General features: G+C 37.3%; 1 protein-coding gene and 1 pseudogene across 18 annotated transcripts; one reads left to right on the plus strand and one right to left on the minus strand.

Moving 5' to 3' along the window:
• Positions 1-7,555: 7,555 nt before the first annotated feature.
• PIAS2 (protein inhibitor of activated STAT 2) lies at positions 7,556-106,026 on the plus strand. 17 transcript variants are annotated; one of them, XM_079942518.1, is made up of 15 exons: positions 7,556-7,788; positions 31,826-32,300; positions 38,757-38,841; positions 48,519-48,569; positions 48,700-48,790; positions 56,685-56,819; positions 59,040-59,145; positions 60,560-60,633; positions 66,847-67,007; positions 78,440-78,573; positions 81,065-81,236; positions 89,374-89,513; positions 94,335-94,372; positions 99,232-99,278; positions 101,733-103,814. In XM_079942518.1, exons 1-15 carry the CDS (start codon positions 7,765-7,767, stop codon positions 102,013-102,015), a joined length of 2,016 nt encoding a protein of 671 aa, XP_079798644.1. In that variant the 5' UTR covers positions 7,556-7,764; the 3' UTR covers positions 102,016-103,814. The 17 variants fall into 17 exon arrangements, 15 of the variants coding, with proteins under 15 accessions (XP_079798644.1, XP_079798653.1, XP_079798656.1 ...); XM_079942527.1 differs by adding an exon at positions 89,768-89,817 and having other exon boundaries at positions 7,557-7,788; positions 97,028-101,865; XM_079942519.1 differs by adding an exon at positions 89,768-89,817 and having other exon boundaries at positions 7,559-7,788; positions 97,354-101,865.
• On the minus strand, positions 86,594-89,379 carry LOC307197017 (small ribosomal subunit protein eS25-like; annotated as a pseudogene). Its single transcript has one exon. The product of its transcript is annotated as a small ribosomal subunit protein eS25-like (transcript).
• Positions 106,027-144,179: the final 38,153 nt, after the last annotated feature.

A 144,179-nucleotide genomic window follows, 5' to 3' on the forward strand; every position in this document is an offset into this window, starting at 1 on the left:
AATGATTGTAGTGGTACAAGATAGAAAGCAAGATAGAAAGACAGGAGGCTACTGTGGTCATCCAGGACAATGGTGGCAGTAGCAGTGAAGTGAAGAATGATCAGATTTAGGATGCATTTTGGGTTTTGTTTCACTATGAAATATTTCAAGCATACAAATATAGAGGATAATAGGTTGGTATACCTACCTTTCAATTCTATCATATCTTAACATTGTGCCCTATTTGCTTCAGATCTTTTTTTTTAAGAAGGAAGACTTTACAAACATAGTAGAATCCCCCAGAATAGCCTACAGATCCTATTCCCTTCCTCTCAGAGGTACCCACTGTCCTGGTTTTGATACTCATCATTCACATGTATGTTTTCTATCACATATGTACCTATCCATAAATATACAGCATTGTTTTCCCTTTTTGCAAAATTTACATGAAAGGTATATAACTTTTTCCAACTTGATTGTTTCATTTGGCATTGTTTTGGGGATTTGTCCATATTCTTTTTTTTTTTTTTTTTTAATTTTATTATTTATTTATTTATTTATTTTTGGCTGGGTTGGGTCTTCGTTGCTGTGCGTGTGCTTTTTTTCTAGTTGTGGCGAGCGGGGGCTACTCTTCATTGCGGTGCATGGGCTTCTCATTGCGGTGGCTTTTCCTGTTGCAGAGCACGGGCTCCAGGCGTGCGGGCTTCAGTAGTTGTGGCACGTGGCTCAGTAGTTGTGGCTCGCGGGCTCAGGAGTTGTGACTTGTGGGCTCTAGAGCACAGGTTCAGTAGTTGTGGCGCACGGGCGTAGTTGCTCCCTGGCATGTGGGATCTTCCTGGACCAGGGCTCGAACCCGTGTTCCCTGCATTGGCAGGCGGATTCTTAACCACTACACCACCAGGGAAGCCCTGTCCATATTCTTATATGAAGCTCTGGCTCTATTCATTTTTTTCTTACTGTATACATAGCATTCTTTTGCAGGAACATACCACAATGCATTTATCTACCCTATCCTTGATGGACAAGTTGTTTTTAACTTTTCTCTGTTACAAACAGTGATGGAATAAATATTCTTGTACATATCTCCTGGTGCACATGTGCCTGTATAAGAGTTTCTCTAGGTTAGTACTTCCTAACTTCAGGTCATGCACACAAAGAAAACAATAAAATTTCTAGGGCTTCCCTGGTGGCGCAGTGGTTGAGAGTCCGCCTGCCGATGCAGGAGACACGGGTTCGTGCCCCGGTCCAGGAAGATCCCACATGGCGCGGAGCGGCTGGACCATGAGCCATGGACGCTGAGCCTGCGTGTACGGAGCCTGTGCTCCGCAGTGGGAGAGGCCACAACAGTGAGAGGCCCGTGTACCACAAAAAAAAAAAAAAAAAATTTCTGTGTTATGTTAATAAACTGGAGAGGATTTAGGAATATCTATATGGAGCTTGATGAAAAAGCTCATTATTTTTTTCATATAATTATAAGAAAGAGTGGAATACTAAAGTATTAAGGAAAATATAAAATATTAAATTTGCATAAAACTTCCAAATAAAAAATTTCAGAAGTTTTAGTGAAGAGCTTAAGAGCACTTCTATGGGCAGGTTTAATGTTTGAATTGTCTGTACTTTTTTTTTTTTTGCGGTACGCGGGTCTCTCACTGCTGTGGCCTCTCCCGTTGCGGAGCACAGGCTCCGGACACGCAGGCTCAGCGGCCATGGCTCACGGGCCCAGCCTCTCCACGACATGTGGGATCTTCCCGGACCGGGGCACAAACCCGTGTCCCCTGTGTGGGCAGGCGGACTCTCAACCACTGCGCTACCAGGGAAGCCCTGTCTGTACTTCTTGATCAAGACATTTTAATGACAATGTCTTCAAGTTCTTATTGACAAGATATTTTGCATTTTTGCAATCATTCAAAAGTTGAAATTATATTTTAAAAATCAAGTAACCAGTCCTTTTCTATCATTGACAAATATAATTTTGAAATTTTTTGATAAATAAAATAGGTTTTAGATTCTAGCTGTGCAGATAGCACAGAGTTCCTTTCTATATACCCCAGTTTCCTTGATTATTAACATCTTTTTTTAAATTTAATTTTTATTTTACATTGGAGTATAGCTGATTTACAATGTTGTGTTAGTTTCAGATATACTGCAAAGTGAGTCAGTTATACATATACATATATCCATTCTTTTTCAGATTCTTTTCCCATATAGGTTGTTACAGAATATTGAGTAGAGTTTCCTGTGCTATGCAGTAGTTAACATCTTGTATTAATATGGTATATATGTCACAACTAGTGAACGAATATTGAGACATTATTACTAACTAAAATTCATATTTTATTCAGATTTCCTTAGTTTTTGCCTCGTGTCCTTTTTTATACCAGAATCTAGCCAGGATACCATATCATATTTAGTTGTTGTGTCTCCTCAGGTTCTCTTTGCTGTGATGATTTCTCTGACTTTCTTTGTTTTTAATGACCTTGACACTTTTAAGGAATAGTGGTCAGGTGGTTTGTAGAATGCTCCTTGATTGGGATTTCTCTGATACTTTTTCCCATGATTCAACTGGGGTTGTGTGTTTTTTGAGAGAAAGATCACAGAGATAAAGTGCCATTCTCATCACATCATATCAAGGGTACATACTATCATCATGGCTTATTATATCTCATCAGAACCTGAGAGATGATAAAACACTGTTTCAAGACAATCTTTGTCATAGAGAGCAAATGAAAATAGACTTGTAGCAGCTTCCAATCCTTTAAAATTTGTTGAAATTCGAAAACAAAAAAAAACAAACGACGGGATGTAAAAATGAGTAAAGGACTGAATAGGCATTTCTCCAAAGAAGTTATTCTGAAGGCCAATAAGCACATGAAAAGATGTTCAACATCACTAACCATTAGGGAAATGCAAATCAAAACCACAAGGAGATATCATCTGCTGCCTATTATGATGGCTACTACTAAAAACCAGAAAATAACAACTGTTGATGAGGGTGTGGAGAAGCTGGAACCCTTGCACACTGCTGGTGGGAATGTAAAATGGCACAGCTGCTTTGGAAAACAGTATGGCAGTTCCTCAAAAAATAAAAATAGAATTACCATATGATCCAATAATTCCACTTCTGGGTATATACCCAAAAGAATTGAAAGCAGGATCTAGGAGAGATATTTGTTCACATTAGTCACAATAATCAAAAGGTGGAAGCAACCTGCTGTTGACCGCATGTCTGTGTCCCTCAAAAACCCATATGTTGATGCTTCAATCCCCAATGCGATGATATTTGGAGGTGGGGCCTCTGGGCAGTAATTAGATTTAGCTTAGGTCATGAGGGTGGAGGTCCTAGGATTGGCTTAATGCCCTTATAAGAAGATCAAGAAACCAGAGCTCTCTGTCCCCATAATGTAAGGATATATTAAGAAGGTGGTCATCTGTAAACCCGGAAGTGGATCCTCATCAGACACTAAAGGCTGGCACCTTGATCTTAGATTTCTGAGCCTCCAGAACTGTGAGAAATGTTAGCTATTTAAGTCACACATTCTGTGGTATTTTGTTTTAGTACCCCAGCCTGATTAAGACACAACCTAACTGTCCATGGACAGATAAATGGATAAACAAAATACGGTGTACACATACAATGGAATATTATTCAGCCTTAAAAAGGAACAAAATTTTTTGTCATATGTTACATCATGGATGAACTTTGAAGACATCATGCTAAGGGAAATAAGCCAGTCACAAAAAGACACATACTGTATAATTCCATTTATATCAGGTACCTAGAGTAAAGTCATGAAGAAAGCAGAATGGTGATTGCCAGGGTCCAGGGGGAAGAAAAGAATAGGGAGTTATTGTTTAATGAGTATGGAGTTTCAGTTTTGCAGATGAAAAGAATTCAGGAGCTGGATGGTGGTGATGGCTGTACAGTAATGTGACTATACTTAATGGCACTGTATCGTACACTTAAAAGTGGTTAAGTTGGTAAACTTTATATTGTGTATATTTTATCACAATTTTTAAAATTGTTGAGGCTTACTCTATTATGCTCAATTTTGGTAAATATTCCATATGTACTTAAAATAATGCATTTTCTGCACATTATTTGTAATCACTGGGTCAAATTTGTTAATTATGCTGTTCCAAAAATCTATATCTTTAATGATTTTCTGTTTGCTTTTTGTATCAATTACTGAGATAGGTATGGTAAAATGCTTCACTATACTTGTGGATTTTCTCACTGTAGTTCTGTAAGCTACATTAAGTGCATGTCATTAGGTGCATACAGATTTAAAATTGCTATATTTTACTGGTGAACTTAACTCACTCAGAAAAGTCCCAAGTATGGTATCCCCATCAGGTCTATAAATGTAGACCATTTATAGTTCCTCCTGGTCCAGAGGCAATTTACTGATCAGAGGTCATTTTTATCATAAACCTCTATCATGTTTCCTGGTGAACAGAGCTAGAAAATTAGCTGAAGGTTAAGTTCTTATGTAGACAGGAAAAGGTTTTGTTAACCCTTTACCTATAGTGATTTTTTTTATCAGTCTGAAAAATCTCAGACTTTATCTCATCACATATTGCTACTGCCTCATTTTGGTTTTTTGTTCTTTGAGGACTCCAGTTAAACATTTGTTAGACTTTTCTGGCATTATCTTCTGTCTCAAATCTATGTCTCTAATATTTTCTTACGCATTTTCCATCTTTTTGTTTCCCTGAGCTTCATTCAAAATAGTCTTCTAACATGTTCCTGTTATTAATTCTCTCTTAAACCATGTGTAATATACATATATACCTATAAACTTATCCATTGGGTTCTTAAACATCTCAATTCTAGAGTTTCTATTAGATTATTTTTTTAAGGTTTGTTTATTTACTTATTTGTGTAAGCTTGCTTTTATTGCAGTCTTTTTCTGATTTTTGATTATGTTTGGTCATTTAATTTGTAAAATTTTATGTAGGTTAATTTGAGGTTTGGGCTAATGATATCTTCATCTGGAGAGAATTTTTGTTTGATTCTGCCCAGTGTCTGTGGAGTACCACTCTAGGATCTGTTTATTCAGTATTCAAGGAGTGAGATTTCCTGATTGCTATAAAACCTGAACGCAATTCGTGGAAGTGCTGATTTATTTCTGGTTTATCTTTACCCTACGGGATCTTGTATTAAATATGGGGGGTGTTTATTGGACTTTGCTTCTTCTGTGGCACTAGATTTAGATTTATGTCTCTCTTGCCCAGCAATCCTGCAAAAGTCATAGCTCAGTTTATAGATTTTACTTTTGGACTGTCAAATGTCTCAGGATAAATGTTCAGTTTAACTGCCTAGAACACTGCCTTCTAAGATTTTGACTGGTTAACTCCTTACATTTGGCACTTGCTTCTGATTTTCTAAATCCAGATTTTTTGGTTGTTCTTAGTTGCTGAGTTGTATCAAATTACCAATTTCTTTAACACATATGCTAGCGTGAAACCATCCTTGCATTACTGGCATAAAATCTGCTTATAAGTTAGATAGGAAAATTAATTTTTGTTTGGTTTTGGCATTGAGGCTATAATAGCATTTTAAAATGTTTCCCTCATTTTAAAATTCTCTCTACAGTATTAGAAATCAGATCATTGGTTATTTCTGGTGGGAGGTTTGACTGGGAAGGGGCAGGAGGGAATTTTCTGGAGTGATGAAAATGTTCTGTATCTTGATAAGCATTTTTCAAAACTAATTGAAGAGTTTACTTAAGATAGGAGGATTTACCTATATGTTATTTATGCCTTAATAAAAATTGTTCAAATACTAATAACTGTTGAATCTAGTTTGAATGTATACAGATATTCATTGTTATGCTTTCAACTTTTGTTTGTGTTTAAAAATTCCAGACTAAAAAATTGGGAATATAAAAGATAAATTCATTGTTCATTTTCTTTGATACTGTATAGTTTCAGTAAAGGTTAAGGTAAAGTGTAAAGGAGCAAAGAAATGTGATTAAAATAGATGTGTTCTTGGCAAAAGAAGAAAGGTGGCTTGAAACTATCTAGGAGACTTGAACACAGATATAGGGAAAGAGGAAGAAATCAGTGGAAAGGAAAAGAGAGATGTTGAGATCAAGAGGATTGATGGGTTCAGAGACAGGCAGAGAAAGGATTAACAGGACAGGTGCTTAGAAACTGAACTCAGTATTTCATGCATGGTGCTTCTTATGGGTTGTAAGCTCCTTGGTGGAAGGGCTGTACTGTATTCTATAAATCTTTATTCCCCGGAAGATCCTGGCTCACATTGGCCTTCACTTAATGTCTGTTGAACAATGTTAAACTCTACTGAGGTGGAAATCAAGGTCTAAGGAGAATAAGCCAAGATCAAGAAAAAGCCAAGCTAAAGTTAATGGTGGAAAGCCAGAATTAGAACCTACTCTAGATACTGTTCATTCTTTTACTCATTAAACCAATGAGAGGCCCACAGTTTTCCAAGCATTTGTCAGTCATTATAGTCTAGCGGGTTTAAAAACACTTTTAAGAAAAAAAGTTAAACGATAATTATTTATATAATAATCACACAAAGACCTACGTAATTACCATGGAAAAATATCAGGAAGGAAATATTCGGATCCTATGAGCAGTCAGAGAGGGATCTGAATTAAAATGGGGGCATGTGGGTTTAGGGAAGGTCTTTCTGAGGAAGTGACACTTAAACTGAGAGCTGAAGGATGAACAGGAATTAGGCGAAGAGGTGTAGTGGTAAACTATTCTTGCCCCAGGGATCAACATTAGGTGTCTTAAATGGATTCCATCCACCTCTTCAAGGAAATTTGAACCCTGGATTTGGTCCAGCGAATTTTTTGACCAGCTTAACTCAGCATCTTCTCATCCTTTGTCAGCAAGTCAGGAGTGCCGTGAAACTTCCTTCCATCTTCTCTTCCTCTGACATTTCATTTTTCCCAGCTATCTTATTTCCCTGATCCCTCGACTTTCTATCAGGGTCCTTCTGGGCGCTCTCCTATTTCACTTCTCCAACTTCCCTCCCCCAACCCTTTCAACTCTGCAGTCCTTGACATTCAGTCGCCCTTCAAAGTCAGAAAGAACCAGCCAGGTTAGTACTGAGGATATTATCAACCCAAAAAGGTCTCACCAACCTTGCCTCATTAGATCAGAACAATAGCTTATCCAACACCCATATTTAGGTTGTTTCGCCACAACTACTCCGGGGGATGCCTTTATTTGTGGGTGCTCCCTCCGTCCACAGCCACCGTGGGGAAGGGCACTGTAAATGTTCCCGTCACGAGTCCCGGCCATTTCTTCTTCCTCTCCGTCCCTCCCACAGCCCAGGCCCTCCTCCAGTCCCGCGGGTAACGCTGCAGTCGCGAGGGCGCTTCAGGGACTGGGGCTGGGCCTCCGCGCCGGGGCGAGAAGGCACCCGCCGGCTCAGGGCTGCACGGCGACAAGGCCGAGTGCCGGAAGGCGTGCGGGAGGTGGACAGGCAGCGGGAGGGGGCGGGGACTCAGGCGAGGCCAGAGCCGCAGGCCTGGGGGGCTGGCGGAAGACGCGGGCGGAAAGCGGCTGGCTGAGAGGGCGGGGCGCCTGGAGGGCGGGGCCGCGCTCGCCGGGGGCGGAGCTCCGGCGGTGGTCACGTGACCGGCCCGGAGGCAGCGGCGGCGGCGGCGGCCGCGGAGTCTTTAGCGGCTCCCAGTGCAGGATGGTGCTGGAGGCGGCGGCGGCGGCCGTGGTGGCGGCGGTGTCGTTGGCGGCAGCGGGAGGGGGTGCTGTGGCGGCAGCGGCGGCGGCGCCCGCGGGTGGTATAAAATGGCGGATTTCGAGGAGTTGAGGGTAAGCGGGGGCGTGGGAGTGGAGAGCGGAGGCCGCGGGGGAGGGGAGGGGAGGGGAGGCGAGGCGGGGAAGCCGCAGCGTCGCCGGCCGCCACCTTCTTGTTTCGCGGGGACCGGTTGGCGGAGCTCCGAGCCCCGGCCCGCGTCCCAACGGGCGCCCGGGCGGGCGGGGGAGGGGAGCGAGGCGGCGGAGGAAGCCCGTGCCACCCGGTGGTGGCGGGCCTGGGGACCAGGTGAGCCGGTCGGTGGGTCCGCACACCTGGCGCGGGGCGCCGGGGCCGCTCTCGGGAGGGGCTCGTGGGGACCCAACTTACCCGTTTATTTTAAGAGGTGAGGTGGGAAGCAGGATTTGCTTTTCCACCTTCGCGAGGGGTGTACGTGTCTGGCGATTCCTAAGTCTACGGGCTACTCACTTGGTGGGAAGCTGTCTTCTGAAACGTGAAGTTGCTTTTAGGAATTCTCTCTCTTCTGTGGGTGATGCTACCTCTTAGTCAGATCTGTCTCGAGAAAGGCCCCTTCCCCCCACCAGTGCTTCCTCAACATCTTGGGGAGAAGCGTGGTCTTTTGGGAACCCTGCCTTCAATGATCGGCCTTAAACCTTGGTATTTTCTTAGTGCCATGGTAAGAACTCCGCAAAGTCCGTGTTGTCATGAGGTTTGTGAACTCGTTTTGCACTTGAAAATTTTTTCTCCCTAGCCTTTCGAACAAGATCACAACTTTATTTTTGTTTACCTTTGTATAGTAGAGGTTTGAAATGCGCTGTGTTGGGGTTAGACGGAAAAGATATTTTTCCCGTGGGTGATAACCTTCAAAGCCCTCAACTGAGACATAATTGTGATAAACGAGCCAGATTTTTTTATGGATCGCTGAATTACTGGCGGCATAAATGGGATACTTAAGATCGGAAACCCTGATTTTAAAAAAAAAGTCTTTCAAAAAAGGGATGAAGAGGAACTTGAAATTAAGTTAACTGCAGTCAGTTTGCACAACCATGGACGTGTTGTTAGCATTACTGTTTCCGAATAAGAAGGAAAAGAAATCTGGTAAAAGATTCAGTTTGTATGTTTATTATTGTTTTTTGGAGAGGGATGGGATGCGGGGGAAGCATGTTGTTTGGTTACCTGGCTGGTTTGGTGAACATCAGCAAAAGAACGTATTCATTGTTCTGATCTAAAGGTAAATTGCTTCAGTTCGAATAATGCCTGCCATTTTCTCTCTTGCTGTTTCAAAAATTATTTAATTCCCGGTAAAGAGAAAAGTATATTCATGCATTTTATGCCCTATGCTAGTTTACACAGAGAACCGTGATAGTAGGTAAAGGGTGTTCATATTGGTAAGTGTAAGGGTGTTAGTGTCAGAGCCTCAGCTGTAGGGGTTATAACACCTGTAGAGCTTTTGAAACAACCAGGCCTGAGCCTCACCTGTGTAAGTTCATGCATTAGGTTTAGGATGGGTTGAGAATACTGAAGTTTGTAATTATTTATATCTGCAGTATTGTCTTGGGTTTTGTGTAGTAACGGATTATATAACTTTATCTCTTCTAAGATTTTTTTTTTGTTGATGAAAAGTTTTCCAGGGCTTGTGTTAGACTTTTCTGTCGTTTGTCAAAGCTTAATAAAAAGTGAAGAATTTATTTATTGGTATAGGGCAGAAAGGGCAGTCAGTGCTTAGGTTGGAGTGGAATCAGGAACTGGAAAGTAGTTGGAAACCAAGATTTTCTCTTTGTCTCCCCTTCTTCCCCCTTCCCTCCCCACTCCCTCCATCCTCTGTCTCCATCCCATACCCCTCTCTCTTCCCTCCCATTTTGTTTTGTGGGTCAGCTTCATCATCTTTTTCTGTAAATCAGCTGTCTTTTCTTCTCCCTGCACTTGCTGGAAGATAGCTCCTCTGCCATAGTTCACGTTTGGAGACTTAACTGGGGAGAGTTTTCAGAGGAGGGAAGGGTATGGGCTGTGCAAATGCTGAAAGAGTTATCCACCCCAGTTTTTGCCTTACCTGCTCAGTAGCATCCTCTACACTTAAAGATGTGCTGTAGCTCTCCCCACTCCCCATTGCAAATCGTGACGATGATGATGATGGCAGATATCCATTATAAGAAAGTGCTTATTATATTCCCGGCCCTGGTTTAAGCACTTTACATACATACTTATTTAGTTCTCACAACAATTCTGTGAAAAATTGAGGCACAGAGAGGTTGAATAACCTAACCTAGATCACACAGCTAATACTGGAAGACCTGGGATTTTTAACCTCGGAGGTCTAGCTTTAGAGTGAATGCTCCTTAGGGTCTAAGCTCTACTGCTCTGTTCAGTTTCCTTTGGGTCCACGTGGTGCTCCTGGCTACCATCCTGCACTTTATGAACTAAACTGAATGATAAACAATACCCTGCTTATATGATATATAATATTGTAGGGAAAACTGGACAACTGAAGAAAAATCTAATTAGAAAGGAGGAAAAGGGGAAGAAACATCGAGGGTTTTCTAAATGGTCTCTGCTACAGAATATATTCTGAAGTAAATTGAAGGACCAGGAAAAATCACGGGCATTGGTTTGTTGGCTAACTTCTTGGCAGTAGAAGAAATGGCCAGCCGACCTGAATGCCAGGTTTGGCTGCTGATAATGCCGCTGAGAGGATTTCCTTTATCTTTGTCCGTTATCATTCAGGGCCACTTCCTAGGAGCCCGTATAACCAGAGCAGGTCACTGCTGGCTAGTGCCGGCGTCTCCTGTACTGGAGGTCTGGAATTTTGGGAAAGGTCATCTTCACTGTGCTTCAGTGACTCCTGTGCCTTTGCTTTGCTTGGGGGAGGGGAGTTATTTGACGAGGCAACTCCTGACAGAGGAGTTGCCTGACAATTTCAGTGTTTTGAGACTTCCCTGTGGGCCAGTACCAGAGATCTTGTCCAGTCACAGCAGAATATGGCATCCCTACCCTTTGCTGCTTTCAGTTTAAGTGACCAGTAGAATACCAGCACACCTCTCTTCATTTCTTCTGGGAGAGAGGATCGGTGAGGGTCCACTTCTGTCCTGATTATCTATAGCCAGAAGATAAGAGTCACATCATACAAACCTGACTCACAAGATCATCCTGATGGGTTGAGGGAAAGGAAGGGGTAAGTTCTCTGTGAAGGGCAATTGTGGGCTGTGTATAGTCAAAGATGAGTATAATAGTGCATCAGGTATTAGAAGCTTTCAAGGTGCTAGAGAAGAAATTATTCAGTTCAGTGGTGGCTTGTTTAAAACATTTATGTTGTTAGGAGTTTGTGAATTAACTAATTATTGAATTAACCTGGGACAAGCTCATGCAGTCTGGTGGCCTAGGCCTCTGTCACTGTTGCCCTGCTTTCTTCCTCCAAAATATTCTCCAGCAGTGCCAAGCACAGTGGTGGAAGAGAGGCAGAGTAGTTGGAGTCTGAAGTCCCTCACCTCTTCTTCAACCAGAGCAGCTTTCTACCCTTGTCTCCTCCAGTTGCATAATTTCAATACTCCTTCTGCTGCAGTCCTTAAAAAGGTCCCTGCTACAATTTAACCTGGTTAATCCACTCTTCCTTCTTCTCTCCAGTGTGGGAGTGGAGGGGGGATCTACTGTACTAACTTTTTTTTTTTAAGGCTCTCTCTCCTGTACTCCTCATCCTCTTTCTCTTGTGCATTGAGAGTTTATTATCTCTGTGCGTGTTAGAGAATGAGAGTCAATGTGTGTGCAGGAATCTAGTGGAAGAGCCAGTGATAGTAACTTTCTTAATAGATACTGGTAAGCCAGACACGGAAGATCTAATAAGAGGGTTAAATAATTCTATAACAGAAGATTTTCTGCCTAGAAGGCTTGAGGGTTTGGTTCCTTACTTGCCATCTTCGGGTGCTGTTGGGATACACAGGGAGAATGGGAAGTTAATGGGGAAGAGGAGTGTTGAGGTTAGAGGTCCTCATCCCTCCAAGCTGCCAACTATTGGGCAAAGAAATAGACTAATACATATGATAGATGTTAACAGAATTCACCATGTAATTCAAAGCTGTTATTAGTGGATACAACTAAATTTCCAGGAGGACTTCATTTGAGATCATGTCTATGAAAGCACATTCAAAACCAAATATTTAATTTAAAATGAAATAGATAATTTTTTATAGTCAGTAAACCAAGATATTCTTAGCTGTGGTAGACATTTTTGTGTTTGTTTGCTCCTTAGGTCTGCACCCTCCCTCTGGTAAACGTGAATATCTTTTCTGATAAAGGTGGCATTTTTCTAACAAATTCTCCAAATGTTTCTCTTCTCTCAGCATTTTTGCCTTTGTTTTTCTGGATTGGATCTTAGCTAGTCTATTTAAAAAAATTTTTTTTTGAGGTATAATTCTCATACCATAAAATTCAGCTTTTTAAAGTGTGCAATTCAGTGGTTTTGGTCTATTCACAAAGTTATACAACCATCACCACTATTGAATTTCAGAACATTTTCATCACCCCAAAAGAAACCCATGCTCATTAGCAGTCACTCCCTATGCCCTCTTTCCCCCAGCTCTCAGCATCTGCTACTTTGTCTCTATGGATTTGCCTATTCTGGACATTTCATAGAAATAAAATCTTACATGTGGCCTTTTGTGTCTGGTTTCTCTCATTTAACATAATCTTTTCAGATTAATTCTTGTAGATGTATCAGTACTCCATTCTTTTTTATGGCCGAATAATATTCCATTGTATGGAATATACCACATTTTGTTTATCCATTTATGAATTTATGTACATTTGGGTGATTTCCACTTTTTGACTGGTGTGAACATTTATCTACAAGTGTATAAGTATTGTGTGGACATATGTTTTCGATTGTCTTGGATATATAACTAGGAGTGGAATTGCTGGGTCATGTGGTAACTCTGTTTAAGTCTTTGAGGAACTGCCCAACTCTTTTCCAACTGCTACACCATTTTTCATTCCCACCAGTAGTGTATAAGGGTTCTGCTTTCTCCACATCCTTGTCCACGTGGGTGTGAAGTGGTATCTCACTGCGGTTTTGGTGTGCATTTTCCTGATGACTAACTATGTTGGGCATCTTTTCATATGCTTATTGGCCATTTGTATATCTTCTTTGGAGAAATATCTATTCAGACCTTTTGCCCATTTTTTTAATTGGGTTGTTTGCTTTTTTATTACTGTGTATGTTCTTTATATATTCCAGTTACAAGTTCTTAGATATATGGTTTCAAATATTTTCTTCCTTTTTATGGACTATCTTTTCACTTTTTTGATCGTGTACTTAGAAGCACAAATGTTTTTAATTCTATCTGTTTTTTCTTTTGTTGCTTATGCCTTTGATGTCAAATCTAAGAAACCATTGCCTTATCCAGTGTCAAAGATTTATTCGTGTTTTCATCTAAGAGCTTATATTTATAGTTTTAACTTTTACATTTAGATTGTTTATCCATTTTGAGGTAATTTTTGTTTATGGTGTGAAGTAGAGATACAGCTTCCTTTGCATGTGGATATCCAGTTTTCACAGAACTATTTGCTGAAAAGACAGTTCTTTCCCCATTGACTTGTCTTGACAGCTAGTCTGTTTTTATTCAGGAATCTGAATTTAAGAAATTCACAGTTGAATTGAAGTTGAAGTAAAAGTGATGTGGAATCAATTGGTATCATAGTCCAAACTATCCTCTGACTTCATTTTGAACCCACTAGTAACATGGTCATTTCCCTAGACTTTTTTGAAAAATGGTGTGAAACGAATAAGATTTTGTTTTTGTGACTTTGCAGAGAACAATATAAACTTAACAGACATTCGGAGTTCTCCATTTGGTTATTCATACAAGTCAGTAAAAAAGCAGATCTAGATTATGCCACAGAAGGTATGTTTTTTTGTTTGTTCTTTGGGGTTTTTTTTTTTTTTTTGGGTTTTTTTTTTTGATATTAGCATTGGAGATGCATGGTTTTCAACTGTATGACCTTAGACAAATTATTTGACCTTTTTCCCCCAATCTGGGAATGGCTTTAATAATATATTTAAAATTTCTTATTCTTTTCTTCATCTTTTTCTTTCTTTCATTCTTTTTTTCTTTGAAAGAAAATGCAGAAAAATCCAGAAAGAAAAGTAAAAGTTCTTTCTTAAATCTTTATATAACTGCCTTTAGTGGGGATTTTTTCCCTTAGTTTTTCTTTTTTCTTTTTTTTTTAGATTAATTCCAAAACTCAAAAATAAAGCATGTCTTTCTATATATTGATTTTTCTTTCAACTCTATAAACAGTATCTGTTGCTTGACTCCCTAGTAGATAAGAAATTTAGGTCATTTCATTTTCCACCTGCCCTAGCACTTTGATTTCTACCAGTTACATTTTTGTTCCTAATTCTGCTGTTGATTATTTTAATCTTTTTGTAACAGTTAAATTTCTCTTTCTTGACCTATCAGTTTTAGACACTATCTCTTTAGTTCCCAGTCTTAAAGAGGATTTAGCACCCATCTTTTTCCCTTTGTTTCTCCCAGCCTCCACCTTTCTTCCCCATTCTAGCCTTAATTTTCTATTGATACTACGTTGTCAAGATTTATAGCATTTATATTGTGGTTTATAACTCTTCTAAACTTCTCTGTGCTTCTACAGGAAGATTCTAGAAATTGAATACTAATAACCAGCCTTTGTAATATGTGTGCTGATATAAGTATTAGTTACTATAGAGCCAAGTAGTGTGGAGCTGTTGAGGAACTTCTGTGTTGTTAAACCTCGGCTCCTTAAAGGAGAAATATAATAAAGCCCTGCATGATTGTGGAGAGCTCATGGAAATCACTTTTAAACTTTAATATTGGGTTCACCAAAAGGTTCTTTCCTTTTTTTCCATAAGATGGCTCTGGTAGCACTTAGTTATCTTTAACTTCATTCGAAACAATTTTGTTAGCTTGTATATGACAGCTGTCATATCAGCGTGCATTTAAAAAAAGACTCATCAAAATTGGTGAATTTTTGTGTAGCCATTTTAATATTGAAGATGGAAGAAAAAAAGCAACATTTTCGCCATATTATGCTTTATTATTTCAAGAAAGGTAAAAACGCAACTGAAACAAAAAAAGATTTGTGCAGTGTACGGAGGAGGTGCTGTGACTGATCGGACATGTCAAAAGCGGTTTGCGAAGTTTCATGCTGGAGATTTCTCACTGGACAATGCTTCACGGTCGGGTAGACCAGTTGAAGTTGATAGAGATCAAATCGGGACATTAATAGAGAACAGTCAATATTATACCATGCGAGAGATAACCGACATACTTAAAATGTCCAAATCAAGCACTGAAAATCATTTGCACCAGCTTGATTATGTTAATCACTTGGATGTTTGTGTTCCACATAAGTTAAGTGACAAAAACCTTCTTGACCGTATTTCTGCATGCAGTTCTCCACTTAAACGTAATGAAAACGTTCCGTTTTTAAAACAAATTGTGACGGGCGATGAAAAGTGGATACTGTACAATAATGTGGAATGGAAGAGATTGTGGGGCAAGGGAGATGAACCACCACCAACCACACCAAAGGCCGGTCTTCATCCAGAGAAGGTGATGTGTATACGGTGAGATTGGAAGGGAGTCCTCTATTATGAGCTCCTTCTGGAAAACCAAATGATTAATTCCAACAAGTACTGCTCCCAGTTAGACCAACTGAAAGCAGCACTCCACCAAAAGCATCCAGAATCAGTCCACAGAAAACGCATAATCTTCCATCAGGATAACCCAAGACCGCGTGTTTCTTTGATGACCAGGCAAAAAAACTTAACAGCATGGCTGGGAAGTTCTGATTCATCCGCCGTATTCACCAGACATTGCACCTTCGGATTTCCATTTATTTAGGTCTTTACAAAATTCTCTTAACGGAAAAAATTTCAATTCCCTGGAAGACTGTAAAAGGCATCTGGAACAGTTCTTTGCTTAAAAAGATAAAAAGTTTTGGGAAGATGGAATTATGAAGTTGCCTGAAGAATGGCAGAAGGTGGTGGAACAAAAGGGTGAATACGTTGTTTAATAAAGTGCTTGGTGAGACTTCCCTGGTAACACAGTGGTTAAGAATCCGCCTGCCAAGGCAGGGGACATGGGTTCGAGCCCGGGTCTGGGATGATCCCACATGCCACAGAACAGCTAAGCCCCGTGCGCCACAACCGCTGAGCCTGAGCTCTAGAGCCTGTGAGCCACAACTGCTGAGCCCTGGTGCCACATCTACTGAAGCCCACGTGCCTAGAGCCCACGCACTGCAACTAAGAGTAGCCCCCCCCCCCGCCCCCGCCGCAACTGGAGGAAGCCGGCGTGTGGCAACGAAGACCCAACGCAGGCAAAAATAAATAAATAATTTATTAAAAAAAAATAAAGTGCTGGTGAAAATGAAAAATGTGTCTTTTATTTTTACTTAAAACCTGAAGGCAGTTTTTGGCAACCCAGTACAATGTGTTTTCATCTTGTAGCCATTGAACTTTTCTTGAAGATGGGCTTTCTGGAGCTCTCAACCTTTTTTTGTAATTCGGGCAGCTTGCTTTCTGGATCTTGCTATACATCTGTCATCCTGAGATTACATTGCACTCCTGGGTTAGGTGTGTTATTTGGATCTCATGTCTTTCTCTTTTTTTTTTTTTTTTTTTGGTCTTTCTCTTTTTTAGACTTCTTTTTGATTTTACTGGAATGTAATCTTGAGTAGTTTTTTTTTTAAAATTTTATTGAAGTATAGTTGATTTACAAGGTTGTGTTAACTTCTGCTATACAGCAAAGTGACTCAGTTACACGTATATATTCTTTTTCATGTTCTTTTCCATTCTGGTTTGTCACAGGATATTGAGTATAGTTCCCTGAGTTATGCAGTAGGACCTTGTTTATCCATCCTATATATATTAGTTGGTATCTGCTAATCCCAAACTCCCAGTCTTTTCCTCCCCCTACACCCCTCTTGAGTAGTTGTTTTAGAAAGGACATGCTGGTGATAGACTTTCTAATTTCTTGAATGTTTGAAAATGGCTTGCATTTGTTCCTGATTGAAAGTTTAGATACAGAATTATAAATTGGTAATACAGTTTTTCCTTTTGAATGTTGAAAGCTTTGCTTTGGGAATTTAAAATACTCAATATTGCTGATAGAGATCCATTGTAAATCTGATTGTTATCTTTTGTGGTAACCTTGTTTACAGTCTTTATGGTGATCTTATCTTTGGTGTTGTGAAATGTGTCTAGTTGTGGGCCTTTTTCATTCCTTCTGGTGGGACCTTTTCGGATGTAAGCCTCTTCAGGTCTGGGAAATTATCTTCTATTTTTTTGTTAATTTTTTTCCTATTTTCTCTGAGACTCTTGACGGGTGAATATCGGATTTCCAAGATTTACATTTTATTTGTTTACATTCTGGAATGTTTCCTTGACTTAGAACTCTTCCATAGAATTTAGTTTAGTAATTATGTTTTTGATTTATAAGAGTTTTATCCTCTTTTCTTTATTTCTTCCCTTTTTTTAAAAATAGCAACCTGTCCTTGAACTCTCTTAGGATACTAATTCCTTCAAAAAGTTCTCTTGAAAAAAAAAGTTCTCTTGAGTCATTTCTCAGAATTCGTAATGGTTAATAGTGGTTTATGTATTTGGGTATATCATGCTAATTTGAAAATTTTAAATATTTAAATTATTTAATAGGTACAAAAGGTTGTTTATAACAGGCAAGATGTAGGTAGATAAACATGCATGTGCTCACCACCCAAGTTAAGAAATAGTTCATTAGGTCAGCAGGGTGCCCTTCCCTGATCACATCCACATTACATAGATATATAAAATTATATATATATAAATCACACATTTTATATATACAAATTTTTTGTTTTTGTGTGTTTTTAAATTTTATACAAATTGAATAAAAGCTGTATGTATTTGGGGTGTTTTGGTTTATCATTGTTTTTGAGTTTCCATTGTATAAATACCAATTTATCCATTCTAATTGGAAATTTGTGTAGTTTCCTTTTTTTTCCTTATCTACACTTCTGAAATCCAAAAGGCTCTGAAATGCAAAATAAACTTTGTGAACAAACTTAATCTGCATTGATACGGTGTTATTTGTAGTCTTTATTGATCTCATTTAATGTGAATATTTAATACAGTATGTTTCACTGTAGAAACTCTAGGAGTAGCATTGCATTGCTGGGACTTAAGGATATTCGCATCTTCAACAGTACTGGATAATGCCAGATTATTTTCCAAAGAGGATTGTATCAGTATTTGCTCCCTCCAGGAATACAGAGGTTTCCTTAGCTTTCTTGCTAATACTTACTTTTATCAGGCTTTAAAAGTTTTTGCCAGTGAGTATGAAATATCACCTTTTAGTTTTCAATTTTTTCCTTTTACTAATGAGTTTGAGCATCTTTTACTGTGCTGATTAACCTGTTCTTACCCCTTCTGGGATTCTATTCATTTCTTTTGCCCATGTTTGTACTAGGTTTTTTAAAAAAAAAATTTATTTCTTACTGATTTTGTTATACAATTGGATCTATCTATACTTTCTGGACTCTAGTCTCTTAGTGTAACCCCACCATCACATTGTTTTAATTACTGTAACTTTGTACAGCTTCTGTAAAAACAAACTTCTATTGTTATAGGGCATACATATGTATAGAAAGAAAGTACACAGATCATGAGAGTACAGCTAAATGAATTTTCTCAATATAACCATATGCAGGTCAGGAAATAGAACATTACTGGCACCCTAGAGAGTTCCCTTGAGTCCTCTCCCAGTGACTAACCTCTTCCTTCTTAAAGATACCTACTGGCCAGACTTTAACATCTTAGACTAGTTTTGCCTATTTTTTGAACCTTATATAAATGGAACTATATTACGTGTATATTTTTTGTGTCTCACCTCTTCCTCTCAATTTTGTTTGCGAGATTCATCCTTATTGTTGTATGTAATTGTAGTTTTTTGTTCATTCCCTTCCAATAGCAAAATAATAGAGTTCTAGTTTTTCCTTGTCCTTTCTCGTCCACCCTTTTAATTTTAGACATTTTGGTGGATGTTTAGTGGTCTTAATTTGAATTCCCCTAATGAGAAATTATGTTAAGCCCCTTTTAATATACTTACTGGCCATTTGGATGTCTTTTGTGAGGTGGTTTGCCAAGTCTTTTGTCCATTTTTATATTTGGTCTTTTTCATACTGATTTGTAGGAGTTTATTATATATCCCAGATACCAGGACTTGCAGGTTATATTTTGCAAATATCTTCTGGTTTTCCCAGCCCTATAAGTCTATTCAAAGTTCTGCTGGATTTCTTAACTTATCAATTGCCCTTTTTCCATTGGCAGTTATCTCCAGGGGAAAAGAGGCATCAAATATTAGACTCCATTTTCTAGGCTTCCCTTCTTTCCATGGTCTTGGCCTCCCAGGTTCTTGCTGCCTTTTGTAGTGCTTCTTGTCTTCAAACAGATGTTTTTTATATTATGTTCAGTTTTTGAAGTTTTCATAGGGAGGGTTGGTGTGAAACCGTCTAGTCAGTCATTGAGGGACACAGAAGTAGGCCAGGTCCTCCTGCCTTGTACTTCTTCAAGGAATTTCTTGCTGGTTTGCTCCTCCATAAAATTTTAGTATCGTTTTTTAAAGTTATATAGATACACACATGCAACCTGTTGGGATTTTGATGGGAAATGCATTGAATTTGTAAACCAGTTTGAAGGGAACTACTAGCATTTTGTTATTAAGTTTCTTAACCATGAACATTGTAGTATCCATTTATCTAGGTCTTTTACAGTCTCTTTCAATAAAGTTTTATAATTTTCTTCAGATAAACTTTTGCAAGTATTTTGTTAGATTTATTTCTAGGTACCTTATTTTTGTATCAAATCATTAATGGTATCTTTTAAAATTATATTTTCTACCTTGCTGGTGTATAGAAGTACAATTTGACTTCGTATAACAATCTTGCTATCCTTCTAATTGTGATAAATTGTGTATAGAATTCTTTAGGATTTTCTGTGTGGACAGATCTATCTGTGAATAATGACCTCTTTGTTTCCTCCTTTCCAATTCTTATGCTTTTTTTTTCTTTCTTTTTCTTGTCTTAATGTGCTGGCTAGGATCTCCAGTACAATGTTGAATAGAAGCGGTGATGGGGGCATCCTGATCTTGTTCCTGATTTTAAAGGGAATGCTATCAGAGTTTCACAGTTAAGTATGCTGCTTGCTGTAGGTTTATTGTAGATAATCTTTTCAGGTTAAGGGTGTTCCTTTCTATTATTAACTTTTTAATTAAAAAGAAAAAGAATGGATGTTGAAGTTTATCAAAAGCTTTTTCTGCATCTTTTGAAAGGATCATATGTTTTTCTTCTGTAACCTGTTAACATGATGAAATACATTGATTGATTTTCTAATATTTAAACCAACCTTGTGTTCCAAGTATAAAGTCAGCCCTGGTCTGTCCCTTTTTTCCATTATTGGACTCAGTTTGAATATAGTTAATGTAGGATTTTTGTTTCTAATAATGAGTAATATTGACCTATAATTTAAAAGATATATATACTTTTCCTCTTTCTTCTGGAAGAGTTTATGTAAGATTAGAATAATTTGTTTCTTGAGTGTTTGGTAGAACTCACTTGTAGAATTGTTACTGTTTTCTTTGTGGGACACATCTTAATCACTGATTCAATTGCTTTGGTTATATGATTGCTCATATTTTCAATTTTCAAACTGGTTTTGGTAGGTTATACTTTTATAGAAAGTTGTCCATTTCATTCACGTTCTTGAATTTATGGCATTAAATTGTTAGTCTCTTATTTTGTAGTTACTGTCCTTATCTTTTTTTTTAAATGCTCCCCTTTTCTTGATGAGTTTTAAAAGCTAAAAGTGCCAATTTTAAAAAGCTTTTCAAAGAATCAAATTTTTGTCCTTTTTATGCTCTTTAATGTATCCTCCCCCTACTTAATTTCTGCTTTCTTTCTTTCTTTTATACTTACTTTGGGTTTATTTCTATTCCTTTTTTAATTTCTTAAGTTGGACACCTTGCTTATTAACTTTTAACACTTTGACAGGCTTAAATGATCATGAATTTCTATGTATTTGCTTTCCCTGCATCACACAAGGGATGAATTCTTTAATTTATGAGTTACTTAAAAGTTTTGTTTCCAAACATATGGGTGATCCTTTAGTTAATTTGGTTATTGATTTGTAATTGTGTTGTGGTTAGGCAGCATGATCTGTATGATACAGTCCTTTGAAATCTGTTGTGACTGTGGTCAGTTTTTTGTATTTGAAGAGAATGTGTATTTTCTATTTGTTGGTGCAAAGTTTTATATATGTCCAGTAGTTAGGCTTGTTAATTCTGCTGTTCAAATCTTATATCTTTTTTTAGAGAGCAGGTGTATGTTAGTCTTTTACTAGAATTATTTTTTCAGTTTCCTTGTAGTTTCTTTCAATTTTTAAAATACATTTTAAAATTATTAGTACATGAAAATTTATCATATATTGCTGTTGAATTGAAACTTTTACTCTGTGTAGTGACTCCTTATGTCTAGTAATGCTTTTTGTATTACATATTACTGTTTGATATTAACATACCTATTATTATTATTATTATTATTTTTGGTCAGCTAGTTTTGCCTGATTTTTAAAATTCCCCCTTCCCCTACATTTTTGTGTTCTTTTATTTTAATCTCTTGTGAATGTCATGCTATTGAATTAAAAAATTAATCTGCTGTAATAGTGTTGGTCTTTGTAATTTTAAATTAAACTTTTTATTAAAATAATTGTCAATTCACTGACAGTTTTAAGAAGTAATACAGAGACATCTGTGTACTCTTTACCCAGTTTCCCCCATTGGTGATGTCTTGCAAAACTGTAGTACAATATCACAACCAGGGTGTTGATACTGACACAATATACAGACCATTTCCATCACCACAAGGATCCCTCATATTATTATTTTTATAGCCACACCCATTTCCTTTCCATCCCCTTAATCTCTGGGACCCACTCATTTGTTCTTCATTTCTATGATTTTGTCATTTTAAGAATGTTATATAAATGGGCTCATACAGTTTGTCACCTTTTGGGTTCAGTTTTTTGCACTCAGCATAATTCTCTAGAAATTCATCCATGTTGTTAAATGTATTGGTAGGTCATCCTTTTTTACTGCGAGTAGTAGTCCATGGTATGGATTTGTTTAACCATATACCTGTTGAAAGACATCTGAGTTGTTTACAGTTTTTGGCTATTATGAATAAAAGTGCTATGAAGATTTGTGCATAGGGTTTTTTTTTTTTTTTGACATAAGTTTTCATTTCTCTGGGATAAATGCCAGGAGTGCAGTTGCTGGGTTGTATGATTATTGTGCATATAGTTTTTTAAGAACTTGCCAAACTGTTTTCCAGAGTGGCTGTACCATTTTACATCCCTACCAGCAATGTATGGAGTGATCCAGTTTTTCTGCATCCTTGCCAGCATTTGGTGTTACCACTGTTTTTGATTTTAGCCATTCTGGTATGTACCTAGTGATAACTTAGTAAGGTTTTAATTTGCACTCCCCTAATGGCTAATGATACTGAACATATTTTCCTTTGCTTATTTTTCATCTGTGTATCCCCATTGATGAAATGTCGCTTCATGTCTTTTGTCCTTTTTTCTAATTGGATTGTTTTTTTCCTGTTGAGTTTTGAGAGTTCTAAATATATTCTAGATACTAGTCCTTTGTTGGATTGTCTTTTCATCCTTTTAGCAGGGTCTTGCAAGGGCACAAGTTTTTAATTTTGGTGAAGTTCAGTATATTATTGTTATGCCTTTTGTGAATCTTGCTCTGAGTGTCAAGTATACAAATTCTATGCTTAGCCCTAGATCTTGAATATTTTCTTCTGTGTTTTTTCCCCTAAGTTTTACAGCTTTATTCTAACATTTAAGCGTGTGATCTATTTGGAGTTATTTTTTATATAAAATGTGAGACTTAGGTGGAAATTCGTTTTTTGGTCTATGGATGCGCAGTTGCTCCAGCACCATTTGTTGAAAGGCTGTCTTTCCTTCATTAAGTTACTTTTGCACCTTCACCAAAAACTATTTGGGTGTATTTGTGTAGGTCTATTTCTGGGTTCTCTGTTGTGTTCCACTGACCTTTATGTCTATCCCTCTACTAATACTACATACAGTCTTAATTACTGAGCTAAGTTGTGAAATAGGATAGACAGATTCCTCTCTCTCTATGCTTTTTCAAAATTGTTTTAACTCTTCTAGTTCCTTTACCTTTCCATGTAAATTTTAGAATAATCTCATCTATATCCATAAAAAGTCTTGGTGAGATTTGGGTAGGAATTGTGTTAAATCTGTATCAATGTAGGGAAAACTGATATTGTTACTTTGTTGAGTCTTCCAATCCACAAAGAATCCATTTATTTAGATCTTTTTAGGCTGCTTTCGTGTTTGTAGTTTTCAGCAAACAAGTCCTGTATATGTTTTGTTATATTTTTAAACATATGTATTTTCATTTTCCTAGGAGTGATTATAAATAGTATTGTGTTTTTAACTTGTTTTCACATGTTCTTTTTAGTATATAGAGATGTGATTGGTACTTGTGTGTTGGTTTTGTATCCTGCCACCTTGCTGAACTCAGTTATTCCTTCTGGTAGTTGTTTTGCAGATTCCTTGGGATCTGCAAATACAGGCGGTTTTATTTTTTTCTTTTCAACCCCTATGTCTTTTCTTTTTGTTGTCTTATTCCACTAGCTAGAACTTCCAGCACATCCTTGCCTCATTCCCAATCTTAGGGGGAAGTATTCATTCTTTCACCATTAAGTATGTTAACTCTAGATTTTTTTGTAGGTGCTTTCTGTCAAGTTCAGGAGGTTCTCCTCTATTCCTATTTTTCTGAGAATTTTTATCATGAGTGGGCATTGAATTTGTCAAATGCTTTTTTCTTCATTGCTGTATATATAAAAGATTATGTATATATAATCATGTGATTTTCTTTTTTAGTTGTTAATATAGTGTACTTCATTGATTTCAAACATTGACCCAACCTTGTATCCCTGGAATAGACGCTTCGTTTGGTCTTGGTGTTAATTCTTTTTATATATTGCTGAATTCTATTTGCTAATACTTTAAATATTTTAGCATCTGTATTCGTGAAGGATGTTGGTTTGTAGTTTTATTTTTTGAACTGTCTTTGTTTGGTTTTGGTATCAGGATAATACTAGCGTCATAAAATGAATTTGGAAGTCTTCTCTCATATTCTATTTTCCAGAAGAAATTATTTAGAATTGGTGTTAATTCTTATTTAAATGTTGGGTAGAATTCTCCAATAAAATGATCTGTGTGTGTGGTAATTTCTTTTTGTTTGGAGTTTTAAGATTAAGAATTAAATTTCCTGAATAGCTAGAGATGGGTATTCAAATTATCAGTTTCATATTGAGTAAGTTTTGGTGGTTTGTGTTTTTCAAGGAATTGATCCATTTCAACCAAGTTGCCAAATTCATGTGTGGAGAGTTGTTCTTAGTATTCCCATATTATCTTTTTGATGCTGTGGTTTCTGTAATGATATCCCCTAATCTTGCTATTTTAATTGGGAAGTTTATTTCATTTTTTTGGTTGGAATTATTGACATATTTGCATTTATTTCTACCCCTTCATTTTGAGCATCTTGCTTTTGCTGGGTTTTGTCTCCCTATCTGTTTTCTTGCTGTCTTTTGGGTTGTTCATTTTCCTTCCCTCTTTTTCATGTTTTCCCCATTTTACTAGTTGTGAAATTAGTACTTTTTTTTTGCCTTCTCACAGACTCTTGAAGTTTTCTTGAATTTTCTCTTGAAACTTTAATATATGTATGTATATCTAAAATTACTTTCTTTTCCTTCCTTGCCTGTAGAACACTTTAAACTGCTTACCACTCTTCATGCATGCCATTTTGCCCAGCACTTTTGTTCTATCTTTTCTTAGCCTCACAAATTTGATATTATAATTTTATCCAGTTAATTATCTCCCTCCCCAGGTTTGTCATTTTCTTTGCTCATCATTCTGCTATCTGAATACTCATTCCTTTAGATTACTCTGGTTCAACAGTGATGGGCTTTTACTTTCCCTTCAATGTGTTAGGTGTGCTTTCCTCTTCAGGATTTTTGCACCTGCTGTGTCCTGTGCCTTGGAATGCTTTTTCTCTGATATCCATTTGGATGCTTTATTACTTTTTCAGTTACTTACTCAGTTACCTTCTCAGGGAGCTCTACTTTCTTTAGAATTGCAAATCCTCTACGTCTTCACTTCATTTCTTTCTCCATCTTTATTTTTGTCCATTGTGTTCATCACCACATGTCATATTATGTATTTTATTTAATTCTTTGTTGTAAGTTTGATCTGTCAAAATTCACTGGAATTTTATTATATTTATAACTTAAGTTGGGGAGAATTGACATCTTTTCAGCATTTACTACTTTTGCCTAGTAACATAATATATTCCTTAATTTATTCAAGGTTTTTTAAAAAATGTACTATCAGTTTTTTTTAATGTAGGTCTTGAAAAATTTTTAAATTTATACCTTTGCATTTCATATCCTTATGTTACCTAGATTCATTTTAAAAAATACTGTTTTCCCTGATAAGTCATTTGAAAACATATTTGATGTACAGAAAATTCAAAAAGTTTTGTTGACTGATTATTATTGGGTCTGATTTTTCAGTGGATTTTCTTTTATTTCCAATATAAAAAGTTCTATCATTTGTAAATTGTTAATGTTACTTTTAAGATTTTTACTGTCTAGGTTCTTTGGAATTCTTTTAAATGACACAATATAATGTGTATTTCATAGGTCTTTATGATCCAGTGTTTCATCTTTAAGTATATTTGTTATTGATTTCTGATAGGTATCCTTTATCATATTAAGAGTTTCTTTCTGTTCCTGTTCATTGAGAGGCTTTGTCAGGAATGGATATTATCAAATGCTTTTCTAGCATTTATCCACATAATCATATGGCTTTTTTGTGAACCAGTAAATCTTTTTGTATTGTTTTCATTCTTTATCAATTTTCAGAATACTAATGAGTTGGTTTCCCAATATTTTCTAAAGGAGATCAGTGAGTTGTTTTTTTAAGTATCGTGTGCAAATGATATTTAATATATTTGATGTGTTTGACTCTGATGCAGTTATTAGTCTTTTTGCTGCTCACATTGGCTTGTCTTGGGCTACTGGGTTGTTTTCTGTGTCCTTCTGACAAGATTCCAGTAGTTTTTGATAATTTCTTTGCTTTCTGGATAGGATGTTGTAGGCTTATCTTGTGCCTTTTCTACCCCAGACTTGCCAGTTTCTCAAGGAACCTGGGTTCTTTTTGTGGGAAATGGTATTTAGACCACAATCTTTTTATCCTAGCTTTAAACAAACTGACAAATTTTGTTTAATTAAATCTAAAATACTTTCAGATTAATAGTAAAGTTGGGAAGATAGTACAGTGCCATATACCCCACAACCAGTTTCCCATTCAAGCAAACTTTTTACTATGGAAGCATTCTAACTTACAAAGGTAGAGAATTCCCCGTGTACCCAATACCCAGCAGTTATCACCTCTGGTCTTTTTTCATGTATGTCCTCACTCCCCACAAATGATTTTAGAGGAAATTCCATATATTTTATATAAGTTTTATTCATAAGTATTTCAGTATGTGAATATAAGGACCGAAATCATCTTAACCAAGTAATTTACTAAATTTATGTTAAACCATTTTTATTTTCGTAGATTAAACTTTATTTGGGTACTTTGAGAGCTTTTGTGTCTGTACTCATAGGAAACATTGATGTGTTACAAAAAGACTCATTATCATCTATCTTGGGAAATGAGAAAGAATAGGTGGTATACTAGGTGTTTTGTCAGGCTTTTGCCTAAACTTATGGTTGGATGAGTGGATTCTCCTGCTGAAGTTTGAAAAAACAATAATTTGCATATTTTAAAAACTTGTGTTTTGTGTTCAACCATTTTTTCCATGTTTGTCTTCTATCTTGTATTTGATTTTCTGACTCTTATGCTTTTGAACAGTTTAAGGAACAGAATTCCATCTTTTCCTTGAAGAGTTAGTAGAATTTATTTACTAAGCTATCTTGTCTGGACAGATACTTTTGGAAGTGGAGGGGGACAAAGATAATATACTTCTTCTTGAATCAGATTGAGTAATTTATATTTTTCTAGGAAATAACTTACGTCTATATCTTTAAGTTATTAGAATATAACAGCATGTGCTGTTCTCTTTGTTTAAAGAAATTTGCTTAGTATTTGTGGTCTTTATGTTTCTTTTCTCATTCTCAGGACCATATTCATTTTCTTTCCCTTTTTTGGCCTGACTTTACAGGCTTCTTGCATTTTGCTTTCTAAGTCATGTTTTCTTGCTTTTATCCTTTAATTCTTCACTCTTTTTGAGGGTGTGTGTTTGTTGTTACTTTTTTCATAGGCAGTTTTTTTTGTTTTGTTTTGTTTCGCGATATGTGGGCCTCTCACTGTTGTGGCCTCTCCCTTGGCGGACCACAGGCTCCGGACGCGTAGGCTCAGCGGCCATGGCTCACGGGCCCAACCGCTCCGCGGCATGTGGGATCCTCCCGGAACGGGGCACGAACCCGTGTCCCCTGCATCGGCAGGCGGACTCTCAACCACTGCGCCACCAGGGAAGCCCTGTTGTTACTTTTTTGCTTCTCGAATTGACTACTCAATTTATTTTAAATCTTGTATAAAATGGAAGCATTTAGGGAGATGATCTCCCAAGCTTTGGCTAATTTTATAGGTTTTTAAAATGTGTCTTTTTTATTGTTTCTTTTAATAGATGATTTCCAGTTTTGATTTTTTTTAGCTGAGTTGTTATTTTTATCAGTGCATTGTGAGGAAGAGATCCACATCAAGTATCTCAAGTAAAAAGGGATTTAATTATAGGGACTACATGATTTCACAGGAGTACAGAGCCAGGAACTGGGGCCTCCTGTGACTTCTGGAATTGCAGTATCTTTCTAACTGGCCACATAGTTTTTCTTATGGCATCAGCTCAAACATGCCTTTGATGTATTGATTATGTACCTGATTTTTTTTTAATCCATTCTTATTTATAAGTGAAGGTGTAGATTGTTTTAATATTATAGTTGGGATGGGCGATATTAATAATGTGATTTGTCAGTTTCCGTCAGCAGCTCCTCTCCCTTCCCCATATTATACATCATAGCAGATGGAGGATTTACAAAGCTGTATTGTTCTTTACCATGACTTTTTTTTTGATAGATCTTTATTGGAGTATAATTGCTTCACAGTATAAATACTGTGTTACTTTCTGTTGTACACCAAAGTGAATCAGCCACATGCATACATATGTCTCCATATCCCCTCCCTCTTGAGCCTCCCTCCCACCCTCCCTATCCCACCCCTCTAGGTTATCACAAAGCATCAAGCTGATCTCCCTGTGCTATGCTGCTGCTTCCCACTAGCTAATTACTTTGCATTCAGTAGTGTATATGTGTCGATGCTACTCTCACTTCGCCCCAGCTTCCCCCTCCCACCGTGTGTCTTCAAGTCCATTCTCTGTCTACATCTTTCTTCCTGCCCTGCAACTAGGTTCATCAGTACCTTTTTCTTTTTAAGATTCCATATATATGCATTAGCTGACCCACTAGAGCTTCCCCAAATTCTGTGCTATTTTTGACAATTTTATAGCACCTTCAAGTGGCCTTCACTCCTATATGTAATGTTTCAGTTATATAAAGTCCCAGCTTTAAAATTTTTTAATAATTTTGTGTTACTTAAATTTGACAAAGAAAAAGATTGATTTAAATTTCTAGTCTTAATTTATTTAGCTTTTCTTTAGAAATCAGATTGCTTATGTATCTTTTTAAAAATCAGTTATGCCAACATAGTTCTCTGTAGTTCTTGAATTTCCTTAAAGTTAGTCAGCAAACATTTATTGAGAAATTTCTCTGTATAGAGCACATAGCAATTGTAACTGAAGTATTAGAGGGCAGACTTTGGGAGGCAGTAGGATGAACTGGTAAAATCCACTTGAAAAAAATTAGACTAGAAATGTAGACATCAGAGATTGGTGGAAAGTAACAGTTGAAATCCATTCTTGGTAGTATTCATAGCAGGCTCACCTCAGCTGGTGGCTGCTGAAATTGGTTGAAGACAGAGTTAAAAAAAAAAGGCATCACTTTAAGAAGTGGGATCCAGCAAAGTTTGCCAAGAAAAACATATTCATAGAATTTGATTTAGTAATCTCCTTAGAGAATATCTTAGTAGTGAATGCTAAATAAAGGAGAGGTTTTTTGTTGTTGTTGTTTTAAAATAGAAATGGATGACCAGAAAGATAATGTGACTTGGCCAAAGTCCTAAGTCTTGATGCCAGGACTTGACCTTCAACTAGTGATTGCTGGTGTGAAGCTTTCCACAGGGTACCATTGACTCTCAACACCATCATCTTTGAGCAAGTGCCTGGCAATACTTTATTTTGGCAACATTTTGCAGTGCAAAGACTGTCCTGTCTCCTGTTGTTTCCTTTGCCCTTCCCTAAACTGGGGGATTTCTGTTTGCTTCAGAATGCTGTGATTCTGCATTCATAGTTGGAAGCCTTTCTCTTTCTTCCTTTTCATTTGTATGTTTACAATAGCTATTAGACCAATTACTTCAGCATTCTTTGCCAAATAAAGTTACCATTGGAAATAAGTATTATGCGACCTCCCAGAAATTCCTTTTTGAGAGTCAAGCTTTAGGGTGCCTTGTACTCTATTTTGTCATTTCTGTAAAACAAGTTTCCTTAAAGTGAAGAATACCTGAAAATAAGTACAAGGAGAGAAGCAGTGTATTCTGAGTTAGTTTGATTTCTTTAGAAAGAATCACAGATAACGTGATTGTCACTAGCGTTGTTAGCGTTCTCCATGATTTAATGTTATTTATGCTACCGTAATATGAGCAGATTTCAATTGAAGTATTTTTTTAGGATTGAGGACTTTGGGAAAGATGCATTGCATTTCTTGCTTGGGAGGAAACTTCCAAAAGCTATCGTAGTCCTTATTATGCATGAAACCTTGACTGTTACTGGTGTGCCATGAGATAGGCCAAAAATTTTCTTGTTTTCCATCTTTGTTGTTCATAGCATAAGGGGTAAGATAAATAAAGTCTTCCTTTTACACATGGGGGAAATGACGCGAGTTAAAGTATAACGATCATGGTATTTGTGATATATGTTGCTATTAGAGTATGATTTGAGCCGTACTGTCCAGTGTGGTAGCTACTAGCCACATGTGGCTCCCTAAGCACTTGAACTGGTGTTAGTCCGAATTGAGATGTGCTCCAAGTGTGAAATACACACTGGATATTGAAGACCTAGTATGAAAAAGATCTCATTGACACTTAAAAAATGACTTTTTTTTTTTTTTGCGGTACGCGGGCCTCTCACTGCTGTGGCCTCTCCCGTTGCGGAGCACAGGCTCCGGACGCGCAGGCTCAACGGCCATGGCTCACGGGCCTAGCCGCTCCACGGCATGTGGGATCCTCCCGACCGGGGCACGAACCTGTGTCCCCTGCATCGGCAGGCGGATTCTCAACCACTGCGCCACCAAGGGAAGCCCAAAAAATGACTATTTTTAAACCACAAAAACTGTTTTCATCTTGAAATAATACTTTTTGATGTATTGGGTTGAATAAAGCATATTATCAAAATTAATTTAAAATTTATTTTAATGTGGCTACTAGAAAATTTAGAATTATATATGTGGTTCCTATTTCTATTGGACAGCACTGATCAAGAGTATAAAATGGTTGCTAGGATTACAACTTAGTATTCTCTGACTTGTACAATATGAAATTTGGAGACAATATATGAAGTAGAATTATGATACAGCATGTACGTGCAGATTACTTTGATATATTTAAATTTGTTTGCATTTTGGAAAACTATCAAGTATTGCCAACAATTAAAACCAGAGTTATAGCAGTTGTTCCTGGGCTGTCAATGAGACTTAAAAGTGCAGAACGGAGGAATTATGAATCACTGCCAACTGTAGGTGTGGCCACTGCATACTCACCAGGTTGAGAAGAAATCCCAGGCAGCTGTAGAGTGTGCAGCACTGAGGAGGAGGGCTGGGGAAAGTTTCCTTAAGGTTGGTTTCTGAAAGGGCTTTTGCTCAGCTCCAGGTCTTACGCCTCTTTCTGGCCAGATGGTGCATGTGTGGTACAGATAAATCTGACCCAAGTGTGGTTTACCTCTGAGTTCAGAATTGGCTGAAAATGACTTAAGTAGGTGGGTTTATGAGGCAGTAAGTGCTTAGAATTTACTAGGTTTTGTTGAATTAAATAGATGGTTCCTGTGAAACAGGAACTACTTATAATCTTCATTTTACACCCAAGAACAAGTTGGTAGAGTGGCAAGGAGGGTATCTTGCCTTTTAAGATTTATGACCACTCATATCCTTACTCTTCAAAGCTATTTTTCACATTGGATACTTAGCTGAGAACTTCCATCATTTTAGAAGTTTGACTGCTAAATAAGATGTATGTGGTTTTTAGCTTTAATATTTAAAAATATTATTTTCTTATGTTGTGTGTTCCTTAATATTTGAGCTGGGGTGAAAAAATTCATTGGATTTTGTATTACAGTTCTGTCTTGATTTTGTAGATTTCTTGCTTAACCTCAGAAGTTTTACAGGTACGTTGTTGCAGAAACCTAAATTTTTTTGGTTAATTGGTGATAATACTGTAACAGACATTACATTGTGTATTGGTAGGGCTTAGTTTTGAAGAGGAACATTTTCATTGGTTTAGATTTCATAGTGGTAAAGCAAATATGGGTTTACACTTGGGCATAATCAGATAATGAAGTGGTTAGCAGAAACCAATAGACCATAGATTACCAAAATTGAGTACAGCAAAGCATAATTAACACTATAACTTGACTGTAATTGGTGGGGGAGGGGTGGTGGCTATAGAAACAATAACAATTCTAAGTGATATGTGAAAATGCTGGTTACTAGCACATGCCAGTTGATAGAATGCTAGAAAAATCAGCTTTTACAGTAGATTTTAGATAGGATTTTTATATGCTTGAGGCTGACTATTGGCTTATATCCCTTTTTTTTCTTTCCTTTTAGAATATGGTTTCTAGTTTTAGGGTTTCTGAACTACAAGTGTTACTAGGCTTTGCCGGAAGGAATAAAAGTGGACGCAAGCATGACCTCCTGATGAGGGCGTTGCATTTATTGAAGAGCGGCTGCAGCCCTGCGGTTCAGATTAAAATCAGAGAATTGTATAGACGCCGATACCCACGGACTCTTGAAGGCCTTTCTGATTTATCCACAATCAAATCATCGGTTTTCAGTTTGGATGGTAGCTCCTCACCTGTAGAACCTGACTTGGCTGTGGCTGGAATCCACTCGTTGCCTTCCACTTCAGTTACACCTCACTCGCCGTCCTCTCCTGTTGGTTCTGTGCTGCTTCAAGATACTAAACCCACGTTTGAGATGCAGCAGCCATCTCCCCCAATCCCTCCTGTTCATCCTGATGTGCAGTTAAAAAACTTACCCTTTTATGATGTCCTTGATGTTCTCATCAAGCCCACGAGTTTAGGTAAGTGTTAGAGAAATCTGTTTCTTCTGGACAAGAGAGTAAGTAAAGCCAGAGGCCTTCAACTGTTAATTAATGATTGGCTGTTAGTATTATAAAACTGAGGCATTAAAATACCAAATGTTTAAATGTACAAATAAAAAGAAATATTGGCAACCATGACAGAAATCTAATATAAAACTCTTCATTCGTCAAACTTTCTTCTTATAGCTTAGAACTCAAATTGCTTCTGTGTGTGTATGAAAAGACACAAATCTTATTTATTGCTGTGGTTCCACCTTTTGATGCTTTTACAAAGAGACTTAGTTTCTGTTTAACATAGCTTTTTAAACTGTTTTCCTAAGGAATAAATCTTTTATACTTAATTTTTTCCTAACATGGCAGAGTTTGACACACGTTTTTTAGCTTTTTGTTTAATAACCGTTGACTGCTTAGAAAATGTAGCAAATTTTATATTATAAACGTTGATACACGTGACTTTAACAAATTTATACCTAGGTTTATGACTTCTGTGCTGTAATGGCATATTTTCTTACTGGCTAATGAAATTATTTACAGAGGTATTTGAATTTATTGATAAAATAAATTGTTTGGGAAATTAGCATTTCATAGTTAGTCCGGGAGGTCATTTTCCTTTCCATCCTAGGAAGAACCCTTTTTGTCTCAAGTCATTTGAAAACTCTCTTAAATATATCAGTGTGCTTTTTTAGTTTTGTATAGGACTATACTTGTACATCTTGGTTGAACTAGAAGGAAATTTTGAGGGGCAGGGCTGGTTAATGGGGTCAGTATGGCCTGATGGTGGCAGGCCAAGGTGGCTGTGCTTTTCCCAGGCCCTTTCTCCTTGCTTTGTTTTTGTTTAACAAAACTGAGCCAGGGAGGTAGAGTAATGCATTTTATTCCTTCATTACATTCATTCTGAAATAAGGATTCTGTGTTTGTTCGCATTTGTGCAAAGTCCTTTGAGTAGAATTATTGCATCAAAGAGTAAGGACTCTTGATAACATATCACTAAATTAGTTTCCAGAATAGCTGTGCCAGTTTAAATTCCACAAAGTGCGAGAATGTCTCTCGTTGCACTTTTTACTTCCTGCCTTTATTGATCTTTGCAATTTCGGTAGATGGAAACTTGTATCTTGTTTAGATTTTTCATTTTTAAAATTAATAACAGGAACAAACATTTAAAATGTTTATTACCCAGCTGTGTTTCTTTTATGATTTTACTTTCATTTTTAACTTTTTTTTTAACCAGGTTCATTTATCTGCTTAAAATGTTTCCATAATTTATTTTTTTGTTCGTCCTTTTTTCATGGTTTTTGGTTCATACCAATGTACATACTGTGTCATGGCTCATTCACATGTTTCTTAGGAGTTATTGCAAATTTATTTCTTCGTGTTTAGAGAAAGAGTCAGACGAGTAATGTGCTTAGGTGACCCTACCTCATGGAACTCCTCAGGAACATGGCTAAGGCAGGACTGAGCATAAGAGGCCATGTGGGGTTCTGGTTACAGGGGAAGGTGTTTCAGAACCGGATTGAATGCCTGGAAGGAAGATGACTGGAGATGGAGAGAAGATGCAGCAGCATGTCTTCTCTGCTCCTAGTGTCAGCGGTGTGCCAAGCAGTGAGCTCTTAAGAGGCTTTGTGCCTTGCTTTCCATACTTTCCTTTGTTCAGAAACAGAAATAGGAATTTTCTTACTTTTCTGTATTCTTCATAGAGTTTCTCTTTCATTAACCTCAATTAAAGGAAGGTAATAGGCTTTTTATAAATTTACTAAAATAAAATTTTTGTATCTCATGTGGCTTAGATAAAATAACGCCAGAGGCATTTTTGTTGAAGAGTGGGTAAGAAGAAAACCTGCCTTTTGCTCACAGCTTACATTAGAATGTAAGAAATCCATAAAACCTCAGAGCTTATAAAATAACTTTCTGCTCCTGAGCTAAAAAATTGTTGACTCATGTATTTTTCAGGAGTTCTGCCTATCATTGCTTTTATAAACTTTATAAACAGATTTTGTTTATAACAAGGCTTAAACATTTCCTTATCCTGCCTTCCCCAAAAAGAAAAAAAAAAGAATTTTCTTAATGTATATAGTCTTATTATTTCAGATTGATAAAACAGTGATCTAAAAAAGGCTGTTTTAGACTTTGAAGTAGAAAGTTAAAAAATCGGCGTAATACCATATAGTCTGCCAAATAAAAGTGGAAAAATTTAATCATTTCCAGTAACAACCTTCATATGAAAATATTTAGTGTCATGATGTCTAAAGCAATGCAGTGACATTTAGAAATTGCCTTAAGTTTTAATGATTTGGTTATATAATGTTGAAAATACTTGTAAAAATTAAAATTTGGGGTAAATCCATTTATCTGGAACACTGTTATGGAGAAACCTATTTACATTTGGGAACTGAGAATTAAATTAGCCTCAGGAATTGAAAGAGAGAACAAATCCGTATTTCAAAGCACATATTCTTTACATCCGTGGGCCAGTCAGTGGCCCACGATTTAATATGTAGTTGATTAGATGATTTCTAATCCATCAACATACTATTGAGCAGGAATTAATTAACAACATGGGAAAGATTGAAAGAGCCCTGGTAGAAAAAAAACAAACAAAAAGTCAAAAAATGTCGTTCCAAAACCTCTTGGGAATATTGAAACCAATAGTCCTTTAGTATTGAGGGAATCGCTGTTACAGCAAGATGCATGTATTGATGCCAAATAAAACCCCCAAACAACCACGACGAGTATATTCTACTTAAGAAGATACATTATTACATAGTTTTGCAGTTTGGCTTTATTAAAATTGTTTAAATAAAATTATTTTAGCATTTAAAATGACAATCTGTGGCATCTAGAAAGCATGAGTGTACACAGTAATACTAAGTGAGGTTCTCTATAGCTGAGGTTTTACTGTAACAGATGCATAATCCCCTAATCTGAAAACAGGCTAACAAAATCTCTCTTCTCTTCCCTTAAATAGCTATTCTAATTTGCTCTCACAGGCAGTATTTTTGTCTTTTTTTTCAATTTTCTGTTTTCTTTCTTCTCTTCTTTTTTTAAGATAATTTCTTGTGGTGATGAAATCCTTTCTCTTTAAAAAGTTTGTCTGTATTCAGTCTGTACAAAAGAATACATAAAAAACATTGTTATAAAGAATATCCATGAATGAACACCTGTGAAACCACTGCACAGTTTTTAAGAAAGGAACATTGCCAGTATCTTTGAAGCCATTTCCTTGCCTTTTCCTTTTTGAGTTAAATCACTATTCTGGATTTTGTGTTTCTCTCTTTTGCTTGTTTTACCATATGTGTATAAAAAAATGTAATGTTTAATTGGATTGCTTTTGAAATTTATATGATGGTATACTGTGTATATGTTCTTCTGTGACTAGCTCTTTTTGTTCACTCTGTTTACAAACATCTACATGGCGATATGTCTAGCTGTTTGGTATTTTGTGAAATACCTTCAAAGTATTATGAGTCTTTGATTCCTTAAAATTTTTTCATTGTGCTTTTCAGATTACAAAAGTAATTTATGCTAGTAATTGAAAATTCAAACATAGAAGTATAACAAAAAGGGAAAGTCCCTCATAACCTCATTTATTACTCAGCTTGAGTCATATCAATAATTAACTGTTTCTCTGCGTATTATGTCATCTTTTTTCTCTTCCCCTTCATTAAACAACGCTCTTCTAACCACAGAACCACTGTGCCACTTTTCTGGTGGAGGTAGTAGGCATTATTCTACTTGTACCACTGTGAAAAGTGCCCTCTGGAGTTCTGCGCCTTGACAATCTTTCTTAACTGTATTTCTTAGAAATATATTGTACATCTGTAGATTATAGTAAGTCTGTTATCTTGTAGATGTACCATAACTGAACCAGTATTCTGTAGATGTACATTTTCAGTTGTTTTCAGTTTTTATTATTTATTCAGAAGTATTTTAGTGTATAACATATCTTGGGCACTATTCTTGCAGTCTTAGAAACATTGCTGCTGTGAGCATTTTTGCATATGTGTTTCTGAATACTTGCGTTGCATATTCATGAAATGTAAATGCCTAGATATGACTATTTTGGGTCAAGGAGTATGATTATTTAATATTTTGATATTCAACTTTTGTAGAGAAATTTTGGTTGCTTCAGAAGCATCATAGCAATTTATACTCCCAATAATGTATGAATGTATTATTTTCCCTACACCTCATCAGCATTGTGTTGTTGTTGGTCTTTTCATCTTTGTAATCTGATAGGTGACAAATTAATGAGCGTCAGCATCTTTTCTTATTCTTAAATTTCTGAATATTAGGAAATACTCATTAAGCCTCTGGGTGTAGTTAAACAGGTTTAAAGTGATATGCACATTAATGTAAAGCCATTAAATCACTTCACAATCTCACTTCTAAAGAATTTGGATAAATTCATTTCTGTTAACTCAGTTAACAAGTATATAATGAGGATTTAATTTGGATATGGTCATGTAGCCTAATTGTGGAGAAGTCAGAAGTATGGAGTGGGCTTTAGGAATTTTGCTGTTTAGTTGGAGAGAGAATATTAACATGAGAGAAAAGTAGCAAGCAGTTATATGCTTGTATGACGAAGCCCTATAACTTGTGAACCTAAAGCTCAAATACTGTATTGGCCTAATGAATGAAGAAGTTAATCAAGACTTTTTGGAGTAGGAGGGACACTTGAGGGAGCTTTGAAGGGTGAATGTGCCTGCTTTGAATTGATGGAGTGTGTCGGAGAGTGGGCATCAGGAAAGGTGAGAACTGTGAGTAGTCACAGGAGTAGAAATAAAAATGACACAGTTGTGAGACCTGACAGTGAATAGAGCAGGACTTGGGGAGACACTGGAAATGTAGATTTGTTAAGAAAGAGTTGAGGCCATTGTTATGGAGGTTCTCATAGATAAAGGAGTTTTAGACATGGTTCATTCACAGATAAGTTCTGCTTAGCATTTTTCAGCAGAGGAATGGTGATGAAAAAGTGGTGCTGAGGATTACCAGCTCTGCACTTGTGTTCTCATGAGGGACTGGCAGAGAGGCAGGGTTGCTCCTTCATTTGTACAAAGTAATAATAGGTTTTGAGTAGGATGGTGGTAGTGAAAATAGGGGGCAGCCAATAAGAAAATTAAAAAACAAAACAAAACAGGACTTAATGACTAACTGGATATAGGGGATGAAGACGGAGAACTGAGATAAAGGAAATGAATGATTTCTGTGATTGAACAATTGGTAACAATTCTCCTTTTTTCATAATTCTGAATTAAAGCCACTGTTTTACAAGAAGAGTGAAACCTCAGTACTCTGCCCTCCCCAAATGATCTTTGCAGCTGTTGTATAGGGAGAAAAGTATTTTAGTATTAAACATCACTGATGATTATTAATACAGTGATTGTTTCTGTATAGATAAAATTCTTCCAGGTGATTCAAGTTTTCTATATTCTGTTTAAATCTCATAAAATTAGAAAAATTTTGCTGTGTAGATGCATATTCAGTCAAGTGTTCATTGAAAGCATTCATTGTTTTAATGAGTACTAGAACATCATTGAATCTGTTAAAGTTCTTTGAGAAGAAAATACACTTCAGTTTTTAATAATACACTTCTGAAGGATGACTTCATTAGATAATCTTTTTAAACTAGCTAATCATGTGTATGCCGATAATTATTTTGTGTCTTAATAAGTCTCCCAACCTAGAAGTTTTAAAATTTAATCTTATATGAATGCTCTGTGTAATTGAATATAAAGTATTGAAAATAAAACACAACAACAAAAGAAACGAAACAAAACATACAAGAACAAAAGAGACCTGAATCTTGGATAGAATTCTCCTGGGGGGTGTTTTTGACTTCCTCAGACTTTTCATTAGATGATACCGTAGTCAAGGATGAAATATAATTTTGAAGGTTGTGTTTTTTATATTTATATATATATATGTATATATACATATATATATGTGTGTGTGTATATATATATATATATTTTTTTTTTTTTTTTTTTTTTGCGGTACGCGGGCCTCTCACTGTTGTGGCCTCTCCCATTGCGGAGCGCAGGCTCCGGACGCGCAGGCTCAGCGGCCACGGCTCACGGCCCTAGCCGCTCTGCGGCATGTGGGATCTTCCCGGACTGGGGCACGAACCCGTGTCCCCTGCATCGCAGGCAGACTCTCAACCACTGCGCCACCAGGGAAGCCCGAAGGTTGTGTTGTATTTTGATTAAAATTAGTATGTTAGAATAAAGAATGACAAATGTTTACATTGAACCTGCTTTAGAGTGACTTTACTTTCATGAGTCCAAGATGAATGTAGCTTAGTACTTTATATTGGTGTATTTTAACCATAAAAGTTTCAGAATTCGGCAGACTCTTTATCAGAAGTGCCTGGTTATTGCAGGTTCATCTGTTATTGGATTTGTTATTGGAATATTATCTTTCTTTTTTTTTCTTCCCCAGTTCAAAGCAGTATTCAACGGTTTCAAGAGAAGTTTTTTATTTTTGCTCTGACACCTCAACAAGTTAGAGAGATATGCATATCCAGGTAAGAGGAGTTTGGAATATATTCTCCAGGATGTTGGTGTATTAGTCTGCTAGGCCTGCCATAACAGAGTACCACAGACTGGGTGGCTTAAACAACAGAAATTTGTCTTCTCACATTTCAGGAGGCTTGAAGTCCAAGACTAAGGTGTTGACAGATTTGGTTTCTTCTGAGCCCTCCCTCCTTGGCTTGCAGATGGCTGCCTTCTTGCTGTGTGTACTCACATGGCCTTTCCTCTGTGTGCCTGTGTATTCCTGGTGTCTCTTCTTCTTCTTATAAGGACACCAGTCCTAGTGGATTAAGGCCCCACCCTTATGACCTCATTCAATCTTAATGACCTCTTTAAAGTCCCCAACTCCACAGACAGTCACACTGGGGGTTAGGGCTTCAGCATATGAATTTTGGGGGAACACAGTTCAGTCCATAACAGTTGGGCCATTTCTCCTTAAGTAAGCATAGTATATTTTGACTAAGGTTAGCCAAATATTTAATAAATACTCTGTTAGAAAAAAATTTTAACTTTTGAATAAAACCCCTTTGAATTACTTTTGGCAGTAACTTTTTTTTAATGAAACTTTTATTCTAAATATAGCAACATAAAGAATTTGTGGTAACAGAATAAAGATAGAGTGACCATAAACTTCATCATCCAAACATAGGCATTTTTAGAGTGAAAATGGATATTATTAATAATTTTTTCTGGGATAAGAACATAAACTGGGACCATTCTGAGCTATATGCTCACCTAGACCAAAAAATTAGCAGAAATATGAAAACAATTATGAAAAATACTCTTAGCTTTTCCATTTCAAAAAATAGGGTAAACTTAAACACATTTATAAAGAGCAAATGAACTAAGAGATAGGAGGAAAGAAAAGGAAATCTGTAGTATATACTTTCCCAGTTAAAAATATAGTCATCCTTGGTGTTAATAATATATTATTTATAAGACTTTAGAAAAATTTAGCATAAGAAAACTGAGACTCCCGGAGGTCACATGATTTTCTGGGATTGTAGAGTTAAAAGTTGGAACAAAGAGTTGAGCAAATTAGAGGTTTTTTGCATCCTTTCAGCTCTTCATTAGAACACTCACCTTCTCTGAGATGTTAATAGGAGTTTTTAAAAAGTAAAGATTCAGCAGTAAGTTTTGGAAATTCTGTATTCAACGTAGGTACATAAGTTCTTAAAGCCAGACTTTTCAGTCTTTAATATGTTAATGTGTATTGTCAATCTCCCAGGGTGGTGGATCCAAATTTATGGGCCTCTCTCTCTATTAAACATCCTGATATCTTGAAGATGCACTGTTGTTATGTGGAAGAGTATGGGACACACACAGCTTTAGATTCTTTCGTTAATCACATCACTGCTCTCAACAAAGTCTCAGAATGATTTTATAACTTGACCTGGTAAAATTTGAGCTCCCAAAAAGTAGTGCTTAGATAGTCTGGCTCTCCCACAAAAGGGAAAAAGACAAAGTGTTGAAAAATAAGATTAAAAGAAAAAAAAAGAGACAGTACTAAGGATTAGTCCAAAAGACCCAATATCCAAATAATAGAGGTTTTAGGAAAAGTAGAGAAAATTTAGAGGAGGAAATTATCAAAGAAGTAAAATGAATGTAGCTTGATGGAGTTCATGTCCACCGGGGGCAAGACATTGCAGGCAGTTTTTATAAATTGGAAGTACTTTCAATCTTGGGGATAGTAATAAACCAACTAAAAAATTAATAGGATAAATGAAAAATTATATTTTATATCCAAGCCATATCATTATTATTAAGTTTTGTTTGTTATTCATTGATGATTCCTTGCTTGAGAACATTTACTAAGTGTTTATTAGGTACAAAACACTGTATTGTATGACATGCCTCTTTTCTACAAGTTGCTTGCAGTCTCGCTAGTGAACTAGCTCATATACCTAAAATGATTGTTGGCATTGCAAGAGCCAGCATGAAAAGAGCCAATTCAGTAATGACAAATAAGAGCTGATTTATAGGAGAAGATTACTATTAACGTTGGTGGTCTGGGAAAGCTTCTTTAGGGTGTTGGGTGGGCCTTTGAAGGAAGGAGATTATTTACTCAGCATGGAATTGTGAATAATATGTACCGTTTGCCTTAAAAAGGTGTGTGTGTGTAATTTGCTTAAGTGCATAAAATATGTCTGGACAAATATGATAAGCTGCCTCTGGAGGAGGGAATCAGGTGGCCGGGGTCGGAATTGGGGGAGTCTCTTCACTTTATATCCTTTTTTGTATCTTTTTGAAGTTTGAACTATGTGAATGTATTAACTAGTCAAAAAAAATGAATGACTAAAATTTAAATAATTATTTTCAATTAAAAATTTTAATCATGTTCTGCAGATGGATGGTGGTGATGGTATACTGTGAATGTACTTAAAGCCATAGAACTATACACTTTAAGATGGTTAACATGATAAATTTTATCCTATGAATATTTAACCACAATAAAAATTAAAAAAAAATTAACCATAAAAGTAAGGCTATTTGTGATCCTACCGGCAAAGAAGACAAAACACACATACACATGTGCATGCAAACTCCAACCTTTTCAGAGTTGGGTAATCAAATAGTAAAAAATCTCCTTCCTAAGAAGCAGAAGTAACAGTTTGGTACCCATTACCTAGGTTTAATAATTATCAACATTTTGGAATCTGTATGTGACCACTCCTCAACTTTTTTCCTGAAATATTTTAAAGGAAATTGCAGACATCGTGTAGTCTCACCCAGAAATACCTCAAGATACATCTCTAATTTTTAATGTAATCACACTAAAAAATTAATAATTCTTTAATATAAAAGTGTCTACCCTATATTGAAATTTTCTCAGTTGTTCTTCAGTATTCAGACATGTATTATTTTGACTTTTATGTCTCCCAAGATTTAAAAAAAAACTTTTTACTTTGAAGTAATCTTAGGTTTATAGAAAAGATGTGAAAGTAGTAGATAATACTCTTCAGCCAGTTCCTTTAATATTACCATGTTGCATAATTATAAGTGCAGTTATCAAAACCAAGAAATTAACCTTGGTGTAATACTATTAACTAAACTACAGTCTTTATTCAGGTTTCATCAGTTTTTGTGTTTTGTTTTTTGTTTTGTGGTACGCGGGCCTCTCACTGTTGTGGCCTCTCCCGTCGCAGAGCACGGGCTCCAGACGCGCAGGCTCAGCGGCCATGGCTCACGGGCCCAGCCGCTCTGCGGCATGTGGGATCTTCCCGGACCGGGGCACGAACCCATGTGCCTTGCATCGGCAGGCGGACTCTCAGCCACTGCGCCACCAGGGAAGCCCTCATCAGTATTTCTGCTAATTAATTTCTGTTCCTGGATCCAATCCAAGATCCCAAATCACATTTAATGGTTGTGTCATTAGTCTCTTTCAGTCTGTGATGGTTTCTTAGTGTTTTCTTCTCTTTCTTAACTTTTGATATTTTTGTGGAGTACTGATCAGATATTTTGTAGAACGTTCCTCAGTTTGGGTTTGTCTGATGTTTTGTCATGATTAGATTGAGATTATGCATTTTTAGCAAGAGTACCTCAAGTTATATGCCCTTCTCAGTGTATCATAACAGTGCTCCATAATATTGATACATCTTACATTTGGTGATGTTAATTTTGATCACTTGGGTAAGGTACTGTTCACCAGACTTCTGCACTGTAAAGTTGCTGTTTTTTTCCTTTGTTATTAATAAATATCTTGGGGGAGATATTTTGAGACTAGGCACATATTCTGTTTATCTTCAGATTTTTCCCACCAATTTAGCATTCACTCATGGATCTTGCCTTCAGTACTTACTTCATCATAAACACTCTTGTGTTCCAATGATGTGATTTTTCTGTTGTTGTTATTCTTTTCCACATTGGAGTTATTCTTTTGTAAGGAAGGGCCGTCCCTTGCCCCACATTTATTTATTCAGTTACTTGCTTGTATCTGTGTGGGCCCTGGAGTACTCTGGGTTATAATCCAGTGCTATATAATTCATATTGTTGCTCAAACTGTTCTACCTTTGGCTATTGGCCATTCTTTCAGGTTGGCTCCTATGCCCTTTTGATATGTCTCCACGCATTTCTGAGGACTACTTTACTGCTCCAGGCTCATCTTTTATTTTCTCTGCCCCAGTTCTGGAAAGATAACCTCTCCAAGGAGCTCTGGTTCTGCTCTTACAGTACTTCCTACCACTTTCTTTGGAAAAAAGTGGTTCATTTGACTCTGTTAGCATATTACACATTCTGGATTTGGATAATTGTGCACCTTGTGGTATCATTTGACTTCTATCCCTATGGTTCTCAAATTTTGCTGCATATTAGAATCAACTGGGGAGCCTTTAAGACTCCAAATACCCAGATTTCATTCATACCAATTAAATTAGAATCTCTGAGGGTGGAACCCAAACAGCAGTAGTTTTTAAAACTCCCCAGGTGTTTCCAGTGTGCAAATTTGAGAACTGCTGTGCATCCAGCTCCTCCCCTTTGCCTGTAATGGTGATAAGGTGTAAACCAGAGGCGTGAATACATTCAGGTTTGGGTTGGGTTTTTTTTCTATTACATCTTATAACTATTGAATAGTGAGTTCAGCTCTGTTCTTGGCTATAGCACCACTCCTTCCATTGGGTACCATTGCCTCTGTAATCATGCTCTCTCAGTTTCTTACACTGACATCTCTTGCATGTTCCCGAAATCAGCGTGTGATTCTCTTCTCACTGCTCTGTGATAGTATCCGTGGATGTGCTTTTTTTTTTTTTTTATTAACTGGCTTCAAAGAGATTTTTGCTTAGTATATATTTCAGTTTATTGCCTATTTCATTAATGGCATGGGATCTGCCTGGACAGGCCTCTTTGTATTATCCCATACTTCATCTACCACATCCCCTCAGTTTGCTACACTCTGTTGATCCTTCTTTTATGTCTCTTTCAAGATTTAAAACTTGAATTAACTCTACCTTTGAGGGAGTTAGCATGGTCTTTAGAGTAGTATCAATTGGAATGTGAATTCTGGCTCAATCATTTAAGTCTGTCAGCCCCTAGGTAAGTTCCTAAAGCCTATTGAATCTTATTTACCCAGTGTGTAAAATTGGAAAAATAATCACCACCTCACTCAGTGGTTGGGGGTTGAATGCCATTACTGGCTCTACCTCTGCTTATCCTGGTGAGTAGCATCACCATCTATCCAGTTGCCCCATTCCGAAACCTGGGTACCATCCTAGGTCCCCTTATCCTACCTGTATCTAGTCAGTCACTGAGTCCTATCAGTTATTATCCCTAAATATCATTCAGTGATATTTATGTTTAAATAACTTTCAAGCCCTCATCTTTTGCCTATACAATTGTAATGACCTCCTAACTCTCCCAGCTGACCAAGTGATCTTTCTAAAGCCCATTCAGTTTTTTCTTTCTTGTGCTTAAAAACCTTATGAAGTCCAGACTCCATTGCTTGACAAGTCTCTTCAACATCCTACTCTACTCATCTTCTTTTTTTAAAATTTAATTTTTTAAATTGAAGTATAGTTGATTTACAGTATTGCATCAGTTTCAGGGGGAGGTGCAGCTAAGTTATTCAGATATATATGTATCTTTTTTTTTTTTTTGCGGTACGCGGGCCTCTCACTGTTGTGGCCTCTCCTGTTGCGGAGCACAGGCTCCGGACGCACAGGCTCAGCGGCCATGGCTCACGGGCCCAGCCGCTCCGCGGCACATGGGATCTTCCCAGACCGGGGCACGAACCCGTGTCCCCTGCATCGGCAGACGGACTCTCAACCACTGCGCCACCAGGGAAGCCCTATATGTATCTTTTATAGATTCTTTTCCATTATAGGTTGTTACAAGATATTGAATATAGTTCCATGTGCTGTACTGTAAATCCTTATTATCTATTTTATATATATGGTGGTATCTTTTAATCCCATACTCTTAATTTATCCCTACCCCTAGCCCTCTTTCCCTTTTGAAAACCGTAAGTCTGTTTTCTGTGTCTGTGAGTTTGTTTTCTGTTTTGTAAATAAGTTCATTTGTGTTATTTTTTTTAGATTCCACATATAAGTGGTATATAATATTTGTCTTTCTCTGTCTGACTTACTTCACTTAGTATGATAATCTCTTGGTCCACCCATGTTGCTAAAAATGACAATATTTTATTCTTTTTATGGCTAAGTAATACTCCATTGTGTTTTTGTGTGTGTGTGTGTGTGTGTGTGTGTGTGTCTGTGTGTATCTGTATCTTCTTTATCCATTCATCTGTTGATGGACACTTAGGTTGCTTCCATGTCTTGACTATTGTAGTGCTGCTGTGAACGTTGGGGTGCATGTATCTTTTTGAATTAAGAGTGTTTGTCTCCTGGATATATGCCTGGGAGTGGGATTGCTGGATCATATGGTAACTAGTTTTTAAGGGAACCTCCACACTGTACTCCATAGTGGCTGCACCAATTTGCATTCCCACCAACAGTGTAGCAGGGTTCCTTTTCCTCCACACCTTCTCCAGCATTTATTATTTGTAGACTTTTTGATGATAGCCCTTCTGACTCATGTGAGGTGATACCTCATTGTAGTTTTGACTTACATTTCTCTGATGATTAACAATGTTGTTGGCCATCTGCATTTCCTTTTTGGAAAAATGTCTGTTCGGTTCTGTTCATTTTTTAATCGGGTTTTTTTTTTTATGTTGAGTTGTATGAGCTGTTTATAAATGTTGGATATTGATTCCTTATCAGTCATATCATCTGCAAATATTTTCTGCCATTCCGTACATTGTCTTTTTGTTTTGTGGATGGTTTACTTTGCTTTGTAAAAGCTTTTATATTTGATTAGGTCCCATTTGTTTATTTTTCCTTCCTTTTCCACCTTAAGGAGGTTTTCAGCTGTTATGTCTTCAAATATGTTCTCAGGCCCTTTCTCTTTCTCTTCTCCTTTTGGGGGCCCCTATAATGTGAATTATTAGTGATTTTTGATGTCCCAGAGGTTTCTTAAACTATCCTCATTTCTTTTCATTCTTTTTTCTTTTTTCTGTTCAGTGGCAGTGATTTCTGCTACTGTCTTCCAGCCCACTGATCCATTCCTCTGTATCATTTAGTCTGTTGTTGATTCCTTCTAGTATATTTTTCATTTCAGTTATTATATTCTTCATCTCTGGTTGTTCACTATATTTTCTAACTCTGTTAAAAACTTCTAACTTCTCACCCTGTGCATCCATTCTTCTCCCAAATTCTTCGATCATCTTGCAATCATTACTCTTTCTTGGGTAGATTGCCTATCTCTGCTTCACGTAGTTTTTCTTCTGGAGTTTTATCTCGTTCCTTCATCTGGAAAATGTTCCTCTGCCATCTCATTTTGTCTAAGTTGCTCTTTGTATTTTTATGTATGTGGTAGGTTAGTTTTGTTTCTCGACTTTGGAGAAGTGGCCTCTGTAGGATCTACTAAACTTTTTTTAATCATCTCATCTCCTGTCACTCTTCTTTAGCAGCCTGTACTCTAGCTAGACTTTCATAGCTGTGCATCTTTGCATATCCTCTTCCTCCTTACTCTGTTTGGCAAACCTGAGTCATGTTTTAAGGGCCAGTTCAAGTCTTCCCTCTTCTGTGATGCCTTTTCACATTTCCCCAAATTCATCATTTGTCTCTCTCTGTACTACTCCTATGTACTTATTTTCTATTAAAGCATTTATTTGACTACTTGGTTTCACTAAGAAGTTTGTAAATTCAACATCTCTTACTCATTTTTATATTCTCAGAGCCTGTCACAGTGCCTGGCATATAGTAAATGCCTTTATAGCTGATAAATGAGTTCAACATGTGCAAGTTCCTAGAGCAGTGACTGGCAGAAAATGAATGTCAGAAGATGCTTAGTCATTACTCGTCACATTTGTGAAGATCTGTAACACATTGCATTTCCCAGTTTATGTTAATTTCCCTTACTGGAATAAAGTATAAATCCTTAGTGAACCATTCAAAACCCTTTATAACATTCTCCCATTTATCTTTCTAGGTTCATCTTTTGTCTTTTCTCTTTTTGAAAATTATGTTCCCAACCTAACAAGTTTCTGCCATGTATCTCTGGTTGATACTCACCTTTCCTTCTGTTGAGAATCACCCTACTAGTGAAGACACTGTTACTGATGGAAGTGTGTCTCTCTACGTGGAAATAGAACCACTGCTGTACAAACCCTGTTTTCTAATTTGTTTGGACTGATTGTGGTAACTGCCTTGAACTTTCAAGACAAAATTGAATTTCCCTCTTTTCTGTAACACTTATTTTTCATAATGTACTGTAACACTTACCACATATTATTTTAGTTGTATATATTTGTTACTTACTAGCATATGAGACCTTTGAGAGCAAATATTATGTCTTATTTGTCTTTGATGCTCCAGCACCCAGACTTTGCAGTGTTTCTTGATTTTAATGAGCGGAATGATATGAGTTACTCTCAAGAGGTCAGTGTTGTCTAGGATATTTTGAATAGGCATTTGAGAAATGCGGAAGCTACTACTGGCAAGAGAAACAGTTAACAATAATAGCAGCCAGCTGCTCACACTTGTTGAGCACTTCTTATATCCAGGCACTTCACATGTAGTATTAACACGTTTGTCACAACAACTTCATGAAGTAGATGTAGTAATTTTCCATCTTTAACAGATGTAACTGAGGCACAGAAAGGTTAGGTAATTTGCCCAGGGTCATACAGTTTGGGACTATGGAACTCAGGCTGATCACTACTGTGCTTTACTGCCTTCCAGTGAACATAGAGAATTGGAAGCAGTAAGAAGCAAGTTGGAACAAGATGGAGGGCTATATGTACTCTCAAGACAGGACTAATCTCTAATGATCTTCTCTCTGACGCAGTCCAGGATTTATGATAATGGCTAAGGAGAAGGTTTCTTAAACTGTAAAGTGAATACATGTCACTTTGGGAATCTTACTAAAATTCAGATTCTAATTCTGTAGTTTTGGAGTGGAGCCTGAGATTCTGCGTTTCTAACTAAGAAGCTCCCAAGCAGTTACAATGCTGCTTCATTGTGGACTCCATTTTGAGTGGCAAGTGTTTAGGAGGTTCCATCCCCAGAGATATTTCACATGGGACTCTGTTAGGTTCTCATCTAGAAATTTTAAGAGATTCTGTTTCCTTATTCGGGTACATAGTTATGAAGTTGCTGTGGTATAGAGGTTCTGAGGCTCTAGACACCAGTTCTCTAGCCTAGTTCTTTATTAGAATCACCTGAGGAGTTGTAAAAACTACTAATGCTCAGACTGTGCTTCAGAAGCAATAAGAATATCTGATGAGTGGGCCTGTGTATTCAAACAAAATTTGCAAGTGATTAGAATGCTCGGCCAAGGCTTCAGAACCACTGTAAGTAAACAATTAATTTATTAAACGCTTTTAGAACCATGCTCCTTTTCCTGTAACCAAGTCTGTTGTCTGTTGAAATAAAAATTGTATTGCGAAAGTTCCCATGAATTGAAAATACTTTAAAATTGCCATAAAGACAAGACTAAATGTTAAGCAAATGAGGGCTTTCATAACTACAGTTTTAATTAAGCCTTGTGCTATTGGTAAGGTAGTGTTCATTTTTTAAGGACTAAGAGTAAAAATACCAATAATGCTTTTTTCTGTTGAGAATGTTTCTGTGAATTCTAGTTGTGTTTTCTTAACCCAATTTTTTTCTCTTTCCAACAGGGATTTTTTGCCAGGTGGTAGGAGAGATTATACAGTCCAAGTTCAGTTGAGGTGAGTTTGAAATTTTCTTGTTACTTTAATTTTATACTTGTAACTATATGTATATAGTCCTGAATTTGTAAATACATAAGCATGTTTGAGTACACTATTTAAGAGTATTTCTTTTTTTTCTTTAATGCAGACTTTGCCTGGCAGAGACGAGTTGCCCTCAAGAAGATAACTATCCCAATAGTCTCTGTATAAAAGTAAATGGGAAGCTGTTTCCTTTGCCTGTAAGTTGCTTTTTATTCACAGGCTTTTGTATGTAAGTTTATTATAAATACTAACAAGGCCTAGAAATAGTGATCACTTAGTACCAATGAACAGTCCCAGCATTAAATACTATTTTCCACTAGAGAGATTCATGGCTCCTTGGGGAAGTGGCTGATTCCAGGTTTGGGGGAGATGGAAAAGATGAGCTTGAAGCATCTTGTGCCCGGTAGCGAGGAAGCTGTGAAAGACTCTTCAGATCATATCAAATGGCATAGTAGCAGGGCAGGACCTGCATATGTAGGGCAGCTTGTAGTGGATGTCTGAATGAGCTGGGCCTCAGCCATGGATGAGATGATGAAAGTTAGAGGCTGCTGAGAGCGACTGGACATGGAGATTAAGGATTCTGAGCTTGAGCCTTGATGGTGCACACTTGGGGGATGGATGCAGTGATATTTGATTGACAACCTATTGTTTAAGCAGTGAAGTAGTATATGGGCTTTAGCACCTGGGAGATACACACACACACTCTCTCTCTCAGTGTGTATAGCCTGCTTCTGACCTGTTAGATAGCTCCAGACTCTTCAAATCCTGTTAGTCAAATCTTAATATAACAATTAATTGTTGAACAGGACTATGTATCTGTCTCCACTGAGGTTTGGGCTAAGTTACTAATTTGGTACAGCTGTGTGGAAGTAAAGCCTTAATCACAATAGTAGTAGAGCATGGCCTGTTTTTCAAGCCCTACAGAGTGGATATGTATCTTAACTGAAGAAGTGTTGTGAGAACAGTGATTCCACCATTATGTTAAGCTGCCATTTCAGTAAAGCAGATACCATGTGACTGTTGAGATAGAGATGGGGCAGCTGTTTAGCATCCCTGCTGGGCACAAGACTTGTCTCTGGAATAAGTATATGTGCAACAGCTGTGAGCAGGCTGTACCAGGGCCAAGTGGTTGTAGTTGAAGCCCAAAGTGAAGATGGTCAATGGCCAAGGCTGACCCTGCCAGTCAAAGATGTGACTTCTTGGTTGTCACGAGTCTCATTTCTCTCATGCGTAGCCTGTGGGTTTAGAGACCTGAGAAATAACGTGTTTCATGCATTTTATAGGGCTTGAGCAATACTGCACGACTGCCTACTCTTTCTGAAAGATGTCTGTGAGGCTGAAATCATGAAAGAGAGTTTTCTGGGGATGAAAGGGGAAATTTCAGAGGCTGAGCAGTTATGGTGGGGAGGAATGCTTACATGGCCTTGTGCATGTTCAAACCCCAGTGGGACATTTTGTCTCTTGGGTTTCTGGCCATAAGCAACAACAGATCTCAGGAGCTGTCTTTTATCTGGATGGATCATATAACGATCTAAACCAAGAGAAGAAGCAGCCTTACTTGGAGCTGAAGGATGCCACTGGGTGGCCAGATGTGTAGCAAAGGGAACCTGGGGTTTTGGAATGATAGCACATTTTCCATTGCTTTTCATATCCAATTTTCTTTGTCGATGATGGGCTAAGATTTCTTTTGACCTTTGACTTTTATTGCTATTTAACTCTCTCATTCTCCTTAGAAATATCTAATTATGATGATCTTCTTGCTGTCTATAGACCCACTTTGAAGATCTATCCAGTATTATATGTGCCAGTGCTGGGGGGTCGTGTCTGAAATGTGTGAGGCTCTACCTAAACTCTGGCATTGCTTCAGAAAATATGACAGTGACAGATGTGTATACACACGTTCCACACAATCTTCCAGGTGGACCAGTATTTTTGCTATAATATTTTCATCTGTGAGATCTGCAGCACCACTATGGATAGCTCTGAATTTGTCATTCTTCCAGGACTTTTGAGAGAGAAGAAATTAGGCAGTTGAGCACTTCCTCTGGGACATTGTTACTCAGTCACTGCTGCTTTCTTACCAAAAGCACTACCTAACCGTTGAGTACTTATACTAGGCTGTTTGTGAACACATCAGCTACTATGTGAAACACCCTTTGTCTGATGAGTCTTGCACTCACCTCTGGAGCCAGAGTCCTGCAGTGGCTCCAGGAGCACTTGTGAGGGAGGTGAAGAAAGGTGAGCATTAGGACAAAGGATTTCAAAACAGATTTCACAAACAGAAGGCAATGGGGTGATGATGGGGGCAAGGGTGAGCTTGCCTGACCCTAATAGGACCATCCCAAAGACCAGATGCCAGTCTTTCCCAGGTTTTTCATCTTCAGCCCTGTGAACTCCTGTGGAACAGTTGACATAAATTTACATGCAACTGATGAAAAACTGCTGAGACCTCCCCTTGATCCACAATTGCTGTTGTTTGGGATAATGTAATATGGAGCCTTTACTAGCATGAAGCAGATTTATGAGAATCATGTGAGTGTACTGCTGCCTGAGAAGAAGAAGTGTGCTCTTCACCACCATGGAGATCTTCAGGGACTTTGTTCCAATTGTAAGAAGCATCAACAGGCCACAAAGAAATTCGACATGTGGTCCTTGCCCATGATCCTGGTTTATCATAAAACAGATCCTGGAGGAATAAGTCATGGGATTTCCCATTAGAGCTCTGAATAAATTCGAATTTGTGTCTGGGAACAAGTGTCTACGTGTATGACCTTATTGTAGTATGCAGTCATTATGGATCCATGATGAACAAAGAGTAAACTGAATGGGAAATGGTGTTACCTTGATAATAGCAATGTGTCCCTGGATTCTTAAGGGTCAAATAGTGATGAAAGCAGTTTATGTGCTGTTTTACCCACATCAAGATGCTGAGTTTTATAAGACATCTTTATCCCTTGATTTTTCCAGTCCCTTGATACAGAGATGACAGTAAGCAGTTCATAGCAGGACTTGTAGAACGATAAGTGCAGAGTGGACAGACACAAGTGAAACTGCCTCTGATAATCTTCCCCACACCTCCACCTTTTACTCAAGCACTGCAAGCATACACACTGACAGCCAAATGAGAAAATTACATGCTTTTAAGGGTAGAAGAGAGAAAAATTCTTTGCTTGGAGAGTTATTTTGAGAGGCTGAATTATTTTTCCTTTTAAACAGATTTTGAGAAATTTATGTAAACCTGTGGAGCTGTAAGATTGGGGTGTGGAGGTGGGTTGACATGGGGTAGTATTTCTTGGAAAGATTCCAAAGAGTGGAGAGACTGTGTGCTTACAGTTCAGCTGAAAAAGATCTCCTAAGTATTTCCTCTCGGTGTAGCAGGAGACTTATTAGTACTTGTGCCATTATCTCAGTGTATTCTCTGAGTTTGTGGATTTCTTTTTGCTGGTATATTATTTTTTTCCTGCATATATTAGTTACACCGACCGTCTGCCTCACAGTAAATCTGGCCTGAAGTAAAGTCAATATATTCTTCTTTTGAAACATGCACACACACCAATTTGAAGAGATTCCCTTGGCCTAAGATGGGATAATATTGGCATCTAAAAAAATAATACTTAAGTGGACTCAAAATTATCAAATATATAAATGAGTTTATAATTATGCTAAAATAAACCTTTGGAGGTTACATCAACTCACTACTCTAAAAACTGGTTAAGGGAGAGAATCATTGATTTCAGAGTAACAAATGTTTCTGTGATCAAGTTCTTTATGGAAAGATTTCAATGAATATAAGCAAAAGGAAGAATGGATTTAAAAACTTTTTTTGTAATCCGTAATCATATAATGGATCTTGGTAACCATCGTCAATGGATACTAAAACCATTAGGTCAAAGCTGGATGCGGAACTTTATAGTGGAAGGATCAGGCCTACATCAGGTGAACTGATCAACCTTTTACATCACTGAAAATGGGGCAAACAGACATTCTGTGCCTCATGATGTGGTACAATAGGAAGAACATAACATTCCTTATGTAGTTTTTGTGCCTGAAAATTTGAACCTGAGTTTGGTCAAGCCTGTACAACTAATTACCAGCTTAAAACATGGGAGTATCATACTTTCATACTGTGAGGAAGCAGTCTGTCTAATACAGAAGAAGAGGTCATTCTTCAGGTCAGAAGCCCTGGGGTCTCCAACGACAGCATTGGAAAAGGAGTAGACTTGGAGGCAGGGGGTGGGAGAGAATAAAAATTATTCTTTAATATAGAATAAAGGAGACTTCAGAAACAACTGAGCACACTGTGAGGGTCAAGTTTGGATTCCGATTCAAACTGTAAAACGACATCATATATACCAAACTATGTATGGATAAAGTAATGTGTCTGGGATACCTTATATAATAATCTGAGATGGGGGTAAAGACTGCTTATAAGTAAATTATTGAATTGGATGATAGGTATATGGGAATTTGTTATACTTTTTTCCCTATTTTTCTATAGGTTTGAAAGTTTCAGTAATAAAAAGATAAAAGACATCTCTGAGGCGGTTGAGAAATTGGAATATAAAGTAGATATTAGATAATTTTTTTAAGTTATGGTTAAATTAAGATCGTGATACTGTTTTGTGTTTTTTTAAGGTCTTTTAAAGATGCATATAACAGTATGGGTCAAATGGCATGTCTAGAACTTGCATTTAAATACTTGGGCAAAAATAAATGTGTGTATGTGTGGGGTATGTATTTTGGGAGGGGGGTATGTATTTTGGGGTGGGCTCGGGTTGGGCCAGAGGCAAATGAAACAAGTTTGGCAACATGTTGGTTATTGAAGTGGTTTGGTGGGTACTTTACTGTTCTTTCTACTCTTGTGTATGTTTGAAAATTTTTATAATACAAAGTAAAATAGTAAATATGTTGGTAGTATTAAAGTAGTAATGGTAATTAGAAAATTAGGGGGAAAATGTTAAAGGAGCAACACTGTCATCTTTTGTCAGAATTACAAGTAGATGAGATGTTGTCAGAGCATGGAACAGAAAAGGTTCTTTAGGTATATCTTTTATTGAAGTGTTAGGTTGAGACTGATGAAAAAATCTTTCAGTGGCTCTCCAGCAGCCTTTATTTAGAACGCTTTAGATTTACTCCAAAGGTCTCCTGTCAGATGAACTTAATTTTATTTTTGCTTTAGATATGGAAAATTGTTAGAAATATGTGAAGGCTCAGCTTTTACGGTTGACCCTTGAACAACATGGGTTTGAACTGCTCGGGTCCAAATATTGCGTTATTTTCAGTAGTGAGTACTAAAGTATTGTATGTGCCTCAGGTACAGAGGAACTGAATATTCGGAGGGCTGACTGTAAGTTATACTTGGATTTTCAACTGTGTGGTGGGTGAGTGCCCGAGCCCCCGAGTTGTTTAAGGGTCAACTGTATATCCTGTTCTCAATAATCAGGTAACTGATGGTTGACTGGAGGTGATACTGTTGGTCAGAGGGAGAATATAAGTACACAGATAACTCAGAATTACCAATGAAAAAAACTAGTCATGTGGGGGTAGAGAATAGATTTAAAATGTTTCGGTGAATAATACTAGTACCATATTTGGTTTTGCATTTACTAACACCTCATTCTTATATGCTCGTTTATTCTCTTCCCTTCTATTGCTCTCTTCTGTCAAATTAACTAACAACGTTGTTGCTGGGTTTCTCAAATTCCAATTTACAGAGTTTACTGTCTAACTAGTTCATGAGTTTTTATCATTTTGGCACACCCTGTGCCATTATTTTTATTTGATTAACATACTAGTGGACATACCAGAAGACAGACTAGTCTTTCAGGCCCCAAACAGGCCAAACAAAGGTTTCATTCACAATTACCCAGATATTGGTGTTGATATTTCTTGTGTGTGTTGCTCATTGAACCAATTTCCTAGTCTTTATAAGAGGACTTTCTTATGAGTTTGCTTCTTTGTTTTATTTCACTTGAACAACTTTAGATGGGCATAATCCTCCTTTACACACGCACACACACAATTTCCCTTTTCCATAGTGTAACGAAAGTTATTTACGTTCTTCTCTTTGTCTTCTATTCCTCTGCTTAGACAGTTCTCAATGATTTTCAAAGTCTTGTTGCACATTGTAGATTACACGTTATCATGGGAATTCACACTTAATAATTACTATCCGGGCTTCCCTGGTGGCGCAGTGGTTGAGAGTCCGCCTGCCGATGCATGGGACACGGATTCGTGCCCCGGTCTGGGAAGATCCCATGTGCCGCGGAGCGACTGGGCCCGTGAGCCATGGCTGCTGAGCCTGCGCGTCCAGAGCCTGTGCTCCGCAACAGGAGAGGCCACAACAGTGAGAGGCCCGCGTACCGCAAAAAAAAAAAAAAAAAAAAATTACTATCCTACCTCCTACAAGGCAGCGAAAGGTGTTCCCTAGTGTGAAAGACTGTTTTCCTGGGCTCTGCCGTGTGATGCCACCAAAACTGTATCTCATTGTTACCAAGGTGCATATTTTTGACATCTTTAAAATCTAGAGGTGTCTTAACAGTTTCTGATGATCAGGTGGCAGCTGTAATATATTGTTGTTGCCTGCACTTGTACAACCCTGATGTTATTATTCCCATGGCATGACTGGTTAACTGCCCTTTATCGGTTTTTCAGTCAACAAATGACTTGGGAACATTTTGAGGAAGGTTCGTGAATCCTGGCTGTTATTTGAAATTTTTGTTCTCTTAATATCCAGGGTGTGTCAGCATTAACACTTGTAGTTAGTCTAAGGGTGTCAGTGACTTGCAAGGAAATCTGAGAGATATTTGTGGAGTAGAATATAATTTTAAGAAGGTTTTTTTTTTTTTTTTTTTTTTGCGGTACGCGGGCCTCTCACTGCTGTGGTCTCTCCCGTTGCGGAGCACAGGCTCCGGACGCGCAGGCTCAGTGGCCATGGCTCACGGGCCCAGCCGCTCCGCGGCATGTGAGATCTTCCCGGACCAGGGCACGAACCCGTGTCCCCTGCACCGGCAGGCGGACTCTCAACCACTGCGCCACCAGGGAAGCCCTTAAGAATTATTTTTATCTTGAGCTCTTGGTGGCATATAGGAGAGTATCATGTGGAAAACATGCATTGATGACAGTGAGAAAACGATTCAAGAGATTCTTCTGTATATCCTAAAGGAATATGTTAGCCAGTTCATTTTGCTTATGTTTTCTTGATATGTATGCAGGAAAAAAAAGTACATTAGGTTGTATCATTAACTTACTGTTTTTTCCTTCTCAGTGGTACATAAATTGCATCATTGGCATCTTAGATTCAATGAAATATGGTGTGTGCTTTTCAATATGTAGATGTTTTCTCAGCTAAGAAATTTTAATTTTCTAAAAAATGTATTGGTTTTGAAAATCAGAAACTGAAAAGTCCTGTGGTAATTGAGAATTGGATGTACTGTGAAATCAAAAGTGAGACTGTTTACTATTTAAAACAAATACTTAATTACTAGAAAAAATAGAAAAATATATAAGTAGCGATTTTATTATAGCTGTCAAGCTAATTCAATGCCAATTGAAATATTGGTTATTCTTCTTTGTTAACGTGACCTGGTTTTAAAGATGGCAATCTCTGTTCTACTCGGAGAGAAGACAGTGGAGAGCTTTTTTTATCACTCAGAAGATTTTAATAATTCCTTTGAAATTCACTGATTTGCTTTTTTTTTTAATTTCCAGAGTTCGTTTTCCCTCTCTCGCCCCTAGTATTTGAATGAATTAGAGCTCCTAAGATGAATCCGTGTAAAGACGTGCAACTTTATTGTTTAAAAAAAGGAAAAAAATTCATAGTCAATATGGCAAGATCTCAGCATCTTTAATTTTAATGGAACATGGATTTTTTGTTGTATTTTTCTGGATTTGTGAAATATTTTGTAACATTTTTAAAAGGTCATTTTCCTCTTTTGGATTGGTGACTTTAGGGTGAGGACTATGTGATTTCCAGGATAAAATAAAAGTAATTAAGTGTGACTGAAATTAGGCAAGATACTGTACTCATCTTGGAGAAAATGTTTGCTCCTCTACGGAGAATTTAAAATTATTTTTCTTTCTTGGTTATAGGGCTATGCACCACCACCTAAAAATGGGATTGAGCAGAAGCGCCCTGGACGCCCTTTGAATATTACATCTTTAGTTAGATTATCCTCAGCTGTGCCAAACCAGATTTCCATTTCTTGGGCGTCAGAAATTGGAAAGGTAAAGATTCTTTTCTCTGGGTAGCATGAAAGTGTTCCCACTAGGTGTTGATTTACTTTGTTTTTTTCTTAGGCTACTAGCTCCAGCTCATTCAGTTTTCTGTTTGTAACCCCAAAAAGCAGTAATTTTCAGTTCAGGGTAGAGATGTAGAGATTTTCAAGGTTAAAACTTTAAGGTTTCCTGAGTATCATCTCTTTATTTTCTTAGAAAGGAAGTAAGTATCATTACAGTATTTCTTAAGTTAATGGTTAATCACAATTGTGTTTAAGTAGTATTTTAAGAAACTGGGAATTTGGGGTAATTTTTGAAGAGGAACAAAGAAAGCTTTCTCAGGCTTTGGAGAAGATTAACATTTGGTTAAATGTACTCATGTTGTGATTAGAAATAATCTGTTCCAGCCTTTATATGAATAGCTGATACTTCAAATAACGCGGGCATCCATATGAAAATATTTACTTAGATTTATATTATTTCCCCTGTATTTTTAGGTTGATGAACCTGGGTTTCTGCTGATGCTTAGTCTCAAAATGCATTTTGTCAATTATGAGATACTGATTAATACAACAAGGGATTTCCATTTTAGAACTGCTTGTTTATATAACTGAAATAATAGAATAGCAAGAGATTTCAGTTAACTTCTGAACATCAGCTTTAATGTTGCTGTTTCATAGAAATAAAGGATAGTATTCCTATTTGTGGATGGAGAAGTTGAGTCATGTTTGTAGCCAGAATCATTTGGTTTTACCACCAAGGTAATTGCAGAGCTGGATATAAAGAATATTTTTGTATTGACTGTACAGACATTAGGATCTCTTTAATGATTGTTCTCTTGAGCTCTCATTTCTGAATTTTTACTCTAACTTTTTTATCATAAGACACTGATCCCTAATATTCTTTATTTGTGTGAACTGAATGTACAGTGGTAAAGCACTGGATAAGGATTTGGGAAATCTTGGTTTAGTCCCAAGTTGGCAAATTGTTTGATTTTGGCCAAATTGATTAATTCCCTGAGGCCTGCTTATTATAAAGAATAAATAAAATCTCGAGAATGGGTGTTATATGCAAATATAAGGGACATTGTTAACTGAGCAAGTATTAATGATTTAAAGCTTAGTGAGAGGAATTTGAACAGAAGAGTAGTATATCTTTTTGAAATGATTATGAACTTACAGATTTTTTTGAGTAAAAGATTGCAGACATTGAAGGCCTGACAGGTGTGGGGGTTTTTTTGTCATATAATGGGAATAATATTCTTTCCTTGTAATTATAATGATTAATTGACTTAAATTTGCACACTATAGTGGGTATTCAGATATTTGCAAGGACTGTTACAGGACATTAAAAGTGATATTTAAAGTATTTGGTTTGGCAACTATTAAAAGTATTTTGTTTATTGTAGAATTGATTGAATGAATGAATGTAATGAAATGATAAAGTAGGTTTTTAGCATTTAGGTAAAATTGTATATCATCTCTTCGTAGCTTTATAAATAGCTAATGAAAGTTCCTTTGTGCCAGATCTAAGAGAATATGGGATTGGATGCTATTATTTTCTGGCCTTGTCTTTTTGATTTTTATAGTTTCTTCATGTGTCTTATATACTGTAGTAGCTTCCCCTTCCCTAGTAAAATGCCCGTTTGGGAACAGGAATTAATTGTCAAATTTTTTTCTCAAAAGAAAGCTGATTTTGGGTTCATACGAGTGATTTGCCTAAGGCCATGTAGCAAGTGTCTGCCAGAATTAGAACTGTGGAACTCTGTATGTGAAGTGTTAATTTAGACCACAGGTGTTTGAAGTTTGTTTCTGCAGTGGATCTCATTTTTCAATGAATATATTATGAGAGCCCCATTACATAAAAACAGAAAATTCTAGTTAGAAGTGGGAACGGGAGAGTGCATTTTCATTTATACCATGGTGGCCCCTAAAGCACCAGTTTTGCTAAGTTAGAAACACAGTTTGAAAACCACTGATCTGAGCCATTTTATCTTTCACATAGATGTTTTAAAGTTATAAGTGATTGAGAAATATCTCAATCACTGAGATGATGAAGTGTTCATCTTCCCTAAAGTAGCTGAGTTGATTTTGTTCCCTTCCCAGTCATTGACTGTCCTGTGGAAGTTATTTTGAATGTTATTTTTAGAAACCAGAGCTTCTTAGACAAGTGTTTTATGTAAGTAGACTATTATCTCTCATCTTTAATACAGATTATCTTTCTTTGTAGAATTACTCCATGTCTGTATATCTTGTACGACAGCTCACATCAGCCATGTTATTACAGAGATTAAAAATGAAAGGTATTAGAAACCCTGATCATTCCAGAGCACTAAGTAAGTAATGTTTGTAAGACTGAGCATATGAGATGCTTTAAATGGAAATTTAAAAAGCTTCACATATATCTCCATACAGGAACAATTTGGGAACAATTATTAGAAACCTAAAATGAATTGTGAATTAAAAATACTCTAAGAATGGAGCCCTATGAATTGAAAAGCCCTTCTCTCAGAAACCACTCCCAAGAGGATTAATTTTAAATCTCAGCTAATCTGATTTTTCACCTTTTCATAAGTTATTTAGGTAAATGTCGGTTGATGGCAGTTTTGATGCCTACGTTGACTTGAGATTAGGAATGCAAGTCTTCAAAACCTGCGGTGTGTAGTGTGATGTACATTTAAAAACTTCTAACTAAAAAAGGTCTTTTTGCAAAAGAAATGTTGATATCCATCAACAATAATATTTGCCTTCTGAGATGTTTTATTTTGTACTTTGCTTTCATACTGTATAATAATAGGTAGAGAAAAAAAAGTCTTAACCCAAACTGTAAATAATTCAGTTCAGTAATTGAAGTTAATTGAACAGGACATTTTTTGGGGGAGAAAGAGAATATTTTTCTCCCAGTTCATATCACTGAATGAACCAGAAAGGAGAAGAGGATCTATAGGTTGAAAAGGGAACCAAGTAGGGCTGTTGAAATGGTATTTTGTTTCTTATACTCAAGCCATTTCTCATTTCAGACAGTACAGTATTGATCTTCCTGCCTAGAGCTGAAAGCCATGGAAGCTCTTCCATAGTTTTTTTTTTACCCCACTCAGGTTCCACTGTCTCTACTTACAGTCCTGTTCTCGCTATTGTGGTGTTGAGAATTAGGCATCTGAAGGTGGTGTATGTCTTCATTAGCTTGTATAGATAGACAATAACTTGTATACATTACATGATGATTAAGATCACAGACATTCCCACATCCATAGTAGTTTTCAATAGTTAAAGGAAGTATAAGAATATTTTACCTTTTCTGTTTACAAATTTAACAATTGTTGGAAATTACCAGTACTCCCAAATTAAAACAGTCATGAATGTGTTTTAGAAAAGCGTTGAAGCTCAGAGGATAGCTGCCTTCCAAGTTCCTTTCCTAATTGTTGTATTGTTCTTAAGTCTTAAACAGCTTTCTGCTTTGAAACTCTTCCTCACCTGCAATTTTACTTTTAAAAAGAAAATTTAAAAATTCAATTAAACATGTCATCTAGAGTTTGTAATTCTTTAACCTAATACTGGAAGTATGGTTGTGTTTTTAGTACATTAATACTTAACATTTTGTTTGTTTTGTTTTGTTTTTGTAGTTTCTTGATCTGTTTGAAGTGTTTGGCAAACTTTATATAAGATGATATATATATTTCTATAATTCTATTCATATGTCACAATTAATTTTTTAAACTGTGTTTTTATTATTGATTTTCCCTCCTAAAGTTAAAGAAAAACTTACTGCGGATCCTGATAGTGAAATTGCTACCACTAGCCTTCGGGTGTCCTTGATGTGCCCTGTAAGTAAAGCAACAAAACATTCTGGGGCATCTTACTTTTTATAAATTACTAATTTTCCTATAAAAGTAAGTATGTGAATGAATGGTATATTATGGAATTTTGAACTTTTTTCGTTTTCCCATTCGGGGATCTTCATGGTTAAGCATTATAATTCCAAAGAATGCAAACATTCTTCAGGCAATGACTAAGCAAGAAGAGATGTAAAGGGATATTGCATCAAAAAGGAAAGAGAGTTTTAGGTTCAGAATAATCTGTCACAGTTAATTATCGATAATCCACAGCTAATACTGAACATATCTAGAGAGTTGGCTCCTTTTATCAATATAAACGGTATTGAAAAATAACAGTAAAGTTATTAGGACCTAATAAATGCTAATTGATAGGCGAGGTCAGGAATAGTGGATGAAGGCTTCTTTAAAATCACTACTCTTGGAGGGGACCCTTTGCAGATGAGAGGAACTTTATGAGAAAAGTATGGAATTAGGAATTTATAATGTAGTTGCCGGGGGGAGGCATTTGGTGACCAGCTACCATTGTGAGAAACATACAGTTTTTTAAATGGAAAGAGAATTGTGTCAGAGAAGGGAATAATTTGTTAAGTTCCTATTATGTGCTCCTTATATTGTCTAATTAGCAAGCCTGTATGGAATTGTTCCCATTTTCAGATGAGGAACCTGAGACTGAAAGGGGTTGGCTAACCCAAATCACACAGTTAGTTTGTAGTAGAACAAGGATTTAAATTTTGGTCTTCTGACATTATTCCAGTTCTCTTATAAGACAGTGTACCATATTGCCACATTGGACCAAAAATATAAATATCCTGATTATAAGTCTACCTCTCTATTTGGGAAAGCAGATATCTTTCTTTCTAAAGCTTTATTATCTATTATCATTAACTTTAACTTACTTTTATTGGAAAGGGATAGACTTAACATGAAATTGGGATAAACGTGTGTTTATGAAACACAGAGAAGGTCTGCAGGAGGACATTAATGCCCTGAGGTGGTGGCAGGGGCCCTAGAGGGGCTTGGGACCTCCTCTACTCACAAGCTGGGCATGAGTTCATTTGAGTTCATTTCTTCACAGTACCTTTTCCTCCTTCTCATGTTAAGATTGATATTAAATTGGAACACATGAAATTGCCATTTTGTTCATCAAAAACAATTTGGATATTGGAAGTTTCTTATGATTTAACTCTAGTATATTCAGCAAATGTTCATTGCCGGCTATATTCTAAGCACAACCACTATTTGGGAAGGGAACTCACGTCACCTTTTTGTTTTAGTATGTCAGACTATTCTATCAGGAAGAAAGCGCTTCTACACAATTTACCTAAGGAGTTGTACAGTTTGCACAGTTCCATTTTCTGTAAGTCTTACTGTCTTGGAACTGGTTTTTAATTTTTTTTTCCATTTTTTCCTTCAAACACTGTGCTGTTCTACATGACAACAACCAAAACAAAACAATAACCAAACTATTGGATTCTTGGACATTCAAAATAGTGAAAGTGGTATATTGGCATCGTCAGGATTTCTTCTATATAAGAATAGGGAATAGTTCCTTTCACATGTGTCAATTTTAATAAAACTGACAGTTTTAAGAAAACTAACATTTCAATGATTTGAAGAAATGAAGTAACAAAATTCTGTTTTAAGTTCATTAAATGTTTTCTTTCTCTGCTTACAAGTGAAAACAGATCTGTTTCTGAGACTATCTTTTGAGCTTTCCTCAGTATTCATCCTACCTGATTTTTTCAGAGCACTTTCTAAGAAAAGAGTGAATGGTACTCTTCAGACTATACTAGTGTTAACCTAACATTGGGTTGCTAACTATAGGATGTGATCTATGTTATCAGAAAACCAAACAGGTGTTTTGATCAAATTTAACAGAGATGACAGAAGTTAGATGATGAAAGTAGTTTTAGAGGCAGAGATAATACTAGTATCAGTTGAAGATAGCAGAATGGAGGGAGTGTATCCAGCTGACTGTGGAAATAACACAGGATCTGGGGTGGTGATGGGAAACGGTGAAGAAAAAAAGGATCATAGGCGTTTGGAAGGATACGTGGTGAACCATGGGTTAATTAGGCAAAAATGAGAGAAAATGATAGCTTAAGGTTGTGGAAGAAATCTTCTATTTCACAGTATGGTTTGTAAAGTGATTTGAAGTAGACATGAATCTGGATAGTGAGAGCACAGTTCAAAACCTCTGTCCTTAGGACCTAAGGAAGGTAATTTTACAACAGCTGTTAAAGAGGGATCTGATTGAGTGTGTATAATTAAATTTTTGAACACAGTATCTGAATTTTACATAGGAGTTCCATCTTAGTGATATTAGCTAGTGAATTTTGGACTGTCCTGCAGAGGTAGGCTAGGTGGGTGCCCCAGGATAGAAAAGAAAAACAGGTTTGATTTTATGTCTTGTTTGATTCTGACTCAAGATTTTTTAAAAAAAGGTACCGCTTCTACAAATAGTTTGGAACCACTGATTTGAGCCATTTTTGCTTATACCTACTCTTTCTTTAGACAGATACTAATTAGTCTATAATGAAGTAAAAATCAATTTGGATACTACCTGCTTAATATTTGATTAATAAAAAAGCTGCATTACGGTGTTAGATACCATTTTATTCATAAAATCAATACATTTCAAAACAGTGCCATCATCTGACTAAATAGAATTCAGCACATTCAAATCTTTTTTTATTAACATTACATAATCAGTATTAGGAAATCGGTCAGATTTTGCCAGTTAGTAATAAATGCTTTTTTAACTTGGGAAATGTTCATTAGCTCTTGTAAGACACTAGAGTAGCATTAAATTTAGGATCAGCAACTTTTGTAGTCCTGAATGTTTTTGTTTCTTTATGCTGTGGAAATTCTAAAGCAGTTACAGGAGAGATGAGAATGGCATAGAAGAGGAAGAAAAAGAAAAAAGCAGCAGATTGCAAATTGTGGCCCAAGGGTACCTGGGGATCCCTGAGACTCTTTGAAGAGGTCCAGAAAGTCAAAACTATTTATAATACTAGGACACAGTTTGTCCCTTTCTTGCTCTCATTCTGTCATGAGTAGACAGTGATATTTGATAGGGGTTACCTGACAGGGGCTGATGTCATTACTCTGATGGCTGATGGAATGTGTACTTGTGTATTCTTGTGTTTTAAAAATGTCTCTTCATTTCTAATACAATAAATATTGGTAAATACAACTTACATACATATAAGCTCTTGGAGGTTCTCAATTTTGAAGAGTGTAAAGGGATTCTAAAGCCAAAAGTTTGAGATCTGGTTGCCTAAAAAAACCGTAGTAGGTTGAGTTAGATAGAACATTATTTTAAAGAAACAAATCCAAAAAATTGACAAATAATGCCTACTTTATTATACAGTTGTTCAAATAAACAAAAGAGAAAATTTTAAATTACTAAAACCTATTCAGAAGTAACATTTTAAATAATATGATATCTTTCTTTCTAGATTTAACTGTTTATAATCATATGTTTATAATCATCTATAATCATATGTTTATAATCATCTATAATGCACTATATTATCATCTATAATCATCTATATAGCACTGTATTGTGCTATATATACTGTTCAGTGGTTTACTGTCTTTAAATTAATGGTATATCTTAAATATATTAATATGTCTAGATCTAATTTTAACCACTCTAGGTATTTTGTTGAATTGGTATGGTACAGCTTATTTTTTTCACCTGTTTTTAGTGATTATTTGGGTTGTTTACAAACATGGATTATGTAAAAAAAACAATGATGGAAAATTCCTAAATAAAACACTAGCCAGTAGAATCCAGTACTCTTTTTCAAGGATAATATGTGATAACAAAGGGATGCCTCTTAGGAATGCAAGTATAGTTTTATATCAGAAAATCTGTTGAAATTATCTATAATAATAATTGAAAAAAAAAATTCTCTGATCATCTCATTAGGTGCTAAATAGATATTTGGTCAACATCCATTCCTATAGAACAAAAACTCTTAGCAAAGTAGGAAATGGTAGATAAGTAAAACCAAAAACTACCACCATGTATAATGTAAAACTAGGAACGTCTTTATGAAATTGAAAAATATTTGGATTTGTGTTATAGCTCTAGCAACTGCATCTTAGTGATTGTATTGTTTTTAGCCTCTTGTAGCCTCAGCATCTTCATTTCAGAAGTAGATATATAGATACTAGTCCTTTTGGAGTCATGGGGTTGTTATGAGAATTGTATGAAATTTACATAAACGTCTTTAGCATGCTGTAAGGTTCTACATTACTTAAGGGATAATTTGTTATTAAAGGAAGGGAAAATATAGAGGGAAATATCATAGAAGAGAAATTGCCTCACATTCTTTTCTCACTTTTTTTCCATCTTAAATAGTTAAATTGTGCTGCATACTTGCATGAATCACTGTAACTTCCAAAATCTCTTTTAGAGTCCTAGACACTTAGAGGTAGTATGGACTCTGGAGTTAGAGCATCTGTATTCAAATATTGACTCTGCCACTTTCTAACTTTGTAATGTTAGTCAATTTAGTTAGCTTCTTTTTGCCTATTTCCTCATTATAAAATGGGGATGATAATATATATCAACTGTATAGTGTAGTTGTTAGGTTAAAATGTAAAGTGTCACGAAGATTAATGTAAAGTATTCAACATGATACCTTAACATGTAGGTACAACTATATAAGCATTAGTTACTGCTATAATGATGAGTTGGATAATTATTTTCTTTTTAAATTATAAAATAACCAAATGTTCATTTTAGCAAAAAGAAATTACAGATAAACCAAAAGAAAAAAAAAAGGAAAATTCTAAAAATCCTACCCCTCAGGCAGAGTTAACAGTGTTATAGTTTAGCTGTGACTTCTTCTAGACTTTATAGTGCAAATAAAGAAGTCTTTCCTTCTTCCTTTTCTTTCTCTTTGACCCTTACCCACTTTCTCCATTCATTCTACCATCTGGCTGACAAATACTGAGCATAGGCTGCGTGCTTGGTACTGTGTTGTGACACTTGGATTACACTGGTGAACAGTGACATAGACCTTGTGGGGCTTAGAGTGTAGTCGGAGAAACAGATTTTCTATCAGAACAAGAGAGCTGGTTATAAACTGAGATCTTTTCTATAAAGGGAGTATACAGGGAGATTCAAAAGGCTCTACAGAAAAACTTGATCTGATCTAATCTGGATGCTGTATATGTCTTGATGTTGGTATTCCTCTACCAACTGGAATAAGAATTGAACACAGTACTAGGTTATAAGAGTATATTGAAACATCAACATATGCGCTTATACAAAAGTGAAAAAAAGTATATAAAAATGTATTTGCAATTCATATCACATACATGAGGCTGATTAATATAGGTAACCAAAGATAAATAACCAAGTGGAAAATGAGAAAAGGTTGTTAATAGACAGTTCTTGGAAACACAAATGACCCTTAGAAGTAAAAAAAAAAAAAAAAGGAAAAAAAAGCAGCAGCAGCAGTTCAACTTCACTTATAATAAGAGAAGTGTATTCCAAAACTACAATGGGGTACTTTTCACCTATCAGATTGGCAGCGGTCAAAGGATTCAATAGCGCTATATTGACAAGGTCGAGGGGAACCAAGCACATTAATACATGTATATGTGTAAATCAGTAGGTAACCTCTGTGGAAGATAGTTTGTCATTGTGACAAAAATCATACACTTTTTCTTTGACTCAAAAAGTTTACTTTTAGGAATTTATCCCATAGCTATTTATTGCAGTATTATTTGTCGTGATGAGATTGGAGACAGTTTAAATGTAAGTACAGAATTGTGTGAATTGCACACCACCGTATCTGGGGATATGTTTTTTAAAATACACATTTGATTATGCATAGAACATCTGTGAAAGGACATGCAAGAGATGGATAACAGTGGTTCTCTCTAAATAGGGGAAGAGATGAGAAAGAGACATGTTTTCATTGTATATATATCTTTTCCTACCTGTGAATTTACAAGTTTTACCTACTTTCAGAAAGTGAGATGGTCTTTTAAAAATTATACGTCCTTCAGTGAATACAAATAAAATATATAGCAATCTTGATGGAAATAAATACTGGTTTTAGTTTCGTTTCTTTTTCATTTTGTTAGTCTCGTATGACTTCTTCACATTTTTATGACTTTTGAGGCTTTGTTCTCTTTTCTGAAATGATTTCCCATGTTGTCTTCCCTGTCCTATAGTTAGGAAAAATGAGGCTGACAATCCCATGCCGTGCAGTGACTTGTACACATCTACAGTGCTTTGATGCTGCCCTTTATCTGCAAATGAATGAGAAGAAGCCCACCTGGATTTGTCCTGTGTGTGACAAAAAAGCTGCCTATGAAAGTCTAATTTTAGATGGGTAAGTGTATCCCAACATAATAATTATACTTAATCTTATTTCTAAACTGTAGTTAGTGGCCCTTTTATCTTTATAATATTCTTTGTGTTGGGGACAAGAGGGTGAGTAGTTTCCTTTTATTTTTGCTTTTCATGATCATATTTCATTGTCCATAGGAAAGGGTAAAATCCACTTAGTGATGTCATTTTGCTTACCTAGAACTTCTTGAAGAGCAACCAGGTCTGTGTAAAACCGCAGAGCAAGTGGTAGGGTAGATAGAGTTGTGTTATGCAGCTGTTAAGTTTAAAACTAGAATTCACTTCCAGGTTTTTCTGACTCTGGAGCCCAAACTCTTAAGCATTATCTCTCATGTCATATTGCATATGTCAGAATTAAGGAAAATGATATAAACTAATTATTAGTAAATGAGGTACCCTTTTTTTCCTGTAACACTGTTTAAAAAAATTGCATATATCATCCATGCACCCCTATTAACATTTAGGAAATACAGTTAATGAAAAGATTAAAATAAAATCATCAACATCCCACCCTATGGTGATGATTTTGTTATTGATGCATTAAAAAGATTGAAATCACTCTTTGCATAATGATGTGTATATACATCATGATTTTCACTCTGTAGAGTGAAAAATATCCTAGATCTTTAAAGATACTTCAGCATTTTTTTCAGTTTGAAAAGAGTATTACTGTAGAGAGGAATGAGACAATGAAGAGTGATGGGACTTTTTTCTCTGTAAACTTTTACTTTTTAACTTACTTTGAAATAATTTCAAACTTAGCAAGAAGTTGCACAGTAGCACAATGTGTTAGTTGTTAACATTCTGCCATATTTGTTTTGTCACATTCCCTTTTAATGTGTAGGTATTTTTGGTGTGTGCATGTGTGTATATAGAGAGAAAGAGATTACTATTTTCAGAAACCTTTTGAACCATTTGAGAATTAAGTTGCATATGTCATGTCCCTTTGCCCATTAATATTTTAGGGTATGTTTCCTAGATACTTGATGTTCCATTGTGGGTACATTACTAATCATTTAAGCGGTTTTTTTGGTTTGTTTGCTTGTTTGTTTTCTTTCCTCTTGGGTTGGCCAAAAAGTTCCATAAGATCTTACGGAAAAACCCAAACGAACTTTTTGGCCAACCCAATATTATAGCCTACATGGTTGCCACTCTTTCTGTTTTACCTTGTGATATGAACATTTTTGAAGCTTTTGTTTGCTCGTTTAGACAGGGTTTTTTTCCTTAAGCTCTTAGAAATTGAAATGCTGAATAAAAGAGAATATATAATTTTAAGACTTTTACTATTTATTACCAAGATGCCTCCCAGGAGGAGTAAACGATTTTACGCTCCTAGTTGTCATTTCACTCTCCTGCCAGTAGTGTATCGGAAGCCCACTTCTCAGTCTTCTTACCAAGCTTATCATATTAAATCTTATTTTTAAAATGCCTTTACTAGTTTTCTAGTTGAAAAGATATCTTATTGTTTTGATTTTTATTTATTGTAAGAATTATCAGTTATCAATAATTATCAATTATTATCTTCATCCTTATATTGGTTGTTATAATACTTTTTATGAATTGTCACTTAATGTTTTTTTTCCTTTGTGGTTCATCTTTTTCTTACTGACTTATAAATGCTCATTATATACTGAGGATATTAATTTCTCTGTTTACATGTGCTAAATATATTTTCCCAGTTTGCCTTCTGATTGTATTGTGACATTTTTCTCATTCAGAAACTTTAAATTTTTATTCCATCAAGTCTGTCTCTTCATTTTGGTTTTCTGTCTTTAATGTGTTTTAGAAAGTCCCAGAGATTTTATATGAGCATTCACTTGTTTTTTTGTCAGGTACTTTTAAGATTTCATTTTTTTTTCCCCTTCCATTCATGCAGTTCTTTATTCCATCATGCATTCCTTCACAAATTCATTCAATATAATACTTATTAAATACTGGCTGTGTGTCAGATACTAGATCTAAAATGGTAAACAGAGCACTTCCAGAGTGGGAGACAGTAAAGAACTGCATATTGTGTTAAGCGCTATGAAGGTAAAGAATGGAACTATGTGAAAAAATTGGGGATAGGGGAGAAACTTTAGGGTAGCGAATAGGTGATCCCATTACTCCACCCTTCCACCTGAAGGCTGGTCAGTAATCTCACAAACACTTAATGAGTAATCTCTCCCATGGGCTTAAGACACTGCCTCCATCATTTAAAACATTTTTTGTACTCAAGTGTCATTTCTGAACTGGTATTTGTGCCATTGATCAAAGTATTGGCCAGTACAAAACTATTTTAATTATTGGATTTCTGTTATTCATTAATATCTCTTAGGCCTATGTTTCAGAATTTTCTTGACTTATTACAGTTTGCCATATTCACTTGAATAAAAGCATCCTTAAATTACACAAAGAAATCCTGTTTGGATTTTGATTGGAATTATGTTTTTCATATAATTAGGGAAAATACATATTTAAAGTATTACATATTCTAATGAAGGTAGCATTTTTCCTTATTTGTTTTTATCAGTTTTATCGAGATATAAGAACTGCCCATATTTAAAGTGTACAGTTTGGTACATTTTGACCCAGTATACACCTGTAATATCATTATAATAAGATAATGAATATATCTGTCCTACCTAAAGTTTTCTCATGTATCTTCCTAATCTCTTTCTTTCACTGTATCCTCAGTCAAACACTGGTATGCTTTCTGCTGCTACAGATTGTTTTGGATTTTCTAGAATTTTGTATGAATAGAATCATAAAGTGTCTGCTTCCTTTGTCTAGCTTATTTTTATTCAGTATGCTTGCTTTGAGATTTGTCCACGTTGCTGCATGTACCAATAGTTTTTTCATTTTTATTCCTGAATAGCATTCCATTGTACAGATATCCCACAGTTTATCAATTCACTTGTTTATGCGTTCCTTCTGGTTTGGGGTTCTTGCAAATAAAGCTGCTAAGAACATTCATGTCCAGGTCTCTGTGTGGACTGATGTTTTAATTTACCTGGGGTAAGTACTTACGAGTGGAATCCCTGGTCACATACTAGGTGTATGCTTAATTTTTTAATAAATTACCAAACTGTTTTCCAAAGTGGTTGTACTCTTTTATATTCCCACTAGCAGTATATGAGAGTTCCAGTTGCTCCACATTCTCATCAACGTTTGGTATGGTTAGTTTTTTAAATTTTAGACATTCTAGTGGTATATGGTGGTACCCCATTGTGGATTTGATTTGCATTTCCGTTATGACTGTATTGAGCATCTTCTTGTGTGTTTATTTGCCATCTGTGTGTCATCTTTGGTGAAGTGACTGCTTAAACTTTTGCCCATTTTTCAGCTGGGTTGTTTGTTTTTCATATTACTGAGTTTTGATAGTTCTTTATATATTATGGATGTAAGTCCGTTATCAGATCTGTAGTTTGCTAATGTTTTCTGCCATTTCCTCTTTTCAGTCTCTTAATAGTGTCTTTCAAAGAGAAAAAGTTCTTGGATTAAGGCCAGTTTATCAAGGCTTTCTTTTATGTACTGTGCTTTTGATATCATATTAAGACATTTTTTCCTAACCTAAGGTCAGAAAAATTTTCTCCTTGCTTGCTTTAGAAGTTCTGTAGTTTAATTTTATACTTAGATCTGTTATCTACTTCAAGTTAATTTTTGTATATGGTGTGAGATAAGAAGCAGGGTTTTAGCTTCATTTTTGTTTTTGGCAAACAGTCATGGAGTTGTTCTGCCACATTGGTGAAAAGATTGTATTTTCCTCATTGAATTGCCTTTGCACCTTCTTTTCAAAAATCAGTCGGCCATATATATGTGGATTTATCTCTGAACTTTGTTCCATTGATTTGTCTATATTTATGTCAGTACTGCACTGTCTGGAAATCAGGGTAATGTGGGACTTCTAACTTCATTCTTTTTCAAAATTATTTTGACAATTGTACATATTTTGCATTTCATTGCATATTTTAGAATCAGCTTGTCAATTAGAAAACAAATCTGGGTTTTTGATTTGTATAATGTTGAATCTATAGATAAGTTAAGGGTGAGTTCACAATATTTAGTCTTCTGATCCATGAACATGATATATATCTATTTAGTTAATTAGGTTTCAGTATGTTTGGTGGTTTTCAGTATATAGGTCTTGTATGCTTTATGTCAGATTTATCCCATTGTTTCATATTTCTCATGTGGTATTGTTTTTTATATTTTTAGTTGTATTATATAGAAATATAGTTGATTTTTGTATGTTCTATCTTGAAACCTTACTAAATGCGTCTTGTAGTTCGAATAGCATTGTTACAAAACATAGGATATTCTGTACAGGCAGTAATATTTTAGGAATAAAGACAGTCTTACTTTGTCCTTTTTAATCTGGATGCCTTTCATATCTTTGTCCTGCTGTCTTGAACTGACTAGTCTGTTGACATGATGATTTGCATTGATTGACTTTCAAATATTAAAAAACCTTTCATTCTGGAGATGGATCCCACTTGGTCATGATTTGTTATCTTTTATATTTATTGTTGGGTTTGTTTTGCTAAAGTTCATGAGAGATAGTGGTCTGTTGTTTTCTTGTTTTGTCTTTGTCTGTTTTTAGTATCAGAGTAATGCTGGCCTTATATAGGGAGCGGGAAGTAGTGGTATCATGAATCCTCAAATATTTGGTAGCATTTCCTAGTGAAGACATTTGGGCCTAGAATTTTCTTTGTGGTAAAGTTTTTACAAATGTCTTTTTTTTCCCCAAAATTTATTTATTTATTTATATTTATTTTTGGCTGGGTTGGGTCTTTGTTTCTGTGCGAGGGCTCTCTCTAGTTGTGGCAAGCCTCCTTTATCAAAGATAAGGTGTCCATATATGCGTGGGTTTATCTCTGGACTTTCTGTCCTGTTCCACTGATCTTTCTGTTTTTGTGCCAGTACCATACTGTCTTGATTACTGTAGCTTTGTAGTATAGTCTGAAGTCAGGGAGCCTGATTCCTCCAGCTCCGTTTTTCGTTCTCAAGATTGCTCTGGCTATTCAGGGTCTTTTGTGTTTCCATACAAATTGTGAAATTTTTTGTTCTAGTTCTGTGAAAAATGCCAGTGGTAATTTGATAGGGATTGCATTGAATCTGTAGATTGCTTTGGGTAGTAGAGTCATTTTCACAATGTTGATTCTTCCAATCCAAGAATATGGTATATCTCTCCATCTGTTTCATCTTTAATTTCTTTCATCAGTGTCTTATAATTTTCTGCATACAGGTCTTTTGTCTCCTTAGGTAGGTTTATTCCTAGATATTTAATTCTTTTTGTTGCAGTGGTAAATGGGAGTGTTTTCTTGATTTCACTTTCAGATTTTTCATCATTGGTATATAGGAATGCCAGAGATTTCTGTGCATTAATTTTATATCCTGCTACTTTACCAGATTCATTGATTAGCTCTAGTAGTTTTCTGGTAGCATCTTTAGGATTCTCTATGTATAGTATCATGTCATCAGCAAACAGTGACAGCTTTACTTCTTTTCCGATTTGGATTCCTTTTATTTCCTTTTCTTCTGATTGCTGTGGCTAAAACTCCAAAACTATGTTGAATAAGAGTGGTGAGGGTAGGCAACCTTGTCTTGTTCCTGATCTTAGTGGAAATGCTTTCAGTTTTTCACCATTGAGGACGATGTTGGCTGTGGGCTTGTCATGTATGGCCTTTATTATGTTGAGGAAAGTTCCCTCTATGCCTACTTTCTGCAGGGTTTTTATCATAAATGGGTGTTGAATTTTGTCAAAAGCTTTCTCTGCATCTATTGAGATGATCATATGGTTTTTCTCCTTCAATTTGTTAATATGGTTTATCACATTGATAGATTTGCGTATATTGAAGAATCCTTGCATTCCTGGGATAAACCCCACTTGATCATGGTGTATGATCCTTTTAATGTGCTGTTGGATTCTGTTTGCTACTATTTTGTTGAGGATTTTTGCATCTATGTTCATCAGTGATATTGGCCTGTAGTTTTCTTTCTTTGTGACACCCTTGTCTGGTTTTGGTATCAAGGTGATGGTGGCCTCGTAGAAGGAATTTGGGAGTGTTCCTCCCTCTGCTATATTTTGGAAGAGTTTGAGAAGGATAGGTGTTAGCTCTTCTCTAAATGTTTGATAAAATTTGCCTGTGAAGCCATCTGGTCCTGGGCTTTTGTTTGTTGGAAGATTTTTAATCACAGTTTCAATTTCAGTGCTTGTGATTGGTCTGTTCATATTTTCTATTTCTTCCTGATTCAGTCTTGGCAGGCTGTGCATTTCTAAGAATTTGTCCATTTCTTCCAGATTGTCCATTTTATTGGCATAGAGTTGCTTGTAGTAATCTCTCATGATCTTTTTTATTTCTGCAGTGTCAGTTGTTACTTCCACTTTTTCATTTCTAATTCTATTGATTTGAGTCTTCTCCCTTTTTTTCTTGATGAGTCTGGCTAGTGGTTTACCTATTTTGTTTATCTTCTCAAAGAACCAGCTTTCAGTTTTATTGATCTTTGCTATTGTTTCCTTCATTTCTTTTTCATTTATTTCTGATCTGATTTTTATGATTTCTTTCCTTCTGCTAGCTTTGGGGTTTTTATGTTCTTCTTTCTCTAATTGCTTGAGGTGCAAGGTTAGATTGTTTATTCGAGATGTTTCCTGCTTCTTAAGGTGGGCTTGTATTGCTATAAACTTCCCCCTTAGAACTGCTTTTGCTGCATCCCATAGATTTTGGGTCATTGTGTCTCCATTGTCATTTGTTTCTCGGTATTTTTTTATTTCCTCTTTGATTTCTTCAGTGATCACTTCATTATTAAGTAGTGTATTGTTTAGCCTCCATGTGTTTGTATATTTTACAGATCTTTTCCTGTAATATCTAGTCTCATGGCGTTGTGGTTGGAAAAGATACTTGATACAATTTCAGTTTTCTTAAATTTACCAAGGCTTGATTTGTGACCCAAGATATGATCTCTCCTGGAGAATGTTCCATGAGCACTTGAGAAAAATGTGTATTCTGTTGTTTTTGGATGGAGTGGCCTATAAATATCAAGTTAAGTCCATCTTGTTTAATGTGTCATTTAAAGCTTGTGTTTCCTTATTTATTTTCATTTTGGATGATCTGTCCATGGGTGAAAGTGGGGTGTTAAAGTCCCCTACTATGAATGTGTTACTGTTGATTTCTGCTTTTATGGCTGTTACTATTTGCCTTATGTATTGAGGTGCTCCTATGTTGGGTGCATAAATATTTACAATTGTTATATCTTCTTCTTGGATTGATCCCTTGATCATTATGTAGTGTCTTTCTTTGTTTCTTCTAATAGTCTTTATTTTAAAGTCTATTTTGTCTGATATGAGAATTGCTACTCCAGCTTTCTTTTGATCTCCATTTGCATGAAATATCTTTTTCCATCCCCTTACTTTCAGTCTGTATGTGTCTCTAGGTCTGAAGTGGGTCTCTTTTAGACAGCAAATATATGGGTCTTGTTTTTGTATCCATTCAGCCAATCTGTGTCTTTTGGTGGGAGCATTTAGTCCATTTACATTTAAGGTAATTATCGATATGTATGTTCCTATTCCCATTTTCTTAATTGTTTTGGGTTCATTATTGTACGTCTTTTCCTTCTCTTGTGTTTCTTGCCTAGAGAAGTTCCTTTAGCAGTTGTTGTAGAGCTGGTTTGGTGGTGCTGAACTCTCTCAGCTTTTGCTTGTCTGTAAAGGTTTTAATTTCTCCATCAAATCTGAATGAGATCCTTGCTGGGTAGAGTAATCTTGGTTGTAGGTTTTTCTCCTTCATCACTTTAAATATGTCCTGCCAGTCCCTTCTGGCTTGCAGAGTTTCTGCTACAGATCAGCTGTTAACCTTATGGGGATTCCCTTGTGTGTTATTTTTCCCTTGCTGCTTTTAATATGTTTTCTTTGTATTTAATTTTTGACAGTTTGATTAATATGTGTCTTGGCGTATTTCTCCTTGGATTTATCCTGTATGGGACTCTCTGTGCTTCCTGGACTTGATTAACTCTTTTCTTTCCCATATAAGGGAAGTTTTCAACTATAATCTCTTCAAATATTTTCTCAGCCCCTTTCTTTTTCTCTTCCTCTGGAACCCCTATAATTCGAATGTTGGTGCGTTTAATGTCCCAGAGGTCTCTGAGACTGTCCTCAGTTCCTTTGATTCTTTTTTCTTTATTCTGCTCTGCAGTAGTTATTTCCACTATTTTATCTTCCAGGTCACTTATCCGTTCTTCTGCCTCAGTTATTCTGCTATTGATCCCATCTAGAGTATTTTTCATTTCATTTATTGTGTTGGTCACTGTTGTTTGTTTCACCTTTAGTTCTTCTAGGTCCTTGTTAAATGTTTCTTGCATTTTGTCTATTCTATTTCCACGATTTTGGATCATCTTTACTATCATTATTCTGAATTCTTTTTCAGGTAGACTGCCTATTTCCTCTTCATTTGTTAGGTCTGGTGGGGTTTTTTCTTGCTCCTTCATCTGCTGTGTGTTTTTCTGTCTTCTCATTTTGCTTATCTTACTGTATTTGGGGTCTCCTTTTTGCAGGCTGCAGGTTCGTAGTTCCTGTTGTTTTTGGTGTCTGTCCCCAGTGGCTAAGGTTGGTTCAGTGGGTTGTGTAGGCTTCCTGGTGGAGGGGACTAGTGCCTGTGTTCTGGTGGATGAGGCTGGATCTTGTCTTTCTGGTGGGCAGGTCCACGTCTGGTGGTGTGTTTTGGGGTGTCTGTGGACTTATTATGATTTTAGGCAGCCCCTCTGCTAATGGATGGGGTTGTGTTCCTGTCTTGCTAGTTGTTTGGCATAGGATGACCAGCACTGTAGCTTGCTGGTCGTTGAGTGAAGCTGGGTGCTGGTGTTGAGATGGATATCTCTGGGAGGTTTTCGCTGTTTGATACTATGTGGAGCTGGGAGGTCTCTTGTGGACCAGTGTCCTGAAGTTGGCTCTCCCACCTCAGAGGCACAGCACTGACTCCTGGCTGCAGCACCAAGAGCCTTTCATCCACATGGCTCAGAATAAAAGGGAGAAAAAGTAGAAAGAAAGAAAGGAAGAGAAAGAGAGAGAGAGAGAGAGAAAGAAAGGAGGGAGGGAAGGAAGGAAGGAAAAAAAGAAAGAAGATAAAGTAAAATAAAATAAGATAAAATATAATAAAGTTATTAAAATAAAAAAATAATTATTAAGAGGAAAAAAAAGGGACGGATAGAACCCTAGGACAAATGGTGGAAGCAAAAGTATACAGACAAAATCTCATACAGAAGCATACACATACATACTCACAAAAATAGGAAAAGCGGAAAAAATCATAAATCTTGCTCTCAAAGTCCACCTCAATTTGGGATGATTCGTTGTCTAAAGGAGGGAAGGAAGGAAAGAAAGAACGAAGATAAAGTAAAATAAAATAAAGTTATTAAAATAAAAAGTAATTATTAAGAAAAAAATTAAAAACAAACGGATGGATAGAACCCTTGGACAAATGGTGGAAGCAAAGCTTTACAGACAAAATATCACACAGAAGCATACACATACACACTCACAAAAAGAGGAAAAGGGGAAAAAATCATAAATCTTGCTCTCAAAGTCCACCTCCTCAATTTGGGATGATTTGTTGTCTATTCATGTATTCCACAGATGCAGGGTACATCTAGTTGATTGTGGAGCTTTAATACGCCCTTCTGAGGCTGCTGGGAGAGATTTCCCTTTCTCTTTGTTCTCACAGCTCCCAGGGTTCAGCTTTGGATTTGGCCCCGCCTCTGCATGTAGGTCGCTGGAGGCGTCTTTTCTTCGCTCAGACAGGACTCGGTTAAAGGAGCCGATTCAGGGGCTCTGGCTCACTCAGGCCGGGGGGAGGGAGGGGCACGGAGTGTGTGGCGAGCCTGTGGCGGCAGAGGCCGGCGTGACGTTGCATCAGCCTGTGGCGCACTATGCGTCCTCCCGGGGGATTTGTCCCTAGATCACGGGACCCTGGCAGTGGCGGGCTGCACAGGCTCCCCGGAAGGGGGGCGTGGATAGTGACCTGTGCTCGCACACAGGCTTCTTGGTGGCAGCAGTAGCAGCCTTAGTGTCTCATGCCCGTTTCTGGGGTCCGCGCTGATAGCCGCGGCTCGCGCCCGTCTCTGGAGCTCCTTTAAGCAGCGCTCTTAATCCCCTCATCTGGAGCACCAGGAAACAAAGAGGGAAGAAAAAGTCTCTTGCCTCTTTGGCAGCTCCAGACTTTTCCCGGACTCCCTCCCGGCTAGCCATGGTGCACTAACCCCTTCAGGCTGTGTTCACGCCGCCAACCCCAGTCCTCTCCCAGAGCTCAGACCGAAGCCGGAGCCTCAGCCCCCAGCCCCGCCTGCCCCGGCAGGTGAGCAGACAAGCCTCTTGGGCTGGTGAGTGCCGGTTGGGCTGGTGAGTGCCCGTCGGCACCGATCATCTGTGCAGGAATCTCTCTGCTTTGCCCTCCGCACCCCTGTGGCTGCGCTCTCCTCCACGGCTCCGAAGCTTTCCTCCTCTGCCACCTGCAGTCTCCGCCCGCAAAGGGGCTTCCTAGTGTGTGGAAACCTTTCCTCCTTCACAGCTCCCTCCCACTGGTGCAGGTCCCGTCCCTATCCTTTTGTCTCTGTTTATTCTTTTTTCTTTTTCCCTACCCAGGTACGTGGTGGTGGTGGTGGGGTTTCTTGCCTTTTGGGAGGTCTGAGGTCTTCTGCCAGTGTTCAGTAGGTGTTCTGTAGGAGTTGCTCCACGTGTAGATGTATTTCTGGTGTATCTGCGGGGAGGAAGGTGATCTCTGCGTCTTACTCTTCCTCTATCTTCCCAGAAGCCGTGAACCCAATAATTTTTATGTTTAGTTTATGTGTTATGTTGAGGGTTGTGTTTTTTTTTTTTTTTTTGGCTGCATTGGGTCTTTGTTGTGGCATGTGGGATCTTTTTTTTTTTTTTTTTTTTTTTTTTGCGGTGCATGGGCTTCTCTCTAGTTGTGGAGTGCACGTTTTCTGTCTCTAGTTGTGGTGTGTGGGCTCCAGGGTACATGGACTCTGTAGTTGGTGGCACGTGGGCTCTCTTGTTGAGGTGTGCAATCTCAGTAGTTGTGGTGCACAGGCCTAGTTGCCCGCAGCATGTGGCTCTTAGCTCCCCAACCAGGGATGGAACCTGTGTCCCCTGTATCGGAAGGCGGACTTACCAGCACTGGACCACCAGGGAAGTCCCTGAGGGTGGTTTCTTTACTGCCAATCCCTGCAAGAAGGTTCCAGGTGTCTATTTCTGTTTAATCACTGATTTTTAAGATGATATTCAGTAAGTCACTTAACTCTTCTGTTGCCCGTTAAACAGCTAAAGCCTAGGGCCAAAACAAACAAAAAGCATTACTTTTGTCTCCAAGGTAAAATGTATTACTTTATTTCACCTTTGAACAGAGCCATTTGATTCCATTTCTGTACTTCTTACTTGGTTTATAGGCTTTTTATGGAAATTCTCAATGACTGTTCTGATGTGGATGAGATCAAATTCCAAGAAGATGGTTCTTGGTGCCCAATGAGACCGAAGAAAGAAGCTATGAAAGTATCCAGCCAACCATGTACAAAAATAGAAAGTATGTGCAGAATGGCAGCAGAGAGCAAAACGATGAGACTTGTGTGATGTTATCGTTAGCGTTAACTTTGGCCATTAGAGCTACCATTTGGAGCTCAGTTTGCTCACTTTATCTTTTGATCATCTATTACATATGTAATTTCTCCCAAATGATTTTTATTCTTAAGTGTGCTAAAGTTTATACCACATTATAATCAGTTTTTTCATAGTATATTTTTCATATATAAAGTAAATAAAACAATCACCTAAATCATTTTATTATTTTTTATTGAAGTATAGTTGCTCTACAATATTATGGAAGTTATAGGTGTACAGTGTAGTGACTCACAATTTTTAAAGATTATACGCCATTTATAGTTATTGTAAGATATTGGCTATATTTCCTGTGTCATACAACACATCCTGTAGCTTATCCTATAGCTAATAGTTTGTATCTCCTGCTTCGCCACCCCTGTAATAATGCCCCTCCCCTCTTCACTCTCCCCACTTGTCACCACTAGTTTGTTTTCTGTCTCTGTGAGTCTGCTTCTTTTTTGTTATATTCATTAGTTTGTTATATTTTTAAGATTCCACATATAAGTCATATCATATAGTATTTGTCTTTCTCTGTCTGACTTATTTCACTTAGCATAATGCTCTCCAAGTCCATTCATGTTCCTGCAACTGGCAAAATTTTGTTCTTTTTTATGGCTGAGTAATATTCCATTGTATATATTAATACATATATATACCACACTGTCTTTATCCATTCATCTGTTGACACTTAGGTTGCTTCCATATCTTGGCATTTGTAAATAATGCTGCTATGAACATTGGGGGTGCATGTATCTTTTCGAATTAGTGTTTTTGGTTTTCTTTGGATATATACCCAGGAGTGGAATTGCTGGATCATATATGGTAGTTATATTTTTAATGTTTTAAGAAACTGCCATATTGTTTTCCACTGTGGCTGCACCAGTTTACATTCCTACCAACAGTGCACAAGAGTTCCCTTTTTTCCACATCCTCTCCAACATTTGTTACTTGTGTTCTTTAAAATCATTTTAATATATGGTGCTTGTTACAACATGAAAAATTATAAATGACATTTCTATGGACACTTATTTGGAACTTTTCATTTTAAAAATTATAAAAAATTATTTATTTATTTTGCACACTGTGCAGCATGCGGGATCTTAGTTCCCTGACCAGGGATCGAACCCATGTCCCCTACATTGGGAGCACGGAGTCTTAACCACTGGACTGCCAAGGAGGTCCCTCAGAATTATTTTTAGAGCACCTGTTGGAGGAACCCCAGGTGGAGGTGTGGTTAGAGAGGCTGTATCATCCATTAATGGAGGGTGGGGGAAGATGGTCATAGGTTAGTTGGTAAAGAAGTGAACTAATTGTTTCCATTGCCTTGTGGGAAGAAATTTGACTCTTGCCTTGGTTACCTAGGAATTATATTCAACCTTCAACTCCCTGTGCTGTCTACCCTGAGTGGGGAAAATAAAGGCTGTTTGAGAAATTGAAACTGATAGGTGAACTTAGTTTCTTTTTATCTGGCATAGTCCAGTCACTGCATTTGAGTTTTGTGCTGACTATATTTAACATTCTAATAATGTAATGAATAATAGGCATTCAGAGTAAGAAGAGAGGAAAAAGTAAAGGATTTATGTCAATATTAATCATTCTCCTGTGATTGTTACTGAACCTATGGGTGGAATGATCAGGGTTTTCCTCATCCTTGAGAAAAGTAGTGATTTAGTTAATTAGTTGCTGCTGCTTTTCCATTATCAAGTAGCATGCATTTTCTACTAAATAGATTGTAGTAGAATGGTGAGTCAACTCACCACTCTTTGAAATGGTGAGTTAACATATCATGTGAGACTATTGTAGTGGGCAGAAAGGAGAACCTAAGTAGATAGCTGGTAAGAAAAACTTTAAATGTCTGAGTAACTTAAGTGAGATGTTTGGGGTTTTTTCCACTTATCAAGGTGAAAATTTTACCAAGTTCTTGCTTATGGTGCAGAGCTTATATATTCTTTGATGTGAGCACCACTGCTTTGCTAGATAGGAAGTATGATTCTGACTTAACCCTACCGCATGTCTGTGAGAATACACAGCCAGTAAAGCTACATACTCTTGTCCATGGCCAGAGACCAGCCCCTTAACTCCGGATGTCTGTGTATAACATGAGTCCTCACCTAGGGAGACAGCGTGAGGTGCAGGATCTGTGCAAATCTGTCGCAGTACTGGGGAGATAACGCGGAGTGTGCCATCTGAAAGAGGCTTTTGCTTCTCACAAGGCATAGTGCTCACCCTGTCTCTCTAGGTAAGCAGTCATTTTATAGACAGATGACTGGAGTTAGAGAGTTGGTCTCTGTCCGTGGGACAGAGTATGGGCTTTATTGGCTGTGTATTCTCCAGGATGTGCTACACAGTTAAAACTCTTATGGTTAGAGCTCGTGTTACACCTTTGACTTTTTTGCCCCTCTGTTCCCTACTTGCAGCTGCAGGTGTCCTCAGTAAGCCTTGTTCAGTGACTGTAGCCAATGAGGCAAGCAAGAAGAAAGTGGATGTCATTGACCTAACAATAGAAAGCTCTTCTGATGAAGAGGAAGATCCTCCTGCCAAAAGGAAATGCATCTTTATGTCAGAAACACAAAGCAGCCCAACCAAAGGGTTTGTTAATTTATAGTTCACTATTGTTTATTACACTTGGAACTAACTGTTCTTGGGATAAGTTTGTAAATGTCTCTTTGAGAGTTGCATAACCATATAGGGCTATTTTAATTTGCCTTTTGTTCAGTTGAAATATTTTCAAGTGAGCATGTTGTTTATAGGAAAGCAAATTTTGATGAAGAATATATTCCCATCTTTGGGAAGCGAGAGTTGAAATCTTCTCATGTCTAAATATTTATTTCAAATTTGATACTTTTTGTTATTTTCTTGAATCTATTTGGAAGGAGTAAATTTGGCATCACAGACCAACATGAGGAAGCCGAGTGTGTGGAATTGGGAATCTGACAAGTGTAGATTCCAATTTTGACACCATTGCTTACTCATTCTGTGATCTTGGTTGAAATATTTAACTTGTTTGAGCCTCCTTTTCCTGTTCTGTACAATGGGGTTAAATAATGCCTACCTCATAAGATTAAATTCAGGTTTCAATAAGATAATGAAAGAGCTCAGCCTCAGTGTCAACCAGATGGTCATTGTCTCTGTAAAAAATTGATTGCCTTCCCTTCTCACCCTCTCCAGGGCAAAATATGGGCTAGTAAATGCAGTCTAGCGTTTATTTATGAGTCATCTGGCAGAAGCTGTTGCTGACATATAGTGAGTGACAGGTTTGAGTATTTAGCAATAGGTGCTTCTTAGAGATTTTGGAACCTGCAGGAAAGTAGCAGCAGGTTCTCTTGACATCCATGAACATATTGTTTCAAACTTGAGTATGCCAGCCTTACCTTTTGGCTTCTCATAGCACTTCTTTTCTCTAATGGCTTTATTGGGGTATAATTTATATACCATAAAATTCTCCCATCTTAAGTATTCAATTGCACAGTTCAGTGATTTTAGTAAATTCATAGGGTTGTATAGTCATCATCACAATTCAGTTGTAGAATATTCTGAACAGCCAGTAAACATCTCTCATGTTCATTTGCACTTAATCCTGATGCACACCCCAAATCTAGGCAACCATTGATCTTCTTTTTATCTCTATAAATTTGCCTTTTCTAGACATTTTATACAAGTGGAGTTACATTCTCGGTGCACTTTTGAAACATTCTTTTTTTATAGTTACTTTTGAAACCAGGAGAATTAAACATTTTGTGCTGCCTTCTTCACTGTTAAAATGCTTATATTTCCAGATGTGATTTACGTATCACAGTAAGGGTATTTTTTGTTTGTTTGTTTGTTTTTTTAGTGGAACAGAAAATGGAATAAGTATTTCAAGTGGGATTTTTGGGGGGTATGCTCATCATTTATTGTTCCTTTCAGACAATTTGTTTGGCACTTCTAGCATTTAAATAATAAAAAATGAAAATGTAATTTTGAAATGTTTACTAAAGTGGAGAATCATGGGAATGAATACTTAGATGTGGTATTTCCAGATTTTACTCTCTAATGAAACTCTTTAGAATATGCTGGAAAAACATAGGTTGCACAGTATTATAGTTAGATGGTTTCCTGCCAGGTTGAAGGGTTGTGCGTAGTGATATGGACTCATGAGTTACTGTAATCATAGAGGGTGTCTCTGGTGGCTCGCCATAAGGGTCTACCCTCTATGTTCCTTTCACACATTTTTACCAATACTTGATGAGGACTTAGAACTGGAGGAGTGGCACGTACATTGGGTGACAATCTTGAAATGACTTCAACATGCAGAGGAATCAGGACAGTTCACACCTGCGGTCAGCTACCGTAGAGATAGATGTAAGTCTCCTCATCGAGGTTAAAAAGAAAATAAAAACTAACATTGTGAGTATAAGGTAGAAACTTTTGACTAAACCAGCAACACATGAAAATTTTGGTTTAAAATGTCTGTAAATTGCAGCTTCCCAGCTCATTCCACAAAGTTGACATAACTCTTAATACCCAAACTAGACTTACGCATTAACAGCCAAAAGAGAAGAACCATTATGAAACAGGAAGTTAGGAAGTTCAGTGAAAATTCTGAATTCAGTCTTAGTAAATTATTTAATAATACATTAAAATGACATTCATTACCACCAAGTAGGGTTTATCTAAGAATGCTTTATTGTTAGGAAATACATTGATAAAATGGATCTTGTCATAGGACAAGAAGTCAGCCCTCTATATCCATGGATTCAGGTAACCATGGATCATCATAAATACTTGGGGAAAATTTTTTTTTAAGTTCCAAAAAGCAAAATTTGCTCTTTGCTGCCAGCAACTATTTACATAGCACTTACATTGTTTTAAGTACTATAAGGTAATCTAGAGATGATTTAAAGTATATGGGGGATATGCAAGTACTACACCATTTTATATAAGGGATTTGAGCATCCATGAGTTTTGGTATCTGTGGGGGGTGGGAGAGTCCTTGGAACCAATCCCCTGTAGATACCAAGGGATGACTGTATATAGTCATTTTAATAGATGGTGACATTCCATAAATTAATGGCCATTCCTGATAGAAACTCTTTGAAGTGTCAGAATTCACTTAATGGTTTGAAGGGTTCACCACTTGAGCTGATTTGTTCTTAGACTGCATTAATAAACGAAGCAGTATCCAGGATACATGCGCATGCCAGTTTTGTTCCATTTTAGGCTAGAAAACTTTCACTTAGACGATTTTAGTCAGGGCTGTCATCAAGAAGGGTATTAATGAGAGCAGCCAGAGGAGGGAAACAGGATGGTGAATAGTGGAAACATAGCCTGACGGATGAATGAGTCTAAGGATTGAAGCTGTTAAGCCAGGAGAAAAGAATATGTTATAGTTATCTTGTAGTTCTTGAACGGGAGTCATTGATGAACTGGGTTAAGTTTATTCTTTGTTATAACATTTGGCAGATCTAAGTCCAATGGATGAAAGATACATGGAAAAACTTTCCGTTGGAGTTTTCTGAACACTAAGAAAGTTGATGTTTTGTGCTAAAATCACATTTTCTGTGTTAAGAAAGAGTGGATGCCACCTGTCCAGGTGTCACAGTGGAGACTCAGGCTATGGTTATATCATTTCTGTAATCCCTTCCAACTCTTACATTTTTATCTCCTGGTTTTTGTTCCTGGTCATTCTGTTCGTATCCTCTCTTTTGTGTCAGCATCTAGAAACTTACACCTCAGCATCTGAGGTGTAAGTTTATCATAGGACTTCTTGGTCAATGATAGTAAGCAAATGGGAAATAGAGGAAAAACAGGAAAACTTACTTTAAGTTACAGTCTAAAATTCAGGTGAGCAGTTATTTTTTAAGAGGTATTGTTTTTGAAAAAAATTATTCTTATAAACAATTTTTCAAAGCATCAAGAAATAAAAAGCATTCTGTTAACACTTTGATGGTAATTCTTCTAGCCTCTTTCCCTGCATAGCCTGTCAGAAGAAATTGGCACCTTAATCTAAGACTTTTAGGAAACCTCTGCTATTTTTCTAAATTAAAAGATAATTTTAAATATTATGTCCCTACCCCATGCCTGGGAAATTGAATGACTGCTTTGTCATTAATGAGGAGGTATTCTAAAGACAGGAAACAAAGATTAGAAATAGATTAAGAATCATTAGCAAAATTGAATCTTTTAAAATATTTTTATGATCATAAAGGGGGAGCACCCAGTGAATTTCAGGTTTATGGATAAAAATTCAAGTTACTGAATTTTCAGACATGTAAGTTGGGGCCAAGTATGATGAATTCAGTGATCTAGTACACAGTCTGGAATACTAATGTTTGCTGTCTAGCAGCATGCCAGCAGTTTACCTTTGTGCTGTGATACTATGGATACAGCTATAAAAATTTATATATGTACACATACTTATTGTACACATAAAGCCTGTGTGTGTATTTGCCAATCCTGTGAGGAGGGAGTAACAAATATTAAAAGTTTTAAAAAATGTTTTTATTATTTTATAACATCACATGCCCACAATTCCACCAGACATAGCCATTTACATTTCTCCATGGTTCCTGTTATTCCGTATCTATAAATACATCTTTTTTTGCATAGGCATCAGAATCATTTACCTTTCTGAATGTGGTCTTTGTGAAGATTCTGATTACAACAAAAATCTTTCTACCAGTAGGTAATTTGATAATCCTAACAAATGACGAATTTCACCCATTCTATATAAAGTTGAATTTGTATTAATGGTTACAAGGTTCAGGTAATAGGAATTAACCTACACTAAATAGTGTGATGTTTGCTGAGATTTTAGATACTGATTTAATAATTTGTACTGTCAGTGGATTGTGACATTTTCATGTGTTGTGACAGCATTTTGTGTTGGAGAAACAAGGAATAGTTGTTTAATCACTCAAAGTTTCATGTTATGAGAACAGAAGATATGCAGTGGTTAAGAGTTACTGTGGTTAAAAAAAGAACTAAAAAAAAAAAGAGTTACTGTGGTGACATGTCCATTGGGACATTGACCTTACTCCTCTACAGATGGAAATAAAGGGGCCAGGGTAGGAAAATGAGTTTTATTGTTGTTTTCTATAAATCTGATCCAGGTTGAAAGGTCAGTTCAGGATGAAGACAAAAGACAATCTCCAGTGTGAGACATCAAAGGACGAGAAGAGGGAGCAAGAGGAAGGCAGTCATTGTCTTTTTCTTGTAAACTTGAAATTTTTCTTTTCATTTCTTTCAATGTCAGAGAAAAAGTGATAGATTAAATGTACCTTTAAGTAGGAACTTTTTAAAATAAATGAAATCGTATGTATGTGTGTATATTGTATGTGTGTATATATATGCACACACATACATATATATGTATACACACACACACACATATAGGTCTTCTTCAAAAGCTTGCATCTTAAAAAATATATATATGATTAAGATATTAATACTGTGAAACAACCATAATAATCAGAGCCACTTTTTAAACCCCCTCCTTAGTACTAACATATACCAGTGTCTTCATTCATTCATTCATTCATTCATTCATTCATTTATGGCTGTGTTGGGTGTTGATTGCTGCACGCAGGCTTTCTCTAGTTGCGGTGAGCGGGGGCTATTCTTTGTTGTGGTGCGAGGGCTTCTCCTTGTGATGGCTTCTTTTGTTGCGGAGCATGGGCTCTAGGCACGCGGGCTTCGGTAGTTGTGGCTCACGGGCTCTAGAGCGCAGGCTCAGTAGTTGTGGTGCATTAGCTTAGTTGCTCCGCGGCATGTGGGATCTTCCCGGACCAGGGCTCGAACCCGTGTCCTCTGCATTGGCAGGCGGATTCTTAACCACTGTGCCACCAGGGAAGTCCCTGTCATTTTCCTTCTTATCCCCATCTCCCATCCCCCAATTTCTTTTTTTTTTTTTTTTTTTTTTTTTTTTGCGGTATGCGGGCCTCTCACTGTTATGGTCTCTCCCGTTTCTGAGCACAGGCTCCAGACACGCAGGCTCAGTGGCTATGGCTCACGGGCCTAGCAGCTCCGTGGCATGTGGGATCTTCCCAGACCGGGGCACGAACCCGTGTCCCCTGCATCGGCAGGCGGACTCTCAACCACTGCGCCACCAGGGAAGCCCCCCCCCCCCCAATTTCTGATACACATTCCTGTGTGGGAGGTAGGATCATTTGTAATTTGAAAACACTTTTGGTGATTTTTTGGTCTACTTTCATCCTTGTAGAGGACCAATGTCTTCAAACCTCCAGAAAAAGATGTGCTTTAATATAACATACGTACTTGAGCTCATCTCAGGTTTTCTCTTTCCCCCTCTGGAGTCTACCTTTGTGGTTTTAGGTTGACAGGTAACACTGGAGGCCAAGAAACCTTCTGATTCTAACCGAGGCAGGTTGCTCTTTTTGTCCATCTTCATCTACATCTGGAAAATGTGTTTTGAAATATGAGGCTTATGTTACCGTCTCAAGCATGTTATATTTCCTTTGCCTCCCAAATGGATCAGTTTAAGATTCCTGAACTCTGACCTATGTTATTTATTTGCTTTTCTGAGACTAGCAGTTGCCAGCACAGCCATGTGTGTCCTCTCAAGATGACTTCATTTTCCTCCTTTCCAACAACATCTGTATTTTTGACAAATAGTACAGAATAACAGCTAGACAAGAGCCTCATGTTATAATGGAAACTGGTTTTAGAGGGACTCCAGTGTTTAAATAGGTGGTGATTATTTAAGTGGTTTGAGATTTTTAATTGAGGTTATGAAATAGTTTTGTCAGTTGTTTAGAGTATGAAGAATGTCATCCAAATATGTCATCATTTCTTATTACTAGTATTTAATAATCTGAGCAATAACAGGAAGTTTCAACCAAGGGAAAGGACACCTAGAGGTCCTACTTGTCATCTCAGTCTAACTTTGATGGTTGTACTGTTTCTGTCAGTTGTGCTTCATCTTTGTAGTGGTCCCTTCCAGCTACAGAGCTCTGTGCCTCTCTTAATAAGCTCACGGTAGTTTACTGGCAGCGCTTTGGAATGCTGACCGTAATGTCCTAATGACCTAATGTCCCTGTGTCCCCGTCCCCCACCCTCCTTTTTTTTTTTTTTTTTTTTTTCAGTTTAGTAAAGTTTTACTTTTCAAAATGTACAGTGGTGGGACCTGTTTATGCATCTTTACTGGCAGCTGGGGCATCTCCACCTTTGGTGTTTCTGGTATAAATTATTTGAACTCTGTGCTTTGAAACTGGTTTAATGGGTCCTTTACTAAGCAGCTCCTGAAGGGCTGCCCTGGCCAGGGAACTGTGAATCTTCAGTCTCTCAGAGACAACAGCTGGGGTTTTAAGCTTATAGTCAGGAACTTTCTTACAGAGTTTGTCTTATGTGGCTTTGTCAAACAAGACTAGGTTATTGAGCTTGTCCCACATTTTTTGCCTTTGGTCTTTGTCTTTCTTGGCTGACTTTCCAGCATCTATCTTTTTCTTGTCATCCTTGTGTGGCATTGCAGAGCTCGGAGAGCAGGTGCTACCACTGCAGCCTCACTAAGATGCTGGACAAAAAGGTGGCCACCATCAGCCAGAGGGTCGGTAACATGGCTTAGTTTCTTGTATATGTTCAAGATGTTTTCTTGAGAACTTCTAATTGTTTACCCTGGACTAAGATAAAATGAAGGTTAAGTAGGAAGAATGCAAAATCATCTCTCTTTTTTCCTGAACTTTTTCAAAAATATGTTTAACTATACTGCTTCTTAAAATTATAAAGTTATTATTATTATATATATAGTGTGTATACGTACATGTATAAATACCAGTAATAAAGTATATCTTAAGTGTATTTAATTTGTGTTTTTCATAGCATGAACAGCGAATTTCAAAGTCGTAAGCCCTCTTAGAAGAGTAGATGGTATCATGGTAGCCAGTGTTTTTATTTCTGGATATTATGTCTGAAATCCTGAGTAGTTGTCTTATTCTAATTTCTGATTGCTGCCTGTTGTTATCAGGCTGGCTGGCTTTAGGACTGGCTATCTTTGCTTGGGTGATTCCCAGATAAGATCGCTAATAATTAATACAGTTCACATTAGAATGGAAGAAATCATGCTTAAGCTATAGTAAGTAGCTTCACTCATAAAGGTACTCTGATTTTAATCGAATCTTAGAAGTCTTCTATTTTATTTCTAAATTTCTTTATATATAAAATTACTAATATTCACATACATGTTACATATACATTAATAAAATCATTATGTAGAGTATATTCCTGTTTGTGGATCAAAGTTTTATGTATTGCTCCAGCACTGTCCATTATGTTTTAACGCCACCTTGCTCTTTTTTTTTTTTTTTTTTTTTTGCGGTATGCCTCTCACTGCTGTGGCCTCTCCCGTTGCGGAGCACAGGCTCCGGACGCGCAGGCTCAGCGACCATGGCTCACGGGCCCAGCCGCTTCGCGGCATGTGGGATCTTCCCGGACCGGGGCACGAACCCGTGTCCCCCGCATCGGCAGGCGGACTCTCAACCACTGCGCTACCAGGGAAGCCCCACCTGTGCTCTTATGTCACAGCTGCTGTTGAGAGCCAACATGTGTTCATGTTAAAGTGAAGACTGTTATGAAAGAGGAGAGTGAGTGGAGTACTGTGTAGTGAGTAGCTGCCGTATAGTTGTTTGGAAACTTAGTGAACTTAACGACTGACAATGCCCAGTGGTACAGCCCTTCTCTCCTGTGAACTAACAGCCAGATTGTTTGTAATTTCCCGTGCTATTTAAAACAGGGTTCTCATGTATCAGCCATCTTCTGTAAGGGTGCCCAGTGTGACTTCGGTTGATCCTGCTGCTATTCCGCCTTCATTAACAGACTACTCAGTACCATTCCACCACACGCCAATATCAAGCATGTCATCAGATTTGCCAGGTATGTGAAGAGGTGTTTTGTTTTTTTATCAAGTTTTACCATTTCTTTTTATCTTAATCTGTGGAGCAAATATAATTTAAATATCTTAAATAGAAATGCTAAGGAAATTGCTAAGGAAAGGCTTCCTGTAAAGGTAGTATCTGTTTTAAATATATCACATTCAGTTCCTATCATTTAAACTATAGAGCAATCTGTAGATTTTGATGAGAGGACATACAGTAGGAAAATTTTACAGAATTTATTCTTCCTCATAGAGAATTTATACTGGGAGACTCTTTCTTCGTTTATCATGGAAGCTTCACAGGTTAGGGAGACTGTTTTCTCATACTTTTTTTAGTAGCCCATCACTTCTTGGTATCCCATCACAACTTCAGAATATACTGGTGTACTGTGAGGTCAGTGTTGCCTACCAGCTTTACCCTGTAAAAATAGGACCTACCTGCTGTTTCCCTAGAGCTCTGCCTAATATTGAGGGATATCTTTTATATGTATGTTAACTCAACAGTTAAAAGCTTCAAGGCTGCTTGAATAACCTTAGTACCAAGACGTATGCAGCCAAGGCCCTACTATAAAATTAAAGCTTTTTCCTCCCTCCCTCTTTTTCTCTCCCTACATAGCCATTGTTTTTGCAGACATTTTTTGGTCGATCAAATTTGAGCAAGTTAGTACCAGTGACTCTTAAATTCATGACTTCCCTTCTCTTTGAAGGGCCCTTTTAGTGGAATACAGTCACCTCCTCCTGTTAATTTTCTGGATTTAGGAAATTAATTTTGACCTATGATTTATTCTTCTTACCCCTCTTAGTAAGGTCTTTATTTTTAAGCACAGTGTATATTCTGTTGGGCAGAGTTTGTGTTGTTGAAAAAGTTGATAGTTGTGTACTCTGCCCCAGTGTAATTTTGTCACTTGAAATTTGTTCAGCATTTATTCAGTTTGAATAAACTTTAATGGAAAAGAGTAGACTAAAAATAGTATCCATCAAAAAAAATGTTAGGTACCTTTTGCTTCTTAAATGTGTTTACTCCACATGTACTTTGGGAATTGGTATTTAAAAAAATTGTTTGTAAACCCAGCTAGCACCAATTATAGAGTATTTGTTGATACAAAGCTTGATGCTGAGTTACAGGTGAGGTTTCATGGTCCTAAGAAAGATGGAAAGTCAGAGAGTCTTAATTCCTTACTGCCATGTTTTGCTTTAACTGTGGCTAGTTTCAAATGAAGTTGAAGAGTGTCCACATGTCATCTTACAAACAAGCATTCCAGAAGGATTTGTTTCCTAAAGATCTTGAATTAAAAATCCTGAAAAAAGATAATGAACGTTCTCTGTTTTTACTAAGTGACTCTGGCCATTTAGCAATAGAATAGGTACAATGTACAAATCACTTGCCCTGTTAGTTTTTGAGTTATGTGAGTTTGGATGAATTTTTAATTTCAGGGAATTTATATTATTTCAAAATTTGGGCATAAAGTCAGCCTATTTACTTTATAAAATGTACAGATTTGAGAAAAACAGTAAAATATGTTAACTGTGTATTTCATAAAATGCATTTGAAGCTGACATTAAGGAACTAAGACTAATATCCAGGGCTGATATTTAGCCAATATAAGCCAATATAGTGATACTAATTATTAAAATGTTGAAAGGCTTTCTTATCAGTTGATAAACAGAATAGAATAGGAACTGTTATACTTTAGAAGAGTTACCAGTTTACCGTCATCTATGAATTATGTAGCAGTTACTACATCTAAGTAGTTTAGTTTTTACTTTGGTTTTACTGTTAATATGCTCTTTTGTAATTAGTAATTACTTTGGGGATTTTTTGTGCATAATTTTTATGTAATTAGTCATACTGTACAGAGTTTTGATATTTATAAGTTTAATAATTTATAATAAAATATTAAATAGAACACCAAGAATGGAGAGATGACAGACTTTTAATACATTTCTTAACATTCCTTTTAAACATCATAAACATGAATCTTCTGAATCTGCAGGAGAACAAAGAAGAAATGATATTAATAATGAACTGCAGCTTGGAACATCTTCTGATACTGTGCAACAGTGAATGCAAAATAAAACATAATTTGTATTTATGGAATGGAAAACAGCTTGATTATTTCATGAAAAAATATGACTGCCTTATTATTGCTAGTGCCATATTTGTCAGGTGGGAATAGTGCTCAAAAGTTGTATCATTAAAATTTGAAAGTGCTAAACATTTACATATTTAATCATGTAGGAGTTATGTTTTGTTAAAGTTCATGGCTCAAGTAAGGAGAATGTGTTGTTATTAATAAGATATACAGAGTCAGTTTCACATGAAGAAGCATTTAAAATCTAAAACGACAATTTTATCAGTATTGACAAAAGCATTTAGAATATACCATCAGAATTTTTAGCACTGCCTGCTTTTTAGTTAAAGATGAGCATTTTCAACTGTGGAATACTTAGGAGGGCCTAAAAATACGTCAGTACAACATATCATTGCAGTTCAAACTTACGGTGAAATAAGAAAACAGCATTTTACTAAACTTAGAAAATAAGGCAATAACATTTGATCACTGTTCATGAAACGTCATCTATTTCATGTAAGGGTTTTAATAGTCTGTACTTACAAAGTAGAATTGCAAGACATTGTTTGTAATCTTTTTTTAATAGGAATAACATCTGAAATACTATATCGAACTTCATTGTTACTGTTTGAGAAAAATGGTTTCAGTGAGAAATATTTACATTAAAAACATTATTGAATTTTGTGTATACAGCATCTGTGTAATGCTAGGGAGACAATGGGTTTCAACCAAAATTTCAGAAAAGTTTCTAGACATTTTATTATGGCATTGTATAAGTTACCATATTCAGTTATCCCTGGATGAGGTGTCAAAAGATATAGATCAAACAAATCTCTTAAAATGTTTTATCAGTAGACTGTATATCTACTAGCACACATGAAATAATCATCAAAGAGAATTGCAGTACATCTGAAGAGATGGGAATTGAAATAATGAAAATGTGGAGACACTTGGCACCTCCTCGATGGGCAGTCTCCAGTGCTAGAACTACAAAAGCAGCTTGAAAATTATATCAAGCCTGTGTATTTATTTAAACTGAAGTTACAAAATGGGAATAAACTTTAGAAAATGAGCATTTTGAGTGATTTGGCTTCAATACACAATATGCCAACAGAAATAGCAATACTTTCTGTAGCTTTATAAAGAAATTTTGTTATTCAAATGGACTGAGTTATTCAACAAACATTAAAAGTGATTGAATATTTGAAATTAAATAAGCTTTTAAAAGCAGAAGTTATTATATAAATAATGTTATATACCATTTGAAGCAAAAGAAAATTAATACAATTAAACCAATAAAATGATATGCAAATAAACTCTTTTTGTGACGTAGTCCATAATAGAAATGTTGAATGTATAAAACTCTCAGAAGGTGTTATAAGGGCTAGACAAATTGTGAATTACTGTTCAGCTGAAGCAGAGAGAGGATTTACTGGACAGTATCATTAGTGTGAAGAGAAACTCTTTGCTTATTGAGATATGTTACCTACTTAGTATCAATTTAATGGGGCGCTCCTTGGAAAAGTTTGTTGTGATTCCAGTGTTGGCTCAAACCTTGCTGTATCATATAGCTAGTGATAGGCATATGAAATGAAAAATACCAGCAGTTTTCAAAAATGCTTTAGAAATTAAATGACTTCTTTCAAATGATTGGTGCTACAGCTTGTATTACTTGATAAGTATTTTTATCATACCCTTCCTTATTTAGAGATTATCAGGGAATAAATATACTTTAACATTTTGATTTATAAATTTTTCATACTGGTTATTAAGTATTTTAAATATTTCCCACTAATATTCTCTCTTTAGAGTAACAGTCTAGTATTAGAGTACACTCTGTATGATTATTATACTTGAGGTGACATTGAATACCAGCATATAAAAATTCACAGAATGGATAGAAATTGGCCCGTCTTAGTAACGTACACCTAATATGTGATTTTTTATTTTTTTTTAATGTTTTGAAATTTAGTCAAACAGAGGTCTATGGGGACTGACCTTGAAGTTTATTGCTAGATTTTTCAGACCTGAAATATTTTATTATTTATTGTTATAACTTTAATATTTCAAAATGGTATTACTGGGCAACGTTTTACCACAGTTCTATTTCAAAAGCATAACTGGAGAATCCCAAAGCTTTGGTTTAGAAAACTGCATTAGCTTATAACCCAGCAAACCTTGGTAAGATTTAGCTTGTTAGTGAGCAGCAGTTAGCAGGTGCTTGCTTTGTGCAGCACGTTGAACTGTGTACTGCTACTCTTGTTGTGGGAACCGGGGAACAGAGCTGTCCATGAAATAGACATTTATCTGCCTAAGAAGTGATATTTTAGATGAAGCTCAGTGTGGTGTATTTCTAAAAAATAAATGTGAAGTACCTTAAGAGTCTTAAGTATGTTTTGTTAATGGTCCGAATCCAGATCGTCATCTTTTCATTTTATTGCTTCTCATTCTGCTAAGTGATAAAGGGGGAGAGTTTGCTTTGACTAGTCCTATTTATCTGAAAAATTTTGGACTGCCCCCTTTAAGTCTCTGGGAGGCGGTTTTTCTAGTTGTTTTGTTAGGAAATATGTTCATTTTTGGGTTTTATCCACATAAATATCCTGATTGTGGTATAGACCTTCCCTATGGCAGAATGGTAAGACCTTAACCCAAATGTTTTATGACTTAAGATAAATAAAAAATGATTTAGGGAAATAATTCTTGTCTCCAACATATGAGACAACTATTAACAGAACATTTTTGTTTTAGGTTTGGATTTTCTTTCCCTTATTCCAGTTGATCCCCAGGTATGTATCCTGAATTTAAGCAACTAATTTGTATTTGATTGTTGGTTGTGTCATACTAACTAAAAATGACCAGTTGCATAAAATCAGGACAGTCAACTCTCAGTTACTTAAATTGATGGAAAGGAAATACTATATAAATATTTCACAATTTTACTTGGAGGGATGAAGTTGCTAGTTCTCAGTTTATTATATTTTGGCCTTTAATACTGGAAGTTTAAATTATATTTTATTTAGTTTAATATAATCAGTTGGCATTTCTTATGAGCATTTGAGTGATTAAAATGAGGGGAAGCAGTGCTCAATGACTGGAAGTTAAAACCTTATAGAGACAAGTTGTAAAACACTTGCTCTATACATAGAAAATAGCTGATGCTGATTAAACAGACTGAATCATTAGCTTGATTCTTCCTTGTTTTTAAAGGCAATCAGATTCAGACTTTGGAGATGCCCTAATCTAAAATTGCTATAAACCAGTCATTCCTGTTTTCTTTGTCAGAGATAAGAAACTCTAGTATCCCAGCGTCCCAACATGAAGACCTTGCAATGAGTGTGGACTCCACTGATAAGGCTTATAGCAGAGGCAGAGCAGAGGAGGAAAAGGCATGGGAAAAGCTGAAGGGAAGAGCAAAACAGAGAAAGAGACTTTGAGAGAAGTGTTGAGAGTAGGGAGGGATAGAGGACGAGCCATGCACCACTGCTTTGTAGGCTGCTCAGAATCAGCTAACCCCAGGTCTTGTATCAGCTTCCTGGTTCAGTACTCTGTATTTGATCACATAAACAGCACTGGAAATTTGGGCCCAAGGTAACAGGCACAGAATGAGGAGTTTCTTCTTCTCACCCTGAGTTGACTTTGTTACAGCAGTAGATTCTATAGCAAAATATCTATCTGTTTTTTAAGGAAATAGATTCTTCAGGCTTAAAGTATTACTGTTTTTAATGTGAATCATCCTTTTTTAAAAAAATGATCTTTTAACCTAGAGGATTTTGATTTTATAGGGCTATTTAGCATGCTTGGTGTCAGGCTAACTTGTTGCTAAGCCAAATGAAGGGTAAGGTTGTGCTTTCAGTTTTCCTTGAATCCTTAGATTTGTTCTACTTTACCTCCACATTGCCCCCTTAATCCCTGTTATCCTTATGCAGATGTGTTCAAATTACACATAAAGGCTACAGAGTTAGATTGGCTGCAACCTGAGTATTGTAAGATTTCAAGATGTAGAGGCTATTGATAGCAGGACTGTAGTATCTAGCATTCATTATACAAATGAAGAAGGGTACCATTTTACTCCTAGGTGGTCAAAAACTCCCTCAGAGGTAGTAGAAATAAAATGTTAACTTTCTGGGCTTTTTCCAGATTCTTGGCTCAATTTTAGTGGAAAATTAGAAATTGATTTTAAAGAAGTTTAATACCTGACAATGCAACTCTCTTTAGAGGTTCTTAGAAGCTCTTTAAGAACTCCCCTTGAATGTCTTTGTGCCTGGCATTCGTTTTGTTGATGAACCAAGACAATTGTCCATCCTAAACATTAAGTTAACTTTTTTAAAAGGCACCCTGAAGTTTAGTTGTTGCCCTTCCACTGACTGGCAGCCTTAAACCTGGGGCCGTTGTTCCCATTTTATGGTCTTTTAGAAGATCATGTAGTCTAAACAACTTCAGTTTTAAATTTCTGTTTTTAATATCTCTGATGATAGGCTGAATAATATATAGAATTGATAATATTGCTCGGATATCCTTACTGATCTTCTTTCATACAGTCAATCTAAACACAGACTTAGGACTTCTCTTGTATACTGGACCTCACTTATCTCAATCAAGTCAGTGCAGTTGTCTCTCACATAAAATATTCTATGGTGATATAAAGCTTTTAGCTCTTGTCTCCCTCTGTTCCTCCAGGTCAATATTAGAGTACTAAACTCAGGTCGGAATTAGTTTGGGAATCAGCAACTAAGATGTTAAAGAAACCAGAAATTTGAACAGTTGGAAGGGGGTGTCAAGCAAGCATCTCAAAGGAAATTAGATTAGATTAGATTTCCTTTAAGATTTATTCCAAAATTTTGTGAATACCTGAGATACCTCTCTTTCTGAGCATCCCGTGGTAGTTAGCTACCATGTAGTCTCTTATGTTAGAATGTATGCTATCTTCTAATTACACAGGTTCTGTTACGTGTATGTACAAAGGAGTCAGATGCTGCCTTCCCGCTGATCAGTCTTAACATTATTCCTTAAGGGTCTGATTAATACTAAATTTTGAGAGAATTACTGAATTTTGCATTAGCATTTTTCTTAACACCATTAAAAATAAGTTTATTAGCCTTTTACAGTGTGTTTTAAATCTGGTATAAATACATTTAGTGAGCAAATTCTTTTTGAGATTAAGTATGAGTCATAATTTTGGGGCCAATATTTAGTATTAAATAACTTTAGTTATTGTTGACATTTTTGTACTACTACATATTTGGTCACAAATTCTGTGAGTTTTGAGACAATCAGGAATATGCTGCACTCACAAAATAATGTAAAATGTTAAAATTCATGCCACCTTCCATACAAAGATGTGAAGTTTTGAGAAGTTTTTAAGTCCCACTGAGATTTAAATATGTGGCTATCACTTGTGCATATCTAACAATTTCTAGTCTCTATATTTAAAATCAATGTAGCCTCTTCCTCATCGACATCATTGTTTGTTTCAAGCAGTACTGTCCTCCTATGTTTTTGGATAGTCTCACCTCACCCTTAACAGCAAGCAGTACGTCTGTCACCACCACCAGCCCCCATGAAAGCAGTACTCATGTTAGTTCATCCAGCAGCAGGAGTGATACAGGGGTCATAACCAGCAGTGGAAGTAACATTCCTGACATCATCTCATTGGACTAAAGGAGGACTCACTCGATTCTAGGAATCATTCATTAAAACTGCTGTTTCTTGGATCTCTGGTCCGTGGAAGCTATTTTTTTGGTAACGATTACTTTGATATTTATTGAAGTGTCAAATGGATTCTTTTGCCTTCTGAGAGATGAACACAGATGACTGCAGCAAGAACCACATGACATGCAAGGATTTTTCTTATTCATGCTGTACTCTGAGCATCAGATACATTCAGCTGTAACTGCATCTTCTTGAGAGATGGATTTCAATTTCATATGATACTGGTTGGATTCTACAAATCAGTTAAAATTTTTTTTGTTGTAATAAACAGCAATAAAGTTATGTAAATATTCAAGTAAACTTTTTTCTAATTAAAAAAAGATGTAATCAGTGATTCTGAAATGACAAGTTTTGTTTAATCTGATGTGAAGGAAAAATATATGGAAAGAAGTTACGTTTGCCGAATGAGCCCTTTCCGTGGAGATTTGTTCTATTTCGTTGAAGTAATGAAGTCTTGATAAGTGGCCAAAGCTTGGGTTCCACTTTTCTTCCTGCAGTTCCACTTTTCTCCCCGATTCCATCAAAGAAAAATGGCCTTTGTGTTAAGCATTTTCCCCTGGTTGTTGTTTACACTTTGGTATTGTGTGCTGATGAATACAGAGTGAAGTTCTGGGATTTGGCTTTTCTTTATTATTAGTGATTATGTTGAAGAAACCCTATGCAGAGTCTTCCCTGATGTAATGTGTGTTATTTTGGTAATCATACAGTCTTATTCTAGAGGTTTCTATAAATTGGGGGCTTACCTTCTCAAAAAAAAATTCCCTGCAGCCATCAAATGAAATGTTTTTAGATTAAGGTGTGGGCTGGAATGTTTGTTAGAATTTTGTTCACACTGTCTAGAAATATTGAGAGGTTGGAGGCAGTGGAAGAACAGATTTAGGGGCGGTGGGAATAGCAAAGTTTAATTTCTTCCTAAGAACTTCTTTTGCTCGTTTATTTTACAGGATAATGTACAGATCTGTGTTGAAACTTTTCAGTTTAGTGACACTGACAAAGAAAATATGTTTTAGATCTCATTTTTCTCATAGCAGTGATTTTCAAACTTAACAAACAGTAGCAAGGGGATGGGGATGGCATCAGATTTCCCTTTCCTTTTTTTAAAAGGAAATCTTTCCTGAAGCCACAAAAGACAAAACAGAATTAGAAATGTTTGAATATAAGAAAGGTTTGAAGAGGAGAGGATGGGCCTGAAACCCACTTTGAAAACCACTCTCTTACTGTGTGTTTGGTTTTAAAATCTCTCAGAAAACTGTTTTACCCTTAGAGAAACATTTTTATCCAAATTTTATACTTTGCTTTCATTTGGCTGCAGAATTTTAAGTTCTGAAGGACTTAATACTTCCCTAATATTTAGCTTTCTCTTCTTAAGCTGTATCTACTTTAAAAATAAGCCTGTGTTAAAAATGATTAATCTAACTGATTTCTCAAGCTGAAGTGCCCAGATGAAGAGTCCACCAATTTCAGTTCGGATAGGGAACAGTCTGGGTTGGTGCAACTCCAGGGAGCTGACTTGTCACAGCTTGGTTTTTCACACCTTCTCAAGTTCTCATGCCGCACCCCCCCGCACCCCCCCCCCCCGCCCCTGTGCTCTTTTTGTACTCATTTAATTTCTTGTGATTTTCTACATCATCCCTTCTTTGGCTGCATTATCCCCTTAATGTATTATCCCTTTTGGAGAGTTATAAGCATGGAAAACGAACCTGAATCTTCTTGCAGTAGTTGCATCATAGTTGCCAGTTTTACCTTCTTCGTCCACGTTACAGTCCTTTGGTCCAGATACAGAATTTCTTCCTAGTAAAATTTTATGTTGCTGCTCTAAATATGGATGCAAGTTCTGTTAACTCTGTAATCAGATAGAAAAAATAACCTGATTTGTGTGGTATAATTTGTTAATAAAGAAATGCTGTATATTTGTTACCATTTTGTTACCCTTTAGATGCTCAGAGACCCTCCCCTCCCCAGTTTAACCAACAGTTTTATCAGGTAAATGAAAAAAATTAATAGAAATTAGTTTATTTACTTGGTTCTTGTAAATGGTACCTCTGTGCTTTTATAGTTGTGCTTTGTTTCCTTTTCAGTGTTTTATGTGAACAGTTTTATTGTTCATTTTTGGTGCTTTACACTGAATTACATAAATTTTTAATTTATCTCATACAGGCGACTAACATTTTTTAAAATATACTTTTAAGTTTATAATCTTAAAATTGAGACTTTTGTGTATGTATATTTGAAGGTGAGTACTTTTCTTTATGCTTTTGGCCCTGTGACAACAACATGCTTATTAAGCCACTGTCCTTTTTTTAGAATGGTCACTAAATATTTTTTATTGAGGCTCTGATTTTGTAGCAGTTTCTTTTACTAGTCCAGATATCTGCTCAACGAAGTATAATTCAGTCTCAGAGGAGGTCATCTATAGCTGTTACTTAGATGTCAGCCAACCAGTGACTATGTTTAAGGAAAGGAACTGCAGTTATTAGTCTCTTACAAACACTTAGCCAACCTGTATTTTTATCTTTATTCACATAGAAATGTTAAAGGATTTCCTTGCTTTGGTAACTCGTGACAATGTAATGGGTGCTGAATGTAGCTTCACACCTAAGGTCTGCTTACATTCACTGACTTTCTGACCCTTAGGTGAGCCGCTTTAGGATTCTGTTTCCATTTCTGCCCAGAAGGTATAAATTCTTTGCATCTGTCATGGAATAATTATAAAGGCCAAACAAAACAGTAGAATCAGGAAAGCTAGAATGAAAATCATGATTTGGGGAAAGAGTGTGAGTATAAATAAGGAGATCCATAACTCTTGGTATAAAACAAGTTTCCATAGGGTAGACACTTAAAGAATTTGAAGAAAGGTAAGATGTTGGATTTTAAATGAATGATATTCAACAGAGACTATTCTGACTTTGGATTCTGACCTTTGAACCATTCTGCCTTCAGACGAGTCTTGGACATCCGTCATTTAGTAACTGAGTTGTCTGCTTTTCTTCTGCTAAAAAAGTATTTATTGTTACATTTTGTCTTTTTAAGTAAAGTTGAATTTTATAAAGCATTAGTTCTCAGCTTTGTCTTTCATTTCTCTCTAGCCCCCAATGGGTGTAAAAAAAAAAAAAAAGTCTCTCCCCCACCCCCAAGTAAATGCTTTTATTTTCCTAATCTTTTTCATCTTGGAAAATGTAGAGCAGTATGCCATTTAAACTTGGGTCTGACATTGTATTTTGTGACCGTGGATCTGTGTCTTGTGGGAGCATGGAGTTGTCATTTAGGTTGGTGATTGATGTCTGAACCTGATTCACCATCTTTTCTGCTGCAGTTCTACACGAATATGGTGAAACTTGTGGAAAGAATTTAATACTTCCTCTGCTTTTTTAAGAATGACTGGTTTGTAAGCCCCTGCTTTTTTGTTGTTAAGAACCACGCTCCAATTCCTAGGAGAAACAGATTAGGCTAAATATAAATGCCCATTCTTTAATGCTTGCCTGACTCAATAATGCTTTTTTTCTGTTTATGTTTGGTAATACATGCTTATTGCGGGAAATCTAGACAATACAGAAAAGGGGAAAAGGGCACTTTACTGTTTTTGCATATTTCTTGCCAGTCTTTTAGCTACTTGTCTGCGATTTTACATAGTTTCATTCATTCTCGGTATAATTTGTGCCTTGATTTTTTTCTCAATCTACAGGCATTATTCCATGTCATTAAAAACTATTCTGTATGGATGTGCCATGCTTCCTGTTACCTTTCCCTGTTGGACATTTTAGGTTGCATCTCATGATGCAGTGTTACAGTTCATGTCTTTGTGCATAAATGATTTCCTTAGAATAAATTCCTAGAGGTGAATTTCTGAGTCAAGGATGTAAATACTTTGTAGTTTTTGATTCCTGTCATTTTTCCAAGTGGTTTTACTAAGTTATACTGTAACCATTTGGTATGAGACGAACTGTCTAACCATAGTTTCCAAGAATATGTGCTATTTAGCTCTATGCAGACATCTGCATTAAGACCCTCCACCTTCTGACCTTGGTGAGCTGGGGAAACTGATTTGGAGATAATGGGCAGAGACTTTCCTGGAATGTCTCAGTTTCAAATATATGTATCTGATATGTTCCAGAAACACCTACATAAGGATATCCAAATGATTTTTTACATAGTTTTACTTGCACTATGAAGTAGCCCATTGTTACACTACATTTTCTGTTTTTAGTTAGAAAATCTTGCCTTTTCTTAAATCTTTTGTGCCTGGGGCCAGCCCTTGGTAGCCAGCTCTCTTTTTTTTCCTCTTCCTGTAGGCTCCATTTTGGCCTTTCTGAGCTCCCCAAAGCCAGTAGGATCTTCTGAGCCAGAGGCAGTCCAAACCAAACTGGAAGAGTGGTAAGGCTGAAACAACAAAAGCAGAGCTAAGCTTTGCTTTTTCACTTTGTCTTTTTGTGTTTTCAGTCCCATATTGGTGTTCTCAGGGCCGCTCTGGGGAAAGAAAAACAGATTGCTATCTTCGGATGCTCAAGGTATTATTTTCTTGATTGGCATACCACATTTCCCAGGCTGCTTTTTCTTTTTGAATGGATTTGAAGGCTGCTTTTGTGTTCTCAAAGCTCAACTCTTTTTATGTGAAGAAGAGTGTTGTTGTGTTGTAAAATATCCCTCTTATTTTGGCCTTCATCAAACTATTCAACAAATATTCAACGTGTTTTGTAAGTGTATGTGGGGTAGAGTAGTGTAAAAGATCTGGTCCCATACTTCAAAAGGGTTATAATCAAGTTTTCAAAGGTCAGGAATTCTTACCTACTAACAGACATGCTAAGAACCTTACAAAAATGTCACATTCCTTACCATGGTCCTTCAAAGGAAAGTAGTATTGTCTCTGTTTTGCAAAGGAAGAAACGTAAATTTCGCAGTGGACTTGGCATCCTGAAACAGACGTACCTCCAAAGCCTTCTGACTAAACTGAAGTGGCACTAATTAGGTAGGCTATTTGGGAAACTGATACGGTAATCTAGACATAAAATCATGAGAACTGATTTCAGGTGATGGCCACAGGAATAAGGAAGGAGGGGGTGCTGGGGCCATTTCAAAGGAAGACTCAAGATTCAGTGTCTGAGTGGTTATAGGAGTAAGGGCTGAGTCCATTTCTCAAGCCTGGGTAACCAAGATAATGGTGATATTACGAGACAGGAGGCAGTTAGACTGGACGTTAGTCATTTAGGGGAGACAGTGGTGAGTTTGATGGGAAGGGTGAGGTTTCAGAAAGGGAGTGTCCAAGAAGCTTATCTGTTCTGCAGTCTTAAGTGCAAACTTCCCTTGTCCTCCGTTTTCACCTTCACTTGTCTCCCTTCTATATGTATTCTAGTCACTCCCAATTGCCTACCCTCCCTCTCTCCTCCCTAATCCATGCTTGGCTGCAGGTCGTTCTTTTGATTTTTCTCTTGACTGCCTTGCCATAACCAGTTCGGCTGTCACCTGAAGGCCTGCCGTAGCCTGGAGCTCTCACCAGTGTGGGCTGTGTCCACACTCCATGTATCTCAGGAGATGGTGGTTGCTGCCCTTCCTCTCTATTGTAATGTCTAAATAATTTCTCCCAAAGCTTCTGACAAAAATCTGCCCCTTTTGCAGCCTATGCCAAGAAGTTATACTATCAGTTACCTCTACTCTTGCCACTGATCACTCCTTTGATTTCCTGAAGGCCTCACTTCCTAACTCACAGCACGCTTTGCCATCTCCGATTCTTTCGTATTCTCAGTATCTTCAGTGTTCTGGTGGATGATCCAACGCCCTGGCCAGTGAGATTTTTGGTTACCTCACCTTCAACATTTTCTTCCATTGAAACTCCCTACCACTGTTTAACCCTTTGTTTTCTTTGTACTTCTTGTGCAACTTAGACTCCTTCATTATCACAGCCTTCCACATGTCCTCAGACCCAGTAGAATGTACAGATAAGTGAATAGGGAGATTACAGTGCAGTGGTAAAAGGTACAGGGTGCTATAGAAGCACACAGATAAAGAGAGAACTAAGAATGTTCAGGATAGCTAGAAATTTGCTAAGTAATATTAAGAGAAGTATGTGATATGAAAAGTCTTGTAAAATAGCAAGAAGTCATTGAGTTTTCATGATCATTCACAGTAATGAGCGTTTCTTGAGTTTGATATGATTATCTGCATTCTACAAATGTGGAAACAGATTCTGAGAGGGTAAGTGACTTGCCTAAGGTCATGTAGATCGTAAGCGGGGAGCCAGGCTTCATACCCAGTTTTTAACTACCTTCTCAGAGAGGCCTTCCTTGACCATTCTATCTAAAAAGGAGGTGTTTCCTAACTATTCTAATCTTACCACTGTTTATATCCTATATGGCAGATAGCACAACCTGTGTTTATTTTATGTATTAGTTTACTGTGTATTGTCTGTTTCCCCTGCTAGATTGTAAGCTCCATGAGGGCAGGGGTGATATCTTATTTCACTTGCATCCCAGAGCCTAACATGGTGTGGCGCATAGTAGGTGCTCAATAAATATTTGTGAATGAAGAAATGGTGGATCGTCCTTTGTATTTGTCTTACGCTGACTGTGGAAATCACTTGATACCTGAGCAGCAGGCATTCACAAGGGAGGGAAACGAGGAGGCAGATGGATGAAAGATGCTGGGGATTTCAGAGGAAGTCAGCAAACTGACCTAATAGACTCTGAAATCTCAGGGGCAAGGGCCTGGAATGGGGGATTGGTAGGGCAATGCACAGTGGGGACAATAATGTGCGAGTAGGTGTTTTATTAAACCTGAAGGCCTAAGTGACCCCTCGTAGACTCAGCCTACTGTATATGTAAGGCTGGAGAAATTCTGCATGTAACCTCTGTATTTTGTACTAAGGACCAAGTCATCTGGGTCAGCTCTACTGCTCTGAGTTATGCAATACAACTGTAGGTGTAAACATTCTAATTTATCATCTTTAGTCTCTCAAGGCTAACAACTTCACCTAAGTCATTATTGGACTCTACTTTGTAACTGGAACAAGAATCAGTTAATTTGATGTCTCTGAAGTCATGCCCACATGACATTGGACCAGCTACAGGCTTGTCCTATAACATATGGGTAGTACTGAAACCATGGTAGTGTAAGAGCTCATCCAAAGAAGTTGATGAGTGAGGAAAGAAGAGAACTAGACAAGGAACACAGGAAGGGGATTGAGAAGGAGTAGCTGAGCTACCACAGAGGCCAAAAGAATGTATTTCAGGGTGTTTAGTGAAGCTAAAAGCTCTCATACGGGCTTCCCTGGTGGCGCAGTGGTTGAGAGTCCACCTACCGATGCAGGGGACACGGGTTTGCGCCCTGGTCCGGGAAGATCCCGCATGCCGCAGAGCGGCTGGGCCCGTGAGCCATGGCCGCTGAGCCTGCGTGTCCGGAGCCTGTGCTCCGCAACAGGAGAGGCCACAACAGTGAGAGGCCCTCGTACCACAAAAAAAAAAAAAAAAAAAAGAACTCTCATACAATATAAAAAGTATCTATTTAGAAAAAAATTTTAATTTCAGAAACACCATATTTGATTGAATCTAAGGCATCTTTACATATACAAAGAAAAATCTAAACTGTGGCCCATTGCTTTCAATCATATTGATCATAAGAGGTAGTTATTAAAATGTGGGGGAGGATGAATATGCATATTCGAATTTAGGAATTATGGTAATCTATATCTTCCTTTTGCAGTGCATTGGTGAGGGTAAATCTAGGTTGCAGTGGGATGAGGACTGCAGAGTAATGAAGTGAGCAAGTGCAGATAACTCAAAAATTGGCTGTGACGAAGGGTGAGGCTGTAGCAATAGAATTACGTGTGGTTGAGGGATTTTTTTTTGAAGGCAGGAGAAACTTGCATCTCATTTAAATGCTAATTAGGATAGTGGGGTAGAATCAGGAGAGAGGGGGAGGTGAAAATGCAGTGGTGCAGGAGGAGTTGGCCAAGATCATTGGTACACCTAGGTTCCTGAGGAGGGAAGCTGGCATCCATATCACAGGCAGATGAAGGAATGGGCATGTGTGTCATTTGGGTAGCAGAGGGTTTAAAGTTTTCACCTAATGGTTTTGCTCTCACATCTTTGAGAACCAAGTGATGTGGCAAGTTCCAGAAGTGGGGTGGGGGGCTGAGAATGGAGGTAGGTACAAAGACAGCAGAAATGGTTTGAAATGGTGGTCCTAGAGAATGGGAAAGAATGGACTAGAAAAGAACAGCAGTGAGTTGGACACCATGGACTTACAGTGGCATCCGTCTGGAGGACTATTCTTCAACACTGCTCATTGGTAAAGCCTACTCAGAGTTGAGTTTTTGTCAAGTGGGTGCAACAGAAGAAAGAAAGAATATTTTGAGCATGCTGGCAAGTAGCTGACATGATGGAATCTTAGTTGCCATCACACTCCTGAAATGATTCTTGCTGATGTCAAAATGTGCACATAATTGCCAAGTTCCATGAACTTGACTTTTACTAACTTCAACATTTGCATTTGACCCAGTCCCTTCCATTCCTTGATTTTTGTGACCACACAATTCTTTTTCTGTCTCCTTCAGGAACTCTTTTTCTTATCTCTGCCCTGGAAATGTAAATGTAGATGAAACCTTGCTTGGTTAGCTGCCTTTCCCCAGCCACCTGACCCACACTGTTTGGCACACTCATCTACTCCGCTAGAATGTAAGTTCCATGAGGGCTAGGATTTTGTTTCTTTTGTTAACCATACTATTGCAATTGTCTAGAATAGCTTTTACTTTCAACCTGTGTCATTATATTTGAAATGAGTTTCTTGTAGACAGCCTATTGTTTTGATTTTTTGGTAGCAACTTGATTGAGGTATAATTCACATGCTGTTTTAGTTTGCTAGGGCTGCTGTAAATTCCACAAACTGGGAATGACTTAAACTTAACAGAAATGTATTTTATCGCCATCTGGAGGCTACCAAGTCTGAAATCAAGGTTCAGCAGTGTTGGCTTCTTGTACAGGCTTTGAGGGAAGTCTGTTCAAGGCTTCTCATTTTGGCTTGTAGATGAACATCTTCACCCTCCATACATGGCTGTCTCTGTGTTCAAATTTCCCCTTTATAATAAGGATACTAGTCATATTGGATTAGGGCCCACCTTGATGACCTCATTTTAACTTGATCACCTCTAAAGACCCTTTCTCCAAATAGGGCCACATTCTGAGCTACTAGGGGTTAGGACTCCAACATATTTTTTTTGGCATGGTACACAATTCAACCCATAACACATGCAGTTCTCTTGTTCAAAGTGTACAATTCACTGGTTTCTAGTATATTCACAGAATTGTGCAACTATCACCATAATCAATTTTAGAACATCATCCTTATGCCCCACAAGAAACTCCTACCCATTAGCAATCACATACCCCTAATTTCCCCATCCTCACACCCTTCAGCACTAGGCAACCACTAATCTACTTTCTGTATATGTAGTTGCCTATTCTGGATATTTAAGATAAGCTGAATCATATAATATGTGGCCTTTTGTGACGAGCTCATTTCAGTTAGCCTAATGTTTTCAGGGTTCATCCACATAGCATATATCAGTAGTTCATTCCTTTTTCTGACCAAGTAATATTCCATTGTATGGATGTACCACACTATCCAGTTGATAGACATTTGGGTCATTTCAACATTTTGGCTCTTATGAATAAGACTGCTATGAACATTTGTGTACAAGTATATGTATGGACATATGCTTTCCTTTCTCTTGGGTTTTTTTATTGTATTTTTCAATCCTAAAATTTCTGTTTGGTTCTTCTTTTTCTTCGCTGAGACTTATTTTTCCAATTGTTTCGGAATGTTTGTGATTGCTTATTGAAGCATTTTTATGATAGCTGCTTTAAAATCCTTTTCAGATCTGATTTTAACATCAATGTCATCTCAATGGCATCTGTTGATTTTTAATTGAATCTTGGACATTTGGGGTGTTATGAGATGAATTTATTTAAGTCTTCTGTTTTATCAGGCTTCTTCTGGCTTTGCACTGGTGAGACAAGGGGAGTGTCTCAATACTTCTAGATGTAGGTGTAAGTCCAGATTCCCTCCTCGGCCTCCACTGACACCCCAGGGGGTAGGAGAACCTCCTTACTGCTGGGCAGAGATAGGAGTACTGGCTCCTCGCTAAGCAGGAGCCCTCCTCCTCGTTAGGAAGGATAGGTTTGCCTTGTTACTGTTCCCCACATGGCCTTCAGTGACACCAAGGGGAGATGGTTGGGCTCCTTACTGCCAGGCAGTGGTCAGAGTCCTGACTCTCCACTAGGCCTCCTCTGATACTAACACAGCACAAAGGTGGAGCAGGTGGGGTTGGAAGTCCAGGTACCCCACATATTCTCCACTGACAGCGGGGTTAGGATGAGGCTTGATAACGCCTGGCAGGTATGACAATCTCACTCAGCCTTCTTTGACCTCACCCCCCGCAACCAGAGGGGAAGGGTACCTTGTTACTTCTGGGCGAGAAAAGAAGTCTAGGCTTTTCACTCGGCCTTTGCTGATTGGTAGGAATGGGGCTTGAAATTTTTCCTGTGGTGTTTGACTGGAATGATTAATGTCTAAAATATTATCGAAAACACAAAACCCTAAGGTATCAAGGTGTTTTGTTTTCTCAATTAAAAGGCCATATAACAAGTGTTGGCTAATAGAAATCTCTAAGGAAGGAGTTCTGCAAATTGCTAGAAGTGTTTTTAAGAAGCTATCGGGTAAAGAATTAACAGTGGTTAATCCCGAATAAGCTGTGTATTCAGTTAGTCTGTTGTTCATATGGTATTTCATTGTTTTTTGCAAAGTTCTTTAAATTTCAATGAACCCCTTGTTGGTCACAGATTCTGAACAGTTAACCTGCCTGTGGTTTTGTCATCTCCTTCTTGCTGGCAGCCATGGCAGAAGGTGAATGATATCAGAGAAGGATTTCCTGGGTGGGGAGAGCAGGAGAGAACAGCTTTTCTGAATACAAAAGTAATACACATTCATTGTAAATGAGTGATTATTGATGTAGGTGGGCTAATATATACCATATTTTTTTCCTGTTTTCTATTTGTTGCCCATGTTCTTTGTTTTTCTTTCCTCTCCTCTTTTTCTGCCTTCTCTAGTTTTAATTGAGCATTTTATATTATTCCATTTTTTTCTTGTCAGCATATCAATTTATTTTTACAATTTTTCTTTCTTTCTTTCTTTCTTTCTTTTTAGTGTTTGCCCTTGAGTTGGCAATATACATTTACAACTAATCCATGTTCTCCTTCAAATAACACTGTACGGGTAATGTAAATATCTTACAACAGAGTATTCCCAACTCCTCCCTCCATCTCTTATGATATTGCTGTCATTCAATTAATTTATAGCTATAATCACTGAATGTTTTGTTGCTGTTATTATTTTTAACAAACTGTTAAAATAAGAATAAGGAAAATAAAAGATTTAATTTTACCTTCATTTACTCCTTTGATGTTCTTCCTTTCTTCATGTAGATCTGAGTTCCCGACCTATATTCCTGAAAATTTTCTTTTAACATTTTTTACCATGTAGGTGTACTGTCAGCTAATTCCCTTTGTTTTTGTTTGTCTGGAAAAATTTTTATTTCTCCTTTATTTTTGAAGGATAATTTTGCTAGATACTGAATTGTAGGTGGTGGATTTTCCCTAACACTTTAAATAATTCACTACACTCTCTTATTGCTTACATGGTTTCTGAAAAGAAACCCAATGTAATTCTTATCCTGACTTCTCTATAGGAGGATTTCTTTTTCCTTTGGTTTCTTTCAAGAATTTCTCTTCATCTTTTACTTTCTGCAGTTTGAATATGATATGACTAGGTGTAGATTTTTTTTTTATTATTTATCTTACTTGTTCTCAGAGATTTCTGAATCTGTTGTTTGGTGTCTGCCATTAATTTTAGGAAATTCTCTGTGATTACTATTTCAGATATATCTTTTCTGGATGTATGCCCAGGAGTGGGATTGCTGGATCATATGATGACTCTGTTTTTAGTGTTTTAAGGAGACTCCATACTGTTTTCCATAATGGCTGCACTAATTTACATCCCTGCCAACAGTGTGGGAGTGTTCCCTTTTCTTCACCCTCTGGTATTCCCATTATGTGTATGTCATAACTTTTGTAACTGTCCCACAGTTCTTGAATGTTTTATCCTTTTTTTTTTCTTTTTCTCTTTGTACTTCAGTTTTGGAGGTTTTTATTGACATTTCTTCCTTCAAGTTTACTGATTCTTTCCTCAGCCATATCCAGTCTATTGATGAGTCCATCACAAAGGCATAATTCATTTCTGTGATAGTGTTTTTTATTTCTAGCATTTCTTTTTGATTCTTTCTTAGAGTTTCCATCTTTGTTCTTATATTACCTATCTGTTCCTTCATGTTGTCTACTTTTTTCATTAGACCCTCTACCGTATTAAGCATAGTTGTTTTAAATCCCAGTCTGACAATTTCAACATCTCTTCCATATGTAGGTCTGGTTCTGATGCTTGTTCTATCTCTTCAAATTGTGTGGGGTTTTTTGGTAAATTTTTAATTGAAGTATAGTTGATTTACAATATTGTGTTACTTTCAGGTGTATAGCAAAGTAATCCAGTTATACATATATATGTATGTATATTTGTTATTTTAAAAATTCTTTTCCATTATAGTTTGTTACAAGATATTTAATATAGTTCCCTGTGCTATACAGTAAATCCGTGTTGTTTATCTATTTTATATATGGTAGTGTGCATCTGTTAATCCCATACTCCCAATTTATCCCTACCCCCACCTTCCCCTTTGGTAACCATAAGTTTGTTTTCTTTGTCTGTGAGTCTCCTTCTGTTTCATAAATAAGTTCATCTGTACTATTTCTTTTAGATTCCACATATAAGTGATGTCATATAGTATTTGTCTTTGTCTGAATTACTTCACTTATTATGGTAATTTCTGTGTCCATCCATGTTGCTGCAAGTGGCATTATTTCATTCTTTTTTATGGTTGAGTAATAATCCTTTATCCATTCATCTGTTGATGGACACTTAGGTTGCTTCCATGTCTTGGCTATTGTAAGTAGTGCTGCTATGAACATTGGGGTGCACATATCTTTTCAAATTAGATCTTTTGTCTTTTCCAGATATATGCCTGGGAGTGGGATTGCTGAATTGTATGATAACTCTATTTTTAGTTTTTTAAGGAAACTCCGTACTGTTTTCCATAATGGCTGCACTAATTTACATTCCCACCAACAGTGTGGGAGTGTTCCCTTTTCTCCACACCCTCTCCAGCATTTATTATTTGTAGACTTTTTGATGATGGCCATTCTGACCAGAGTGAGGTGATACCTCATTGTAGTTTCGATTTTCATTTCTCTAATAATTAGCAGTGTTGAGCATTTTTTCATGTGTCTGTTGGCCATCTGTATGTCTTCTTTGAAGAAATGTCTGTTTAGGTCTTCTGCCCATTTATTGCTTGGATTGTTTGTTTTTTTTGTTATTGAGTTGTATGAGCTGTTGTATATTTTGGAAATTAAGCCCTCATTGGTCATATTGTTTGCAAATATTTTCTTCCAGTCCGTAGGTTGTCTTTTCATTTTGTTTATGGTTTCCTTTGCTGTGCAAAATCTTCTAGGTTTGAGTAGATCCCATTTGTTTATTTTTGCTTTTATTTATATTGCCTTGGGAGACTGACCTAAGAAAACATTGGTACGATTTATGTCAGGCAATGTTTTTCCTGTGTTCTCTTCTAGGAGTTTTATGGTGTCATGTCTTATATTTAAGTCTTTAAGCTATTTTCAGTTTATTTTTGTGTATGGTGTGAGAGAGTGTTCTAGCTTCATTGATTTACATGCAGCTGCCAGCTTTCCCAACACCACTTGCTGAAGAGACTGTCTTTTCTCCATCATATACCCTTGCCCCCTTTGTTGAAGATTAATTGACTATAGGTGGGTGGGTTTATTTCTGGGCTATCTATTCTGTTCTGCTGATCTATCTGTCTGTTTTTGTGCCAGTACCATGTTGTTTTGATTACTGTAGCTTTGTAGTATTGTCCGAAGTCTGGGAGGGTTATGCCTCCAGTTTTGTTCTTTTTCCTCAGGATTGCTTTGGCAATTCTGGGTCTTTTGTGGTTCTGTGTGAATTTTAGGATTATTCTAGTTCTGTGAAAAATGTTATGGGTAATTTGATAGGGATCACATTAACTCTCTGGATTGCTTTGGATATTATAGCCATATTAACTATATTAATTCTTCCAATCCAAGAGCATGGGATATCTTTCCATTTCCTTGAATCATCTTTGATTTCTTTTATCATTGTTTTATAGTTCTCAGCTTGTGAGTCTTTCACCTTGTTGGTTAGGTTTATTCCTAGGTTGTTCTTGTTTGTTTTGTTTTTTGATGCAATTTTAAATGGGATTGTTTTTGTTGTTGTTTTGGGTTTTTTTACTTTCTCTTTCTGATATTTTCTTGTTCGTGTAAAGAAATGCAAAATATTTCTGTATATTAAGCGTATATCCTGCTACCTTGCTAAATTCATTTATCAGTTCTAATAGTTCTTATGTGGAGACTTTAGGGTTTTCTATATAGAGTATCATGTCATCTGCATATAATGACAACTTTACCTCTTCCCTTCTGATTTGGATACCTTTTATTTCTTTTTCTTGTCTAATTGCTGGGGGTAGGACTTCCAATACTATGTTGAATAGAAGTGGTGAGAGTGGGCACCCTTGTCTTGTTCCAGAATTTAGCAGGAAGGCTTTCAGCTCTTCACCATTGAGTATTGTGGGTATGCTGGCTGTGGGTTTGTCATAAATAGCTTTTATTATGTTGAGGTATGTTGGGAATTCCCTGGCAGTCCAGTGGTTAGGACTCAGCACTTTCATTGCTGGGGCTTGGGTTCAGTCCCTGGTCCAAGAATTAAGATCCTGCAAGATGCGTGGCCAAAAAAAGAGAGAGAGAGGAGAGAGAGATATGTTCCCTCTCTACCCACTCTGGCAGGAGTTTTTATCATGAATGGATATTGAATTTTATCAAATGCTTTTCTTGCATTTATTGAGACAATCATGTAGATTTTGTCTTTTCTTTTGTTGTGGTGGTGTCTCACATTGATTTGTATATGTTGAACCATCCTTGTGACCCTGGAATGAATCCAACTTGATCATGGTGTGTGATTGTTTTATGTGTTGTTGGATTCAGTTTGCTAATATTTTGTTGCAGATTTTTGCATCTATATTCATCAAAGATATTGGCCTGTAATTTTCTTTTTTGGTAGTGTCTTTGTCTGGTTTTGTTAGTATTCCCTGCTCTTTGATCTTTTGGAAGAGTTTAAGAAGGATAGGATAAGTTCTTCTTTGTATGTTTGCTAGAATTCACCAGTGAAGCCATCCAGTCTGGATTTTTGTTTGCAGGGAGGTTTTTTTCTTTCTTTTTTAAAAATTTTATTGGAGTATAGTTGATTTACAATGTTCTGTTAGTTTCAGGTGTACAGCAAAGTGATTCATTTATACATATACATATATTCATTCTTTTTCAGATTCTTGTCTCATATAGGTTATGACAGAATATTGGGTAGAGTTCCCTGTGCTATACAGTAGGTCCTTGTTGGTTATCTATCTTATATATAGTAGTGTGTGTATGTTAATCTCAAGCAACTGATTTATCCCCACCCCCCACTTTTTTTTTTATTTCAGATTCTATTCATATCTAGTGATTGGTCTGTTCAAATTATCTGTTTCTTCCTGATTCAATTTTGGCAGGCTGTACATTTCTAGAAACTTGTCCATTTCTTCTATGTTGTACACTTTGTTGGCATATAACTTCATAATATTTTCTTATGCTATTTTGTATTTCTGCAATGTCAGTTGTTGTTTCTTATTTTTCATTTCTTATTTTGTTTATTTGGGTCCTCCCTCTTTTCTTCTTGAAGAGTCTGGCCAGAGTTTTGTTGATTTTGTTTAGCCTTTCAAAAAACCAGGTCTTGGTTTATTGATTTTTTTCTATTTTTTAATCTCTAGTTTATTTTCTCTGATCTTTATTATTTCCTTCCTTCTGCTAACTTTAGGTTTTGTTTGTTTTTTTCTAATTCTTTTAGGTGGTAGCTTAGGTTAGTTGGGATTTTTCTTTTTGAGGAAGGCCTGTATCATTATGAACTTCCCTCTTAGAACTGCTTTTGCTGCATCCCATAGATTTTGTATGGTTGTGTTTTCATTATTGTTTGTCTTGAGGTATATTTTAATTTCCTCTTTGATTTCATCATTGACCCATTGGTTTTTTCAGTAGCATGTTTTTTAGTCTCCAGGTATTTTTTCCTCGTTTCTCTTTCTGTGGTTGAGTGTGCATTGTAATTTTTTTTTTTTTTTTGAGGTATGTGGACCTCTCACTGTTGTGGTCTCTCCTGTTGCAGAGCACAGGCTCCGGATGCGCAGGCTCAACAGCCATGGCTCACGGGCCTAGCCACTTCACGACATGTGGGATCTTCCTGACCTGGGGCACAAACCTGTGTCCCTTGCATCGGCAGGCGGACTCTCAACCACTGCGCCACCAGGGAAGCCCTGCATTGTAATTCTTGTTGAAAGCCAGACATGATCTACTGGGTAGAAGGAACCCAGTACTCATTCCTGTGAAGATTTCTGTTCTTGGGCTTCTACTATTTTTAGGTGGTGATTCTCTGTATCTGCTTGTCCCTCTTCAATTTTGAGGGCAGTGGTTTGCACTGTGATGTTAGTTTTCTGCTGGATCTAAGAAGAATTGTTGGGTTTCAGCTTGCTCAGCTTTTTTCTTATTGTTAGGGTAGAGTGACAACATCTGAGCTCCTTTCATGCAGGACTGGACTCTCTCCAGCTTTTGAAGGAGACTGTTGGCCACCTCCTGTGGCCTGTTCTTGCCACTACTCCCACTTTTGCCCTGTGGCATAGAAATCTCTTGAGGAAGAAAGATGGGACAATCATAGGTATCATCTGGTTGATTTTCCCATCTCTCTGGCCTTGCTTGCCTTCATTGCCAAATGTCCAGTGTCTTGAGAACTATTGTTTTGTATATTTTGTTTTTTTATTATTTCAGGTAGAGGAGTAAATATGATTGCTATTATTCCATCTTGGCCTGAGGCCAAAGCAACAGGTTTTATTTTTAATAATAATATTTAATGCCAGTGTTCCTCCCAAACACTCTCTACTTACAGCTTTATTTTTTGAACATGTCTAATACTTTAAGTGAATAAGGCGAGAATTAAAGGAAGCACCCCTTTCTCTACTCAGTGGAGCTGTGTCTAAACCAAATTTGGCAACATTTATCTTTGGTTTTCCAAGCTTCCCTGTTCTAAACTCTTTTCCTCACTGATTTTACCTCTTTTTGTCCAGGATTTAAGAGCCCATAAGGCTTTTCTCCCATATGCTCTTACCTCCAAGTCAGTCTTTTTCTTTTATGTCATCAGATGATAGCTCAACTTAGAGCATCCCCACCCATGTCTTAAGTTAAAGAAATAAAACTCTAGCAGTATGATTAGGTCCTGGAAAGCATTTTACTTTAGTGGGGGAAGAAGTGCCAGTAATAGCATTCTAACTTAAAAATGCTATAGAGTTGTATTTTCCACATCATCTGAATCTTGTAGTCTCTTTGTATTGTAGGTTGGACAGGTGATGTTTGATGACCTTTGCATCACTAAAGCAATGTGAGTTACCTCTGAGCAGCACAGTAGTCCAGGAAGTAGAAAGGAAAGTGAGCTATAAGAAACCCTGAATTGTATTTTACAGTTGACTATTGAACAACACAGGTTTGAGCTGCACAGGCCCACTTATATGTGGAATTTTTTTTTTTAACTAAATACATACTACAGTACTACATGATGGTTGAATCTTGGGATGTAGAACCTAGGATACGGAGGGCCAACTGTAAAGTTACACATGGATTTTTGACTGGGCAGAGCGTCAGTGCCCCTAACCCTGACATTGTTCAAGGGTCAACTGTATTAGCTAATTTTGTTCCTATTTTCAGCTTGTACACTCTTCCCCATTTCCTTCCCTGCAGCTGCCTTTAAGGCAGACTCAAGGAAAGCCTCTTTCAAGTTGCTTTACCATTATCCCCATCCTGCCATTTTTGTCCTTCAGGTCCATCTCAAAATTCACTTGCCTCTAGCAAAAAGTAGACATAACTAATGAGGAGTGAAGCACTCCCTGTACATGGTAGAAGATAATCCTGCGTAGCTGGGAGAAGAGAGGAAACTGTTTTGTTAATGTATACCTTTCTGTATCTTTTGAAATTTGAACTGTATGAATATATTACTTATTTTAAAAGACTAAGTGAAAAGAGGACTTTGGTTTTTTTTTTAAAAAAATGCGGAATATGAGCCAATACTGGTTTCTTGATGGTTTACATAATGATTTGGAGAAACCACGTATTTTCAGAGCTGATTAGCTGTCTCTTCGTTGCATTCATGTGTTGGGGATACAGAAGCCCAGCTTTTAATTCTTGAGGAAAACCTCGTTCTATCTCAGCAGGTTATGACACGTGTTTTCCTGCTTCTTTGTGTGCCTAGTAATCTTTGTTTAGATGCCAGACATTGTAAATTTTACCTTGTCAGGTGCTGAATATATTTGTGTTCCTATGAGTAAATTGAGCATTGTTCTGAGATGCAGTTATGTTACTTGGAAACATTTGATTCTTTCACGTCTTGCTTTTATGATTTCTTAGGAGCTTCCAGAACAGTGATTTCATGGCCACATGGGGAGTCATGCTGCTATGTGTCTTCCCTAACTTGGACTGTTGTAAGTGTAGGAAACATCTTGTGGCTTTCATCCCTGTCTCCCTATAGTTATTTCTCACAGCAACAAGTTTGTCCTCTTAAAACACAAATCAGATCGTGTAACTGCTTTGCTCAAAACCCTTAATGTTTCCCTGGCTCACTCAAGGTAAACCTAATGTTTTTACCATGACCTACACGGCCCTACATCAGTGATTCTAAAACTTTAAAGTGTGATCGTAGTAAAAAATATATTTTACATTGTGTCACAATATACACACTATATATTTTTTTTAAATAAAAGGTTCAGGAATCAGTATTTGTCCTTATGTATCTAAAAAGCATATATGACTTCATTAACATTTAAATATGGCATGATTAATTATCTGGTAATTTCATTCAGTATATTTTCAGTTCTAGAAGTTCATTTGGGGTCTATATTTAGTATCTTCCAAGTTGCTAATTGATTCTTTGAACATGTGGAATAAAGTTATAACAACTATTTTACTGTCCTTATCAGCAAATCCTAACATCTAGGTCCATTCTGTTTTGGTTTTGGTTGACTGATATATCTCCCCATTGTGGATCGTGTTTTCCTGCTTCTTTGTGTGCCTAGTAATCTTTGTTTAGATGCCACACGTTGTAAATTTTACCTTGTCAGGTGCTGAATATTTTTGTGTTCCTATGAGTAAATTGAGCATTGTTCTGAGATGCAGTTATGTTACTTGGAAACATTTGATTCTTTCACGTCTTGCTTTTATGATTTCTTAGGAGCTTCCAGAACAGTGATTTCTCTAAGGTTAGCTATTTCCCACTACTAAGGCAAGAACTTCCTGGTTATTGTACCTAATTCCCCTTGAATTGTGAGGTTTTACACTCTAGCTGTTGGGAATGGGCACCATTCCTGGTCCTGTGTGGGTTTGACATTGTTCCCTCTAATTCTTTTGGATGTTTTCTCCCTAACCTCAGATAATTTCCTCACATGCATTTATTGATAGCCTCTGTGATGAATTCCTAAGGGAGTCCCTCGCTGTTTAGCTCCTTGTCTCTGTTCTCTGTCCTGCAAATTCTCACCACCTTGGTCTCTCTGGACTCTCAGCTCCATTTCCTCAATCCGGGGGATCTGATGGACTTTGCCTGGGTTCTCTTCTGTGCTGCAGCTTGGAAACTCTCAAGGCAGTAAGCTGGGGCAATTGTAGGGCTCACCTCATTTGTTTCTGTTCTCTCAAGGATTACTGTCCTTGATTGCCTGATATCCAGTATGTTAAAAGCATTTGTTTCATATATTTTGGGGATATTTTGATTGTTGCAGGCAGAAGGATAAATCCAGTCTCTTCTTGGATGGAAGGGAAGTCACTAGATTTTTATGTCTTGGATTTCTCTCCTGGAATGTAATGATTAAAAGTTCATGATGGAGAAATGAGATATAACACTTTCTCTAATTTTTTTAAATTTAAGCCATTGTCATAAAAAACATTCACATCGCTAACAATGTTAGGAAATATAGTAATAACTTTTGAGTCTCATTTTTGACTTGAAAAATATTATCCTTGATAATATTCTTTCTGAAAAACGAACTCATCATAATTGAAGCTCAGAGTAATGACATGTTTACCAACAGTGGATTATACTTCTATGCATTTAGCTTGATTAAGTGCAAACTGTGTTAAAATAAAATTCAAATAATATGGCAATGACCCTTCCATTAGGAACTGACCTTAATAAGCTAGATAATCAAATGGAACCCCATTCTACAAAAGATTAAAAGACCTGTTCCTTCCATTTCATATATTCATCACATGCTCTTCTCTATTTTTCCTGTGCTATTTGTCTCAGTTGGCTGTAGTGTTTACTGAGATATGTCTAGTTCTTGCAGAGTTCGTAGGTGTGCTCACTTAGGTATTTTCTATTCTAATATCTCTTTTGGTAGATATTTATAATATCTATATCTATATATTTGAAAATACTGATTGTGACTCACTACACTGATTTCCTGACATTAAATTGAAACATCAAGTTCTTGCAAAGAGTCTATAGCTATTTTTCTATTCTATTCTGATATCTAACTATTATTTTAAAATTCTCATTGTGACCCACTTCATTGATTTCCTAACACATTAAACTGTGTCAACCAGCAGTTTGATAAGCACTGCCTGACAACACTGGATGTTGTCCAGTTCGCCAGGTTCAAACAGGCACCTATTTGAACCTAGCCAGGTTAGTAGCTCCTGCTAGAACAACCAAGAATCCTAGATTTTAAAAAGTACTTTTTTTAAAAAAAGCCTTGAAACATTGATTAACTAGCAAAAAATCAAGGAATTCTCAAGGAAGAAGTTGAGTAAAAGTGGGAGATCCAGAGAGTAAAGCATAGCACTGCTGCAGCTGTGGCTTCAGCAGTTATTTGTTGCAGTTATTTGTTGAACCAGAGGAATTGACTTTGGCTTTCACAGGCTCTGGGGCATGACTACAGCAAGCAAATCTCAGAGGTTCTAAATGTCTAATATGTGATATTGTCCCCACAGAACCAGAGCCCAAAGGGCTGTGCCCTTAGTATAAAGATGACATAGAAATAATCCCACTCTATGAGGGAACCACAAGGAATCTTAGCTTTAGCGAAGGAGAGAAATTACTGCTAAACATTGGGAACCACAAGGCTTCACACAGTCTTGTGGCTTAAATGCACAGTATTAAATGTTTTGACAAAAACTTCACCCTAAGAAGTTAGTGTCCCTCCAGAACGGTAGTGCTCCATGGTGCCTGGCAGATGTAAATGCAAATTCACTCTGGAAGAACCTACATTCACCCCAGAAAAACTTCCAAGGCAACTGAGCTGCTTGAAGTAAAACAAAAATCTTCAGTTTACGATGATCAAGAGGAAGAAACAATGAAACAATAAAAACCTTCACGGACTTCAGATAATGAAATTATCAAAGACTATAAAATGACCATCTTAGCATGTTTAATGAAGTGAAAAACAAGACTGAAAAATATATGCAATAAATGAATTATAAAGTATATCCAACTAAATGCTGAAAGGTACCAAATAGAACTTGTAGAAGTGAAAATGATTGAAAAATTGAAATCTATGTACAGGTTTAACCACAGATTAAACTCAGGTCTGAAAGTTAATGAACAAGATAAATGCTTTGCAAACTTTAATGTGCATGAAAATTATGTGGGAATGATATTAAAAGGCAGGTTATGATTCTGTAGGTGTAAAATAGGGCTTGAATTTCTGCATTTCTAAAAAGCTCAGAGGTGAGCAGGATCCTCCAGATTCAACGAGGAATAGCAAGAAATTTAAGAATAAGTCAGAAGTCATCTAAAATGCAGCTCAGAAGTATAATGAGATGGAAAATATAAAGAAATGGTTATGAGACATGAATGATAGAGTGAGAAGGTCTAATATGTTTCTAGTTGGAGTCCCAGAAGAAAGGAAGAGAATGAATGGGAAAGAGACAATATTCAAAGAGATCATGGCTGAGAATTTTTCAAAACTGATGAAGGATATCATGCCACAGATTCAGGAAAGTAATAAATTCCAAACAGAAATAAGAAATTTACACCTTGACATATCAGAGTAAGACTTTAGAACACCAAAATAAAGAGGAAAGTATTAAAATCAAAGAGAAAATAGATATCTTCAAAGGTTTGACAGTTAAACCAATAGATGATCTCTAATTAGCAACAATGCAAGCCAAAAATGGACACTTCAGTGTACCCTGGAAGAAAAATTATCTAGAACTCAGTACCAAGTGGAACTATCTTTCAAGTATGAGAGTAAAATATACTTTCACTTGAGAACAGAAATTTGCCCTAATAAACCTTCGCTAGAAGATGATATAAATCAGATAGGATAGAAGGAAGAAATCCCACATGGAAGAGCTCAGATGTGAGACAAAGGCCACAGAAAGTGACTGATTAGCAGATGTTGACTAAATAACAATTCATTGTGGGATTTTAAAAAGGGAAAAAGGATAGAATTAAAATCATAAGAGGGACTTCCCTGGTGGTCCAGTGGGTAAGACTCCATGCTCCCAATGTCGGGGGCCTGGGTTCGATCCCTGGTTGGGGAACTAGATCCTGTATGCATGCCACAATGAAAATTCCACATGCCACAACGAAGATCCTGTGTGCTGCAACTAAGACCTAGCGTAGCCAAAATAAATAAATAAATAAATATTTTTAAAAAATCATATGAGTGGGGAGGAACCTAAATGCCCATCGACAGATGAATGGATAAAGAAGTTGTGGTACATATATACAATGGAATATTACTCAGCCATAAAAAGGAACAAAATTGAGTCATCTGTTGAGATGTGGTTGGATCTAGAGACTGTCATACAGAGTGAAGTAAGTCAGAAAGAGAAAAACAAATATTGTATATTAACACATGTATGTGGAACCTAGAAAAATGGTACAGATGAACTGGTTTGCAGGGCAGACGTTGAGACACAGATGTAGAGAATAAATGTATGGACACCAAGGGGGGAAAGCCACTGGGGCGGGGGAATGGTGGTGTGCTGAATTGGGCTATTGGGATTGACATGTATACATTGATGTGTATAAAATTGATGACTAATAAGAACCTGCTATATAAAAAAATAAAATTAAAAAACATGAGTGGCATATGAGTGGGGAGGAAGTGATGAGGCTTTTTATTGGCAAAGAAGAGGCTAAGATATTAATCTGCTTTAGATTACATGTTGTCATTATTGGAATAACTGCCAAAAAAAAAAAAAATAATGGAGACAGAGTGAACAGCTTCCAAACTGGTAGGGGGATAAATGGGATGTAAAAACATAATTCAAATGATAGAAATGGAAGATAGAAGTAGAAACATCAAAATTGTGGGATAATGGAAAGCAAAAATTAGTTGATATAAGTCCATATATCTCAAAAATTACATTGTGAAAATGGACTAAGTGCTTCAGGTATATTACAAAGATGGTCAGATATCAAATAATATGCTGTTTACAAAAGACATTTGAAACACAAGAGTGCAAAAATGCTAAACTTAAAAAGATCAAATTCTGGGCTTCCCTGGTGGCGCAGTGGTTGAGAGTCCGCCTGCCAATGCAGGGGACACGGGTTCGTGCCCCGGTCCAGGAAGATCCCACATGCTGCGGAGAGGCTAGGCCCGTGAGCCATGGCCGCTGAGCCTGCGCGTCCGGAGCCTGTGCTCTGCAACGGGAGAGGCCACAACAGTGAGAGGCCCACGTACGGCAAAAAAAAAAAAAAAAAAAAAAAAAATCAAATTCTAACCCAGGGAATTTTGAGGTAGTTGTATTAATATCAAACAAAATGGCCACAAAATTATTAGATAAAACAATTTAAAAGTTATATGCACCTAGTAACATAGCCAAAATATATATTGCAGAAAATGTAAGAACTGCAGGGAGAATAAAAAAAAAATCCAGTCATTACAGGAAATAGTAACACACTTGTCTTTGTAAGGGATAGAGCAAACATTTAAAAAATTAGAAATGTACAGAATTAAGCATTAACAAACATGATTTAATGAATATATATAGAATACTATATCAAACAACTGCAGAATATACTTTTTTAAAGCATAGATGGAACATTTCATAAAGATTTCAAAAAGTTAAAATACAGAAGTATGTTCTCTAACCACAGTGCAGTTAAGCTAGAAATCAGTGCAAAAAATTACATGTCTAGAAATTAAGCATAAATAATTCATGGGTTTAAGAAGAAATTGTATGACTCTACATACAAAACAGAAACAGACAGACATAGAAAACAAACTTATTGTTACCAAAGGGAGAGGGAGGGGAGGAGGGACAAATTAGGAATATGGGATTAACAGATACAAACTATTATATATAAAATAGATAAGCAGCAAGGATTTACTGTGTAGCACAGGGAATTATACCCAATATCTTGTAATTTATTACAAGATAATTACAATATCTTTTAATAACCTATAATGAAATATAAACTGCAAAAAAAGTAAATCACTGTGCTGTACACTCAAAACTAGCACAGCATTGTAAATCAGCTATACTTCAATTAAAAAAAAAGTTTTAGTAGAGATTAGAAAGTATTTAGAATTAAATGACAGTAAAAACACAATATATATAAACTTTTGGGATATATCTAGAGTAATACTTGGAGGGACATTTGTAGCCTCAAATATGTATATTAGAAAAGCTAGGCTGAAAATTGATGAGGCGAACATCCATATTAAGTTAGAAAAAGACTGGCATTATAAGTCAAAAAAATAGAAGGAAGAAATAAGAGTAGAAATAAATACAACAGAAGAATACAATAGAGAGATCAATAGGTTTTCACCCCACTCCCCACAGCCTTCTTCCCCTTGCAAACTAACCCTTCAGATTCCAGTTTAGCCATCCCCTCATCTAGGGTAGTGGTTCTCTAAGTGTGCATTCTGGGAATTTATCAGAAATGCAAATTGTGGTTCAGACTTACTGGGGGTGAGGCACAGCAATCTGGGCCTTGATGCTCTGTATACATTAACCAGGAGCCCTTCAGGGGATTCTGATGCCTGTTTAAGTTTAAGAACCACTGTTCAAACCACTCCTGAAACTTGAGTTTGTATCAGAATCCCCTGGAGGGCTGATTTAGTGGAATTTCTAACAAGTTCCCAGGGGATGTTAATGCTCTTCTTTTAGAGACCACTGTTTTAGGGGCTTTTAAAACATGCCCAGGAGATTCTGGTTGGATTAATCTGGGCTGTGGCTTTGGTTTGGCAATCTGACAAACTTCCATGTGTTCCTAATATACAGCCACTTCTCCAAGAAAACTTCACCAACAATCTGTGCCCTCCCAAGCTTTGAGCACATCTCTCTGGGGAGTTCTCCTAGCACCCTGTGCTTCCCTTCTCTGTAGCAATTATTTTGCAGCCCAGGATGGACAACTGTCTACTTGTCTGTCCCTCTCACCAGAGGATAAAGCTCTTGTAGGCAAGGACCTTGCCTCCTTTGCTCTTCTACCCTTAATGCTTCAGTAGCCATCCAGTAAATATTGGTTGAATAATTAATACATGAAATGCCTCTGACTGTTAGTAGTACTTACCAGCTGGGTGGTGATAGTCTCCTTTGACACTCACAGAAGCACAAAGAAAGGCATGCGTTCTGTAGTTTGGGATGAGGTTTCTGGAGGGAGAAGAATCAGTAGGGGAACTGAATCAGACATTCCCTGTCACTTGGAATTGAGCAGTCTGGCAGGACCCTGTCGTAATGGCTAAGAGTGTGGACTGCCTGGGCTCGAATTCTGCCTCCCTGTCTGCCATTTACTAGTGTGATCTTGGCAAAGTTACCTAAGCACTCTATATTCCAGTTTTCTCTTGTGTAAAATGAGGATAATAAAAGTACTTTCCTTTTGGGTTTGTCTTTTTTGAGAATTAAAATATATGTAAAGCTATCAGAGCAATACCTAATACTTATTAAGTACTATTATTCTACTCCCTTTTAATTTATGGAAGTGATGAAAAATTATTCGATTATTACATCTCAGGCCAGAATAAATGGCTCGCATTTGCCAAGCCTTTAATTAAGCCCAAATATGATTCTTCCCCCTAAGGATGACCACAAATGCGACCAAAGTAAAAAAATTAGTGAAGCAATGAAAGCTGATAAAATTATTAAACCAAAGGCATTAAAGTATTTGCTAACATGAACTCATATTTTTCACTCAGTTTTGGTATATTTTCTAATTGGATGTATTTTGCATATAATAAGGTTATTACACTTTTCTTACTTTGTAGCTAGTGCCAAGCTTACATTTTATTGGTCTTACTGATTTGGCAATCCACCCCCTGCCCCCAGTTTGAGGTTCTCTGTTAGGCTTAGAGATAAAATTGCTGTGAGCTCTGTAGAGAGGTAAAGGTATTAAAACACAGTGCCTGTACTGACATACTGACTTTATTAGGGATATTTAAAAATAGCCTTTTATGTAACTTTTTTCCCCAAAGAGCTATATCCCATAATCCAATGAAGAAATCTCTCAACAGCAGAAATCTCTCTCTCTCTCTCTCATTTCCCCAAAGGAAACCAAGCCACAGACTGTTCATCAAAGGTCAGACAGGACTCCAAATTGATTTCCAACCCAAGACATTTCCTATCAGGCATGCTGTCTCTGGAAGGAGCAGTAGCCATCTTACATGAGGCTTGGGAGGTAGTGGCAGGTAGTCATCAAAGGACACTGTAAATTCACTCATTTCATCCAAATCCACAAGCTCTTACCCCAGTGGTTCCCAGCCCTGCCTGCACGTCCGAGTCACCTGGGGAGCTTTCACAAAGTAACCTGTGACTGGGCCCCACCACAGACCAGTTAAGTCAATTTCTGGAGAATGGGGGTCCATCATGGACATTTTTTAAAAGCCTGGGGCAGGGGAGTGGGATGGGGAGATTCTAAGGTGCAGAACCATAGTGCCTGGAAGTAGGATAAATATCTGGAATGAATGAGTATGAGAATGAACCCGCAGGACTGTAGGAAGTTGCAGTGCACTGCGGCTCAGTCACCTGCCCGTGGAGAGGGTTAATTGTTCCAGAGGCTCCTGTCTACAGGAGAGAATTCTAGCCCTGACGTTGTCAAGTATAGGGATAGCCGAGAAATAAATATTGAAACTCTGGTTCCTTTTCCTTCTCCCCCTACCGCCCAACTCCCTCTTCCCCTTACACCCAGACTAGATGTTCATCCCAGTTGGGTTCCAGCCCCCAGGCCTTTGTGCTAAGTTAGAAAGTCACCTGGCCTTGCTGGCTGCCCCACACTCGCCCTTCAGCCCTTTGTCGGAGTATTGCTGCAGGTTCTGCAGGATTTGGGAAGGTCTGGTTCTCCCCACCCAGACTAAGACAGTCTTCCAAGCCTGGGAGGGAGATGGTGGATTTCTAATGGTGACGCAGTACCCCTCATGGCTGCTGCTACCCAAGGGGTTGAGTGGGACTGCCAGGGTCAGCCAGCAGTGTGCCAGGAACTCTGTTCCCACTCAAGTCAAAGAAACCTACAATCCAGGAACCAATGATCTGTACCTGGGACCTCTCAGACCTCAGCGCCTCTTCAGTATGCGAGTGGGGGAAGCTCTCCATGTACTTGAGGCTGAATTTCCTGCCTCCTCCGAGGGTGAGGGTAACGTGGAGGTGCAAGCAGGATTATATTTATTTAAAGGAAATAAACACAAATGCCGGAGTTTATGAACAGATCCACTCCTGCTATGTATGCCAGAAAACAGAAAGGAATTAGCCTTCACTGAGTGTCTAATAAGAGCTAACAGTTATTGACCCCTTACTCCATGCAAGGCACCGGTTAGCTCATGTAGTCAGCCCAGTGACCCTGTGAGGGTGGAGATGTTGAGGAAGTGAGTGGGAATTACTTGTCCAGATTCACACAACTGCTAGGTGAGGAAAATGAGATTAGAATTCAGGCTGCCACATTCCAGCCTCTTACTCAAATTGCTGGCTATGTCTCTTCACCTACATCTTCTCACTCAGTCCTCAAAACAAACCTTAAGGCCAGTGATGTTTCACCCACTTTACATCAAGGAGACTGAAGCACTAGGAGCTACACTTGCCCAACATCTCACAGCTAGTAAATGGTGGACCCAGGGTCTGTCAGGTGATAAATACAAATTCTTTCTAATTCTGCATGTTGCCTCTGCCAGACGCCTTACCTCATTCTGTCTCCCCTCCCTCCCTGAGGGAACTATTGATGACAGAGCCAGTCCTTGCCTGGTTCGAGCAAGGCAGACACATAACCATCTGTAATGTAAGTAATTATACTGTAATGTGATAGGTGGTAAAACAGAGTTCCGTGTAAAGGGTTATGGGCAGTGGGGGTGGAGTAACTGCTCTGTCTTAGAGGAGGGAGGGCAAAGTTCTGGCAGACAGCCTAAGGAAGAAGGATATTTTCAGGTGGATCCAGTCATCCAAGTGAAGATGTCACCATGGGAAAAGGCCCAAGAAGTGAGAGGACTTGTATTTAAGCAAAGGTTGATCCAGGTTTTGTAGAATTTGGAAACTATACGATTTTGGGGTCCCTCCTTAGGAAAATACAGTATTAGGAATACAAGGTTAGGTATGAAAGTAAATATTCACTGAGAAAGAAACAGATCACACAGTTCAAAATTTTTAAAGCTAACGTGTTGAAAGTCCCCAAGACCACCCCCAGGCTCAGTGATAAACTAGAAGGCTTCAGAAAAGCTGTTATGCTCATGGTTATGGCTTATTACAATGAAAATGTACAGATTAAAATCAACAAAGGGGAAATGCATAGAGGGTGCTTGTGTTCAAGTAACCCATATTTTACTTAGTAATGGCCCCCAAATGCAAGAGTCATGATGCTGGCAATTTGGATATGCCAAAGAGAAGCTGTAAAGTGCTTCTTTTAAGTGAAAAGGTAAAAGTTCTTGAAATAATAAGGAAAGAAAAAAAATCATATACTGAGGTTGCTAAAATTTACTGTAAAAACAAATCTTCTACCTGTGAAATTGTGAGGAAAGGAAACGAAATTTGTGCTAGTTTTTCTCTTGTACCCCAAACTGCACAAGTTACAGCCACGGTGCATGGTAAGTGTTCAGTTAAGATGGAAAAGGCATTAAATTTGTGTAATGTATTTTGAGAGAGAGACCGCATTCACATAACTATTATTACAATGTGTTATAATTGTTCTATTTTGTGATGTTATTGTTGTTAATCTCTTACTGTGCCTAATTCATAAATTAAAATTTACATAGTTATGTAGGTATAGGAGAAATCATGGTATATATAGGGTTCTGTACTATCTGCAGTGTCAGGCATCCACAGGGGATCTTGGAACATGTCCCCCAACGATAAGGAGGGACTACTGTACCCTCCCTTAGGATACCCCCTCAGAAGGGGGGACTTCTGATAAACAACAGAAATTTATTTCTCATAGTTTTGGAGGCTGGAAGTCTGAAATCAGGGTGCCAACATGGTCAGGTTCTTCTGAGGACCCGCTTCCATGTTGCAGACTGCCGACTTGTTGTTGTGTTCTTAAGTGGTGAAAAGAGAAAGCTCTGGTCTCTTCATCCCCTTATAAGGGCCCTAATCCCATCCATGAGGGCTCCACCCTCATGACCTTATCACCTCCCAGTACCATCACACTGGGGATTTAGGTTTCAACATATTAATTTTGGGGAGGGGAAAACACAGAAGGAGGTCTGCAAAGCTTTCTCCTTGAGGCCCCTTGTCCTGGAGTCCAAATCTTCAGATTTAGCTACGACCCAGGCTCGCTTAGGATTGGAGGGCAAATTGGGGGATAACTGATAAAGCAACAAATCAGGAAACTTCTTTATTACTAACAGAATGAATTTTGTATAATATAAACCTAGATTTCTACTGCATTTAGCATATTGATAGCTTTTTACCAAACTTATTTAGTAAGCAAGATTGAAACTTATTCAGTGTATAATTGAACACTGGTTTATTTGTATTTAATGGGTAAATGAAACAAACTATGATTACTAAAGGCTACTGGTATGATAAAGCTAACTGAAAAAACATTGATATATGAACTAATGAATAAAAATAGATGTAAAGTGCTTTATTTTAAAATAAGCCATAAATACAAAGTTAAATAGAAAATGTACAAAATTACAACATTTAACAAAGTGGGCTACAAAAAAAATATTTTAAAAAGATGACTCACAAGACAATATAAACAGCTAAGCAGTGTTTTTAACATTAAGACACAGAAATGGAATGGATGGCCATTCACAGATTATCTCCCTGTGCTTTCAATGGGGAGAGGGCTGTGAAGAGGGGACCAGAGGCAGTTACGACCCTCAGACTCAGGCTGGGCAGCAGAGCTGCTGCTCTGCTCATGAACCTGCTCAGCTAAGAATACCCTGAGAGATGAGTGACAGCTTCTGTAATCTGCAGCGGTAGAGCTATTAGAAAAAACCTGGAGGAGGTGGATCAATCTAAAATCAACGTCTGTAACAAAAGGCTTCACCCTGCTCCCCAGCACAGACATGCCACTGAACAGCAGCTAAAACGTGAGCATCCCGAGACTTTGAGAGCCTCATCAAATTCACCCTGTTGTCCCCACCCTGAGCTTCTGATGGTACTAACGGATAACATTTAGGTAGCACTGTAGTTTAAAAGCACTTTTACTTATATTCTCTTATTTAATCAAGCATCATCAGAGAATGATTTACCAAAACTGATGGAAAGAAAGATACTCTAAAATTTAAAGAGGTCATTCTCAGCCATAGCTAAACATTCAAAACACCTGGGGAGTGAAAAAAAATCTGTGATGCCCAAGCTCCACGCCAGGCCAATCAGACTCCAGGGGCTAAGGAGCCAGGTGGGAGCAGTAGTCACGTGTAGAGCTGTACTTTCTGCTTTAATGTGCATCTGGGCCTTGGCCTGGGTGAGGGTTGGGAAGGGCCTCTGGCCTTTGAATATGCTCTGCATCATTGCCCAAGAACAGTGGGCCCTGCAGTGGGAGGGACGTGGAGCCTGAGACGCGAGGGCCAGAGTAGGGGCTTTGAAGAACTTTCTTGGTGAACAGAGGCTTAATGAAGCGAGAACCCAGTCTGCTGCCAGCTGCCCCAAATTAATCTGAATTTAGAAAGGAACACACAATTACAGCAAGTGCTGTATCTTCTTTTAGCCCAGGCGAACCCAAAACCATGGGTAGAAGAGAAAAAATAAAAACCCCATTCAGAACCTACCTCCTCCAAGAATTTGGGAGATTTTTCATCTGTCTCCCTGTGAAGGATCATTTCATAATTCAGAACAGCTGTTTTTCTTTTATCTTTTTGTTGTTGTTGTTCATTCAGCTTTAATGATAGAATTTCAACATCTCGAGGTGATGGGGAGGGAAGAGTATTCCAAGCAGAAAGAGACACGAGCCTCTACAGAAAGGTAATGGCTAGTTCGTCCATGAGGCACTTCACATGGTCTGGTTTGTTATGGGCAAAAGGAGAATGAAAGAGGGACAGCAGAAAATAGAGTTTTGAATCCAAAGTGAATAAATTTGGCCTTTAATCTACAAGCAATAGGGAGCCAGTGAAGATTTTCTGTCATCTTAAAGATGAGTAAACCTACAGCAGCGATGTGTAAGATGGGCAGGTAGGAGAGTGATGCTAGAGGAAGGGCATCAATGAGAAAGGTATCGCATTCCCACTGTCCAGGGGGTGATAATGACAACTTTGACTAGGTGGAGGCAGTGGGTATGGAGAGTGGATGGATGCCAGAATTAATGTAGGGTAGAATCGACAGAACTTAGCAACTGACGGGAGCAAGGGAAAGAAAGAAACGGTGTCAAATGTAGGCACTGATGTTTCCAAGCTGGAAACTCATGAGAGTATTAACAAAAAGGGGTACCCAGCCTGGAAAGCAATTTGGGAGGGAGGAGACCAAGATATATTAGGGAATATTCAGCATTTATAGCACCTACTGAACATCCCAGAAGAAAGGACCAAGACTCCTGGAGGTAGCTGGATACTGACCACTTAAGCTGGAGCAGAGCGGGGCTGTGTTTTGGTAAAAACACGTACAAAACGGACTACAGAAATCTTACCACTGAAGCTTGCGGGGGCAGGAGTGAAAGGTGTAGCACCACTGAAGGAATCCACTTTTCACCGCCTGCCCTCGCCTCACGTTCCTCACAAAGACTCCCGGCGCAGGCGGCCGGAAGTAGCCTTTCCCTCCCTGCTAGGCACAGAAATTCCAAACTTCCGTCCCTACCCATCACCGGCTCCCAGTCAAGGGGGCTCAATATACAGCGATGCGTCTCTTCCTGCACAGCCACCAGGCAGACCGAAAGCGCACAGAGGGCACCATCACCTTTAGCCCATCAATGCACCACCCTCGTGGAGCTACATGCGAGCCACCAGCGTTGGAAGAATTCTTTCTTTTATCTTATAATCCATCTTCATTGTTAATCAAGTTGCTGAATGTATTTTGGCCTATTTCTGTGCTTTCTATTCTGTCCTATTGGTAATCTATCAATTCAAGTATCACTACCACACTGTTTTAATTATTGAGGCTTTATAATGCATTTTAATATGTGGTCAAGCTATTTCCATCTTATTGTGCTTGTTTTTCAGAGTTGGAGAATAAGGTTTAATCAAAGTCACAAGTTTATCTAGCCTAGATCTAATCTTTCATGCCAGTAGTTTGTAAATGCTTTCTCTCTTTGCCCTGGATCCCTATTCTCTTTTCTTCATCTTTGGTGACACTTTTTCTTTCAAATTAAATCTTATGAGTAGATGAAGAGGAGTGACCCTGGTGAAATGGGGGTAGGGCCTGGAGCCTATCTCTGGAAGCGTTGTCATAGAAACCTGTGGTTTTGAAGAAAGGTCTGAAAATCAATGACTTACGTACTTATTATCATGCTGCATGATAATTTGCTAGAAATCGCAAGCCATTCTTCTAAATAACTGCAATTGATATTTTAATATTGGCAACACATTAAAAGTTTTTCTCTTCTCACTGTATAAACACTCCAGTCTATTGACTATTAATAGTATTCTCTTACCTGATGTCTCTCTTCCTCTCTCTCTCTCTCTCTCTCTCTCTCTCTCTCACACACACACACACACACACCCTCCCATATTTCTCAGAGAACAGACCTGCATCTTGCCCCACATTCCCTCAAGACTAGTGTCAGGCATGGCATGATATCAGAGCAAGAGCCCCTTAAGACTTTCTTCATCTAATTATTGATGCCCCTCATTTCCTTTACAAGAGAAAAATCCTTGACATAATAAGAAACATTAGTGTGAATAAGCACTGCTCCATGCAGATATGGACAGCTGCCATAGCAAAAAGATGAGGAAACCATGGAGGCCACTGAGGGAAACAAGGTCATAGGAAAGGAAGGGTAGGTATACAGAAGACGCTGGGACTTCACAATTTCGTAGTGGTCTCTTGTTGTCATTATCTTTCTATCTCCATGTGTACAGAGAGAACTATGGGCAGATGTGAGCTGGGTCCAGAAAGATGCAGTGAAGCCTCTGATTATAGAGCCTTCATTTTTCTTTGTGGGTAAATTGGCCTGTCCAGCCATCATTTAATTGAGCATCTACTGTATGCCAGGTGCTGTGGGGAATATAGAGATTTTTAAAAAAAAATGATGCTTCCCTCAAGGAGAAATAGGCAACGCTCTCACAAAGATAGAAGTGAATGACAAATTCACTAGAAGATAACATAGGTGAAAATCTAAATGACCTTGGGTACGATGATGACTTTTTACATACAACACCAAAGCCATGATCCAGGAAAGAAATAGTTGATAAGCTGGATTGTTTTTTGTTCTTAAACTTCCTCCTCACTTCCTCCCCTTTGAAGTCTAGCTTTTATTTTTTTAATTTATTTTGTAAGCCGCATCGTGTCATGGGGGATCTTAGTTCCCTGACCAGGGATTGAACCCGTGTCCCCTGCAGTGGAAGCATGGAGTCCTATCCACTGGACTACCAGGGAATTCCCCGATAAGCTTCTTCTGCTCTGCTAAAGACACTGTCAAGAGAATGAGAACACAAGGCACAGACTGGAAGAAAACATTTGCAAAATATATATCTGGTAAAGGATTGTTATTCTAAATGTACAAAGAGCTCTTAAAACTCAACAATAAGAAAACAACTCAAATTTCAAAATGGGAAAAGGCACCTCATCAAAGAAGATATACATCTGGCAAATAAGCATATGTAAAGAAGCTTAATATCATGTCATTATGGAATTGCAAATTAAAACAACTTATTAGAATGGCCAAAATCCAAAACACTGATACCACCAAATGCTGATAAGGATGTGGAGCAACACACTCATTGCTTGTACAGACACTTTGGAAGACAATCTGCTAGTTTTTCATAAAATTAAACATGCTCTTATCATACCATTTAGCAATCACATTTCTTGGTATTTACCCAAACAAGTTGAAAACTAATGTCCACACAAAAACCTGCAGCTTTAGTCATAATTACCAAACCTTGGAAGCAACAAAGATATCCTTCAGTAGAAGACTAGGAGAGTGGTACATCCAGACAATGGAATATTATTCAGTGCTAAACAGAAATGAGCCATCAAGCCATGAAGACATGGAGGAAACTTAGATGCATGTTGCTAAGTGAAAGAAGCCAATCTGAACTGGCTACATACTGTATGATTCCCACTCTATGACATTCTGGAAGAGGCAAAACTATGGAGACAATAAAAAGATCAGCAGTTGTCAAAGGACAGTGGAGAGGGAGGGATGAATAAGGCAGAGCACAGAGGATTTTTAGGGCAATAAAACTACTCTGTATGGTACTATAATGGTGGACACATGTCTTATACATTTGTCAAAACCTATAGAATGTATAACACCAGGAGTGAACCCTAATATGAACTATGTGCTTTGGGTGATAGTGACATGTCAATGTAAGTTCATCGATTGTAACACATGTACTGCTCTGGTGGAGAATGCTGAAGTGGGGGATGTTGTGCATGTGGGGAGAGGGTGGGCAGGGGGTATATGGGCACTCTGTACTTTCTGCTCAGTTTTGCTGTGATCCTAAAACTTCTTTGAAGAATAAAGCCTTTTTTTTGGTAAAGGCAAGGTATACAGCAAACAGTTTAAACTTTATTAGCTTAAAAAAATTGCATGGAAATACATCAACTGTCAATAGTTGCCTCTAAAACATGGAGAACATCTTTATAATCTTGTGTTAGGCAAAGATTTCTTAAGCCAACACCATTAACATTCACTAAGAAAAAAGATACATTGAGCTTCATCAAAATAAAGTTCTGTGGGTTTTTTTTTTCTTTGCCTTTCTTTTGTTTAATTTTGTAATTGCATTTGTATCTTAATAATCCACATAATTGTAGTGTTTAAGACTATTTACAAAAACAACATTCATGGGAGGTCTATGAATCAGTACTTCTCTGGATCTTTTCTGTCACTTTGAAAACTAGTGACAGACTTCATTCTTTTTTAAAAAAAACATCATGTATGTGTGATAAAAAATTCAAGGAGGACAATGTCAATGCCTAGTCCAGAGCAAGGGTGACAAGAATTTAGTTTCTTTAAAACAAAGGAGGTGCCCTTGCACCTGCAGGACAATTTGTTGCCCCATCCATAGGGAGGAATAAGCTTCCTGTTATGGCTGCAACTGCTAAGAAGCCAGCCTTGCTGCGATTTCTCCCAGATGGTTTTAGATACCGTGTGGCTGACAGGGTCTTGGTGCTCCAGCCGGGTGTCAGGTCTGAGCCTCTGAGGTGGGAGAGCCGAGTTTAGGACATTCGTTCACCAGAGACCTCCCAGCTCCATGTAATATCAAACAGCAAAAGTTCTCCCAGAGATCTCCATCTCAACGCTAAGACCCAACTCCACTCAATGACCAGCAAGCTACAGTGCTGGACAGCCTATACCAAACAATTAGCAAGACAGGAACACACCCCACTCATTAGCAGAGAGGCTCCCTAAAATCATAATAAGGTCACAGACACCCCAAAACATACCACTGGGCACAGTCCTGCCCACCAGAAAGACAAGATCCAGCCTCATCCACCAGAACACAGGCACCAGTCCCCTCCACCAGGAAGCCTACACAACCCACTGAACCAAACTTAGCCCCTGGGGACAGACACCAAAAACAATGGGAACAACAAACCTGCAGCCTGTGAAAAGGAGACCCCAAACACAGTAAGTGAAGCAAAATGAGAAGACAGAGAAACACACAGCAGATGAATAGGCAAGGTAAAAACCACCAGACCAAATAAATGAAGAGGAAATAGGCAGTCTACCTGAAAAAGAATTCAGAGTAATGATAGGAAAGATGATCCAAAATCTTGGAAATAGAATGGAGAAAATACAAGAAACGTTTAACAAGGACCTAGAAGAACTGAAGAGCAACAAACAATGATGAACAACACAATAAATGAAATTAAAAATTCTCTAGAAGGAATCAATAGCAGAATAACTGAGGCACAAGAATGGATAAGTAACCTGGAAGATAAAATAGTGGAAATAACTACCACAGAGCAGAATAAAGAAAAAAGAATGAAAAGAATTGAGGACAGTATTAGAGACATCTGGGATAACATTAAATGGACCAACATTCGAATTATAGGGGTCCCAGAAGAAGAGAGAAAGAAAGGGACTGAGAAAATATTTGAAGAAATTATAATTGAAAACTTCCCTAATATGGGAAAGGAAATAGTCAATCAAGTCCAGGAAGCACAGAGAGTCCCATACAGGATAAATCCAAGGAGAAACACACCAAGACACATTAATCAAACTATCAAAAATTAAATACAAAGAAAAACTGTTCAAAGCAGCAATGGAAAAGCAACAAATAACATACAAGGGAATCCCCGTAAGGTTAACAGCTGATCTTTCAGCAGAAATTCTGCAAGCCAGAAGGGACTGGCAGGACATATTTAAAGTGATGAAAGGGAAGAACCTACAACAAAGGTTACTCTACCCAGCAAGGATCTCATTCATATTCGATGGAGAAATTAAAACCTTTACAAACAAGCAAAAGCTAAGAGAATTCAGCACCACCAAACCAGCTTTACAACAAATGCTAAGGAAACTTCTCTAAACAGGAAACAAACAAGAAGGAAAAGAGCTACAATAACAAACCCAAAACAATTAAGAAAATGGTAATAGGAACATACATATCAATAACTACATTAAATGTAAATGGATTAAATGCTCCAACCAAAAGACACAGACTGGCTGAATGGATACAAAAATAAGACCTGGATATATGCTGTCTACAAGAGACCCACTTCAGACCTAGGGACACATGCATACTGAAAGTGAGGGGACAGAAAAACGTATTCCATGCAAATGGAAATGAAAAGAAAGCTGGAGTAGCAATTCTCATATCAGACAAAATAGACTTTAAAATAATGACTATTACAAGAGACAAAGAAGGACACTACATAATGATCAAGGGATCAGTCCAAGAAGAAGATATAACAATTGTAAATATTTATGCACCCAACGTAGGAGTACCTCAATACATAAGGCAAATGCTACAGGCATAAAAGGGGAAGTTGACAGTGACACAATCATAGTAGGGGACTCTAACACCCCACTTTCACCAATGGACAGATCATCCAAAATGAAAATAAATAAGGAAACACAAGCTTTGAATGATACATTAAACAAGATGGACTAAATTGATATTTTTAGGACATTCCATCCAAAAACAACAGAATGCACTTTCTTCTCAAGTGCCCATGGAACATTCTCCAGGAGAGATCATATCTTGGGTCACAAATCAAGCCTTGGTAAATTTAAGAAAATTGAAATCATATCAAGTATCTTTTCCGACCACAACGTTCTGAGACTAGATATCAATTACAGGAAAAAAATCTGCAAAAAATACAAATACATGGAGGCTAAACAATACACTACTTAATAACCAAGAGATCACTGGAGAAATAAAAGAGGAAATCAAAAAATACTTAGAAACAAATGACAATGAAAACACGGCGACCCAAAACCTATGGGAAGCAGCAAAAGCAGTTCTAAGAGTGAAGTTTATAGCAATACAATCGTACTTCAAGAAACATCTCAAATAAATAACCTAAACTGACACCTAAAGCAATTAGAGAAGAACAAAAAAAAACCCCAAAGTTAGCAGAAGGAAAGAAATCATAAAGACCAGATCAGAAATAAATGAAAAAGAAATGAAGGAAATGATAACAAGGATCAATAAAACTAAAAGCTGGTTCTTTGAGAAGATAAACAAAATTGATACACCATTAGCCAGACTCATCAAGAAAAAAGGGAGAAAATTCAAATCAATAGAATTAGAAATGAAAAAGGAGAAGTAACAACTGACACTGCAGAAATACAAAGGATCAGGAGAGATTATTACAAGCAACTATATGCCAATAAAATGGACAACCTGGAAGAAATGGACACATTCTTAGAAAAGCACAACCTTCTGAGACTGAACCAGGAAGAAATAGAAAATATGAACAGACCAATCACACGCATTGAAATTGAAACTGTGATTAAAAATCTTCCAACAAACAAAAGCCCAGGACCAGATGGCTTCACAGGCCAATTCTATCAAACATTTAGAGAAGAGCTAACACCTATCCTTCTCACTCTTCCAAAATATAACAGAGGGAGGAACACTCCCAAAGTTATTCTACAAAGCCAAAATCACCCTGATACCAAAACCAGACAAAGATGTCACAAAGAAAGAAAACTACAGGCCAATATCACTGCTGAACATAGATGCAAAAATCCTCAATAAAATACTAGCAAACAGAATCCAACAGCACATTAAAAGGATCATACACCATGATAAAGTGGGGTTTATCCCAGGAATGCAACGATGCTTCAATATATGCAAATCAATCAATGTGATAAACCATATTAACAAATTGAAGGAGAAAAACCATATGATCATCTCAATAGACACAGAAAAATCTTCTGACAAAATTCAACACCCATTTATGATAAAAACCCTGCAGAAAGTAGGCATAGAGGGAACTTACCTCAACATAATAAAGGCCATATATGACAAACCCACAATGAACATCATTCTCAATGGTGAAAAACTGAAACCATTTCCTCTAAGATCAGGAACAAGACAAGGCTGTCCACTCTCACCACTACTATTCAAAATAATTTTGGAAGTTTTAGCTACAGCAATCAGAGAAGAAAAAGAAACAAAAGGAATCCAAATCAGAAAAGAAGGAGTAAAGCTGTCACTGTTTGCAGATGACATGATACTATACATAAAGAATCCTAAAGATGCTACCAGAAAACTACTAGAGCTAATCAATGAATTTGGTGAAGTACCCAGATACAAAATTAATGCACAGAAATCTCTGGCATTCCTATACACTAATGATGAAAAATCTGAAAGAGAAATTAAGGAAACACTCTCATTTACCATTGCAACCAAAAGAATAAAATACCTAGGAATAAACCTACCTTAGGAGAGAAAAGACCTGTATGCAGAAAACTATAAGACACTGATGAAAGAAATTAAAGATGGTACCAACAGATGGAGAAATATACCATGTTCTTCGATTGGAAGAATCAACATTGTGAAAATGACGATACTACCCAAAGCTATCTACAGATTGAATGCAATCCCTATCAAACTACCAGTGGCATTTTTCACAGAACTAGAACAAAAAATTTCATAATTTGTATGGAAACACAAAAGACCCCTAATGGCAAAAGCAATCTTGAGAAAGAAAATCGGAGCTAGAGGAATCAGGCCCCTGGACTTCAGACTATGCTACAAAGCTACAGTAATCAAGACAGTGTGGTACTGGCACAAAAACAGAAATAGATCAATGGAACAGGATAGAAAGCCCAGAGCTAAACCCATGCACATATGGTCACATTGTTTTTTGATAAAGGAGGCAAGAATATACAATGGAGAAAAGACAACCTCTTCAATAAGTGGTGCTGGGAAAACTGGACAGCTACATGTAAAAGAATGAAATTAGAACACTCCCTAACACCATACACAAAAATGAACTCAAAATGGATTAAAGACCTAAATGTAAGACCAGACAGTATAAAACTCTTAGAGGAAAAGATAGGTAGAACACTCTATGACATAAATCACAGCAAGATCCTTTTTGACCCACCTCCTAGAGAAATGGAAATAAAAACAAAAATAAACAAATGGGACCTAATGAAACTTAAAAGCTTTTGCACAGCAAAGGAAACCATAAATAAGACCAAAAGACAATCCTCAGAATGGGAGAATATTTTTGCAAATGAAGCAACTGACAAAGGTTGTTTTTTTTTGTTTTTTGTTTTTTAAAGAAGATGTTGGGGGTAGGAGTTTATTAATTTATTATTTATTTTTGCTGTGTTGGGTCTTCATTTCTGTGCGAGGACTTTCTCTAGTTGTGTCAAGTGGGGGCCTGTGGTGCACAGGCCTCTCAATATTGTGGCCTCTCTTGTTGCGGAGCACAGGCTCCAGACGCACAGGCTCAGTAGTTGTGGCTCACGGGCCTAGTTGCTCCGCGGCATGTGGGATCCTCCCAGACCAGGGCTCGAACCCGTGTCTCCTGCATTAGCAGGCAGATTTTCAACCACTGCACCACCAGGGAAGCCCCTGACAAAGGTTTAATCTCCAAAATTTACAAGCAGCACATGCAGCTCAATATCAAAAAAACAAACCACCCAATCCAAAAATGGGCAGAAAATCTAAATAGACATTTCTCCAAAGAAGATATACAGATTGCCAACAAACACATGAAAGAATGCTCAACATCATTAATCATTAGAGAAATGCAAATCAAAACTACAGTGAGATATCATCTCACACGGGTCAGAATGGCCATCATCAAAAAATCTACAAATAATAAATGCTGGAGAGGGTGTGGAGAAAAGGGAACCCTGTTGCACTGTTGGTGGGAATGTAAATTGATATAGCCACTATGGAGAACAGTATGGAGGTTCCTTAAAAACCTAAAAATAGAACTCTCATATGACCCAGCAATCCCACTACTGGGCATATACCCTGAGAAAACCATAATTCAAAAAGAGTCAGGTACCACAATGTTCATTGCAGCTCTATTTACAATAACTAAGACATGGAAGCAACCTAAGTGTCCATTGACAGACGAATGGATAAAGAAGATGTGGCACGTATATACAATGGAATATTACTCAGCCATAAAAGGAAACGAAACTGAGTTATTTGTAGTGAGGTGGATGGACCTAGAGTCTGTCATACAGAGTGAAGTAAGTCAGAAAGAGAAAAACAAATACCTCATGCTAACACATATATATGGAATCTAAAGGAAAAAAATAATTGTTCTGAAGAACCTAGGGGCAGGACAGGAATAAAGACGCAGATGTAGAGAATAGACTTGAGGACATGAGGAGGGGGAAGGGTAAGCTGGGACCATGTGAGAGAGTGGCATGGACATATATACACTACCAAATGCAAAATACCTAGTGGGAAGCAGCCGCATAGCACAGGGAGATCAGCTTGGTGCTTTGTGACCACCTAGAGGGGTGGGATAGGGAGGGTGGGAGGGAGACGCAAGAGGGAGGAGATATGGGGATATATGTATATGTACAGCTGATTCACTTTGTTATAAAGCAGAAACTAACACACCATTGTAAAGCAATTGTAAAGCAATTATACTGTAATAAAGATGTTAAAAAATTCAAAGAGAAAAGGTAGTTAGAAAATAAAATGCATACAGGAAGATATTTCGTTCAAGATTTTTTCTTTTTTTTTTAAAGAAGATGTTGGGGGTAGGAGTTTATTTACTTATTTATTTTTCCTGTGTTGGGTCTTTGTTTCTGTGCGAGGGCTTTCTCTAGTTGCGGAGCAGGGGCCACTCTTCATCGCGGTGCGCGGGCCTCTCACTGTCGCGGCCTCTCTTGTTGCGGAGCACAGGCTCCAGACGCGCAGGCTCAGTAATTGTGGCTCACGGGCCCAGTTGCTCCACGTCATGTGGGGTCTTCCCGGACCAGAGCTCGAACCTGTGTCCCCTGCATTAGCAGGCAGATTCTCAACCACTGCGCCACCAGGGAAGACCTCGTTCAAGATTTTTAAAAGCCACCTAGCTGACATCAAAAGGCTGTAATCAATGAAAGCATACCTCTCTTCCCTACCACAAAATTTAGAATAATACATTCAATATAAAGGTGACAATATTAAGGTGACTCCAACAGGTGAATTTTCATTATGGTGTCTATAGCACTGTGAAATATCTGTCAACTGTAAGCAAGATGATTCCTGGGCTGGACTAACTCAGGCTTTCTCCTGTTGTGTGTTAGCAGCCTGTGTTGATCTCAGCAGCCCACCTGCTGATGACCAGTGTGACACGTTCCTGAGATGGGAAGCACTAAAGTTCTGTGTTTTGAAACACACTGTTGGAAAGAGGAAAAGATGAGTTATAGACTGGGAGAAAATATTTGCGAAAAACATATCTATATCTCTCTATATAATATATATGTAAGTAATCAAGAATAAGAAAACAAACAACTCAATTATTAAGTGGACAAAGTATTTGAACAGAAATTTCATCAAAGAACAGGTATAGATGGCAAATAATCACATGAAAAGAAGTTCAACGTCATTAGTCACTGGGAAAATGTAAATTAAAGCCATAGTGAGACATCATTATATACTTGTTAGCATAGAAAGAAAAAAAAATGACGATACCAGTACTGGCAAGTTCAGCCCTCATACATTGCTGGGAGGAATGCAAAATGTTACACCACTTCAGAAAACAGTTTGGAAATTTCTTATGTTAAACATTCACTTACAATATGATCTGGCAATTCCATTCCTAAGATAAATGAATATTTATTCCCACCAAAACCACTATTCCCACGAAAACCTATACATAAATAGTTATAATAGCATTTTTATTCATAATCGCTACAAACTGGAAACAACCCAAATGTCTTTCAACTGGATAGATATTAACTGTGATATGTCTATACAATAGAATACTTAGCAATAAAAGGAAATACTGCTGATATACACAATAATATGGGTGACTCTCAAATGCATTGTTAAGTGAAAGAAGATAGACTCAGAAAATTACATAACATGAGATGCCCTTTACGTGACATTCTGGAAAGGGCACGAAACAGATTAGTAGTTGCCAGCAGATGGGGGTGGCAGGGGATATCGACTACAGAGAGTCATATGGAATTTGAAAGGGGGGATAGAACTGTTTTATTTATTTTAATTTTCATGGTGGTTACACAACTCTGCTTTTGTTAAATCTCCTAGAACTGTATAGTTTAAAGGGTGAATCTTAAGGTAGGTAAATGTGATGGTTAATTTTATGTGTCAACTTGAGTGGGCTAAGGGGTGCCCAGAGAGTGGTTTATGAGGAAGTTTCCAGAAGAGACTAACATTTGTATTGATAGACTGAGTAAAGAAAGTTGTCCCCACTGGTGCATGTGTGCATCATCCAGTCTGTTCTTGAGGGTGTAAAGAGAACAAAAAGGCAGAGGAAGGGTGAATTTGCTTTTTTTTTTTTTGGCTTGAGCTGGGACATCCATCTTCTCCTGCCCTCAGATATCTGCTTATGGGGCTTTTGGACTCAGACTGGGAATTAAACCATTGGTCCTCCAGTTCACAGGTCTTTAGACTTGGACTTACACCATCTGCTCCCCTGGTTCTCAGGCCTTCAGACTCTGAATTACACCACCAGCCTTCCTGGTTCTCCAGCTCGCAGACAGCAGATCATGGGACTTCTTGATCCCCATAATAACATGAGCCAATTCCTGTAATAAATGTCCTCTTTATCTACCTATCTATCTATCTATCTATCTATCTATCTATCTATCTATCTATCTATTTATCTGTCTATCTACTATTGGTTCTGTTTCTCTGGAGAACCCTGACTAATACACTAAGTATATATCAATAAACCTGACCCTCCTAAATAAAAAATCCATATCAACAGAATAAAGAAGAATCATATAATCATCTCAATAGATGCAGAAAAATGTATTTGAAAAATTCATTAAAAACACTCATTCATGATAAACATTGTCAACAAACTAGGCATGAAAGGGAACTTCCTCAACTTAATAAAGGATATCAAAGAAAAACCTACAGATAATATAATTAATGGTGAGATACTGAACAATTTTCCTCTAAAATGGGAAAAAGGTAAGGATAGCCACTCTCCCATTTCTATTCAAAATTGTTCTGGGAGCCCTAACAAATACAGGGAGGCAAGAAAAAGAAATAATAAGAGTTACAAAGGAAAAAAATATTAACTTTGTGTGCACAGATATGATTGTATATGTACAAAACCAAAGGAATCAATAAAGAAACTTCTAGAACTAATAAGTGCTTCATACTATGGGGCACAAGATCAATGTTCAAAATTATTCCTATTTCTATATACTAATGATAAACAATTGAAAAACAGGGTTTAAAAGATGCCATTTTAAAGCAACAAGTCCTCAGTCAGAGAAAAATACTGTATGATATTGCTTATACGTGGAATCTAAAAAATACAACAAACTAGTGAATGTAACATAAAAGAAGCAGACTCAAAGATACAGAGAACAAACTAGTGGTTACCAGTGGTGAAGGGAGTGAGGGGGAGTGGGAGGTACAAACTACTGGGTGTAGAATAGGCTCAAGGATGTATTGTACCACGTGGAGAATATTGCCAATATTTTGTAATAACTTAAATGGAAAGTGACCTTTAAAAATTGTATATATAGGGCTTCCCTGGTGGCGCAGTGGTTAAAATCCGCCTGCCGATGCAGGGGACGTGGGTTCGTGCCCCGGTCCGGGAAGATCCCACATGCCGCGGAGCGTCTGGGCCCGTGAGCCATGGCTGCTGAGCCTGCGCATCCGGAGCCTGTGCTCCACAACGGGAGAGGCCACAGCAGTGAGAAGCCCGCGTACCGCAAAAAAAAAAAAAAAAAAAAAAGGTGTATATAAAAACAACAACAACAACTCCTCGGTAGCAGTGAGCACATCTAGTGGCCAGATCTTTGTTTCTAAAACCATTCTCCAATGAACAGGAGCAGGGTCCTTGGTGAAATGGCTGATTCTAGGACTGGGACAGGAAATACACAGGATGAACCTGGAGCATCCTGCAGTGCCAGAGAGTAAGTGCTAAGAGTAAGTGCAAACAAACAAAATCAAAAAACACTTTGATAGGGATATGTCAAAGCAACACAAGAAACTGAAAGAGCTCCCAAAGGCTCAAAGCTGGAACAATTTGTTCAACAAAATAAATAAAGTAGTACTAGATTATAATCCAAAGTATGTAATAAATATCCGTGAGTCCATACTGTTATAAACAAATGACTGAATAAATAAATAAATGGGGAAGGAAAGATCACCCATGCAGAAGAATTCCAAATAATTTATGTAGATATACTACTTCCACACTCCCAAAGTGTGGCTGACCACAGTGACTTCTTTCCAAAGAGTATGTATGGAGTATAGTGTGGAGTGGGGGGAAAAAGTAACTTTACAGGGGAGAAGCCTGACCAACACTGCCTCAGCCAGGTGATCAAGGAAGGTAAAATCAAGAGTAATTAGTATGTACATTAGCATGCAAAAAAGGGTACTGCAGTACCCTTGTACCCTTGTACTGCAAAAAAAAGGGTACATGCTAATGTACCCTTGTACTGCAAAAAAAAAAAAAAAAAATTTGTTTTCATATTGCAAAGACATGTCCTCATAAAAGAAATATAATTATCTAATGATACAATAAATATTTGTTTAAAAAATTGGGGGGCAAAACTAATAAAAGCAAACAAAACCTGTATCAATGTCTAACAAATTAAATATTCTTAGAAACCAAATTTTATAAATGTAAAACATTAAAAACTAAAGTCATTGAACCTTCTTGATACAATCTATACAAAAAAGACTAAGAAAGTCTGAATAAACTCTGGACTCTACTTAATAACAGTGTATTAATATGGGTTGATTGATTGTTACAAATGCACCATACTAATGTAAGTTGTTGACAACAGGGCAAACTGAGTATGTGGGGCATATAGGAACTCTGGACTATTTCACAATTTTTCTTTAAAACTGTTCTAAAAATAGTTTATTTTTAAAATGCCATTCACAATAACATCAAAAAACATAAAATACCTAGGAAGAAATTTAATGAAAGACGTAGAAGCCCTCTATGCTGAAAACTACAAAATATTATTGAGAAAAACTCAATAAAATATGAACAAATGAAGATGTATTCTATGTTCAAAGATTGGAAGATAATATATTTCAGATGTCATATTGTTAGGATGACATCCCATTTTTGTTTTGTTTTTTTAATTTGAATTTAAAAAAATTAAAGTATAGTTGATTTACGATATAGTGTTATTTTCTGGTGTATAACAAAGTGATTCACATATATATGAATATATATATAATCATTTTCAGATTCTTTTCCATTATAGGTTATTACAAGATATTGAATATAGTTCCCTGTGCTACACAGTAAATCCTTGTTGTTTATCTAGTTTATATATTGTAATGTGTATCTGTTAATCCCATACTCCTAATTTATCTCTCCCAGCCCCTTTCCTCTTGGTAACCATAAGTTTGTTTTCTATGTCTGTGAGTCTGTTTCTGTTCTGTAAATAAGTTCATTTGTATTAATTTTTTAGATTCTACATATAAGTATTATCACATATTCATCTTTGTCTGACTTCACTTAGTATGATAATCTCTAGATCCATCCACATTGCTGCAAATGGCATTATTTCATTCTTTTTCAGGGCTGGGTA

Source organism: Stenella coeruleoalba (genome assembly GCF_951394435.1).
Source record: "Stenella coeruleoalba genome assembly, chromosome: 14".
Taxonomy (NCBI): domain Eukaryota; kingdom Metazoa; phylum Chordata; class Mammalia; order Artiodactyla; family Delphinidae; genus Stenella; species Stenella coeruleoalba.

What these genes read in the sequence shown, in the direction of transcription:
- PIAS2 (XM_079942518.1), top strand. Translation starts at nt 7,765, where the DNA reads ATGGCGGATTTCGAGGAGTTGAGG. An exon ending in CGGATTTCGAGGAGTTGAGG is followed by an intron (nt 7,789 to 31,825) that starts GTAAGCGGGGGC and finishes CTTTCCTTTTAG; the next exon opens with AATATGGTTTCTAGTTTTAG. An exon ending in TTATTCCAGTTGATCCCCAG is followed by an intron (nt 94,373 to 99,231) that starts GTATGTATCCTG and finishes GTTACCCTTTAG; the next exon opens with ATGCTCAGAGACCCTCCCCT.